The sequence below is a fragment of the Pholcus phalangioides genome, unplaced genomic scaffold (genome assembly GCF_987345545.1).
Source record: "Pholcus phalangioides strain wild (caught in Gottingen) unplaced genomic scaffold, Ppha-v1.0 ptg000013l_1, whole genome shotgun sequence".
Classification (NCBI taxonomy): Eukaryota; Metazoa; Arthropoda; class Arachnida; order Araneae; family Pholcidae; genus Pholcus; species Pholcus phalangioides.
This window is the reverse complement of record NW_028301606.1, coordinates 24,934,356-25,063,678: the sequence shown is the minus strand read 5'-3', so window position 1 is coordinate 25,063,678 and position 129,323 is coordinate 24,934,356. Positions and strand designations below refer to the sequence as shown.

General features: G+C 35.5%; 2 protein-coding genes across 2 annotated transcripts; both read right to left on the bottom strand.

Moving 5' to 3' along the window:
• Positions 1–24,545: 24,545 nt before the first annotated feature.
• Arp8 (Actin-related protein 8) lies at positions 24,546–46,213 on the bottom strand. Its single transcript, XM_089241002.1, has 13 exons — positions 46,125–46,213; positions 42,765–42,935; positions 40,373–40,483; positions 38,511–38,615; positions 37,273–37,446; positions 36,950–37,060; positions 34,426–34,541; positions 31,705–31,855; positions 29,953–30,027; positions 27,670–27,816; positions 26,131–26,338; positions 25,529–25,686; positions 24,546–24,835 (listed from the first exon to the last, which is right to left on the bottom strand). Exons 1-13 carry the CDS (start codon positions 46,176–46,178, stop codon positions 24,692–24,694), a joined length of 1,725 nt encoding a protein of 574 aa, XP_089097128.1. The 5' UTR covers positions 46,179–46,213; the 3' UTR covers positions 24,546–24,691.
• A 4,314-nt stretch (positions 46,214–50,527) lies between these two features.
• Positions 50,528–124,777, bottom strand: LOC149078846 (aquaporin-9-like). Its single transcript, XM_089241001.1, has 7 exons — positions 124,400–124,777; positions 69,580–69,706; positions 65,903–66,040; positions 63,184–63,305; positions 61,655–61,872; positions 58,187–58,383; positions 50,528–52,433 (listed from the first exon to the last, which is right to left on the bottom strand). The coding sequence occupies exons 1-7, from the start codon at positions 124,523–124,525 to the stop codon at positions 52,396–52,398; spliced, it is 966 nt and encodes a 321-aa protein (XP_089097127.1). The 5' UTR covers positions 124,526–124,777; the 3' UTR covers positions 50,528–52,395.
• Positions 124,778–129,323: the final 4,546 nt, after the last annotated feature.

Sequence of the window (129,323 nt, the reverse complement as noted above, 5' to 3'; positions counted from 1 at the left end):
ATTTTTTTTTATATTACGCTCTCCGAAAAGAAAAAAAAATTCTTTAATGTATTTTTAAACTCATATATTTTTGCTCTTTTGAGGGTGTCTAATATCTGCATTTGGCATTAACCTGATCACCGAAAGTATAGATGAAGTTAGTGGTATCGCTACTTTTCGGAAGGATATGTATATAAACATACATAGGCGTACGAGAATTTTCTCAGGGGGGGGGTTTCAATTTTTTCCTTCTTCTCAAGGGAGGGGGTTTAAGTTTTTTCCTGCAAAATAACCCTATAATCTCGTCTTGAGGGGGGGGGGGTTTAGAACAACAACCCCCCCCCCCCCTTTGCGTACGCCAATGGATACATCTAAATGTGTTGTGATGAACCCCTCCTTACAGGGCAAATATCTAACATAATTTTGCTTATCAACCAGTCAAATAGTTTTTTTTTGCGGTGAATAAAGATTCAAAAGCACCAGAGGCGGATTTAACGATTGGCGGACCCGGGGTTCCAGCTTCTGAAGGGCCTCGAAAAAACCCCAACTTTACCGTTTTTTCTAATTTGAAGGGACTCCAATACTTTCTTTTGCGTCCACGGCCATAATCAACCTTAATCTGCCTCAGGAAAGTGCATTTTCTGATGGCACTAACAACACCGATTTAGCAACGATGCCAACAGCAGTATAAATTTAGTGGCACTTGATGATAATGTTGCTTCTCAATATATTTTACGATATTTACGATAATCCTTCTACAACGGTATTTTTTCTTGGTCCGCAAAATATCTTTATATCTATAGATCACTGTATTTCTGAAAGTACGCGTTGGCCTAAAATCTATATTTTAGCCAATTTCTTCCTCTAATTAGAACTACTTTATCTGCCATTTTATTACAATTGTGATACCTCTTTAGTTAAGGTAGGAATTAAGAGGATTACACTTACACCCACCCCACGTTTTCACTGTGCTGAGGCAAATGGAACTCAATGCATTTGCACTAACCTATACCCCCGTATATTTTTTCGCAAATTTCGCTTTTCCCTTTTCATTTGCCTCATATAATGTCGGATAATATTTACAGGGGAAAGGGATATTTTTACATTGTGCGTTTTCTACATTCCGAAGTTATTAATTAACATTGTGAGTTTTCCACATACTAAAGTTGTAAATTGGCTTTTTGTACCAAAATAATGAAATTTTGGGCTTTGGTTCAAAAGAGTGTGTAAAGTGGCCGCAAATATGTGAACGTCCCTACGGGCTGCAAAAAAATGTTTTTTGCGATTTCCTAACAGTTCCCGTTTTGGAATTTACAGCGTTTACTACATTTACCTTTCAATTCATCTCCTAACATGTCCTCGATTGTACCTGATTTTCAAATCCCCAGAATTAAATATCTCATGGCTTCCAGGGTTAAGAACAACTCCATTTGGTTCAATATCTTTAACGTCAATTTCTTCGACGTTCGTAAGATTTTAGAACGAGTCACATAAATCTCCATCCTAGAGTTTATGCAAATAACGCCAAGCCCTGAGCAGGGAGGTGTCAAAAGTGTTTCAGATCTGTGTGCGTCGTCTTCAGCTTTATATAGGAAATTTATATTTCTGAATTCATTCTGGGGGGGGTGCTCGAGCCCATGCCCCTGATGAAGAAGACTGACGGTAAATGTTTAAGAGGTCATGAGTATGTCTGAGTCTTCTCACGTTTTTTATTTTCTCGAAAAAACGCTGTTGGGAAGAGAACTCGTGATCCGAAGCTATAATCACCTAAACTTGAACTTCAAAAACCAACTCGGGTGGCTCTCAAAGTGAATTATTAAACTACTTACATAATCATTTCGCAAGCGATTGAATTTGACCGCAATCAATATGCAGTTGGATATTCTGCATTCTATAACATATTCTGGAATAAACAATAACAATACTTGGAACAACACCTCATACCCATTTTTGCGTTTCCTTAATTTTATGGCATTACTGTGGGGCGAACTTTTGGCCTGAAACTGGTAGCAATGACGTTGAAGGAAAACAAAACAAAAAAAAAAAGTATTGTAAGCGTATGCGATAAAAGTCGAGTACTATTATGTAATGATTCGTGAAGTTTTCGCAAGAATCAGAAAAAGGAAAAACAAAATGGAGAGAAAAAGATGCCGAACGTTTTTGAATCACGCTTTGTGACACGTGACCGGTAACAGACCCGACAGACAATAATAATAAATCTTCCTTTAAAGTAAATTGGTGACGGTAGTGCATCAACATAGAAAAAAGCGATTGTAATTGTGCTAAATGTCCGGAAAAACTTAGCGAGACTGCCAATGATATCATTTTGCCCCATTTTCAAACTGCGCACACGTTTACTTGTGCGCGCATTGCATTCATCGCACAAGATTTTCGATTATTTATTCACACCCTATATACAGTGTATATAGGGTGTGAATAAATAATATATATATAACCCATATATAAGCGTTTTTTTCAGGAACCCCCCATAAGTGCAGAATTTCTAATTTCGAGATAATCAAGAAAAACCTTTTAACTTGACTAAAAGCCGATATTTTTCTACGAAAAAATTCCTGAAGGTGAAGGACGGTTTTATATATAAAATGGAAAAGTAATATATTCATTAAGGTTCAGGGGAGAGGCATAAAAAAAATCCAGCTTCTGCTGTTATGGGGTTTCTGCAATATTTACAACATTGTTTTACCATTTTTATGATATTAATAAGTTCAATTAGGGGTAAAAATCAACAAAGCTGACTTTTTAATAGTATTGGATTTTATTTTGGTGAGGTCAGATATTTTATAGAAATACAATATTGTGTACAAAATAAATATTTTGTAGAAATAAAATTTGATATTTCTAATATCATTCACTATTCTTGCATAGCCGGAATCTTCTCTTATTTTAAACTTTATTTGTCGGCCAACTCAAAATCATATTGTAGAATTCGGCACAGTCTGTGGAATATTCAGGAAGCTTTTGCAGGTTATCAATTTTTTCCTTGTTTTGACTGGGATTTTTTCAGCAGGGTAAGGCTTTCGTAGTTGATGGTTCAAGAGGGCGGTCAAGTGGTCTTCCTTGAAGTAAATATTGACGTGCTCAAGCTATTAATGAACGTCTTGGCTTTCACTTTTCCAGGTAAACCATGGCTGAAGACAACGTGTTCATAAGTGGATATTTAAAATATGATTATTTTCTTCTTTCGAATGCTACTTCCTTACGTTCCGACATAGTTGACGGTTTTCTTGTATGAGCATGGCCACTACTTTTTGAAGATACTTATCTTGTATGTTTTTGCTTTCCAAACATTGAGCTGAAATTCAAATTTCACTCAGAATTTCTTTGGCGGCAAGCTTCAAACATTTGAAATTGATTTTCGGAAAAGTTTTCTAAGTCTTACTTTTGTAGATAGATAGATAGATAGAATCGCTCACAACCCCGGATTGGATGGCTCCTCTTCGGCGGGGAGTCAAACCCCGGTCTCCGATTCTTACTTATGTAAGTGGTAAATGGCATATTCTTTGCCCTAAACTCGTGATTTGTATATTATATTACGTTTGTGAGTTCTCGGATTAACGACACCTTTTCTCTTTTTCTACAGGGTTTCCAAGTCTGATTGCGATTCTTCACCAGACACTTTTTCGAACTCCAAAAACACGGAACATGAAATAATCATTAGTACCCTCAAAACAAACTTTCAAAGCACAGAATAATTATAAATGACCTGTTTAACTCCCTTTCCCTTTTAGGTCTCATAGAACCCGCCAATGACGCTAGTGCTGCTAACTGTTACATGTTTTTAGCGCAGAAATCCCCAAGTGATGTCACTTTGGGTTTCTGCACTAAACGAATATATGTATTTCAGGGATGCAAAATGGGGGTTTACGATTTTTTTTTCAATGGATTTCTGCACCAAACGAAGCATCCATCAAGAAACTACAAGAAACCAGTATTAACCAATTTCAATTTTTTTTTTGTTGGTTATGGGGTTTCTAAAATAGGCGCTTCAATTCGTTCCAGAATCACGTTCGTTAGCCGAAGTCTTTGTTAGCGGAAACGAGATTTCCCATAGGCTTCTCTATGGTAAACCCTTTAATTCGTTTTAGGTACTGTCTAGATTTTAAAAATAAGTTTTTCAAAACACCAGGGAGCGCTATAAAAAGACAAAAAACTGACCGAAGATTAAAATCAGCAACTTCAAAATTGGGTAAATCAGAATTTACAGGGAGAGATGAGATACCGAGATCTTTTTATTTTACACTAATGTGTGCAACCAACACCAGCCTTGGTCTACTAAACCTGGTTTAATATAACCCAGTCGTGCTCGTAGGTGTCGCAATCCATCTGTGGTTTAGTCAGCTCATTTGTGTGCCTGACATATGGTAAAGATAAGCTCCTGGAATGTTCAGACTGTTCAGTTTGATGCAAAGATTTCACTGAAAGAACAAGCGCTCTAAAACCATAGAAATGCATTAAAAATAAAAATAAAAGATACCATTATCTGAACCTATCATTTTACATGAAATGGTTCAAAGAATTTCAGAAAAGAGAAGTATTGGCACATATGGAGAAAAAAAAAAAAAAAAAAGATTCTGAGGTAAACCACGAGTCAATTCGGACTCGTGTGACAGTAATTCTGATGGTGCCAGAGTGGCATGGTGGTAAGATGCTCGCCTACCATCGTGAAGGTTGTTGTCAGGGTCCCGGGTTCGAACCCAAGGGAAGATATCGGTAAGATAATTTTCCCTAACGAACTCGAGGTGACCACCGATAGACAGCGCCTTCGCTTCCAGCCCATCTCACTAATGGCAGTAAATTGCAATATAGCGATATGGCCAGAGTTGGTGTTTGGTGAAGTAGTAATTCTGATTATGAGTAAAAAATCAGCCTATGACGAAGCTGTTTTATTGCACATCCATCCATTATTGACGAAAATATTCGTTAGCCAAATCCCTATTTGTTAGCCGAGGCAGAAAAATGACGAAAAAATCTTCGTTAGCTGAAATATTTGTAACCCGAGGTATCACTGTGCATTGAAATCCAGAGAAGGCAAATGTGACTCTTCATCGATTTTCGTTGTAACAAAAAAAAAACCGTCGGATTGTTTCGGATAGTTTACTGGTCCTTAGGCTTAGAAAGATTGAGAAACGCTGATGTAAAATTGTAATATAAAGTGGACTCAACGGATTGGCCAACACGTGGCAGGGAACCCCCAAATAATTATTGAAGAAGTTCATTCATTCTGAAATTTTTAAAATTATTTTTGTTAGCTATTTCTTCAATTAATTCTGAAATTACTTTAAATGTTTCTGAGGTATTATTGCTTTTAAAAACTCTGAAATTATTTCTTTCAATTGTTTTAAAATCTATTTTATAAATTCTAATTTTTTAGATTAGCTCATTAGCTCTGAAATTATTTTTTCAGCAGTTCTTAAATTAATTTTTTCATTTGTTCTGAAACTATTTCTTTCATTGAAATCAGTCATTAATTCTCAAATTATTTCTTTTATTAATTCTCAAATTATTTCTTTTATTGATTCTCAAATTATTTCTTTTATTAATTCTCAAATTATTTCCTTTATTAATTCTCAAATTATTTCCTTTATTAATTCTCAAATTATTTCTTTTATTAATTCTCAAATTATTTCTTTTATTAATTCTCAAATTATTTCTTTTATTAATTCTCAAATTATTTCTTTTATTAATTCTCAAATTATTTCTTTTATTAATTCTCAAATTATTTCTTTTATTAATTCTCAAATTATTTCTTTTATTAATTCTCAAATTATTTCTTTCTCTCATTAATTCTTAAATAATTTTTTTATCAATTACGAATTTTAATCAATCATGAAGTTATTTCATTCTTTAAATTGGAAATCATTTCAGTCACCAAGTATGAAATTATTACATAGGCCTACTTCATCTGAAATTATATACTCCTTATATCTACTGAGATTTTTAAAACGTCCAGTCATATGCCTCACATTATAATCTCCCATATTTAGGAACAATAGAGAGAATAAGCTTTCACAGTAGCTACTGTAGTTTTGAGATTTTAATATAGTCCATCTAAACCACAAATATCTCACCAAAAACGTTATGGACTCAAGACTTCTATTATGCAACGATTTTGCATCGCGAATACAGTGTGGCGATGGCTCACGCCAAAAGCTAGATAGTTTGGGGAAAATAAGTCTGTCCCGTAAAATACAGGATGACCTTACGAGCCTACACTGCCTCTCCTAACACATCGATCTTGATCCTCTTCAGTCTTACTGTTTGTTCATGGCATCACGGCACTGAAATTCTCTGAATATCCCATTTGTAATGAATGCGGAACCGATATAATTCAGTTCAACCAAAGCCAGTTTATTTGGATCAAATTTCAGCACTATTTATGTTTGTCATTAGCGTGAATCAAAATACTTCAGTTTGTGGGAAATTCGGATTACAATTGTGGAACTGACATTTATCACTGAATGAGGACATTTTAAGTGAAGCGACAGTCCTCAAACTAGAGGGTTGAAAATGTCGGGCGAGAATAAGGAGCGCTTCAGAAATTGCACATCACTTTCGTAACGTGAAGACGTTTCTAAGTGAACGAATTGGACGGCGTGATCGTGAAACATTATGTGTTAAATGCACCGAACTGGAAAACATCGAATTAATAAATTGCTTCAGCAGCGAAGTTCCAAACTGTGAAATAGTCAGACCACGCTCAATCGGATAAAATCCTCAGACACCGAAATTTTTCTCATAGAGAGAATCTTAAAGCTTTTTGCTGGATATGGTCATTTCAATGATGTTTTTTTTTCGCTTAATCAAATATTAAACTTCACACTGTTAATATACATTCTTATACACATAAAACATTTGTATTAATGAGCAATATGTTACTAGGATAGGAAAAATACATTTGGAGTAGGTACTGGCCTCTAAGCATTCAAGCTGTTTTCAATATGTACTTATATATTTAATTATTTTATTTTTATTCTATGTCGAACCAACATAGTAAGGGCGTAGTGAGGGGAGGGGGGACTTGGGGGTCTGGTCCCCCCCCCCCCGAAATGAAAGTGGTCCCCCCAGAACGAAATTTCTGGCTACGCCCCAGCAACAGAGAGCGCTAACTTTCCTAATGAAAAGTAAAAATCTTAGGTATTATGATCATTGTAATAAAATATAATTTTTACTTCACTTTGATGTCTGATTTATTCGAGAAGCTAAGCTTCATTAATATTGATTCTTTCATCGGTTTTCAATGTACAAACTATACTAACGTTGCAAAATGCCAATTTAATTGCTCCCCGCATAGTCGAATACTCCACTATTGCATCGGACATTATATACTGGAATCGTTGACATCCGATTAAACGGGACCGACTGAAATTTACGCTCTTTCAGACCATAGAGGAGACAATCTTCACGAAGTTAAGATATCTAGCGACGGGAATATCATGGCCAAAATCTCTCTCATCCAGCTGCCCTAATACCGAGAAATTGAGTTTGATCTATCTCAGCCCTGGGCGTAAAGAATCCGTTGTTGCAAAGTATGGACTAGCAAGACTGTGTCGAGCTGCCGAACATGGCTAAAGAAATTTTTAAATGCTAAAATAAATGTCTCGAAAGAGAAAACGGACGTAGTAAGAGAAGAAAAAAGCAAGAATTTGAACTACGATAAACGAAGAAGGCTGCGGCTAATAACAGATTTGTCGATGGATTATTTGTAGATTTGTTAAAGGAAAATAAATATAAACATTTGTCACAAGAGTAAACACGCGATAAAGAAGAATAATACACTTTTTTTCACGTTAGGGTCAGAATTTTGAATAAAAATAGGTATGCATTATTAAGTAGATGATTTTTTTTGGTATTTGGTATTTGATTTCTTATTGGTATTTCTTGTCAGAGCCGTACGCGGTGCCCCCTCAAGCCAACCGAAAATTGAGAAAATAATTATAATGTTTCGGCAAAAAAATTGAAATATTGAAAGAAAATATCCTTTATATTATGCCATATTAACCAATTTAGATTAATTTAAATGATTTTTGAAGGGTGGTAACTCAAAATTTCTCAAAGTCTCAAAGAAGAACATTTTTGTGCCCCATCCCCCAAGCCTTTCGTGCTCCTTCCAAAAGTCGATCATTCGTACGCTCCTTCTTCTTGTTAAGAAACTTGGTTCGTGGATACTGAGAAGGATTCAGAATTAAATACTCAATTATCTACTGTATCTCCAATTGGAAAAAAAAGTCTTCTCGCAGAAAGCAGGCACAACTTCAACGTGACTCTTACATAACAAGAAAGGTCAAGCATCTGCTATTTTCATTTCAAAATATGGAAGGCAGATGGCAGTAGCACTGGATCACAAAATACACATTACTCTGCCAACAGACATACGCCAGGATCCCGCATTCATTCAGAACACACAGTAATTCTCCAGAGAAACGTTAACGTGTTGCATGACTGGTTAAATCAATGGTTCTCAAACTTTTGTCACCGGCGGCTTCTTTGTCCCATTCATAATTCATTCGCGGCCTACCAGAATAGTCAATAGGATATTTCACTTTTAAAAGAACCACTTCAAAGCACACCCATAAAAATAGCCAGATAAATCAATATCTTCAGTTCGCCGTGACTCCCCTGACAATGTTTGGCGATGCCCCTGGAAAGTTTGACGCACGCTTTGAGGAAACACTGGGTTAAGTAGTGATAGTAGTATCTCTATACTGATATTTTTAATACGTCTCATGAAATCATACCCATAGGCGTATTTGAGAACGTTAGACGGAACTAGCTGTAATTATGGTCTGTCATTATGTTAAATTCCAATATAGTCCATCAAGACACAAATATCTCACCGAAAATGTTATGGGCATGACTTCCATTATGTAACGAACCAACACCTCCAATTTTCCTATCTCTAGGAGGTGCTGAACGAACGGCGTCTTCTCGTCAGTTCATGACGTCACAGCACAATTCTCTGAATATGCCATTTGTGATGGATGCCGAACCGATATAACTCAGTCCGTCCAAAATTATTTCACTTAGATCGAATTTCGACACTACTTGTGTGTGTGTGTAGTTAGCATTAATCAAAATGCTGCAGTTTGTGGACAATTCGGGTTACTATTGGAAGACGCTGGTATCACTGAGAGAGGACATCTCAAGTGAAGCGACGGTCCTCAAACTAGAAGGTGCAAAATTTCGGGGGAAAATAAGGAGCGCTTCTGAAGTCGTACACCGCTTTCGCAACCTGAAGACGTTCGCAAGTAAACGAATTCGTGTAACCGATCACGCCGTCGAAACATTGTGCGCTCAATGTACCCAACTGGAAAACATCGAATTGATAAATTGCTATAGCGGTGAAGTACCGAATACCGCCCTGGATTGCGAAATAATTTACACACTTCTGGATCGTAGAGGAAATAATCTTTCCGTCGTTAAGTTATCTGGTCTATTCAGCGACGGCAATATCATGGCCAAAATATCATCCAGCTGCCCTATGATAGAAGAATTGAGTCTGATTTATCTCAGCGCAGTGCGTAAAGAACCCGGTATTGGAAAGTATTGTCTGGCACGTCTGAGTAGGGGCTGTCCGAATATAATAAGTCTGGAAATCGAAGGTGGTCGTCTCGTAGTGGAACAAGGAAATTGCCATTTTACCGATATTCAATGCTTCAAGGCTAAGAATGTCAGTTTCATGAAATTGGATCTGGGAGAAATGTTTGAACAGTCACCTATGCTGGAGAACTTGGAGATAGTGGATTGCGCCGACGCGTATTTCCATAAGCTGTATCGCATTCCCTGTCATCTGAAACGCCTGAAGATGAAGAAAAATCGGAAGTTCTCGAAGATATGCAATTTTGCACAATCTGTTTCCAAATGGCGGGATACATTGGAAATTATTTCATTGGAAGGATATCTGGTCAACGTGAAACCATTCGTCAATAGCCTGGTTCGCGACGTTTCTGGGAACTCTGTTATACATACGTTGATCATGAAAAATAACATTTTCGGTAAGGCTTCACTGAAAATTCTGTTTAATTATTGTGTAAATCTCTCTGTTGTGTCGCTTCGATTATTTCACACTGGACGAAAACCTAAAAATTGCGAGACTCGTCAAGAGTTCTCCAATTTAATCCGGTCTGTAATGTAAAAAAAGAAAGAAAAATGCAGATTTTTTTTTGTGTTCTTATGTAATTTTGTAGCACTTACCCATTTCAGACCCTGAGCATTTTTCCTTTTCTGCAATTTTCAAGATGCTTTTGCATTTTTGATGTTCAAAAAATGCATTGAAAACATAAATGCCACTAAATCTTTATTTTTTTTCAAATTTTCAATTTTTCTTCTTTTTAAATTTTTCTTAATCGGTTGTTTTTTTGTATATTTAGAGGGTTTTTTCAATAACACTAAAGTCACTGATGTATTTTAAATAAAATTTACAGATGTCAATACATTTTTTAAAATATCAATTATTGCCTCTTTCAAACCCCAGCATTCATTTTTTGGAATTTTCAAGATTTTTTTTTTGCATTTTCTTGATACGCAAAAAATACATTAAAATCATAAATTTCCTCAAATGTAAACATTTTAAATTTCTTTTTGTGAAGAAAAAAAAATAATATATATATATATATATATAATTTACTTTTTCTTATTTCATTTATCACTCATTTCATTTATTTTTTTTCAGCCAAGATGATGCAGAATATATTCATCTTAACATAAAATTTTTTTACAGAATTTTACTGCTGAATTGTATGTAAATAAATCACTACTTTTCCTGGAGGCACTTTGTCCTGTGAAATCCATCTTAAAAAAATTACTCTGAAAGTTCAAGTGCTGCCCTCTGATGCAAGCTTCGAAAGTTTGATATTCACCATATTCTAACTCAAAACGTACACAATCCTTTAAGTCAGGGCTTAACTTCCTGAGGTTAAAAAAAAAAAAAGCAAATTCTGCAGCGAGAAAAAGCATTTGATCATTTTCGTCAGGACGGTCATTTTCTGCACACGAGACCGGGATCTAAAATTCATTGCCAATTCCGAACGGCAGCCTTTCTTATACTCGCCGAGAGGTTTGTGAGCTAACACCTCGGTGTGGGACTACCTGCGCGGTGTAGCAATCTTTCTGTGGCCAGGTCACCGTTTGTGTTGTACTCCTATGCAGGGCCGTAACAAGAGTGGGGGGGAGGAAGAGGGGGCAACAACTGCCTCGGGCGGCAGTTTTAGATGGGAACAAGGAACACCATTACAAAATTATCCAATTTTAAAACTCTGACGGCTACAAAATAATGTTTGCCCCGGGCGTCAAAAATCCTAGTTACGGCCCTGCCTCTGCGTCTGGGAAGTTTCTGACAAGGACGAATCTGGTATCGAGCTCACGATACTTGTGTAAATATCCTTTGGTACAGGCGAGAATCTTATCGACCTGGGCTACCGCGCCCCTCAGACAAAACAACCACCACATTTGGTGAGCAAGAAGGCATGCAGAGTCTGAAAGGGTTGAGAGGTGTCATGATCTCTGAGACAATCTCAAAATGACTTTAAAAAAATATTTCATTGAATTGCAAATCAAATGCAAAATATTTCGTGCCAGTCGGTTGAGGTTCTCAACCTAAATGGGTCGTGACTGAAATTTGAGCTTCGAGATGGATCTCTCAAATCCAATTAAAAGCCACGGACTCTTGAGCTATGGTAACGACCAAAACCACGACCACCTAGATAACCTGTGTAATTTAGGTGGTCGTGCCAAAACTCGATTCGCAGGTGTTTCCGGAATGGGTCATTGAAGTCCAGTAGGAGCAAAGGGTTTTTTAGCTATGGGTCACGACCCAAACTTGATTCGCACAATCTGCTTATATGAGTCGTACACAAATCCCCTTATAAGTCCTGTTGGTTTTACTAACTTCGAGAAACAAACAGTCCAATACATGCCCCCTCCCCCACATTCTGAAGCAGGTGCTGGTATCTTTAGCGGGGGATGGAGGCCTAAGCAGGACTTTTCACGGGTCTTGCTATAGTGAATTTATTTTCATGAAAAAAATCCCCCCCAAAAAAATGATGGTAGTTGTCCCGGGCTGACAGGGCTTGGGCCAACAGGACTGAAGTCCTGTCAGCCCCACCCTTGTGGCTTCCATGGCCTCATGGGTCGCAAAGCTGATCTTGCTGTTGATTTTGGGTAACGGTTGAAAAAGGTTAAGAACCCATGTTGGTTCTTTCAAAAGAAGTCATAGTGATGACTGAGTGTAAAAGTGAACAAGAAACGAACTTTTTAACGAGTTTTTTTTTTTTTTCAGATTGAATTTCTGAAGTTTTTGCAGCCCATCTGCAAGATTTGAGAGAAATAATGTACCAAAAATTCTAAAATTTTGTAGGAATGTTTCTTCGACATGCGTTAGTAAAATTAACTTCCGGTTTGTCGATTGTCCAATTGTGGGAAGTATTTTTTAAAAATGTTGAATTCACAGATATTTTTTATTTCAAAAAATTCACATATTTAATTTTAAAATTCACAATTTTTTAACTTTGAAATTCACAAACTTTTGATTTTAAAATTCACAAATTTTGATTTTAAAATTCACAAACTTTTGATTTTAAAATTCACAAATTTTGATTTTAAAATTCACAAATTTTGATTTTAAAATTCACAAACTTTTGATTTTAAAATTCACAAATTTTGATATTAAAATTCACAAACTTTTGATTTTAAAATTCACAAACTTTTGATTTTAAAATTCAGAAATTTTTAACATTTAAAAAATCGTTGAATCCACAGATTTTTAACGTTTAAGAAATCGTTGAATCCACAGATTTTTAACGTTTAAAAAATCGTTGAATCCACAGATTTTTAACGTTTAAAAAAATGTTTAATTCACGGGAATTGGTTGATTCACAAGTTTTAAAATTCATAAAATTATAACGAATGGTCAGAAATTCATGTTCGACATTAATTTCACTAATACATGTCATAAATATTAATACGAAATTTCAGAAATATATATTGGTGAACTTTTATTTTTTAAATTTTATCGACAAGCTGAAAAATTTGTCTTAGATAATCGCGTTTTAAGTGTTTTTTTTTTCTCTTATACAATTTACATTATAATTATTTTATTTGTGATTTCAGAAGAAAAAAATCGGCGAAATTTATACGAAATTTTTTCATTTAGTTTGCAAAAAAAAAATCAAACGATGAGTTACACACACATTTTTACCCATTCCGAATTTCAGTAGCCCCCCTCTATTTCCCGCCATTGGTGGTTTTTCAGTAATTTTAGCGGTAAATGGGAACTTTACTTGCCTTTAATAATTCTTTTCCGCTGCAATTGTCAACATTACTTGCCTGTAAGGCAACTGACTACGTTCAAATGACGAAAAAATTGTCGAAAATGGTATTATTAATTCATTTGGAAGAATGTTTCGCACAGAATCCAAAACTATTTTATTCTTGTACATGCAATAAGTCACAACAAAGTTATGGATGAAATGGTTTCGAAGGCAGCAAACAATTTTCAAAAGCGTTTTTTGAAGTTCCATTTTTTCGTTACTTTATTTTCTCTGACACCACAAATTTCTCAAAAACTATGCAAGATATTCTCATGAAATTATTCAACGGCGTTTCAGATAACATTACCTGTGCTATAAACTATGATCTTGGCCATATGTTCAGAATTTAATATTTTACAGCTGTTTGAATGAAAATCTTAGAATTTTTTGTGAAAATGTTCACGTATTGTTTCATAAAAACTGTCATATCTCAGAGAATATTTTATGCATCTTAAAACTTTTAGTTCATTGAACATACAAATAGTCATACAAACATTACAGGATCAAAACTATTTAAATAAATTGCGTGGTTTTGGTGTACTGGCGTAAGTACTGAAAGTGAGACAATTTTGAGGACATAATATAGAATATCTCAAAAAGTTTTGGAGATATTTCAGAAATTTCACTGGATTTCCTTATTTCATACAGTATTTTGATTCAAACTCCACTTGTTTTGTGAAAATCTGTTTTTTTTTTCAAAAAAAGTGCCTCGCACGTAGTCAGTTGCATCAGTAATTCTTTTTGCTGTAATTGGCAACATTACTTGCCTATGGCACTATTTTTGGCTGTAATTGATAACTTTATTTTCTTTGACAATTTTTTTTGCTGTAACTGAAAACGTTATTTGCTTTTGACAATTTCTTTGGCTGTAGCTCAATTGACATACTTGGCTTTGACAACTTTTTTTGGCTGTAATTCTTTTTAGAGACTTTATTCTGCAAAACTTAGATATGTTTAGCATTGAGAGTTTCAAAAAAAAAAATCATGATTGTCTTCAACTCTTGATACAAATTAAGTGGTTTGAATTTTCGTGTTTCCACTGACAGGTAGATTGCCCTCAGTCTGATTTTCGTCATTGTAGGGCAGCGGTTCTCAACCGGTGCTCTACGGAGTCCTCGGGGCTCCGCGGCCACTCGAGGATAATAAAATAAATCAGTAAATTTGATAAACAAACAAAAAAAGAGGCCTAAAGGGTGTACCCCCATATAAATAATATACTAAAAAGGGCTCCTCGAGTTAAACCCGGCTCTGCCATAGAAATTATACACTGAAAAGGGCTCCGCGAGTCAGAAAAGGTTCAGAATCGCTGTTGTAGGGTATAGAGGAGGGGTGGGGGGAATCCGAAACTTCTGAAATGTTGTTTAAGTAATCAGTGTTGTTAATTAAGTAATTAAGTGTTGTTAAAAGAAATGTTGTGTAGTTTAGATTATATGCACTAAAAGAGTGGCAAAATATGCTCTGAAAATATGCAAATATGCACTTAAAAATGCACAAATATGCACTTAATAATACCAAAATGTGCACTTAATGATGCAAAAATATGCACTTAATAATGCAAAAATATGCACTTAATAATGCAAAAATATGTACTTAATAATGCAAAAATATGTACTTAATAATGCAAAAATATGCACTTAATAATGCAAAAATATGCACTTAATAATACCAAAATGTGCACTTAAGCACTTAATAATACCAAAATGTGCACTTAAGCACTTAAAATGCCAAAATCTGCATTAAACACCCCAGAATATGCACTAAAAATCTTGGAAAGTCAAAAATTCCGAAATATATGCAAAAAATGAAAATATGGATAAAAAAATTATCATGCAAAAAAAAAAAAGATGTGTTTTTAAAATGCATCTTTTTTCTATTTCTTCGTGCATATGTATCATTTACAAAAAAAAAAAAAAAAAAAAAAAAAAAAAATATTCCCTCTCATATATATGTATATATACGGCATATGCAAATAACCTATACATATTTTTTCAGGCATTTTTTAATTTTCAGTTTGTTGTAGTTGCTTAGTAACGAAAATACCAGTAACAAAAGAATTTCGGCACTATTTTCTAAAAATAATTTAACACTTTGATTATATCTCTAGAAATAGCCTTACAATAAAAAGGTTAATATTCGCAAAATACTTTATATAAATATGTATTAATTCACTAAATTTTCACCTGCGGGGGAAAAAAACCGATGTTATGAAAATATTACGAACAATATTTATTTGAAAAATTATAAAAAAAATTAGTGGAGCTTAAATAAACCTTCAAAAACATGCACTTATACTGAAAATTCTTTGATTTTATGCATTCATATGCATTAATGTCAAATAAGGCCAAAATATGCAAATGCATATGCACGTATGGATTTGCATATAATCCGTGCTCTAGTAATCAGTAATCATGGGTTAAGAAATCGGAAGAGCGATCTCAAAAGAATGTGTTAATGAGCGTGTGCCAGAGAAGAAACGTTTTTACTAACGTCCTCTGCTGTTGATGTGAAACATTAATCTCTGAATTGATTCATATTATAGGAATATTTTTATCTATTTTTTAGACTCGCATGGCTTTTTTAGAAAAAAATTATGTTGCAAGTTATTATTTAAATAAAATTTATTACGTTGAACTAAATTATAGAAAAATTTAATGCAGTCAAATATCGGTTGATTTATTTTTACATTATTTTGTTATGAAAATGCTAATACTAAATAAAATTTGAGATTTAAATTTAATGTTAAACTTTAAATAAAGATGCCCGTGACAAGTATGGGTGTCATGTATGTGAAAATCTTCCTGTAAGACTAACGGGGCTGTGGTTATTTCTGCCGAAAAATAGCAGCTAGCATTCGTGATCTATGAAATGATATAGAAACGTCCTCTCCACTTGTCAATACAAGATTCATCGAAAGACTGGTCCCCGTGGCCCCGTGGGGGCAGTGATGAATTTTCTTCCTTGTAATCTTCATCTCCACAAATAACCAGTCTTTCGATGAATCTTGTATTGACAAGTGGAGAGGACGTTTCTATACGCATATGGCCATCTGGTTGGCCTTTGTCATTCCCGAGCTATTAGTTGATTGTTGACGCCGTCCATGAACGGTGCCTTTCAACATATATATATACGCTCCAAGGTTGAAGTATTCTATCTGCTTCCATAGCTTAGATGGTAGAGCACTCGTCCAGCAAGCAAGCAAGAGACCGGGGTTCGTGTCCCCGTGGGGGGGGCAGTGATGAATTTTCTTCCTTGTAATCTCCGCAAATAACCAGTCTTTCGATGAATCTTGTATAAAATGATAATTCGTTTCGTTGATTAAGACCGATAATCATACAACTGATTATATTGGACCAGCGGTTCTCAACCGGTGATCCGCGGAGCTCTTGGGGCTCGAGGAAAATTAGAAAAAACAGTAAAAATTTAAAAAAAATAATTATAAATATTTTTAAATAGTAAAAATAAAGCAGTACATTTTCGATGAATAATTAAAAAAATTGGCCTACGGAGCTCCGCCATAGAACTTTTTTTACTTAAAAGGGCTCCGCGAGTCAAAAAAAGGTTGAGAACTGCTTTATTAGACTATGCGTTAGATTGATACTGTAATAATATAACAATTGATTAATGACTAGGCTGCAACTAGAGGGGGGAATCAGGCGGATCTAGGCGCGAATAAGAAATTTAAACTATCCTTCTATATTACAAAGGGGTGCAAAAATGTTTGCTTGTCCCGGCTGACCAAGCGTCTAGTTGCGGCCCTGTTAATCGATCTACAGCGCTATTTTGGCATCCTAAAATGTAGGGGTTCTGTGCTGAGACAGAACGCGACAGGAAACGACTTGTCGAGAAAATCTGATATGAACCAAGAGAAGGTGTACCAGCGCAACTCCCCAATAGTTCTTTATTCCCATCCACGATCAACTAGACCATACATGCTCAGCCCATGACATGCGGGTGAAATGTGGCCCTCGGAATCATCTGATGGGCCTGCAATCTCAAACCTAATTTTGTAAGAATGAACCAAAGCGGCACATACTCAGTTCACATCGGTGGGCCGCAGCACATTAACAGATGAATTAAGTGGCCCGAGACGCTGTTCCACATCACAACTAACCCGTGGCACATTTACAGATCACTTAAGTGACCCGCAGCACAACTATAGAAATAGCACAACTTTGCCGCTGTGGTGGTCGAGTGGTCATAGTGACGGACTCGCATCGCGAGGATCCGGGTTTGAATCCCACAGTCACCGCAGTGATGGTCAGCTGAAGTTTGTTTCCTGTGGTTCTCAAATTCGAGGCGCAAACGCGAGCCGATCTACCCATTGAAAAGTCTCGCTACAGAGAGCAACAGGCCTACACAATGATATAATTAATCAATCATTACAATTCACTCATAGTTAGAAAAACTGCTGGCAGCTCTACACATAACAATCATTACACAGAAACAAACTTCACGTCAGGTTTCACTACACGAACACTCCAACATGTACCAATTCGTTGTAGGTTCCACAGAGGAATATGGAACGAGGTACATGTATGGTTTAGTAGTAGCAGCACCACTATAGATCTCTTAAGGGGTCCCCTTTCCATTGCCTTCAATGTACCCATCTCTCATTCTTACCCAGGAAAGGAAAGCATACATAATTCTTCCCCCGCCCCCTAGTCCATGGAGTTTTCGGGAAAAAAACTCCCTTGCAAATCAGCTTGAAAATTATTTTTCCTCATAGCAATATGCGAATCTTTTTCTGACTCCATGTCCAAAGTGGCTGTTGTTCGGAGGTTACCTGTAATGTTAAGTCTATAGGACGAGTTCAGTTCCAACGAAATGTGGCCGTTATTCGGAGATTACCGTTGTTCGGAGAGGAACTGTATTTCTAAAATACAGCAACCCAAGTAATAATTGCAATTATTAAAACTATATATACACATGATGAAATATAATACAATGCATATGAAAAAAATTATGTTGGTTGTCTTAATCGAAGTATGGATAGCTCCTCGATTTATACCACTATGTCTATCGTACTTCTTTTTAAACGTGTCAGTTGTGTTAGAATTTACTACATCCGGGGCTGAGCCAAGCTATTCCATTTGTTCACAACCCTATTAGAGGAAAGATTCTTTGCGACACCACAACCTGGAATTGTCCCTTATCAATCGATACTGGTGTTTCCTGGTCGAAGTAGTTGATTAACGGTGTATTAATACCTCATGGTCCATCCCATCCACCCCGTCGAAAATTTTTAACACTTTGATCATGTTCTCTCGACACCTGCGTTCTTCCAATGTAAACATATTTAAAAAAAAAAAAAATGAAGTTTCGCTTCATAACTCAAGCCCCGGGAACTCCGCCCGTGCTCTTGAGCGGCCGGCAGGGGTTTGCGAGGGCTTTGGGGGTGTGAATGTCGCGAGTCAGAGGCGATGGAGTGTTGGGTCCAGGGATGCCTGCCGGTCCCGGACATCAAGATATTTTTCCAGCACAGCCCAGCCGCAAGGTAATCTGCTTCAGAGCGGAGGCCATGTTTGGTGTTAGTGTTTGTGATCCTTTGCGTGAGTCGGCGGTCCGGTGGCGCAATGCCGGCAGGTGTTCGGCCCGTGGTCTTGGTGGTCCCGGGCAGTAGTCCGCCCGTGCTCCTTGGCGACCGGCGGGAGTTTCTGGGGGCTTTGAGGGGTGTGATCGTCGCGTGTCGGAGGCGATGGGAGTCCCGGCGGGGTTGGGTCCTTTGGCTTACGGGCCGCTGATGCCTGATACTAATACAAATACAACGCCACAACAGGCAAAATGCCCAACGAGGTGGCTGAGAAAAAGATGCCCATAAAAATATGGATGTCATATGTTCCTAAAATATAGCAACCCAATTAAAAATGAAATTAACAAAAATAGTAAACAATATATGCACATGATAAAATATTATACAATGCCCATAAAGAATACTTATGGCTGTCTTATTCTAAGTATGGATAGCTTCTCGATTTACCCCAACATGTTTATCGTATTTCTTTTTAAACGTGTCAATTGTGTTACAATTTACTACCTCCGGGGGTAAGCTATTCCATTTATTGACAACCCTATTAGAGAAAAATTCCCTGCGACACCATAGCCTTACATTGTCCCTCACAAGTCTATACTGGTGTCCCCTTGTAAAAGCAGTCGATTGGCGGTATACTCTACATCAGTGGTTCTCAACCTTTCGGAGCTCGCGGCCCGGTTAATTTCCTTCATGTGAGTGGAACGCCCGGTCATATACACGACTAATGTGAAATAAATGGGTAAAAATGAAACGGTGAACCTTCCACTGCCCGGCTTGACTGATGTCAAGGCCCGGCGGTTGAGAATCACTACTATAGGGCAGTGGTTCTCAACCTTTGGAAGCCCGCGGCCCAGTAAATATCTTTTTGCGTAAGTGAAAGGCCAGGTCATACACACAACTAACGGGGAATTAATGGGAAAAATGAAACTGCGAATTACTCACGGCTCGGTGTGACTAGTGTTAGGGCCCGGTACTGGGTCGCGGCCCGGCGGTTTAGAAACACTGCTCTACATTGTCCTTCAAGAAAGGATTCGTGATTCGCGAAATCCATGAGAATTAACTTTATTTTTCCCCGAGCATCTCTTAGAATTCAAAGAATTTCCCGAATGTTTGTTCCCAGGGAAATCTTGATAACATCACGGACATTCTGGACAAAGTATTGCACCGAGGGACTCTCGCCAACATGCCATAACTGACACTAATCATACAAGATTATCATGTTGGGTGTGGGGTGGGGGGATACTTTTTTCTCACAAGCAACTGACCGTCTTAACGCAGCCATGCATTGAAGACAACACGGTTTGTTCCAAATAATATTTCGGTAAAAAAAAAGATGTGGATGACTTTTCCAGAAGTTGTTCTAGAATTTTCTTTTATATTATTGCATAATATTTTCAACAATAGTTCCCTACTTCCCCTTTAGATTCTCTGTTTCTCAAATTCGTGTCACATAGTGGCTCTGCCGTTGGAATTCTAAAGAAAAAAGATTATCGACACTATACTAGCGAGCAGGAAAAGATAAACTAAGTACCCTTGAAGTAACCTTTTGCATGTACATCATCTATGGTGTAACCCTGACTCAGTCAAGAACGTCGAAGAGACATTTATTCCCATTGCTAACGCATGAATGGAGCCAATAAAAATCACTAAAGGAAAAAGACCTCTAAGAATATATGAACTAAAAGAGAGCTCCTGTCGCGCTTATTCTCGCTAAAACTCACGTGTCTAAGATACCGTGAAGACCCAGGGCTAAAATTCTTCCATAAAAACGTGATTCATAAGAACAATAAGAGAGAACAACAGGTTTATTTATTTTTTCTTATCCCTTTCTTTTAAGTGAAAGTGTTTTTATCTCGTGATTCCTTGTTTTCCAAGCTATCTATACAGTCAACCCTCGGTTTACGAACTTAATTCGTTCTTGAAGTCCGCTCGTAAATCGAATTGTTCGTGAACCGAAACAATTTCTCCCACGGGAATCAATGTAAAAATGAATTGATCCGTTCCTGAAACCCGAAAATTTCTAGTGTGTATTTTTGGAACAGCTCCCGTGCACAACGTTGAAACCAATGGAAATTATTAAACCAACGCTGAAGAAATAACCATAGCTGTGAAATAGATGAAATGAAAATTATGCTCAGTGTCGAAATCTCTGCCTAGCCAAATTCATGGTTCTGTAAAGCACTTGCTGCTAAGTTTTGTCGATAAAAACTTTGCAATGTATTCGTATTAAAGTTCTCAGAATTCCTCAGTGTTAGTTGATTCAAACCTCCATATATTTATTGTAAAATACTTTTGAAAAAATTCTTTGATTTGGAGCTTCTTAAAATTTAAAAGGACCTGTTGGGATGGAGAACACAGGAGTGATATTTGGGGGATGGAGCCTTTACCCTAATGAAATTTAATACTTCAATCGAAACTTATCTTCTGTAAAATAAAAAAAAAAATCGACATGTATCCACAGACATCTAAAACAGGGTTTTTTCCGAGATTTAGTCCTTTTTTGCATGTTTGTAAGTCTTGCTTTCCATATATATTTGTATATTCGTAAACCAAGACTAGTGTTCATGAACCGAAGTATTTAGTACTGTTCGTAAACCAAATCATTCGCAAACCGAGCCGTTCGTGAACCGAGGGTTGACTGTATCTGTTTCAATATCACAAGAAAAAGGGTTTATTTTATTTTTTTTTCCTCGGAGTAGTTCGATCATGCGTCCAAACAAAAAAAGCTGAGGTTCCTGCCTTTTTTTGTTCTTGTTACGCTCTGCGATACATCAATTGATAGACATTATTGATATAATATATATGTGTGTAATATAGATCAGTTTCGCTTGGGAGTTCGGTAATTAACTTTGTGTGTGTGTGTTTTGGGCCCTATATTATATTCCGTCAGGGTTGTTTCACGTGGCCTGGTTTCTTCTTGGTGTTCTGCACTGATGCTCCCGAAAACGTAACATCTTTGTTTTTTTGGAAACGAACCGTCTTTATCCGGTACGAGATGCGTTTCTTTCCCCCCCTTGCCTAGGAATTATTATCTCTTATGGCTTCAGGGCAACTAAATACACTTTCACCGATCGGTTTGACATTGGATTCGCTTCAAGGCTTTTGCCCTGATTTTTTCGTCTTCTTTTTCTTCTCGAGGAAGATTCCCGCATTCTTCTTTTTTTTCCTTTACTTTTTTGGAAACCCGATATAGGATGCTGTGCTGGGCTTTGCGGCCCGATGTGGAAAATATAAAAAAAATGTGGCTCTGTAAAATATCTATGTACGGATAAAAATATGTATAAAGGCCCTTCCCCTCCAATTGGCATGCCCAGAGGAGAAAAATGTTGAAGGGTTGGTTATATATATTAAGCAAATGAGGGGTACCCTGAATGCTACTATATTACATCACGAGAAAAAAGTCAATATTTAAAAAAATATATATGGGATGCTGCACTTCGCAGGGAACACACTGTATTTATATAATTTACATAGATTTGAATAGTATAAAAATGTCATTTATTGTTTGCCTACTTACTTTTCTATCATTGCTGAAGAATGCGTAGCAATATGTCTTTTCTACACATGGTATTTCCCTCCAAAATTCGAGTTATAAAACCGTTCTTCCTTGGCTTGTGAAGAACTAGGAGACACCTTTCGAGCCATTCTGCTGGTAATTATAGAAAATTCATGAACAACTCACAAGTAAAAATCGAATGTTTAGGAGTTGCTTAGAACAGTGTTTCTCAACCCCCGGGCCCTGACATAATTCATAGCGGGCAGCGAATGAGATTGGTCGTTTCCTTTCTCCTCTTTCATTTTCCGTTATTATCTGTTAGTCGTGTCTGACCGGGCCTTCTACTAACAAAAATACATGAAATCGGGCTGCGGGCAATCAAAGGTTGATAACCACTCACTTAGCCGAAATCAATGCCGAAACGAGATCAAAATGTAATATGCCTTTATTTGAAAAAAATATAAGAAATTTAAGTTGCTTCATGGTCGAAGGGGTTAATGTAGACACCGATATAAGGCTCTAGTAGCGCTTCTTTTTTTCCCCCAGTGGGGATTCCTTTGACTTTCTAAATTTCGGTGTTTCTTCTACATAAACATCTGTCCACGAGTAAACAGACCTCACATTGAAATTGCACGCGTTAAGATCATTCATTGCCAATTTCACCTGAGGAAGACAAGATGACAGCAGCTACATATAAATGTGCGGTTAGGTTCCACAATGATTAATTATGACACAGCCGTCTCTTTGGAGGGAAAACAGTAGTAAATTTCCTCTGTACTGATAGACCAGGGTTGTGTTTGGTTGGTAAATTTAAAATCCTCCTTTTAACTATATTTTCGTCTTATAGTACCGTTTTAAAAGCAGGGTCTCCACATCCAAGAGTACGAGCCTTTATACTAATTACATTGATATGAATAAATTTAGTGTCTGAACGTTTTACACTTACAAGTCGGGCTTTTTCTTTTGGCGGTTCTGTTGTTAGTTCATTTCAAAAATAGCCAAAGGTTTTCCTCTCAAATTTTCACTAATTTGTTATATTTCTTCATTTCTATGACTTTATTTGCACCTCTCTGTTGCTAGAGTAACCTCTTTTGACGTGGCTTCCATTTTTATTTGATTTTCCTCAGTGATCGCTCTAAAATATCCCACACGCCATGTTAAGAACCACCTCTCTAGTACAGAGGCCCAGCAATAAAATATTTCTTTCCTCACATTTACTTAGAAGGGCCACTAAGAAGTCTTGGTCAGGAGTGTGTTTTGTAAAAATGTGTTGTAAGACAGGGCTAGCAATGGCGACTAAAAAAAATTGGTATTAATACCTAAAATTTTCTTTGCGTGGTTGCTAAATTGCAGGCTGAGAGCTGCACAAATGTTTGGAATTTACAGCAGCATATCTGCCAACATGAAAGAGGGTGACTGTCGTGAAAAAGTAAAAAAAGGCATTTTAGACCTTTCTTTGGGTAAAAAAATTTTTTGGTGCCTAAATATTTTTTTTGTGTGATTTTCCAGCCCTGCTGTAAGGCACAAGACCATTGGCTGAACCATAAACATTTCATTTCTTTTAGTCTTTAGATGAGCCCTCTCCTCTCATATGCACCTGAACTTACAGGTGAGTCTACGTGTTAAGATCAGTTTAGTAGTAATGGGAGAAAGACTGGAATTAGTAAAGATAACTATTGCAGTGAAATGTCAAGACTGAAACAATTGTATAATGCACTGCAAACTAGTGCATTATGCAATTCAGATTTACACATTTTCTGAAAGTGCTCTGAAAAAATATGCCTATGTCTATAATCAGGGGTCTGACTAGCAGAAATTTGGGTCAGTTTTCTGAACCCTTCACAAAATTCTGGATCTGAAAAATGAACCCTTCACAAAATTCTGGATCTGAAAAATGAACCCTTCACAAAATACAAATTAATGAAATCATAAATTTGGCATTTCATTTCTTTTGTGATTAATTAACTATATTATTTTACTTTCCACAAAGTTACTTATTTTTCACAAAATTACCTTTTTACGAAAATAGGACCCTACAAAAAAGTCTGGACAGACCCCTGGCAATTGTACTCCAACAACATCAAGATATTCAAAAATATAAGACATTTTCCTAACACGATTACAGCAAAGTTTCGTCCCCAAATTTCCATAAATGAACTACTAGGTACATATTTTCATTGAAATATTCAGAATACAGAATGAAATACAAAATACACACGTGAATAAAATTTCAAATTTAATGAGAGAATCAAGAATATGGATATCATCATACGCATATACAGAAATAATATGATACAAAATATTGTTCTGCATGGCACATCTGCTAATGGAAATGATATGAAGTTCAGTGATTGAATGTTTTCACCAAGTGAAAGGAGCTCTTTCCCGGAGAATCTTGACGCTGTACCTTTGCCATTCTTTTGGATATATCCACAATTCCTGTGCTGTATCCAAGCAGCACATGACAGATGCACCTTTCCAAATCGTTATGCGAGGGTCCATATCCTAGAAGAGAAAAATGCTTTTATATTAATGTTGTAATTTAAAAAAAAATTGACTTCACTCTCTAATCCATCAAAAAATGCTAAAGCTTCGGATTCTCTCGAAATTATGGCAGTAATGCATATTTTTAGATCAGATTTTTGAAGTAGAAAGTTGTTATATTATTAAATCATGAGCGCTTCAATGCAATTTTTTGTTTCATTACGCCCCCCTCCCCCACCTCTATTTAACAATATTTTTAAGACGATAATTTTAAGGTATTATGCTAAATAAGATGTTGTAGCAAGTTCACAAGAGCAGTACAATTATAACTTTATGTAGATCAAGAGGTATAAAACCTCATGCCTGCACAAGGGTGGGGGGGGGGGGAGTTTTATCTGAACAGGAAAGAGTGTTCTTAAAAACTTTGTGACCAATAACTGGAAGCCATCTTACATATATATCTGGCGTACAGTCAGAAAAGCTATGCATCCCCCAGATGTGAATGAAATAATCAAAGAAAAAAAAAAAAAATCTGTAGAATTTAATGCATTCCTTCTGAAATTACACCTGTTTATCTGGGTGAGCATTAGGATTGTGGACAATGCTAGTAACAAATACAAAAATAAAAAGATAGTTGGATTTGAATACATATAGAAATTGTCATTTAATACACAGCAATTTTTTTTTTAAATCTAAAAAATATTTTTGTCATACCTTTGGCCTTGTGATAATATCAATGGGTTCTCCACGGTACATAACAGGAATTTGCACAGACAACCTGTTCTGAAGCCATGTATATATCCCAGAGAATAGCATTCCACCCCCAATAACCAAGATACAAGAATACATTTTTCTTTTTAACTCATCACAATCTGGAAAATACAAAACAAAAGGTTTTTGACAATTTTTTTCTAATATATATGTAATATCTAACAAAAACTGCAAAAATTATCAAAAATTTTTAAAATCTTGGCATTCAACAGCCTCAAATGTGAGGAAAAACATTTTTCCTTCCTGAATAATTTTCCATTACCTGTGTGTCATTTAAGGGAAGAAAGAGGTTGTGGGTTTTGTTTTTGTACAAAACAATACTGATTCTTCTGTTCTCATCCACACATTGTCTGTCATCTTTAGAAAAATTTTATTTTTGTGAATTTATAAAATATTTATTTTCATTCCAACTGCCCAGGAAAAAAAAATTCACAGATAATACTTACAACTAACACTACAAAATTCAGATATTATAACTTAAAATCTGTGGATTTATATAATCAGGAAATTATCATATTTGCATAACAGAAAAGTGAAAATATTACCACAGCGCTCTATGCTCTGGAGAATAGCATGATCTACTCCCAGCAACTGGTCGCACAGCACATCTTGTTCAGTTTCTTTGATGCTGATGTTTTGTGGAGGATCTGCAGAGTCCATCTCATCCTCTAGCATACTTGTATTCAAGGGATTATCTTCTCCAACTGCTTGACCCTCAGCTGGTCCTTCAGATATGTCTTTCACACCTCGTTTCTGTAATCAAAACAACAAATCAAGAGAAAAACTGGATTTAGACTTAAAAATTATTAAAATAAATTCAAATTTATTTAATTTTATTTTCCCTTCTGATCCTTTAGAGCAGATGTGGCCCACCCACAGCATGACATCGTATCAGGAGTGGCAAGTAAATGGTTTTTAAAAATTAAAGAAATTCTATTCCATTTTTCAATCAAAGAAATTCTCTCAAACTTTTAGCCAATCCTTCTTAGGTCGGGATTACACTACAAAAGTTTGATGAAAGATCTTTTGAAAAACAACCAATAAGCCTACTGGCTACATTGGCTCGAATGTAAATGATATGCTTATTGGTTGTATTTTTCAAGTTTTACAAAAGGATTTTATCCAGCTTTTATAGTGTAATCCCAGCATTATGAATGAAGATCTTGTAGGCTGCAAAACCTATATTTAGTATGGTAGGAATTCTTAAAACAATAATTACGTGATGGCTTTGTATTCAATGTGTTTTTTATGTTTGGTTTTTCACCTTTGGGATTCTTGTGTACGTGATTCAGGCTCGTCCGCATGGGGAACATGATTGTCCCCCCATACAATACAATTACATTATAGATTGAATGCTTGAAAAGGGGGAAATGGGGTACTAAGTCATCTTAAAATGTTTGTTGGTGGGGGACGGGGGGTAAAAACACCAAGTCTCCAGGTTGTTGTATCTATGCCCAACATGGTGTAGGTAAGACAAATTGACAAATTTCTACTGACATACAGTACATACTAACACAATATTGAATTGAGATAATCAAATTCATAACTCAAAAATAAAAACAATTTAGAGCTAAAAAAAAAAGTAACAAACTGAACATTTTTATGAAAATAAGAGGACACAGCCGAACAATATTTTCCTGGAATGGAGAGAATGGTTGTGTCCCATAAAATTTGTGTCTTGGGACGTATGGTCTGCATGTTAAAATCTGTAAAATGGCATGCACATTGAAAATATTCTCGATTGTGGTATGACTGGGGAGAAGATTGGCCACCCCCGCTTTAGAGTGGGGATTCCAAAAGTTCAACTCAATGAATTGGGGGTGGGAGGTCACACGAGATTCTCAAAAATGCAAACATCCAAATAAAACCAATGTTCCCAATTTGGAAAATTGTCTATTATAAAGTTAAAATGAACATATTAAATACAAGTAAGATATAAATTCACAGATTTTGTGCACTTATCACAGCATTGTTTTTCCATTAAATACTGGGTATCAGTCAACTCATTACTAAATTAAAACTGGTATTAAAGAAAAAACTGCAAATTACTTGGATAAACATAAAATTGGCAAAAAACAAATTACTTGAGTCTGTATCAAATACATCTCATCATGCGGATCTTCAGCGTCACCATTAGATCGATGCAACGTTCTAACTCTTTTTGCTCCTGTCATTCCAAAGAGTTCAGGATGAAACAACGCAAGTGGAGCCACAAGACATTCATCACCAACCTTGAGGGTAAATAAAAACTTCTTTCAAAAACTTGATATGAAGTTTTTCTTTGAATGATTGTAAAACAATGAATGAATGTAAAAATGAATGATTGCAAAACAATCATTCAACTCGATATAGATCATAATTGATCATAGATAATTTTGTCGCACCATGGTCATTTTCTGCACATGAGGGCTAATTAGACCGGGACCGACAATTTATTGCTGATTCCGAATGGCAGGCTTGTTTTTTATACTCATCGAGGGGTTGGGCTCCCTGTGGTAGAAATTTTTTGCTGTGGTCAAGTCTCAGTTTTTGTTGTACCCCCGTGTCAGGAAAGTTTTCTGACAAGGACGAACTGGGTATCAAACTTGCGACACCTCTAAACATCCTTTGGTACTTTAGGAGAGTATTTTATCGACCTGGGCTACCGCGCCCTAGATCATAATTGAAATTACACATTATGTGTTGAGGGTAACACATGAAAATCGTCTAAAATGAAATGTTTGAATCACAAAATAAATAAATACAACAGAGCCCATGGAATAGAAACATTTGTCTGCTAATGTGAGAAGTGTCAATTAATAAATACACACTGAAGCTCTTTATACAGGATTAAAAAGGAGTGTCTGTTATGGAAGGTTCCATTGTATTACTGAGGTAAGAAAATGTAAAAATAACAAAGCACTACAATGAGCATGCTTGAAAACTATTCACATAGCTGCCAACTTTGGAGAATGAGAATTCGGGAGATTTTCGCGATCATCCAAATTTCACACGAAAGTAAATATGAGATTTTCAAAAATAAAATAAAATAAATAAAAATACAGGGATTTTTCATTGATAAAAGGAAAATTGTAGGGATTTTTTCCCATTGTAGAAACATGACCATGCAAACCATTGCCGCGCCGTCATCAATCGTGGTCAACCAAAGTAGGTTAAATAATTACCTGTCATTATTACAACTCTCAAATCCAATCTTGTGAACAGAAGGGGAAAAAAACATGACATCCAGCCCGGAACAGGACGTATACAGACTCAATGGGTAATATAGTCAAAGCAGATACAATTCACCTCGCTAATTTTGGAAGTGAAAAGTCTGCATTAACGCTAGCGGGTCAAATTTTGTCAATCCCCTCCCCCAAAAATGAAATATTTTTGATTTGACGGAATTACGACAATTTACATTACGCTTGTGATATAATTTGAGGCATAAAAAAATCAACTTCAGAGTAAATTCCTTACGGCTGTATTAACTAATACAGTTTAAACTACAATCATAGGTGAAAGAATTGAAGATCGAAACAAATTGGTTAAATTGAGGATTTTAACCAATCTGTGTCAATCACTAATCCTTTAACCTGTGATTGTAGTTTAAACTCCATCTGTGAATATGTTCATTAGGAATATTCCCTCCCCCCCCCCCCTCAGAAGTAGGGACTTTTACAATCACGGTTGAAATTTGAGGTATAAGAATTTTTCGGGAGTCTGAGAGACTGAATAGAAATTCGGGAGCCTCCTGGAAAATCAAGACGACTTGGCAGCTATGTATTCAACAAAAAACTAAATTGAATATACAACTAGCGTTTATCTATCTTAAATTAATAATGACATGAATGTCGCTCTCCACTTGTTAATACAAGATATACAGAAAACTGGATGTTGTGAAGATATTATAATAAATATCTTCACAACATCCAGTTTTCTGTATATCTTGTAGTAAATTAATAAATCATGTTTTCAACTTAACACAGATGAACTTAGAACTTAAAGATTTTACAACTGGAAAATCATAATTTTGAATCAAATTACAAATTTTAAAAAACAAATCTCTCGCATTAGGAAAAGATGTTTCTGAATTAACAAATAAGAATATAATTTTAGATTAATACCATAAGAATAACCACAGATCAAATTACTTAAACATATTAAAATTCAATAATATTATTCAATGCAAATCATTTAGAAGATTTCATTGAATTAATTTTCCTATCTTAATAAGTTACATTTTAATTGATAGGATTTGTTGCCATAATCATAATGATTGATCAGAAATTAAATATAAGAGTATAAAAAATGTTAATAATTCGCAGCAGTAAAAGAATACAATCTGTACATGGGCAAATTAATCGATGCAAAAAGATTTGTCTCACCTTGATATTGTACTGGAAAACTGGAACACCAGGTTTTTTAACAGTGAAACTCCGCTCTTGGGCACCACAAACATCCTAAAGAGAGGAGATATCACAAATATAAAGTACTGAAAATGGTTGATTTAATATTTCAAATATTGTACTGCACACTAGTGCTGGGCAATGCATCAATTTATAATAAATAACCGATGCAAGGCCCCTTATCGATATCCTGTTTTTGAACATGCAATGTATTGTTAATTTGGATGTTGAATATTGTGACGTCAATTTAACGAGTGCGCCCACGTGATATGCAATATCAGTGGAATTCGATGTAACAACATCAGAGCACATGACATAGCAGGTGTGCTTGAATGATATTTAATGTCGGTGGAATCCATACAAACACACCTACCATGTCAATTTCGAGAGAATTTACAATTTTTTTATGTTACATAGACTATTCACAAAGTGAATTTTCTCAAGTGGGTGCCACAAATATTTCTTGTTTACAAGGCATATTTTTCTAATACAAAAAAAAAAAAAAAAATATTTGATTTTTGAAATTTTTTTTTTTTCCTCAACTAATATTATATGACAATGTTACATCAATGGAAAGAGATACCTCAGGGCTGGAACTACAGGGTGGGGGGGGGGGCAGAAAGGGGCAATTGCCCCAGGCAAAAAAATTTAGGTGGAAACAAAAAATCCATAGTAAAATTATAGAAATTTAAATTGGTGGGGGGGGGGGGGAATTGTCCCAGGCACCAAAAATCATAAAATGTCTTAATTGGCTGTGCATTGAAATAGAGGAAAAGAGTTGACTTTGGAAGACTCTCGAAAAAAAGAATGATATATTGTGGGGGGAGAGAGAGAAATATCTGTGGTTGCTAGTGCATTGTTTTAACCCAAAATAATTTTTGTAACCAAGTCATTTCCATCATTTTGCTTTGGCTCGAGTCAATCTTATAGGATACTGAAATAGTACTACGAGAAAAAAATTCAATTTAGAAATGAAAATAATTTTTTGTCTCCCCCATAAGGCTATGATTATGTTGTCTTCGGGGGGATACCCCCATTCTATTTTTTCCAAGTTTTTGAGTACATGTCGATATATCATATTGTGATGTACGGTTAACAATGTAAAATTTTCAATATTATCCAGTCTTACTGCACACATAATTTATGCATACCACTTCAAATAAAGGACATTAAAACAAAGTCAATCCTTATTTTAGAATCAAAATAATTAACTTCAGAAAGTGGAAAATTAACTTGATTAGCATATTCCCTACTGGTGGTCATGATATTCATATTTGCATCTGAGCATTATATCACAAAACAAATATGTGACATGATTTTTTAAGTATACAATAACTGTCTGCACTAAACTGGTAAAAAGACATGTCACATTTGAAAAATACATCCGGACTGTGGTTGTCGGCTTTCCTACAAGACTGATAGCAAACACACACACATTACAGGTTATTTAATTATTAATTGTAGGAACAATAAGATTTCTATGATATGGACGTCCACCAATCCAGCAGGCTTCTTTCAAGTGTAGAATGGGGAAACATGTCACTGCATGTCTGTGTGCAAAAGGTCATGCCATTGTCAGGCTTTTTTCAATCACCTTCCAGTAATCACAGATTTAGGTAATCCGGTGAAGTTTATACACCAGCACTATTCATACTGAAGTGATTTCACTCTCTTCATGAAACTATGGTATAAATGTGTTTGATATTGTATTCTGTTCTTTATAATACTCACAAGATTAACATGGCAAAGTGTTTCTTTCAACTCATGCAGCATCAAAGCATCAAGAGCAGAATTTTCCGGAAAATGATAAGGGAAATGGCATTTGAGCTGGAGCCAGTAAAACAGCTGACTTATATCGCTTCCTCCATATTCCATACATAACCTGGGAAAACAAATACATGAACATTAGCATCAAACAACAGATCACACAACACAAATAATTTGAGATGACATGTTTATACATTTGAACTGTACCAAGGCATAAGCAAACTAGGCTTATAAAAAACCTTCTGTTATAAAGAACAAAATTTTTGGTCAGATCCCATAGGATGTTCTCGCATTACATCAGATATGGGGAATCAAATTACAGGAGATAAAATTCTAGGTCTCTTGACGTTCCTTACAAAGGGTGTCAACTTTATATAGACTACATAATATGCAACATAATTGTGTATTGAACCTATATATAGATTTTACAGAGGCTACTTGACTGCAGAGAAGTATAGGAACAAGATCTTGCAGCCCCATGATCACTTTCCTAGGGGGTTGTTTCCACTTGGCCCTTGGTTCATTTTTATGGATGTCAATGCTCATCTACATAGAATTCACACAGTTGACAATTATCTTTAAAGCAACCATATAAACATTGAAATTATTCGTAGTTCGACCCTGAACAGATCATATTACACCTCTTGGGTCTAATATGGATATATACATATGGATATATGCATCCCCCTCCCATTGTGTTTTTCTCTTATTCATGTTTTATCTCCCCCTCCCCATTTTGTATGTTTTATGTCAATAAATTCTAATTCCTGGATAGACTGGCTAGCCAGACCTCAAAACCTAAATCCAATTGAGCATGTCTGGGAAGCTATTGAGCGGTCAATTCCAGCTCCAAGAACCATGCAGGCACTGAAAAGAGGGTTGCTGCAGGATTGAGAATGACCACCACAAATATTTATCAATTGCCTCATTTCCAGTGTGCTTATTTATAAGAGAGGACCATACCCAATACTGGAATTTATGGTTGATTTTGCAACATGGATTTTGACATACCTATGTCGATGTGGGTCTTGCTCATAATAAATTGCAAGAATGTATTTTTCAATAGTACAATTTTCTTCTCATATATAAATGTGATCCATATCAGATTTCACTGAAATGTATCCATTAGTTTTTCAGAAATTTGATAAAATATGAAAATTTTTTAAAATTTTGAATACCATTGGCAAATGAAAAATAATGAAAATACAGAAGAGTCTAGCTAATAAAAGGTGAACAGGGCCGAAGCTACTTCTGAAAAACTGAAAAATCAAACAATATTAAAAAAAAACCAATCAAAATTGACTTTCAAGAGGAGGGGAGGGGGGTTATACCTATGTATTAGTCTTTGCTTCTTACATATCATGTTCTTAATCCAACGACATAGTTCTTTATAATTAGGGATGCCAAGACCAATGGCCCTTCATAAGGGAGGATCTCATATTTCTGGTACCCGATATGAATATTATTTTTTATACTATAAATTTAATGTAGAAAAGCTTGTGAAAAATTCTGGTATGGGGGTTCAGCAAACATCACCCTCCTAGGGATCAAAGGCTCCTTAAAACTGAAATTACTCACATTCATTGGAAAAATCAAACAAAATAAAATGAAGCAGTCTTGATGAAAAATGGAAACTAAGTAGTTTGAGAAAGACAAATTGTTAAAAATTCCAGCACCTCGGATTATCTGGAACCTAACTCTCAAGATTCATATTATTGAGACTATACTTTAAATCCAAATGTAGGATTGAACTGGTAAAAGGTCAATTCTATAGGAAGCAACAATATTTTTCTATTATTTTGAGACTTTGCAGGTTTAAATAATTGTTTTACGAGACCAGTCACTTAGACAACACTCCGCTGTACAGAATAATTATAACTGAGTACTATTATAATGTATTACCATAAGTTCTTACATATAAATCTGTAGATATTATACATTGAAAAAAAAAAAAAATTCTGCATTTCTTGATGCATATAATCAGTAGTTTTTTTTTTTTTTAATGAAAAGATGACAAATGAAATTCATATTCTTAAAATGTTATAAAAATATACATTTAAAAAAAAAAAAGTGCAGATGGCATATAGTCCATTACATTCATAGTTAGAAAAATTTATGGCGGCACTACACAGAAACTTCACGTTAGATTCATAACTTATATGCACATTCCAACATGTACCAATACAGCATACAGGGGTGCACAGAAGAATCACCATTTTTTTCACAAAAAGGTGAGAAAAGCCCTTTTTATATATGGTGAATAAAATTTACATATGAAAATTATGGGATGCCATTTTCTTCCACATACCAAGTAGTGAAATATTCATGTGCTTATTTTATGCAGAAAATTACAGTATAATATATTGCACAACTCTTTCAAGAACAAAAGGAATGGAGGTATGGAATAGACCAGGATTGTGCTTGGTTTAGAACATAGTTTCCCAAATTTTTTGTTGCACTGCCCCCCTTCTTTAGAGAAATTTTTTCTCACATTGCCTCCCCCACCCCAACTGAAGCGACCCCCATAGGCTCTTATGTTATACCCGAAGCTCGCCAACCCCCCCCCCCCCCCGGACCTTTCCATTGCCCAACGGGGGCGATATTGACAACTTTGGGAAACACTGGTTTAGAAGAACACGTTGACTCGAACAAAAATATTTAGTCATGCATTTAAACACCTCTCACCTAGTGTTTCTATGTGATATGCCATCCTCTACACAAGAAACTGAAGTTTTTTGATCACCAACATCAACCACACAAGCATAGCTGAGCCCAGCTCCAAATGTTGCACACACTGACTCCTATATGAAAAAAAAAAAAATCTTTGGTCATACATAAAAAAACGAATGTGATAAAACTATTCCTTAAGAACATTTTACATGGCATAGCTCAACTGCACTATATCAAACATTCATAATCAACAATTTAAGGGCTTATATAGCAAGAAGGGTTAGTTCCATTTTTCTTCCATTGACCAAGGAGGAGTCAGCCCTCTTTTTTATGTCCCTTTCTTGATACGATGCTAGCTATGATGGTTAGCTCTATCTACCGAGAAACAGAGGAACTAATCACTGGAGTTACCTTCATCTAGAAACCATAAAAGAAGGAAATATATACCATATTCCCCAGCATGCCGGGAAACAGAGAGAGACCAGCGGAGAAATTTGAATCACAAATCCCAGGAAATTCTTAAATATCTGGACTTCAATAAATGAACCGAATTGGTTGATTTGAATAGTCTTTTCTCTGCATTTCATACCCTTTCTGTTTCACGGATTGCTTTTAGGTAGTTTTAGCTTTATTTTTGATTTTGCTACCGGAAATCTTAATTTGTTAAAAATATTGGATACTGAGGATGCTCTTCGTGTCAATTACAGTGAAATCTCAAAAATCTTGATATAACGATACCCCATGGATCAAGAAAAAACATCATTGTCGGGATTATCATTATATTAATAGGAGGTAGTTTGATATTGGACCATTGGAATTTCCAAACAAGAATCGAAAAAATATTATTGCAGAGAGGGATTTATTATTACTATATTAAGTATCATTGTAGTGAGGTTTCATCGTACACAAATTAAATAGAAATATGAGTAAACTGCGGAGTATTTTTGTAATTTGATCACGTGTGGAGTGGAATGAGCAAAGCAAAAAAATTAAAGAATCGCATTGCAAAGTATAATTTAATTCGAAATCAACATCATGTTTTTTCAATCTTTGAACATGCCGAAAAATGTGCAGAATATTTGTATTTCCTATTAGGTTGACATTAATTAAATTAGAGCAATGAATAAATGTTCAATTTTTATTATCATTATCAAATTCCTGTATAAAACATATTTACTTCAATGAAAAACTTTTCTTTCATTCTTATTCACTTATCTACTCAGTTCTTAATATGAATTGTTATCAATCTTTTGAATGTATTCACTGATTCTCATTCAACCTCATTTTTCCCTGCAGGCTGAGAATTGACAAGACACAAGCGCTCAGAAAGCTGGTGCTCTCTGATCTCCAGGTCATGCCTGCTAATGCAGGAGAAAACAGTATTTTTTAAACAAGAAAATGGACTCAAAAGTGCCAAAAATGGAGCCAACCCCTTTTCTTACTGTGAGCAAGTCAATTGAAATTGTGCTCTGCAGCAGCCAGGGTCATACACAAGAACAGATCAGTGAAATGGTTTAATTTTTCAATTGAGAATAAATAAACAAAATCAAACATGAAATGCATATTCACAATTATTATGGTATGGGCCAAATATAAACTCCTTGAAAGATTTCTTTTTTGTTTAAAACTCATTCAAAACATTTTAAGGAAAGAATGGAGTGTTGAGGTCTAGAAATAGCCAAAAATTTAGACAAGGTACAGACAAAAGCTCAGCCAAAGAAAAGAAAAAACTACCTATTTATATTCTAGGCAAAAGTGTTTATAATTAAATTTTTGTTTTCAATTTCTGAAAAAAATATACAAAAAAAAAAAACAGTCTACCCCACTTAATTGGATAATAAGGATAATTAAGGACCCAGTTAAATGGTAAATGGATAAAAATCCTCCGGCACCAAAATTTCTTCCATTGAGACAATGGTAAAGTTCCCCGCTTGATATGATAATTTAACACTATTTTTCCCTACTTAATTGAATATTACATTTCACATGTCAACAGTTAATACACATCAACCACTATACACATAATATTTTTATTGAATGAGACATTTAGAATTAATTGGAAAATATATTACTAGGTTAAGATAAATACATTTAAGAGTAGGTACTGCCTCCAAGCACTCAAATTTTCTTTAATATGTACATTTAATTATTTTATTTTTGTTCTCTGTTGAGCCAGTAGAGGGAGCTAACTTTAACAATGGAAAGCAAAAATCTTAGAAATTGTGACCATTGTAATTAAATAAAAATTTTCATTTCATTTTTTAATTTTTGATGTCTGACATTTAAGAAGCTTTATCACATTGATCCTTCATCAGTTTTCAATATACAAACTATACTAACGTGGTAAAACGGCAATTGAATTGTTCCTCGCATAACTGGATATTGTGCGCTGGAATTTTTGATATTGTATTAAGTGGGGGCCAACTATATATATAAATTGCGGAATACATAATATTAGTCAAAATATAAGGTAGTTTTATTGCACATGATATTTTATAAGATCAAATCAATAAATACAAAATGAAGACATGAAACCTACTAAATGGACGAAGCAACATGAAAAACCTAATCTTTTCAATAACAGGTTGACCAACTCCTTGACATGCTGACGATTGTAGACATCGGGTATGACTAGCACAGCTCTATAAAACTGAAAATAAATTCATACTTATGCTTAAATTATACTACACTAATTATAAGACAACTCATTTCTATTGATTGTAATCAAAATCCAACTAAATACATTCTGAATGTTTAGTTTAGTTTATAAATTTAAAAGTACAGTTATGATAAATGAGTGGTTACTGTATAACAAAATTTGAAAACTAAATTATTTGGACAAGTTAATTATCAGTGTCATACCTGTAATTCCTTTAGTGGTATGTCAAGATATTGCTGTATAGCACAACCCCAAATGGTCTCTAAATCATTCAATACTGATGTTAAAGATCCACCAATTCCAGGATGCAAATTAAACTGTCCCCGCCTTATAGGCCAATGTATGTTGAAGTTTTTGTTTGGATTCATGTACAGAACCTGTAAAGTGATACATGGATGAGAGTAAACATGAACTTGTATTAAATAGATCAATGAAATGAGACTGGTTACAGTTAATTCCATTTCAAATGATTTGAGAGGTATATGTGAAAAAGCAGTCAGGTATATGAAATATATTATGCTCCTGAAACAGAATGTTCCGCAACAAGCTCTCAGTTGGCCGGGTGAAAATTCCCATTACAGTGTTTTTTACACAGAAGATTTCTTTCCTTAAAATTTCTAGAGACTGTCTGGCGACATACGTCACAGTTTCAGCATATTCTACTTTGGAAAATTATGCCAATAACTGAAGATGAACCTCTATTCAAGTGCTCTACACTGACTTCTGAAAGGACACAAACTCTTCCTGGGAAGAAAAACCCTTTTTTAACAAATGCTCAGATAGCTATTATCAAATGATTCATTTTTTCACTGTCACTGCCACTACTTTGGAAAAAAAAAGTTGTATAAGTCGTCCAGTACACTTCAATACTGTGACAGAAACTACACACAAAGACAAGAAAAAGAAATGCAAAAACGTTTGGTTAACATCAGAAAAACAGATTTAGACTGGCCAGTGAATGAATCTGAGATTTAGGAGGTTCATTTGCTATCATTAAAATTGCTGAACAATTGGAAGCTGAGACTCGTGTGATAACCGAGGATCGGTTGAGTTTTTCAAAACAAGAGTAATACAAATGCAAGGCCACAACAGGCAAAATGCTCAATGAGGTGGCTGAGAAAAAGATGCAGATAACAAATATGGATGCCATATGTTTCTAAAAAATACAGCAATTAAATTAAAAATGAAACCACACAAACATATTCATAAGTATACATATTCATTTTTGAAGACAGATAGCCACTATATCAGGGCAAGAACAGCCAAAGCCAGACACTGGGAAGTATATGGGGCACAGTTTTTTTTTTTTTTTTCTCCCAGGTATAACAAACAATTCAAAGAAATATCAATTGACCATCTTATAGAAAGCTTTGCTGTACTTCACAATAATATTATTGGAAATATACTACACGATATTGAAAAAAAATTAATATCTACAAACCTCTTCACCAATTATCACATTCTGTGCATCTGCTAATCTCGACCAGCTCATATCACTCACTGGTTTCAAAATTTTAGGTTTAACAGTCATGTTGTGTTCTCTGACCTGAAGGTAAATGTAATTACATATTAAATCTCAATGAAAATTAAAATAATGAGAGGTTTGAGCATTGATTCTCGCTCGAGTATAAAAATAAAAACACACAGTAAATCAAATCTCAGTCCATCATCCAAATATAAAAAACGGTAACTAGCAAAAATCCATTCCCCTCCACTGTCACACCAATTTTAGATAAAATCCACAATTTCAAAAGTGTACTACAGTTGGACTTCTGTGAGTGGATAATAGAATAAACCTGTGATGCGGATAACATTTTTCATTCTTCTTTTTTCTGAACATGTGGGAAGAAAATTGGAAACAGGAGTGCATTGGCATGTTGCGATACGTGGAAAACATTTTTGAAGAGACTTTAAGTACAGTGGAGATTTGGGTTATCAAGCATAATTCGTTCAGTGAACATGCTTGTTATCAGAATCAGACCTCCCCATAGGGAACAATGGATACTCCGATGAGATTCATTACAAAATTATTCATACACATAAAAAAACAGTGACGAAAATGTCATCCAATCAATAATTACTTGCTGTTATCTGCTGGCTCACTGCAATCACAATCTTCTTCTTTTCATTTGACTTTATATAGAACAATGACACTTTTGTTTTCGAATTTTTTTTAAAGAATTTTGCGGAAATGGAGAATTTTGTATTGTCCTTGGACAGATTCATTGCTAGCACACTGCCACAGCTTTATTTGGGTGATTCTTTTCTACAAAACTTGTAACAGCTTCCCAAATTCAACACATCTCTCTTAATCTCATTTGAAATAAAGAATATTATTCTTTCTCTGGTGAGATCCCATTCACCAGCTGTTGCTGTGGAGATCCACCAGTTCATGTGTGGTCAACTCTTATGTTTTTCCACTAGTTCTTGAATGTTGTTCCCACATTCGCCTCCAGTCCATGGTCTTTCTTAAGTACACACAATCTCTCTAACAACTGGTGGCTATTGTTCATGAGCATAACCCTAAAAATCCTGTTCCATAATGCAATCAGCCCAGATTTTCTAAATCAGGATTGATAGTTGATCTCTTGGTGATATCCAGTCCAGGCTTTATTGATGATCTTGAGGCAGTAAACAATGTGGAAAACGGTTTTCCAAAACTCTAGGAGGGTTCTTTTCATTAGGCAAGCTGACTGCACACTGCATGGGAGAAGATTATCTACAGTACGTGTTGGCAAAACCGAAGAGCCATCGGTTCAGTTGTGATCAAGTGTAATTGAGTAAGCATACTGCAAATCATCGCTCATTAATCAAGTCAAAATTTGTTCAAAGTTTCTGCTCGTTATGTGAATAGCTCATTAACACAAGTTCCCTTGTATATTAGTTCATATCTGAAAAGTTTCAAAATGGAGTGCGTAGAAAACATGCTTAAATTAAGCAACTGTACTGTATTTTGACTGGCCAAATCGATAAACGCATCTACGTAACCCACCAAGGGATGATATGCTTCTGGTCACAAAGCCTTATCTTTTTCTTTAGACAATTATCTACTTGACTTGAATTTTTTGGTATTGCACATGAATAAAATTGCTGGATAAGCATATGGTTTTAGAATTCAAAATTAATTAGTGTTCATTTGCAAACCTCCGCTGTATACAGTAAATGTTAAAATTGCTCAAATCAAAATTTCATAAATAGAATATCAAACAGAATCATTAAGTTTTCTTCTCTCAGTTTAAATCAAAAACATTATTTAAAGGGGGAAAGAAAGAAGTAATGTGGCATTTATAGATTGTAACTTACGCCATGCACTGGTACAGAATAGCGTAGCTTTCCAGTACTAGTAAGACAAGAAGCGAGAACTGTACTTATAGCGTTTTGAATTTCATCCATGGAGTTGATAACTTCTTGAGTCTGCAGAACAAGAGAAAATGAGCTGAAATATCATTCAAAAACAGAAAAAGTACACAGAAAATCACAAAGTCTTTAGAAACGGAAATAAGTACCTCTGTCTACACTGCGAGAGCTATACTTTGATTCCAGTTGAAAAAATAAAACTTTATTTTTATGAGTACTTATTTATAGCTAAGTTACTGTGTCTATAGACCAGCGTTTCTCTACCTTTCTGAACCCAAGGACCAGCAGATAATGTTCGAACAATCCTATTTTACAGCACGAGTAGAGTGACATCATGTTCTGTAAAAACCGGGCATATTGGTACAAGTACATTACATAACTTAAGTAACATTCCTGCATTTTTTGCCATGCTAACTTTTTGTCAGGGTCGTCTTAAGGGCATCGTGGGTCTCCGGGGCCAAGTGATTTTTCTGAGGCCCTACCTGGAAAATTCTCAAAAAATTCAACTACTTCTCATTTTTCTGAGGTCCCTCCTCTTGAGGCCCACGTGTTAAGACGACACTGACAATTGTGTATCATTTTTTTTAACATAGCATATAATCATAAAAAAATATTCTTCTCGCATACTCCTAATAATGTTTTATTCCATGCGTTACATTTTTTATTCTCTGAGATTTCCATTAGAAATTCCCCAGCAACATTTTTGGTGACAATTGGCAATGTCCCGCATCTTGTCATATTTAAGATCCTAATTTCCCGTATTTTTCCTGTCCCCATGAATATGGCCAACTAGTCATGATGAATTTTTCTTTCGTGAAATATGTTTTTGTTCACTGCAGCAGCCATTTATTTCCCACACCCTTTAAAAAGTGAATTTGGAAATTTGTTATAAATTTATTTTTTTTACTACAATTAGCAATATCCTTAGGATAACGATATTCATGATAGCAATTTCCTGTATATTTCTCGATTACCTTATATATATTATGGTGTAATTTTTATTTGAATCCATAAGGCAGAGTGTGGTTCTGGGGGCACTGCAAAGAGTTGGTGTATTTGTGCCCATTTCAGTTCTTTTTAACGACTCTTGTCTAGACTGATCTGGGGAGCTGCAGATAAATAAGACCAATGGCATTGTGAGTGGAAAAAGTTTGAGAACCATTGCCATAAGGATATTACTAATGTCAATAACAACAATTGGATAATTTTTCATTTTTAGAATTAAATTATCAAGTCTGCCTGTGGAACACCTCTGCTATTGTTGCAGACCATAAGTTCGAAACACTGCTATAGATGAAACATGGATATCATTTTTTGGATATCATGTTAAAGGTCTGCCTAGTCTTAGCAGACAGACTTTTTCAAATGGGATACAGCTCGCATTCATATCTCGAAATTGGAACACAGCAAAAAACCTACTTCAGCCAACTGCCAATGGGGTTTCCAGAGCTGCAACTAAGACGAGTAGCAGGATCTAGTGTCCAGTAGGGGGGATAGTGATAGGATGATGATAGGAACCGAGAGACACCCAGGCTCTGTCACACTCAGTGATATAAGCACATTGTCCCTGGGGACTCGGGTGCCTCCGGGGAAACCTAACCATTTAATAGGGTGGGAGAGGGAGGATGCAAATTTCACCTATCAATCTCTTTTTCAACATTAAGGGGGGGGGGAGGCTCCAAAATGTGTGCTTGCCCTGGCTGACCATGCATCTAGTTACAGTCCTGGGGGGTTCAAAACCTGGATCCTCAGGATGAGAGCCCAGCACGGAAATCATGAAAACACAAGAAATGCACACAGAGTACCTTTTCTTTTACTTAACCTGAGAGGATGCAAGATGCGCATCCTTTCGTGTTAGCTATCTGGGAAGTAACATGAAGATATACAATTTTATACATGGTGCATGACGTTCACATCAACAGAATTAAAGGTCCAGTTACGAAAGGGCGTGAATGCCACATCGTACGAGTTGATTGGGTAAAAATCTAAGCACAGTGTTTACACATAGAGTATTTAAATCAGTTGATTGGGCTAATAGGCCACAGAATTATTTTTACTTATAAGTGGTTCAATGTCATTTACATACAAGCTTAAGATAGCTACAAGACCAAACAGTGCTACAACGTGCCATGTAAACCACATCAAGGTAAATAAAGTAATTACTTTATATAGGCCTAAAGAAAAGATGAATAAAGGCCTAGAAAATAGTTTGTCACTGGTAACAAAAAAAAAAAAAAAAAAATTACATTCCTCAAAAAAATAAACAATTTCCAAAATAATTTTCATACAAGATTTGAATACAATCGCCGATGTGTAACAATAATGGAAAGCAACATACCATGCCTACAAAAGGTATCAGCAGATTGTCCTGATGAGCTGGAGAAGTGCCACTCAAGTTACGCCTAGCGATGGCATGGGGAACAACATGCGGAAATGCATCTGAAGCTCTACCAATGCGTAAAAACATTGATCCAGGATGAATGACAATAACGGTCGACGCTTGTATGGGCTGAAAGGATTAAAAAAAAAATCCAATATGTTCAAGAAAACACAGCCATCATTGGTACCAGAATATGGGATGCTTGAGCACCTAGAGCACAGGCATATGTATAATTTTCTCAAAGGGGGGGGGGGGAGTTAAATTTTTTCCTGCAAAATAACACTATCTCAGCTTGGGGGATGGGGGCTTTGCGTACGCCAATGACCTAGAGTGCTCAGCCATCCACACATAATTCATGGATAATCAATACACTGATTGTTATAAATTTTGGCAAAATCAATAACAGACATTCAGTGCAGTAACCAGGGCAGGAACCAGGGGGGGGGAAGGGGCGGCAGTTTTAGGTAGTTAAACACGGGTCGAAAATTATAGAATTTTACAGTTGTGGGGGGTGATTGAATCATGTTTGCCCCGGGCAGCAAAAATGCTAGTTACGGCCCTGGCTGTAGCTCAAAATTTATTTCTCTTGCTATGGCTTTTCAGACATTTCATCCACTTTTGACCGGCAAAGTGGGAACAACTACTGCCCCCTTTTTTTGGCTGTTTCCTTCCTGGTCTGTTGGCGATTTTCTTCCTGGCCAGCAATGGCTGCCATTTTTTTTCCCCCCGTCAGCTATTATTCTTCCTTCGGCCTCTGAGTTGCCATTTCCTCTTTTGCTACTGGTTATTGTCAGAAGGTGACATTACCTTTAGAGTTTGCTAGCTAATTGTAATATGCTTTAGCATAGCATTTGAATTAATCAAGTCTGTTAGCACAAGCATTTGAAGTTTTTTTTGTTCATTATACGCTGTATCACATATACCGTTTTCAGAGTGTTACATTCAGTATCTCTTTGTTGGAATATTTTATTTGGAATTTGTTCTCAAGATTACATATGGATTCTCTCAGGTTGTACACATTTGAATGATTTGGACAAAAATGGTATATGTTACAATTTGCGAAATCGGTTTTTTGACTGAATATTTCATATTTGTTCCTATGCCATTTAAAACCGTTGCAATCATGAAATATATAATTGGAACAATAGTCTATGTTGCCATCACATCTCAGTTACCTCCCCAGATGGAAAAACAGTCTATGTTACTCTCAGGTGGGAAAAAAATTTGTTTTTCAGCAATAATTTTTTAATCGTGTCTCCTGTAAAGTTTGAAAACACAATAAAAAGACATATTTGTGTCCGAACCCTCCATCTTATATATATATATATATATATGTGTGTGTGTGTGTTTCTAGTTTAATTTTTCACATACTGGACGTTATAATTTTAATCCTGCAATCATATTTGTACTGAACCCAGGGAGCTTTGTTGCCCTGACCACTATTATTTAAAAGAGAGTCTGGAGGTTTATTATTTTCAATTCCGTATCTGGTCTAGAATCTGAGGTATTGACATGAAGAATATGTTGGAGGGGGACCTTGAAAGTTACTGGTAATACTGTACGAGACTGAAACGTGTATGTGGGAAAGAGAAGGTGCATTGCATTTTTTTCAAAAATTATTGGGGGTAGGGGTTCAGCGGCACCTATGTCTAGAATGTTTTATTTTTAATCTCAATCCCTCATTTAGTCTAAAAATGTTGCTTTGTTATTGTTTACGTTTTTCATTATCAGAATTTTTTTCCCCATTTTTAACAACCATAGTGTTATAATGTTTTGGCAATGTGTTGGCGAATTTTTTTTTTTGGCAAGAAAGGAATTCATCCAACAGAATGACTCAGTTTCATTCTTGGTCACTTCTTGTCATGCTTTCAAAGTTTCTCTCATTGAAGGTAAAAAATTGACAACACATTGCTATAGGGAAGTGCGGAGCTATAGCTGTGTTCCGTGGAGCATATACCACATCATGTTGCAAAAGTTCCAAGTGCTGAGGGGGGGGGGGGGAGAAGGGGGAAACCAAAATATTAGGTGGGTGTACCAGTTTTTTTGGCATTAGCTTGAATGGTGTGGTGGTAAGATGTTGGTCCACCACCTTGAAAGTTACCGTCAGGTCCTATGTTCGATCTGGGGGGAAGAATGTAGATAAGATATTTTCTCTTGAGGCATTTACTGAGAAATGAACCAAAGAGCAACTTACAGACACAGGCGTAATTGCAGAAGCGGGAGGCCAAGCCGGGTATTGCTCGGGGGGAGGAGGTAAATTCAAGAAATACGTGGTCAAGAACATTAGAATAGAATATGAGAAAGGTGGCAAACGGTAAATAAGCATTTTGGTGTGGCTGGAGTTGGTGTGTAGTTTTTCGAGCCCTTCAGCATGTTTTTACCCTTGCCGTGTCTCTCATAAACTCTTCTGATATACAAAAGTTTTTAATAGCTGGCTGATGCAAAGATATATATATAAGAAAACAGAGAAAATTAAACTGGCTCTATGCAGGGAATCGAACGCCGTTCTCTCACTTACCAGGTGAGAGCACTAGACTACACAGGCAACGAATATCTCAATCTTTCCTTGGAGCTTGTGTGCACTGAATGGAACTGTATGTGGATGGTCAGACTTAATTCAGACCAAAACTCACAATTGCTGACACTGCTACCAGATGGCTACTGATGTCACTCTCTGCTATCCAAAGGTTTTTAACAGCTGGGCTGATGCGAAGATATAGTTATTTAGGAAAGAAGAAATTCAACTGCCTATGTCCGAGAACCCAGCACTAGGATGCTCAGCCGGATAGTGATAGGTTCAATTCCCTGCATAGGCAGTTGAATTTTCTCTTCCATAAAAATATGTTCGGATCAGCTATGTGTTAAAAACCTTCATATGTATAACGGAGTGACATCTCATATACTTCACGTTAATAATCTTTTGAATGAATGGGATGAAAGTAATGTCAATGAACGACAGTACTACATTTATTTGAATGCTTTCAATGCATTCAAAGGAAACAAAACTGCAAAAGTATTCAAATGTAGCCCAAGGCAGTATTTAAAAAGGTAATAAATTATTTTACTGTATTGATGTGGACTTGAAGTTTTAAATGGTTATACATGATTGAAATAGCACTTAGTTTTTATGAGAAAAGCGTCATGTCACCAGATAATTAATACGTTTAATGGCAGTGGTTAACGGAGGCCGGTTTTTAGTGGTTAATTAAATTTATCGCATCATGTCCAATAAGCTATATCGCATGAAAAAGTAGGTAGATAATTTTTACAGGTGTCTATCATGATGTCAAAAATTTAGACAACAAATAAATGTCTCACTTCCACGTGAACATCAGGGACGCCCGTGGCATGGAAAGCTGGTTTTTTCGCCATGTTGATAGAGTCGACGCCATTTTGAATTGCTGTTTTGATGCCAGATTCGTTTGAGATCTGTTTTTGCATTTTGCTCTTCACATCTACCGAGTTCGCCACGTGGTATATCTTCACTGTCGCTTTTTCTTCTTTCCACAATGTCTTGTGTCAAAGTCGATGTGAATGTTAAAGCCGTCCTGGGTATTTGAAAATTTTTGCGGGAGAACTCGTTTTTATTCCTCTCAGCGGCATTTCATATATACATATATACATTCATTGGCGTACGCAAGGGGGGAGGGGTGGTTCGGGGTTCTAACCTCCCCCTCAAGAATAGATTATAGTGTTATTTTGCAGGAAAAAACATAAACCCCCTCCTTGAGAAGAAAAAAAAATTAACCCCCCCCCCCTGAAAAAATTATACGTACGCCTATGTACACATTAGATCAGTCGACTCCACCTTTGACGCCGGGAGACACCGTATCTCCGTCCATAGGAGAAGGGCCGAATTTAAAAAATACACAAGAAATGGTATATATATATATATATATATATATGTACATTGACTATATATGTGCTTTGCCCTCCCCCCTCCCATAGGCGGAGCTAGACTTGGAAGTCTGGGGGGGGGTACGATGATGATGATGTCAATTCATATATACATATATACATTAGATTAGTCGACTCCACCTTTGACGCCGGGAGGGGGCAATGCCCCCCCCACCCCGGTAAAAGTAGGAATGACGGGCCTGCCAGAGCCTGTCCCCTCAGAAGGTTCGGGCCTTGAGCAAATGCAAACTTTTGCCCCCCCCCTACACATAGTCTTCTTGGAGGAAGAGGGTGTGGGGAGGGGGCGGACGTGTGAATAGGGAATCAATGAAGGCTTCAAGAATATGATTGGTCAGCAGGGGCAAGCATGCATTTTGGCATCCCCCTTCATGGGTGGACAAACGGGGGATCACGGGGTTCCCTTGTAAATGTCGGAGCCGGCTGATGTAATGAAAATGCAGATACAGGTTAATAATAATAATAAAAACAATATACACAGGAAGCAAGCTAACAGTTGGCACCACAATTTACCGTTGATCCTAGAGATAGGGACTGTCTCTAAGAGACATATTTCCAATTAGGAAAAAGTATTCAAATAATGTGTAGAAGTCAGATACGTCTTTGACATTGCATGGGGGTGTATGTATAGTTATTAAAAAAATAATAATGACAACTTATATATGTTGTGATCAAAAATCCAATTATAAAGTTGTTGCCCTATCTCTCCTGAGACCAACAAAAGAATGCAGCACATTTCCAAATGCAATATTCACTGAGATATTTCAATTAAAAAAATGGATAAAAATTGGGGACGAACAGCATAAATGAGAGGGGGGGGGGTGAAGGCATCTACTGTTAGTTTAAATTATTTTTTTCCCAACTTTTCTTTGTTTCTTTAATTTAAAATATTTTAGCGAATATTGCACTTGGAAACGTGGAATTTCTTTTGTTGGTCTCAGGCGAGACAGGACAATAACTTTCTAATTGGGTTTTTGAAGGCAGGATGTCTGTATAAAAAGTTAATTTTTTTTTGTTTTGTTTTAATTTAACCATACAACTCCTTGCAACATGAATGACGAAATTGGGTTAGTTGGGTAATTTTTCTAATTGGAAGTATGCCTCTCTATGATCAACGGTTCGCCAGTAAAGAAACAATTAAGTCAGCAAGAGGAAATATGTAACCACCCTGCATATAAGCATTATTATTATTATTATTAATTATTAATTTATTAATTTTATGGAACACGTCGGCAGTATCATTTAGACCAACCTTTGAAAACTCGGGGATCGGTGATAGGCGAAGATAGACTGGGAAGTCTGGGGGGGGGGGGAAAGTCATTATTACTGGAGGGGTACGATCATGATGATGATTCATACGATGATGATGAGTCAATTCATATAAACGCATATAGCTGGGAGGGGGGAGGGGGCAATGCCACCCATGAGTCTGGTAAATTTAATTTTCCAAGTGGAAGGCAGTGCCGTCTTAACGCATGAGTTATGCCTCAAGAGAAGAGGGGCCTCAGAAAAACGAGAAGTAGTTGAATTTTTCGAGAATTTTCCAGGTAGAGCCTCAGAAAAATCATTTGGCCGGGAGGCCCATGACGCTTATTAAGGCGACCCTGTCGGAAGGCAGGGCCATACACACGACTAATGAGGAGTAAATGGGAAAAACTTGACCGGCGAAATCACTAGCGGTCAGGTATGAATGGTGTCGGTGCCCGGTACTGTCGCGTCCCGGCGGTTGAGAAACACTGATTTAGACAATTTATAACGAACACACTTAGGTGTAGATAATTAATGACATTAATTTATTATAAACATTCAGTAATAAATAAGTGAAGATTAATTATTAACCGATTCATGAAAACGCGTGGTGGTATACCAAAATGTTCTTTCACCGATTGGTTGCGGTAAAGCCCCCAAATAAAACGACGTTCATAAGCATTTTTCCGTACTTCTCCCAGTCCGCTTCAGTAAATTCTAATTTTACCGCTCTTTGGGCATTTACCATAACGCATACATATTATTATCTGAAGATATGAAGGATAAAGTATAGTGGCCCACTCTTGAAAAGTTTGGAAACCTCTGGTCTAGACAAGCTATTGTAATTCATTGAGGCATACTCGGTTTTTAAAGACACCAACATCAGTGATGCAGATATGTTGACACGAAGAATTCTAGAGCAAATATCGATCGTACGTTTTAAACTGATAAAATAGAAAAGTCAGCCTATTCCAAAGAACGCTTGTGATCTTTGCCTAATCCTTTTTGATTTACAGTCGGATTTCTGTCGGTGATAGCGATTGGCGTGATGTAACGTTGTTCCGCATTTTGCGTAATGAGGATACGTGTCTCGGTCATCCAAATTTAATCCAGGTGCAAAGATCGTTACGTAGAGTATGTTAGAAAATCGGATTGTGTGTTAACACATGGCAACATTCGGATGAATCCTAAGTAAAGAGTGTGATTACATATTCTCATAAGCCTTCAACCATATCTCTCTGCTTAAGAGTAAGAGTCGTGAAGGTTTACTTTTTCCTGATATTACACATTTTTTCGTATCTACTTGTGTATATACGAAAGTGTTAGCTCATCAAAACCAATTTAGCAGAGAAACACTGGAATCAGAGAAATAAATACACTTAGTGGCCACTTTATTATGACCATCTGACAGTTTTAAGTAAACGAGCTGTGGCGTCATACTGCGCTGTATTTGCGGGCATGTAAACATCGTACTAGAACTCACACTTTCTAGTTCAGATTCCGTCATGAATGTTTTTAAAGAATCAACAATAAAGAAATCAAGAAAAAAAATTGATCAACCCTTGTATCACACATACACACACACATAAAAAGCTGTATGCTTTCTATAATATTTGTGTGCATTTTCGTGAAAATAGCACAAATATTCACGAAGATATAAATGTGTTTTTTTTTGTTTCATAAATGTTTGCGAATAACACACGTGTTTGATGTCAAAATGAACAAACTGAAAAAGTTATAATCAATTGATAGGAAATAATCGATATATCAATTTTTGGAAAATTACTTATCATTCAGCTACTTTCAACGAGTAACTGAAAATTACTGTTCACTGTGTCGCCGATATCTTTCTGAATTTTAGCAACAACCAACTCGAATTTTTATGTAAGTTGCACTACATACCCGGCAACGAAATTATGAAAAAATAGAAACGATATTCTATGCGTACGCGTAATTAAAAATCATTTACTTAAAATGTTCGTATTTCATCGAATATTTAATTATTTCATTTTAAATTTCTTTTTTTAAAGTATGTCTCATGTATGGTATCAAAATTTTTTTAATTTTCGTAAAAATTTGGTGAAATCTCCGGATGTTATATACAAAAGAAAACAAAAAACAAGTAATAAAAAATTGGAATTTTTATGAGAAACATTAATATCTTCGAGAATATACGTGCTATTCTTACGAAAATGCATACATGTATTGCACCAAGCAACCTAAATATTCGGTGAAAGTAACAAATCATTTGTACTTTTCTACGAAGCAGGGTAGATCAAAAACTTTTTTTTATTTTTTATTTTTTATCGGTGTCCTAAAACATTCGAAATAGAATCTGCACGCGAAGCTGTGAGTCAAATATGATGAAATGAACATTCTACATAGAATTTATTATACAACGAACATATACGAATATTTTACATATACTTACATTATACTTACATACCCGAAATTACAGACCAGTGAGACTAGCTCATTCGCTTAAAAACTATCAGACGGTCATAATAAAGTGGCCACTCAGTGTATGAATCAAAAATTAACGAAATCTGACAAGCATATTGTTTCAAAATATATTTATTCGTTTTTGATTGAGGAAAAAAGAGGGAAAAATAGTATACATACATGAAACAACGCACGATGTGTATACAGAAAATACATATAATCTTATATTCTAATGCAGTGGTTTCTCGAAGTGGAGCTCACGTACTCAACGGAAGAGTACGTGCGAACTAATATCGGGGACAAGTAGCCTTAATATATAGTAACATAGTGTATTTACTCTATTTTTTCTAATTAATATGTCTCACTACTGTAATGCCTACGCATATCGTACCTCACACATGCATGTATGTTTTATGTACTTGGTATATATGTATTTATATACTTTTACCTTACATAAAAAAACTTTAATGAACGGCACCAAAGTTCGTATTAAAAAGTATAATGTATCTTCAAGTACTTGATACGAAAGGAGTACTAAAAAATGTTTGTTTGAGATCTTTTCTAGTTACGTTATAGAATACTTACACTATATGCAATCTATACGTATTGCATTGATGGAACTTGACCAACTCCATATCATACAAGTTTTTATACAACATATGTTTTTCTTCACTAATATTTAGTTCAAATTTCGCATATAAAGTAAGTGTAAAAGTTTTTTTTCCAATAATAATGTGCTTCAATATAAAATTTCATTCCATATTATGTACTTGGTACACACCGGCTTAATTAAGATAAAGACGTGATTTAAGCACATCACTTTGCATATCGAAAAATACATACGAATGTCTTTTCCTACCTAGATATTTGAAACATTTTTCATGAATCTATAATTTGTGAGATACAAAGTGTTTTAATGGACTTCACAGAAATCATGGGAAAAAAATCCCCATCATTATAGTTTTTTTTCATAGTCACAAACTGAATAAAACTTTGAATCCATAAAAATAATGAGTCATCAAATAGTAAGTAGATATCTTGAATACTGTTTTTCTGCACTCCATAGTTAATCCATTATTTACCATTGTCCCTTTTTTGGGACGCTTGTTTTCATTTCTAATTAAGCCGTGGAATTTTTGGTTTTGATTGTTGTACCTGAATTTCAAACTGACTGTTATACCTGTTAACAACTCAATAAAAAAAATATTCCAAAAGTTTTAATAAATAATGATTAACTCATTAATAATTAATTTCGTGAAACTTTTTTTTTTCCAAATAGTTTTCTTCTTAGATTTCATTCATGTCATCATTTTTATGTGATTTTTTTAACGTTAGTAATAATATATTTGGCTAAAAGATTAAAAAAAGAGTTTTGGCATATAATGGACCAAAGTATAGATGAATTTTTTTTAATTAATTGAAAAATCTCTAAATTTGGAAAAATTTTATTGAATTTTTTTAAGGTTTAAACTGACATTTTAGTCCTTGAAATAAATGTTATGGTTAGTTTTTGAAATTATTTTGGATGTCTTGAAAATATTATTTTGATAGTTTTTAAATTAAAATCCCTATACGCTGACATGATTTTTATATTACGCATTTCTTTATTGTATGGGAGGAAAATCTTTGAAGATTCAAATTTCTTCTAAGTAATGTTTTTTTTTTTTTTTGGATTTGATGACAATCACAAATATTACAGAATTGTATCCATAACTTTTCATAATCAATGGATTACCACACATATAACTTCTCGGCTGGTTTCAAACACATGTGAAACACATACATACACGCAAACATTCACATAAATAATAATAAAAAAAAAGTACTATCACTCTGAAAAAATAAAAGTCTAAGTATTTACAAAATTTTTCGCATATTCAGGAATATGATAGTGCGCCTTTATTTGATCAGAACTCTTGAATTTCTGACTTTGTGTTTCGTTTATTATGCTTCGATTCAGTTGTGGTAACTATTTTCGCGCACTTTATTCGTCGACTTTTCGTATTTCAAGAGTTGTTGATCCTGGAAATAATGCAAAACAAAAAAAAGTTATGTAAGCAACTCAAAGATAAATTTCACGCATATTGAAACAACGCATTTGAACCAAAACCAAACCATAATTTCTACGAACGAATAACCATGTTTCTCGTAATATTAACATATCAGTTTACATCAGGGAATCTGCAACCTTTCGCGGACGCGCGAGCAAAATTGCAACTTTTCGCGAAGCCCGCGGGCCACCAACTCATGTGATTTAGTGGCGTCTCAATAGCAGGGGCCCCGAGTTAAACAGAGACAAAAATAATTTGAGATTTTTATTTTTTAAAAGTTATTTCTTTCATTAATTAATTGTCAATTTCAATTAATTCTTAAATAATTTTTTCAATAATTTAGAAAAAGTTTTTGATTAGTTACTGATTAAATTAATTAATTATGAAATTAATTTTAATCTCTGAAATCACTTTAAAGGATCATACAAATACAAATACAATTAAACAATGAGACACGTTCATTTTAATTACATATTTATTTCCGAAATTATTTTCCTTCTCGGTAAAATTTAAAATCATTTCTTTCAATAATTATGCAATTATTATTTTATTGATTGTGAAATAATTTCTATCAGAAATAACGAAATTACCTGGGTCTGATTTGTAAGTTATTTTTTTACTAATTCTGAAATTATTTTTTTAAGAAATTCAAAAATTATTTCTGTCAGCAATTCTGAATTTTCATTAATTCGGGAATTATTTCTTTCATTTATTTTAGAATAATTTCTTTCATTTATTTTAGAATAATTTCTTTCATTTATTTTAGAATAATTTCTTTCATTTATTTTAGAATAATTTCTTTCATTTATTTTAGAATAATTTCTTTCATTTATTTTAGAATAATTTCTTTCATTTATTTTAGAATAATTTCTTTCATTTATTTTAGAATTATTTCTTTTATAATATTTAGAATTTACAGTTTTTCAATGTTTTGAACCATTTTCTGAAAAGGATCGGCAGACCACGACAAAAAGTGAGGGCCAAATGTGGCCAGCGAGCCATGCGTTGAAGACCCCTTGTTTACATGATCGATGCGAGTGTTTCACTGCAATACACGACGTAAAATACTTTCATATATTGTATCGTACAACTATTTGGCACTTTTCATTGAAAGGTAAATGACCAGGCGAACGATATTGTGAGTGGTGTAACTTTTTTGATGGTTAGGCTAGAATAACTACGCACTACAGTATGAACACGAAAGCAAAGCAAACTATCGTAAATATTGATACATTACTTTGGAACCTCAACAATGGATATTTCCGCAATAAGAGAAGAAAAGGAGCAATAAAAATTCTCAAAAAAGTGATAAAAGGATTTTTTTTTGGTTTATTTTTAGAAGAAAAATTCGCAATAAAATCAAGAATAGGCGGTTGTGTGAACGTATACATCTATTTTCCTCTTCTATTGTTATCTTTAATATAGTTAAAGCTTCCTTCTTATGTTGACGTTAATGTGAATGGAAGACACAGAATGCTACCATTAAAAAGAATGGATAAGAAATCGATATATTTGGAAGGTTTATGACAAAAGAACGCTTCTATGGCGTGTGATATACAAGCACATCCACCACGCGACCAGTGATGTCTTGGTATCGTACCGCATTCGAGATTGGTTGTTTGTCATCAAATATAACCTGTATTCTACGTACTTTTATTCGTTCCCTAATATAATTCGTTCTACTATGTGGAATTACTTTTGTGTTGTAGTGATATAATTCATTCACACGTCGACTGTTTTCTAATAAAACCCGTTGTGTGAATGGATCTCATATAATGTTTGCGAGTAGAATCGTTACGACGCTACTCTATTCTGTAACGGTTAGAACGAGATAGAGATTTATGTTGACGTTATTGGGAATAGAAGACCCAGAATGTGCTGTCGCTGAAAAGAATGGGAAAAGAAATCGCTATATTTGGTAGGTTTATGACAAGAGAGCGCTTCTGCGGTGATGAAATAATAATATTCACGCGACTAGTGGTGTCTTGGATGGTGTCCTACCGCATTCGAGATTGGTTATTTGCCATCGAATATAGTCTGTATTGCAGTGGTTCTCTAACTTTTGTCACCCGAGGCTCTCTTGTCCAATTCATGATTCATCTGTGGCTCCTCAGAAAAGTTTATAGTAGATATTTTCAAATATAAAAGAACCACAGATACAGAAAACTGGCTAAGTGAGGAGATATAGATGTTTCAGGAAAGGAAAATTGTCCCCGTGAGGGCAGAGATGAATTTTCCTTTTCTGAAACATCGGTAATCTCACTTAGCCAGTTTCCTGTATCTGTCGTATTAACAAGGGAGAGTGGTCTTTCATCATAAAAGAACCACTCCAAAGCATGAATAGGCACATAAATTAATATCTCTAGCTGGCCACGACCCACACTTTGAGAAAAACTGTTGTATTGTATGTGCTTGTATTCGTTCACTAACATAATTCATTTTACAAGAATTATATTAGTGAAGTTATATATACAGTAAAAATTGGTTAATTCGTACTGGGCTAATTCTAATTTTGGATAATTCGAACTTATACAAATTTCCCTTGATTTTCTAATTTAACGTTAACATTTCTTGTTTAATTTGAACATTTGCCGAATTGTTTTGGGTAATTCGAAGTTATAGAAAAAAAAATCATGGTTTTTGTAATTTTGTTTGGAAAAATTCTAAAGAAGCCAGACTTTACTTTTCTCGATCAAGTTGTTAAATGACAAATTCTTAAATAAAGATTAATATAGTTTACAAATTCTATTTTACTTTACTAATTCTTTCCGATAATTTAATGCTCATTTTAACATTGTTCAGCTGGAGTGTGCATTGAAACTGAACCACTTAATACCGATTATGCTTTTCAACCTATACATCAATGTATAATATTTTAAAATATGAAACATTCTGATTTTTCCCTTCAGAATATTTTGAATGCAGAATGGAAACGAAATTTTCGCATGAACCCTTAAAGGAGATCTTGACCTATAAGGCGCGAGTCAATCTTGGATACCAAGGACTTCCGAGACGTACTTGTATATACAGTGGAACTTGAATAATTCCAACTTAGTTGATTCGAATTTTGGATAATTTGAACTTTTTTTAGGAACACCTCTTGAGTTTTCTTTCTGATTTGGTGTTAAAATAATTTGAAGTTTGAGGAAAACAATCATGACATTTTTGTATGAACAAATTTAGTGTGGGAAAATTCTATAAGCCAGACTTTGCTTTTTTCGATCAAGTTGTTAAACAACAAATTTTTGCGAATGAAAATTAAAAAATTCTGTTGACCATCTACTCTTTTTTTTTCTTTTTTGATAATTTAATGCCCATTGTTCAGCTGGAGTGCATCGAGACTGTGTACCCCTTAATACCGATTATGATTTTCAACCTATAGATCAAGGTGTAACATTTAAAATCTGAATGTTTTTTGTCGTCATTAAGTGTACGAAAGTATCGGAAAGTTCAGATTGTAATACGTTGGCGAAAATATATTTACTTGCTAGAGCATAAGAATGATAAGCAAAATTTGGGGAACACTTGATCACGAACGGTTTCCATAAACTAGAGTTTGAGCATGGTCAAGAAATTCTGCAGTGATTCTGATTCCAGAACAGTGTAATAATAACAGTTTCGTACTGATGGTAAAAAATTAATAATCGATAATTCTTATCCTATTCGAATGTTGATGATTTTCAATTTGTAGTCATTTTACAAATTCAGGATAGATTAGTTGGATAATATTCGAATTTTTTTTTTTTCCATTGATTTTAGACTTCGAATTAACCAAGTTCAATTGTATATACAGTCGATCCCGTTTATAACGTTTCCGCTTAGTACGACTTACTTTCGTGGTGTCTCAACTAAAATTCTTATTAAGATTTCCCGTTTAAAGCGTTTTCCCGCTTTCAACGTTTTTTCATGATAGTTTTTTGAAAAATGTTATAAGCCGGATCCATTGTAGTTCTTGCTTCCTAATAAAACTCGGTGAGTTAATGGATCTTATAAAACATTTACGAGTAGATTTTCTCAACGCTACTCGATGCTGTAACGTCTCGAAAAAGGTAGAGATTTATGAACATTATATTACTTGTTTTCCATTCAATTGCTTTGAAAAAATCATTTACGAGCTCATGCGAGAGAATTATTCTCCACGTGTGAAAGGCATTTATCTAACCGAGAATGCATTCCTATCAGACATTGCGACGGTTCTGAAGACTCATAATGTGAATCCATTCATACAAACAAAAGATAGATTTTATACAAAAAGTGTTTTATCGCAGTCACCTTTCGTTGCCAGGCTCATTTTATACCAGAGTGATTCACAGTTTGGAGAGGATTAATACGGCTCTAGGAAGTACTGGCCCTCAACTGCGACTCTAATTTAGACTATCTCTACTTCAGACACATATAATTTGAAGGCTGATCTCTCAACCACGCATTTGCTGGCTTCAACTTCCTGGAGATAGAAGTTTGAAGAGGCAACGGCATATTTACAGGAAGGCTAAGAAAGCTATAGTCATGAGTGGCAAGTTCGGATAGGTGGCAAACATGGGAAATGGGTCTTCACGAAAATTAGACTTTAACGGGAGGAGGCTGAAAATATTGATACAGTTAACAGGCAGGGAAAACCAATGAATCTACATCCGTCTGATAACCCAACCGCAGTAAAGGCTACTTGTACTGCCACTACTACTTAACCGTACATGCACCTCTTACATATTTCTCTGCGGAATTTCTAATGAATCGGTGCATGCTAGAATACGTGTTCTGAGTGTACGTGTGGGTCTTAACTTATTATGTTGGCAGAGTTTTTCGTGAGTGTTTCGTGTTCTTTCTGTCTACCACCTGTCTTTTAAATTTTGAGCTAAACATGGTAAATGCTTGAATCTTTCATTTTATGCAAATATCGTGTTTAAGGTCTGCTTGCTCTCCTGGGGGCCTACAAGGAAGACGGAGAAGAGGACCAAGAAGAGCGGCGGGGGAGGTGAGGCAGCAGAGATCAAAGACCGGTTGGCTGACATAACAGTTTGCTGCCAAGCCTGAAACGAAACTGAAAGCATGGACGACTAATTTTGCGAAAGCAGGACTCGTAAGGGAGGTCCTCAAAGGAAATGGAGAAGTGACCATGAAGGAGAGCCATGGTGGCACACAGAGACCAAAGACCCGACTGCTGGCGCAAAAATCGGACGGCAAGCATGAAACTCAGCTATCAGACAAGATGACTGGCTCTGCGAGTGCAGGGTCCGACTAGGGGTCCTAGGCGGAGAAGACAATGAAGAACTATGTGTTTATTTGTGTATTTAGTATATAATCATTTTCGCGACTATGGAAAGGGGTTTCTTATTCCAGGTGATCCGGAGGATCCAAAGGATTCGGGAGGGAGAGGGGTGGAGACACACTCACAGTACCGGCACAACTCAATCGGTAATAAATTTCCTATGGCGGTAGACCTAAGTTGTGCTCGGTTTGAATAAATGAATGAATGCTGTCTGCAAAGCGACTTTTGAAATAAGAGACCAGCTTGCATTCGCGCTTCAAAATTGGAAACCGCAGAAAATCAACTTCAATCTACCATCGAATGGGAGGTTGGAAAGCAATAATTGAGGAAAAATTCGTATTTCTCCTCTTGTGATGATATTTGCGTCGGCACTGCCACATTGATTCACTGATTACGTCTATATGAGTACCAGAATATGAAAAAAGAAATGAAGATAATTAATGAAGATAAATAGTTACTTTTCTTCTCGGCTACGAATGGCAGGTCCTCCTTCTTCTTGAATTCACCATTTGTTTTGATTTCCGACGGGCAACCGAAATCGTAGCTGTCGACTGGCCAATGTTGCTCGACAAGTATCCTATAGATCCAGGCTCCGAGTATTGCACCTATGTGAGGTCCCACGACTGGTACCCAAAAGTAACTGTAGTTCCAGAAGCTTCGGGTGATACAGAAAAAGAAAGAAGAGAATATCAACCTTTTAATATAGGTATTTATGTGGTATATATTATTCAAAAGTATAGTTATAGGCGTAAGAAGTATAACTGTTTGAATCATAACCGAAAAAAATCAAGAAAACTATTTTTAAATGAAATGTGTTTTAACAGTTACAAGCGGCAATTCCGAGATATCTCGTCTAAATTGATCCGCTTTATTTTAGAAAGCCCGAAATATCTCGGGCTCTTAAAATTCTCTTACGTCGCCAACCCCGAGCCCAGGCACCATTGTAAGTTTTCTTCTCCTGATAAAACACGATTTCCTTCCCTCTCCCGTTCTGTCAATGTCTTGTCCGCCAGTGGTTCAGTGATTTCTACTATGGCAGTTATAATGCGGATCAGGTAAATTGAAAAAACCGCTTAAAGTGTTAAGATAAAGTCGACGCCGCTTATTAAAATCACAAATAATGTTACCATTCGGGTGTTGTTGTCGACCTTTTAAAGAACGGAATGTGGGAAAAATTTCGTATAAAGGTATCGGGACTTCGGATAATGTTATCACAATTTTTTCTCCGCGGATTTTTTTTTTTTTTTTTTGTGTATTCTGAAGCTAAGGTTCAACCAAACTTACTTTTTCCCCTGCAAGTTATCGTTATCAGCTGGAAGACTATGTAGGAGGATAGAAGGTGTTCTCTCCCCTTCCCCTTGTGGGCAAACATTTCCGTACCTAATGTCGTAATCAGTCCGTAGTATTTGCTGTAATCCATGTACGTGCAGAGCTGCTTTTGCAACGGTCTTCCGATAGTGAATGCAAATGCATGACGAAAAAAGCCCGTTCCTTCATTTCTTGGTCAGTTTCTGTCAGTTGACCAGATAAAAATTTCTTTTTTTGAATCGGGGAGAAAACAAGACTTTCGCAAAAGATCTATGAAACGTATTGTATATTGATGAAAATATCGTAATATCCGTGATAATCCATTCTAACGCTTCACAATGAATGAATGACAAAAATGTAGGATTTTAGCTCAATATAAAAAAAAAAGTCCCGCTTTAGAATAGAATACAAAAAATGAAAAAATTGAACATTTTTCAACCAATTATGTGGGAAAGATAAAGAGACTTCTCCCGTTTTACCAATACCCGTTCACCATACGTCCTGTTCGGCCAAACGGACTGAATGGTCACCGCACTAGCAAACGGGACTTTTTTTGCATATAACATATCATTTGGTTATCGTTATCAGAAACCGCTTCTGATGTCATGATATTAAACGGCGTGGACTGTATAATGAATAATAAAACTATTCATCAAGCGCTGGTTGATAGTTCGATTTATTATATTGTGTAACATTTATTTCATCACCTTCACTACTTACCCTCCGGTAAATACTTTATGATCTGATATGCCATTTATGATCGGTTATGTTATGTTTGTTTTTTATGGCAGGATCAAGATAGCGTAGTAATATACAAATACGAGGGTTATAAACTAAGTAGCGGCAACATAGGTAGTACAGAGGGGTTTTATATTGAGCCTAAAAATAAAATTTCATTATATTCCTTCACCAGCTGTTTTGTACCTTTGTACTTGTGTCCCTCCAAATGTGTGGAAGCTGTTTGAGATGCCATCAGCGATTGATTTCTGTTGGATAACAGCAATGGAGTGCATATAGAAATGTCCTCTCCACTTGTTAATACAAGCTCCGTTGATTGTATTACAAGATTCCCTGTAATCTTCATCTCCACAAATGACCAGTCTTTCAATGAATTTTGTATTAACAAAGTGGAGAGGACATTTCTATATGCATGTGGCCATCCGGTGGCCTGTCATTCACGAGCTATTAGTTGATTACTGCCGCCGTCCATGTACGGAGCCTTTCAACATATATATACGCTTCACATAATCCTTGATAACATTCTCGTACCTTTTTTTTTCCTTTTTCAATTGATTTTAATCCACGATTGTAGTTCACAACTTTTGTTACCTTGCATCAGAACTATTAGGACGACATTATCTATATCAGTGTTTTCCCAAACTTTCCTGATGTTGCGGAACCCCCGATAGTGAAAGTCAATGCGCCTTGGACCCCTGAAGCTCCAGACGGTCAATTTCAACCCCCCCCCTCCCCACCACCATATCCAAAATGTATTGTTTTTTAATTGCATATCATGTAAAAAATTGAATCAATTATAATTTCACAGCATAAAATGTGTCATTCATGTAATGGTAGTAAATTTAAATGAACCCATGGGTCCCTTACGAAATAATCACTGGGTCTGCGGACTACAGGTTGGAAAACACTGCTCTACATCATCGTGCACAAAAACAAAATTTATCACTGTACCGACTACTTTATGCATTCTAAACATCGAAACTGGCTTCATCTAAAAAAATAGCCCCACTTCACACCTGCGCTATATTTTGAGGTGGTCTTGATTATACAGCGTGATTATAAGTAAAGTTTCCGTACTCTGAATAGTTTTTCTCAAAAACTGCTTATCCAAACACAGTCAAATTTTCAGTATACCTTAACAAAACCATGGGTGAGAGTTCTATGAAATAAAAAAAAATTAAATGTTTGACCACGAGGTAAGTTGCTCTTTTTTATTGAATTTTCCTTCTTTTTATGGTCCATATAAAGTATATACCAAGTTTCGATGGAATATCTCAATCAGAACGGGCACTTCATAGGTCTGAAGAGTGTCAGCATATTGAAGGGCGCTGCATAGATCTCAGCAGTGTCAGCATACTGAAGGGCGCTGCATGGATCTCACAGTTTCAGTATACTGACCCTACTCAGACCTATGTAGCACCCGTTCCGGTAGACGTGTTCCATTGAAACTTGGTATATACTTTTTATAGACCATGGGGAAAAAAGGGAAAATTCAATGAAAAAGCTCCACTTTTTCACCTGGTAGTCAAAAAGTGAACTGTTTTTTTATTGCACAAATCTCTCTCATGGTCTCATCTCATTAACCCATTAAAGGTGACTTTGATTCTTAGAAGGAAAACAAAACACCGTGGAACCACTCCCACCATTTATTGGCAAAAGAAAAAAATCAAAATTTCGAATGCCAAATTTTCTTACCAACCGGCGTCAATGGGTTATGATATCCTGAAAATTTGGCTGTGTTTGGATGAATAGTTTTTGAGGAAAAACTATCCAGAGTACGGGAACTTTACTTATAACCGCCCTGTATGTGTTGCCACTAGTTTATCTAAAAGTGAACTACATTCGTAAAAGTCTTGAGATACATTTTGATTTGGACCTACCTGAAGACCTGCTTACCCCAGCCGGAGATAGCAGTAAATGCCCTTGGACCGAGATCTCTGGCTGGATTCATGGGACACCCGCAGTTAAACGGAAATGCGAATATTATTGCCGAGAGAGCAAGGCCGATCGTCAACGGATATAAACCCTTGGCGGTAGACATGTTGTTTGGATCAGTAATAGAAACGACTGCAAACATGAGAATCATCGTTGATACAACCTTAGAAGGAACACACAAAAAAAGTGGCATATATAATATTTATTTATAAATAACGTCACACTTTAAATCTTTGTTACAGTGAAACCTGTCTATGTTGGACACCCGCAGTTCCATTCACACAGGAGTTCTTGACCTTTCTCAGCCGCTACCCAAAATCAACAAGATCAGCATCGCGATCCATGCCATGGGACTGTTTGTTTTTCGAAATGAGGGAAACCAGTAACGCAATAAGTACATTTATAAACAGGCTGTAAGCGGATTCGAATGACTAATCTAGTAAGCCCCTGCGAATTAAGTTTGCTACCATTGAATGGTCCATTGTGGTCAGTGGCGTATCTGAGGTCTGACATGGGATCGGAAAGCAAGAAGCGCGAGAGGGCACCTGAGTGGTGGATCACTTGCATGTAATTGTTTCTACACAGTGTCCTCCCCTAACTTGCTCGAATAGGACTCACGCTCGGGCTTTCTGGTGCCGAATTCATGTTTTTTCCCACATGTTTACATTGGAAGAACGTGGGTGTCTGGGGGGGATATGATCCCCGAGTGTTTAAAATTTTCAACAGGATGGATAGGATGGGTCATGAATTATTAAAATACGTCGCCAATTGACTGCTTTGACGAGAGGACACCCAAGACCACTCTCTCCCTCTTGTGGGTGGGACTCGACCCTGCGCAAAGATGACACGCATCCTTGCGCTTAGCATTTAGCAATATAATTTAGCATTTAGTAACATAATTCAGCAGATACATTCGTCTGCTTGCAAAAAGAAAAATGACTTTGTGGCGGCATCCACTACTAACAAAACGATGTGGTTATCAAACGGACCTGCATGGGCAAGTGGTCATAGTGACGGACTCTCATCGCGAGGGCTCGGGCTCAATTGCTCCATATGATCCGCCATTGGTGCCGGGATCGGGTCTCGGGGGTTTGAGTGGGGGCGTCCCGGGCTGTCGCTCGGGTCTGTGGGCTCCTCCTGGGGGCGGGACGGCTGCCTGGGTGGGGGAGATGCTGCCGCAGATCGCAGAAAACCCTAAAGACCAGGCCTTGCGCTTGCAGCAAGGGTCTTAGACAGAGGGTTGGGGGTGCCGGGAAGGGGCGCCTTTCGGACAACCTCCAGACAACCTCCATCATCATAGTGCCCCCCCCCCACACTTCCAAGTCTATCTCCGCCTATGGGTACAACGTTATGGACATTCTGTGTTATAGAATTATGATTAGTTTCATTCAAAACCGTTTCCAGGTGTCCAGGATACCAAGGTGTCCGAACTGACAGGCTTAACTGTATTAAATTTCTATCGTGGAACTCTTACTTGATCTCCAAGTGCTGTGTAAACGCTTATGTCAGCGTTAGGGTACGTGGCGAAAATTTGTGCGGTCGCCAGCTCATGAGGCGGTAATTGCCTAACGCCTTGATCGAATTTATGTATAGCCTCTGAATGAAAACAATAGAAAAAATTCACATACAATTAATACATAAAAGCTATGAGTAATGACTTCCTTCAATGATTAATAGATTTCTAAATGTACCTTAGTTGAAAACCGATATATATAGATTTGAAGGCACACCAGGGCTGGAATATTGCCCGACATGCCCGGGCATGTAAAAACTTCGACCTGGCATGTATTTTTTTTTTCATTTTCATTTATTTTCACAGTCAATGCTTTTCTATTCATTATTACGGTCAATGTATTTTGATCTATTTTTACGGGCCAATGTATTTTGATTTATTTCTAGCAAATATTGGGCTGGGGGAGGGGGTACGCTTTTCCGTACCTATGTTTTTTGTACAAAAGACAAATAAAATGCTGAAAGGTATTTCTTGAACGTTGGGGCCTCCATCGCTACCTCGTGCATAAAAAGAAAGTTACCAGCTATAATTCTTAAATGAAGTGATTGTTGGTTTTAAACCGATGGTGCAGCATGGAAATACACTCCATGTGGTGTGAAACTGCATTTTTTTTTAAATTTCTATGCTGCATACCGGTATAAGTTTTATATGCACACCGTAATATCGGTTAATATATTTTAGAATTTACGGTCAAAGTGATTCAGGCCGAAAACATAAGTACTGTTATGAAAATTATGTAAATAGTCCTTATATATAATTTATTACGTCATTTTTCGCCTCTGTATGTATTAAAAATACCTACGAAAAAAAAAGCAGATATGTTTTTAAAATGCATATTTTCTATTTGTTAGTTCATATTCATTCATAATTCTATTATTCTATTGTTATTTATTTTTTATTTTTATTATTTATTTTTATTATTTATTTTTATTATTTATTTTTATTATTTATTTTTATTATTTATTGTTTTTATTATTTATTGTTTTTATTATTTATTGTTTTTATTATTTATTATTTTTATTTATTTATTTATTTTTCTATTCTAAATTCTATTTTTTCATTTCATAATTCTATTTGCTAATAATCGTTTACAAAAAAATCCCTACATATGCACAAATAACTTCTAAATATTTTTTATTTAAGCATTTTTAATTTCTAATTAGTCGTGGCTGTGTGTGTTCATTAACGAAATACCAGTAAAAAAAAAGAATTTAGAGGCTATTTCTAATAGAATTAAAAATCTTTGACGCTATCTACAGATATAGCATAGGGTTAGAATGAAACAGTTGATATTTGGAGAAAAAAAAAACAATCCTACCTGCGAGAAAGAAAAATCCGATGTTATGAAAATATTACGAGCAATATTTATTTGAAAAACTGAAAAAAAAAAAAACGATCGGGGTTCAATCTGGGTTCGATCTTCACAAATATGCACTTATTCTGAAAATTCGTTGATTTTATGCATTTGCATGCATTAATGCTGGAAAAGGCCAAACTATGCAAATGCATATGTGCATATGCATTTGCATATAATCCGGGTTCTAGTTATAATCCTTGATTTCAGTAAATAATTAAAATTTACGTTGGACTTGTTCGCCAACGTAACATTGTTTGCCACGGGAAATACGGGTCACTATATCACTACGCATGTATGCGGTGTTTTAAAAAATACCTGGATATCTCTTTTTTTATAAAAAAAAATACGGTATATACGGTCAGACAGAAACTTTCAAAATACGAAGGGCTGGTAACCTTATACACCATCATCATCATCACTGATCTAATTTACGCGTTTAGAACTTTTTCTGAATATATAAATTGGATATTTCTTTCTGACCTCTACTGTAAAAGGGGGAGGGGGAGACAAAATTAATAAGTTATTTTTATGCGAAAAGGAATTTCCCCTAGTGGGAATAATGAGAAACAAATAATAATGATAGCGATCAGAATGATTATGCGTGAGAGAAGAAATTACCGAGACCTTCCGTGAGCATAAATAAATAAATATATATATTTTATTAATACTCAAGGAACTCTACGAGAAAGAAACGAAAAGCCACAAAATGTCTTTGACCGCCGTCCGTTAAAGAAGTGAAATGAGATCACGGGGTCATGAAGTCATGGTCGACAAAACACACAAAAATAGTATTGAATCCTTCTCTAATAATTACGCCGCAATTATTATAATTATAATGTAAGCACCTTTCCGCACTTGATGTTATTATTATCACTACTATTATTACTAATATTACCAGTAGAAGAATGGCTATAAAGCGGGTAACGCCTCAATCTTCTTACATGTTTGTATTCTTATTTTTGTTTTAATTCCAAGATCGTTTCTTATTCTACTTACTCCCTGCTTTCGATTTCATGCGTAACTCGTGCCTGTGTTTTACGTCAGGCAATCGTCCTTGATAATTATTGTTGTCGTTATTAAATCCCGTTGAAACGTATCATTTTCATAGATATTTCATACCATGAATATGAAACATGAAATCTCATTCACGGATCATTGGATGATTCAGTTTTCAAATACTGTGTTATAAATAAGAACGATTACTAGTTAAATTTTTTTTTATGCAAGTTGGAAGTATCTTATGGTGTATAAGTCATCATAATCTAAATGTTTATGTCAATTCATGGAAATGATCATAATTTACAACATGTAAGTACTTCTTACCGTAATACACTGCATACAAGATGAGGGATGACATGAATGCTCCAACGTACTGAGCGATTACGAAAGGTAAAACTTTCTTCCACGGGAATTTCCCAACGGAGGCAAGTCCTACCGTTACCGCGGGGTTTGCGTGGCATCCTGAAATTTGATGAATGAATTCATTCTTTATTTTCAGTACATCATCATTATTACTCTCTTATGAATAAAAACCAAATTTTCCCCAAAATAAGCATTTACAGTGGAACTTCGGTAAACGAGCTTTATCCGTTCCGCCAATGTGCTCGTTATCCGAATCGCTCGTATAAGAGAATCAAACTTCCCCATAGGAAATGATGGAAACTCGGAAAATTCGTTCCACAATTAATTCACATAAAAATGACTAATAAAAAACGGCATTCAATCAATAATACAACACAATAATAATATAAGGAGTAATACAATGAAATATAACAGTATAGTGACGCCATAAATAAGCATACAATATACGATAATGTCTACACAAATTAACTTCTTTACTCTGATAGACGAGTGAGAAGAGGGCTATTGTTTAGGACGATTTACAGACTCTGTTGTTTGCAAACTTATTCTTTATGTGTGACTTTGAAAAAGAATCTATCTAATGGCATTTGCTTTTGCCTCCGTTTTTAGGATTTCTCGGGAAGGGGAAATTGCATTCTCGTTGGACAGATGCATTGCTTATACATTGTTATAGTTTTGCACGCTACTACAAAATTTTGCACGACTTTCCACATTCTAAACATCTCTCTAATCTCATTTTGAAAGTGAAGGACCTCTCCTTACTTCTCTCTTCCTCAGAAGAGGTACCGTCCATAAACTATTGCTGTTGCGTGCAAATGAGATCCATCATACTCATGAGAAATACAACTTAAATAAGCCAAAAGTATGAAGAGAAAAACAATTAGATGCGTTTCGGAACTATATCAAGTTCTCTTCATATTTTGGATTTATTTATGTTGTTTTTCTCTCATGTGTATTACCTCATCCAAAAGGTATTTATTTCTATTTTTAAAGATCCATCAGAGTTCATCTACTGTCAAATCCTGGTTATGTTCTACCACTAGTTTTTGAATGCTATCCTCACGTACCTCTAGTCCCATAGTCTTCCGCAAGTACACAATTTCTTCGACAAATGTTGGCTCACATTCATGAGCTAGCCCCTCAATGTCATGTTCAATAATGCAATCAGCTCACAGTTTTCTCCAAGCAAAAAAAAAAAAAAAAAAAAAAACTTCAAGCGCACATACACGTGGTTACAATGCCACATCTAGTTTTGTATCGTAAACAGTCAAGCTTGCACGTGTTCATTTTCGAGTGAGGCACGCTTACCGGAGACTGTAAGGGAGAATATTACCCCCAATTCCACAGCACATGTGTAGACGAAAGTGAAAAACCATCAGCTCAGTTGTGATAACGTGAAAATAACCAGAGTTAAATTTTTGCTCGTAATGTGAATCGCTCGTTAACCGAAGTTACACTTATTATCACTTTTATAGAGAGGAAATCATGATGTTAGGAAACTCACATAGAGTTAGCTTACGCGGGGCAATTTTTGTGAACATGCAAATACGCAGAGCAACGTTAGTAGAAAGTAATACCATCGGTGGTCATTGACTGAAATTGTGTATAACCAAGATTTGCTTTCTGTGCGAACTTTTTTAAATTATTTGTTTTTACAAAATCCGAACGACTGGATACGAAGCCGAGATTAAGATGATAGCATCTCTTTATTTGTTTTCATTTATATGAAAATTAATTTTCTGGACTTGTTTGAATTGAACCTACTTGGCCTAAATTAATTCTCAGCGATTATTGTTTTATGATTTAATAATTAATTAAATGCTAGAAAATTGTATGGTTTTTGTTTCTTTACAAATTTTCAGTATTACCACGCTAGATCAGTTTAATCGAAAAGACAGACACCACTATTGTAGACCTTCCGCTAAAGTGGGGGGGGGGGAGCAAGTTGATATCGATGGAGCAATCTGATACTGCCTGGAACTATGTATGAGCTGGCAGTAACCAATGCTATAATTCTTGATCATAATTTTTGATCGGAAGCGTAAAAGACGGATGATGTCGAATTCATCGTGATCAATAAAGATTTTCTTGTATTCCCTGCAGGTTGAGAGTTGAGAACCTCTCCGCGCAGAGCAGGAACACCTTCAATACCATATTTGAATAATAGTAAAAATTCAGGCATTGAACATTTCCCTTCAAAATATGGAACACAGATGCAGTACTTGTATAACACGAAACAAGAACATAACTGACAAGATAAATGCATTAGATCCATGCATACACTCAGAACTGCGGCAGATACAAAATTAATTAGAAATTACTCAGAGGAGAATGTTTACGAGGTGCATGTACGGTTAAGTGGAAGTTGTATAGTATCCTATTCTTTTGTTGATTAACGCCTAATAGCGTAACCTAACGGTAAGTTGGTTAATGCGGTTTGATTAACGCATCCAAATAATTTCTCGAGGATGCATAAATTTCATTTGTGAAAATATCATGCAATTTTTTTAGGAAATTTTTAGACTTCAAAGACGCAGAGTTAATCAAAACGAATTGACGTAATTCTAATTGATTTCTGATAAAATTCTGAAATAAAATACGTAGTTCTGAATTATTCCGAATTGCCGATTATGCATAATGTCCGGTAAATCTGATGCATTCGATCACGACATCAAATTTACTAAGGACTACGAACAGGCAACTATGCATAAACAACGGAAAATATGATAAATTCATATTGGAATCATCATATATAGCCTATATACTGTATATAAGAAATAGGTTTAAATGATAAATTTTTTTTGAAACAAAATTTAACTTTGAATCGAAGAATAAAATTTTTTTTAATAAAGGTTTTATTCTTATAGTGGCGTTGGTATTTTTTCCCCATTAAGATAGAAGTTCGATTAGAAATAAACGATGGGAAAAAATCGAGACCGTCTCACTAAATACTTCAATGATTAGAGTACCTAGAATGTATTTCTAGGCGTTATATCACTGGTGAAGTTCTTGTTGAGTCAGTTACTCGTATTTCTTTCAGTGTTCAACCACGGGGGTGTTTTATCTTGATCGACAGAGTTATATTCTGTCGACGTAGGGCAAGAAGAGATCGGATGAAACGGGACTATTTTGACTTCAGGATGAACCGGGAAAGGACGAAAAGGTATCTAGCCCTACTAATATCCTCTTTCGTAATCTACATTATCATGTTTAACACTATAGAACTTATAATTCTTTATTACAACTTAACTCACCGAAATTTCCAATATCCAGTGTGTAGATATATTCCCTCATTCATTTTACTTTCATGCACCTTCGGCTCTCTACTTCGTTTGTCTCATTACTGAATTATCTTTTTTAATTACACCACCACCACTATTTGTCAAATTTTTTTGAAATAATTTATTAATAATTTTTTTTCATACATTTGTTCATTCTAATATTAAATATTCAATTGTTACTTTTTATTAACATCCAATAAGATTCATCGTTTTTGGTTCCTTGGATATGTATTATCTGTGGTTTTTTTTTATGATAAATGAATAAATGAATAAAAATTCATCCATTAATAAAAAATTTTTCGATAGATTAAAATGTATTTTAATCCAATTAAAAATCGTGAAATCATCAGCTCTCACCTGAAACTCCACCGGTCACAGATATTGCTATGAGGAGGGCTAATCCCCACCCAAGAGGTCCAGCTACTGTGCCTACAGCCTCTGCTTTGGTCAACGTTATCACAGCTACGACTGAGTTACCAAGCAGCTGCAAAGAAAAAAAAAAGCAGATATATACTTCAATCTCACCACAGGAAATATTCGAAGTATACAGCTTATTAAATAATCATTTCAATCAAAAGATAGGATGAAAGGAAATTTATAATTTTCCAGGTTATCTCTGAAACGATAATTTTTTTTTATAAATGATGGTTTATCGTGATCTTTTATAATCTGTACTAAGTATGTCATTCGTGCGAGGGATATAGCCATTTATCATCGTTATTGACTCATCATATAAGGCAGATGCGAACCCATATAGTAGATGATGGTTATTACGCTTTCTCAATAGCACGGCAGTGAAAATAATAATATATGTTATATTTTCCTCCCAAAGTAGGAATTTCATCGAAAACTCACGAAATTTTTAAGTTGCGGAAACAACGATTTCGAAACGTACAAACATGAAATCGACTCAAAATAATGTTTAAAAAAAGACAATAATGATCGAATTCGTATGAAAATGTTTTGACATCACCGACCACAACGCTTACAACATTGTGCTCGAGAGACTGAATTACTTTCTTCATCGTAATGACGAAATTCGCAAATCTTGATGATTTGAAAAATAAATATTTTACAAACATTACGGATTTAAATTTATTTGGCATAATTATTTTCCTTATTTGTCTAATTAGAATAAATAAAATTAAAAATACGCACAATATCTGACAAAAATTGCTTTTTCTTTTTACAAAAAGTTATTTTACGTATTTAAAAGTATATACGTATATATTCGGACTTCTTCCCTTAAAACCCATTTTTGGTCACTCTCGTGACCGATTCGTGACCAAATTGCACAATTTACATGTATGATAACTGGTTAGTTAAATAATATATCTGAGAAGTTTTAAAAAAAATTGACATTAATTTAGCATGTTTTTCATTGTAAATAACGTAAATTTTCAATCAATTAACTTTTTAAATAATGTAAATTAATTAATTTAATTTCAATAAAATAATTAATAATTATAATTTTGGAGAACCTCATGAATCACGTGACGAAAAAAAAAATTAAAAGCTACTATTTTTCTATCTAAAAAAATATTTCTGTTCATAGTCATGGGAAAAAAATTCCACATCGAAAATCCGAATAAAATTTCATTTTTGAAAAGTTATAAAAAATAAAATTTCATTTTTGAAAAGTTATAAAAAATAAAATTTCATTTTTGAAAAGTTATAAAAAATAAAATTTCATTTTTGAAAAGTTATAAAAAATAAAATTTCTTTGGAAACAAATTAAAACTAAAATATTATGGCACTCATTGGACCTTTTTAATTTCCAAAAATGTTCATTTTATAGAAAAAATTTAACGAAAATTAATTGATAATTTTTTTCTTTTTAAACAAAGCTTTGCGCAAATACAACGTCAGTCGGTTTTCTTTGTCTCCACAAATGTTGGCTTTCTGTATTGACTCATCTTAAGCGATTATCATTTTGCGATTCAGTCGCCACTTATACTGACATAATAATGACTATACCACAAAAAAATGCGGCAATTCTTACGATTTTGTCCCTAATAATCAAAGTTATGGCGTGCTATTATTCAGAGAGCGAGAGAAAGGAGACGAAACAACAATAGAATTCATTCTAATCCACTCTATATTTGTATACGTATATCTATTACTTCAGTTTTGTAGCGTAGCCGTCAAAATTTGTTTATGTATTATAGATAAATTGAAGAATGGGACAGAACGGTCCGTAATCATACAGGGGGAAAAAAAATTATTCGGGGAAAACGTTACACTCAAATTTGTGTTTCGTCCTAGAATCGGATTTGCAACCGGGATCATTTGTGGATTCCGAGTAAAATATGATCAAGTCCGCATTCGTGGATCCTACGATATAAATCTCATTGTATCTCGTGACGTTTTATGTCACGAATATTTATTGATTGAATTATGGTCACTTTTCAGATGGAATCAGTGTCACAACTAAACATCGTAGCCACAAAATTCAGGGGAAAAAAAAATTACAAAAAATATATTTTTGGTTATTACGTGCATACGAATTTGATCATCAAGGTATGATTTATTACAGTAAAATCTCGACTACCCGGATCGCGACTATACGGCCTCCGTGATATCTGGCCTAAGGTGTCTTGATATGGACAAGGCATTTTCGGAGTTATTTCGAAAAAAAATGCAAAATGCAAAAAAACAAAAAAAAACGCTCTAATAATAAAAAAGGAAGAATTTGTAGAGAGCCTACGGTAGAATAACATTGAGTATCGGTACAGAAAGGTACAAAATGGCGGATGCGTCGTCCTACCTTATACTAGTGGCTATAATCTGGCTTATAATAAGAGGTTATACAACAGTAGAACTATATGTGATTTTTTTCAAATTCATCAATAACCCGGTGTGGACCTTAGGCCCAGTAGTTATTTTTATAAGTGACTATATTAAATTTTTTTAAATAACTCGGGAATTTATTTTTAAAAGTAATTACGGCATTATTATTTTAATTAATTATTTTTTTCAATAATATTGAAATTATTTCTCTCGCAATTCTGAAAAAAAAATTCTTTCATTAATTTTTCAAATTATCCTGAAAAATATGAAATCAGGGGCCCTTGACCATATATTTCATAATTATTATAACAAATAATTCCGGAATTAGAATCAATGAAAGTATTTAATAATTTGTTTAATGAAAGAGCAACTCCCGGGACCCGTTAGCCCCCTCCCCACTCACCACTGTACTTTAAGTCCTTAAAATTCTAAATAAAGTTACGTGAATTAGTGACCCGTGGGTTTCACGGACGCATTAATATGTCCCGCAACTTCAGGAAAATAGAAGAACCCTGTACTAATCAAACCGATGATGAAATAAGAAATGCTGGAAAATGATTTCACTGAATATGCAAAATACACTTCAATCTGCAATTTAATGTAGAAAAGAATCGTAAGCCCACGCCATGCACTGAAGGCAATTATAGATAACATGCTAGAGACAACTCGATTCACACTAATGTTAGAATTAATTTTATTTATCGGTGATGAAATTGATTTGGGGAGTGATTTCAAAATATTTGGTTCCCAAATCGGCTCACTTGTCAATGAATTACAGACCATACTCTCGCATGCAGTCGTTAAGAGTTAATTTCCGATTTCGGATTTCATGTAGCAACACTATCATCGAACACATACATAATTACGAAGGCAAAATGAGAATGCGGCCACTCCCTAAAGATTAGAGCAATCGGCTAGAGGGGCAAGATGGGATTTCGTAACATCTGTCATTATCAATGATATCGGAAGGCCTCCGGTATCGGATTAAATCCTTGCCTTAGCTTGTCACAGCACGCAGAAACCCAAATTTAGTGCGGGCCATTAATCTTTTTCCAATGTCAACGCGTTTCATAAGATATCAATAACAACTTGTTTGTTTAGCATTTCCTTGATTCGTCATTCTCACTCGTATTACACTTGCAAAACATACACTGCCAGGCAAAAAAGAGTAAAAGAAAAATTTCTGTATGTTGCACTGTACTTCTGCCAAAACCTCAGGTAGGAGTGTTATGATTTAGCATTGTTGCTGTTTGACTGGATTAGGGTCAGCAGTGTTCGCCAATAGGCCGCTGTGTGGTAGTGTGGGCATCGTGCTGGACTCTTATCGCGAGAATCCGGGTATGAACCCAGTGATGGCACAGTGGTGGTCGGCTATTGTTGGGGTTTCTGCGGTTTTCTAACTTCGATAACATTTGAAAAAGTCTCTCCACATAGAGCAAGCAGACCTTCAACATGATGCGTGCATAACATGAAAATTCAAGCATTTGTCATCTTCACTTCCAAATATGGGACACAGATGGCAGCATCAGCAAGAGTATGAACAAGTACGATTCTAATAACATGAATACGTTAGAGCCACGCATATGCATACACTAATACAATACGTTTCGACATGTACCGTTTCGTTAGAAATTCCAGAGGGGAATGTGCACGAGGTACGTGTACAGTTAAGAAGTGTTCACCGATAACGCATCTGCATGCGTGTGTAATTCACGCATCGAAATTCAATTTTACTTCAAATTTCCTTGATGAGTGAAAACGAATCTTCAAATTTTAGGTTAATTGTTTTATTAGAGTTATATTTCTCACTGATAAAAAAATACCCCTTAAAATTTTGTACAGTATTGAAATTATTATTCACAATTATATTGTTGGATAACACTGACGGTCAGCAATACTATGCAGAAACAAAATGAAGTGGATCCACATTTTAACATGCGCAATGACCATCTTTATCTCCTTTAGAAGGCACAAAAGCGCACATCTCCCTAAAAAATTTGGTCATGAATTCAATTATTCAAACGGATTTGATGCCAACTTAATACCATTGAATTACTTTTAATCAAATGAATTTGATAAGAAATATTTTTGGAAGCATTGACTGAAGAAAAAAATTGTCCCGAAAAATACGGCTGATATGGTCACCACATATGTTTCTAACTACCAAGGTACCGCGCGTTCATCATGTGCCAGCAAGATAGAGCCTGCCTTGGTAGTTAGGAACATGGGGAAGGGACAAAGGGGATGGTTGTTGCACAGGTTATTATGATATTAAATACAGGTTATATTAATTTTTTTTCTTTTTAAAGGGCATTTTGACGTATAATAAACACAAGTAATTAAAAAAAAACCCCTGTTTTTAACAGTCAGTTTTGCTCAGGTTTGAAGAAGATATAAAGCACCCTTTATGTGGTTTCCGGGAGTGACGGTATACAGAGGTCTTATTACTAGATATCACTTTATAAATCGACACAAAAAATCACAATCTTCTTCACAATTTTCATGTTAAAATACCTCTAAAATCTCGGGAAAATGTTGAGTTTTGAGAATTGCGCATTGCTCTCTCCCCTCCTAAAAATTCAAAGAAGCATAATCATCAATATTTGTGGTTTTTCCACAAAAAAGAATCAATTGAGGTCATAAGATAGAAAGGAACTCTCTTCACCACAAACCTTTATTTATTATCATTTTTTTTAATAATGAAAAATCCATTAAGACTATCAGGTCTCATACGTTAAGCAATTTGGGTAACCGAGGTGAGATAAATGAAAACTGATACAGGACACCCGCATACGACACAAATGGTTAATCGTAGGTCAATCAGATGGATAAAAGAAACATTAGTGCCTCCTCATTAAAGCAATCGTATGAAATAAGCGTTTCTTCTTGTACCTTTTTCTTCTTCATTTTTATTAATGTAAAGTAATCTATAATGCAAGTTATATCAAGAAGTTATATAAGAGAACGTACCGCGCATTATATGGTTACAGTATTTCCTTGGTCGACAAACCTGGTTTATCATTTTATTAAATTTATTTATAACATATAACCTTCAAAAAGGTAATTTTCGCCAGAATATATTTTTGGTATGACTCAATAGTGTACAATGACCGGTAATGTGCGTATTTTGAACTTTCAATACGTGCTGTTTTTTTTTATTCGGAAAAATTGATAAGTGAATTTTTAATAAATGAATTTGTTAGGTTGTGGGTCTTGTACTCGCTATGACTAATTATGAGTCTGAAGAGCAAGCAGAAATCGTTCACAGAAGTGGAATATGAAGTGTATATATTAGGCCCTTGGGGCCCTAATAGGAGATCGACACGAATTGGTTAAAATCCTGAATTTAACCAATCCGTGTCAATCTCCAATCCTCTCACCTGCGATTGTAGTTTAAACTCTGTCGGTGAATACCGCCGTAATCCTTTTAATTTCCAAAAAATGTTAATTTCATAAAAAAATTTTATGGAAAAATTAATTGAAGAAAAAAAAAATTCACAAAGCGTGCGTAAACGCAATGTCAGTCAAAGGATCAAGCAGCATCCAATTCACTGCGGTAATTAGATGCATCGATATTTGAACTCAATATCGAGATTGGAATCAAATAATTTTTCGGTTTACCAAATCACGCGAACCAACGAGTTTTCGTATAATTCATATATGCTAATTCAATATCTTCCAGATCTAGCATACTATTTCAGTTCCTACACGAACCGAAATGAAATAAATCACTTATTTTTCCAATGGGATTCCGAAATAACTTCTATAGTTGTTGAAATGTTAAGGGGAATTACTTCTTTTTTTTTCCATATGCCACCATTAAGGAAAAGTGATGGGCCATCTGAGAATATCATGTATATTTGAGCTCACGAGATTGATCAACTGATGGCGGAAAAACATGTTGGGAACAGAAAGAAAATTAGATTTCTCTCATTTATACAAAGCGCCTTGGGCTTCAAGCCATTAAAAGTTTAAAGGTTAGGCCATTAAAAAAAGAAAACCTTCCAGATTTCAGTAGGGCGTGGCCGAGCAACTAACGCACGATCGATAGCTTGGAAATGAAAATGAATGAAACCGCATAGACGTGTTTCTCGTGTGAACTTTATATCTGGATATGAAGGGTACCCGAAATGTAAAAAAAAAAAGCCGTTAGTAATTGACATTAACTATAGAAACACGCGATTCGAGCCACTCATATATTCAAGTATAAACTCAGCCATTAGGTCTATCATTTTCGCTAGGGAAGAACCATTTCCTATTATTCTTACAGTACGAGTCATTTCATACGTCAAAATGCTATTTTCGTACATGATTTAAGTCATAAAGCGAAGGGATTTTGATCAGACAAGGCACGAACACGCTCGAGGGATGTCATCGGATGCCAAACCGTGACTATTATTAAAATGACGCCCGATATTTCTTGACGTGTATCTGCTAAAATTATTCCTACATAACTCACAGAATATTTAATCCGAAGCCGAAAGACACGAATCAGAACTCACGCGAGATTAAGTCGATCAGTTTCAGATGTTATCACTCGAAATACTTGCTAACTAGTGGAAATTTGATTGATTTGAATAATTAATTATTTTTCTGCTTGTCATATTCAAATTCGTTTTTAGTTAATCACTGACATTCGTCCAAATTCTTTGAAATTTATAAAATAATGAATTCAATGAGATCAATTATCTCTCTCATCATATAGATTAATATTACTGCTCAACCTAACAAGCATCTCGTAAAAATTTCTCAAGGGAATTTCTTACGAATTGGTGCATGCAGGAACGTGAATGTGTATGTGTTTCCCTAACGTATTTATGTTGCTAAACCTATGCTTATATATCGTGCTGAGTTATAGGTGCTGAAACCTAGTGGCTGAGGCCCTTTGAACAACCCCCCCCCCACCAATCAATTTCCCAAGCACGACTAACAATTTCTGAAAAAAACAATGCAATGCACCTTCTCTCTCCTGCATATGCGTTTGAGTCCCGTATATACGGGACGACCAGCAACTTTCAGCCACCATCCTCGCTCAATATTTCCTTCGTGTCGGCGCCTCTGGTTGTAGTCGTTGTACAAGGTGCCCTGTAATAAGTCCTAATAAGTCCCGGGCTTTATCCTATCAACCGTTCGTTTTAATGGTTTTGATTTAAAAAATACTCAAAATGTGTTTAAGAACCGCTGTGTACAAGTTTCGGGAACGGTCCGCAATTGGTATAGTGGTTAGACCATGGGGCACACATAAAGAAGGTTGTGGGGGGGGGGGCCGAAATTTTTTTTTCTTGGCTCCACCCCCACGGGGTAAAGTGCTTATATCTCCCATGGGACAGAGCCTGGACCATGTTTGGCTGGCTCTACAGGAGAGTGAAAATTCAGGGTGTCATAAAATAAAAAAAAATCTGAATTTTAATACGGTCTCCCCTGTTCTCTTTAACTTCCAATTAGAAAGTTGTTGCCTTGTCTCTCATCAGGCCAACCAAAAGAAATTCCATGTTTCTAAGTGCAATATTCAATGATATGCTTGGATTCAAATATCGGAGATAAGTTGGGAAAAAAGAACGTAAAAAGTAACAGACAACGCTTCCTTCATTAATTTATGCTGTTCTTTCCCAACTTTTCTCAGAGAGAAAGAGAGAGAGAGATCTCTTTTAGAGACAGAAGTCGGTCATCGCTATTTCAGCTTGAAAAAGTTTTTTAGTTTGAAACTACTGGACCGACAGCTCCTAAAAATTTAGAACAGAGGTCACGGAATTTAATATTTAAAAAAAGTTTGGAATGCTACCACTAGAGGGAAAACGGAGCTGTATTGACATCACAAATGTTACAAATTTCGGTATTGCTGTATATCATTTTCTGAAGTAAGGTGAAAGTGCAGTAGTGCGTTCGCCCATTATATCTCGAAAAGTGTATAAGCCTAAATTTTAGAGTTGGCAAATCACATCTGTGGACTAGAGTTGGAGGAAAATTTGTGATGCTATCATGATGAATGAGTCTTTTGGGATGTTGTTCTCAAAGTAAAATTCACATGAATTTCGGCAATTTCATCTGGAACATTGTTGAGCCGTGTCCTTAAAATGTAAAAACAGTAAAAGTTCAAATTTTGTGTTTCATATGAAGTTTTACGCAAAAGTGTGTTCCGCTGTTGAATACTAGGTCCATAGACATAAGATTATGTATATTATATCTATGGTCAAGTCCCACAAAATCTCGTGACATCTGATTTGATTCCCAGCTAGCGGCAGTTACGGTATCATGTGATGGGATCGGTCAGTTCAGGGGTACCCAATAAGAAGATATCGGTCTCTTATTGGGACATATTGGATGTCTCAAGAGAGACATTTTATAATCTATAACGCACCGGTATTGAAAAAAAAAAGTTTTAGGAATCACTCTAGAAACCAATTTGAATTTGGAATTCAACAGAAAGTGTCGTTCCTACTCTCTCGAGGTAACATTCTAGAACAATTTATTTTCCACGACCTCCTTCAACTGCACTTCTTAAAATAAAAATAAAAATCGTGTTTTCTCAAAGGAAATTTCAACTGGTTTAAGGTATTTTTGTGCTGCTGATTTCACAAAACTGGTGTCACTTTTGCTGGATTGGCTCTAGTTTTTGAATAATGCATATTCTTTCTTCACTTCTTTCAATACGTGGTCTTATATTACTATGGAAATTTAATTTTCACTTGATCTCAAAAACTAAGCCTTAAAATCACTAAAATATCTTTGAGGAAAAAATTAGTGTTGAGCAATGTTATCATTCCAAATTTGGAATTTTGTTTCCTATAATTTCGTATAAACTATTACATTTGCAGGTCCAATGGTTTTCATTTTATACAGGCTTGAAAATGAAACTTTAATTATAAATCCTCCTTTATATAGAACTGAGATTCTGATATGGATAAAAAATAGCCATGGCTTTATGAACGCACGCTTTTCTTTGCTAACGTTTCTATCCATGTAGACAGGACTCGAAGAAATTTACGATGTTACCAATGACCCCATAAATAAAGATGACTTCCCTGTATGCAGATTTTTTGTTCATTCTTCTTTTATTCGCGTGTATTAAAGGAGACATTTCAGAATAGTTGGCGTCATTTCTTTATAGGAATACGGACAACGTGAGTCATTTACGCGAGTCTAGTCCTTGGAAAGATATTCCCACGGAATTAACGTCTGGAGGTGAGACGTCCGGTGAGGTCCAATGTCTTTTGTAAGAAGAAGAAAATGCATTTATGGACTGCGATTTTTGTAAGAATAGCAATATAAAAAAAATCTTGCACCCATAACCATTGTTAGTATTTCAATAAAAAAATAAATGAAATAAAAATCACTGTAGGAAGTCAAGGGGGACTTTTCAAAAGTGCTTTCAACGTGCGCACTCTGTTTGAGTCGTATGTAAGAGATGCTAATTTCTGGATTAATTCTGTGGTTCTGTGGTTATTTGAGCAACCGCAAATCCCCCCCCCACTCCGACTACGATGCCACTAAAACACTAAGACCATTGCAAACACCATTACTAAATCGTATCGAAATTTCCTGCTTATAGTCCGCAAATTTCTAGTAGTCATCAGACCATTACCCTTTATCGCATTATTCCTTAATATTATCATTAATGAAATTTTGACCCTTTATTTGGCAGTGTGTTGCTCTCAATGACGACAGGGTTTTCTTTATATTTTTGAAATATAAGAATTGTATATTTTGAGCTCGTTTCGGCATTGATACTTCCAAGCAACTCCTAAACATTCGATTTTTACTCATGCGTTGTTTATGAATTTTCTCTAATAATATATGCAGAATGGCTCAAAGGCACACATCTCTCGTATTTCTTGGCAAGCCAAGAAAGAACGATTTTTAGCCTTTTCATTATGGAGGACTCATATTGCTGTGCATTTTTGAACGATTATAGAAAGTGAGGTGCAAACAATATAAATGACATTTTTTATAGTATTCAAATCTACGTAAATCATACAAATACAGTGTTTTCCCTGAAAGTACAACATGCCATATTTTTTTAAATATTGACAATAATTTTTTTTGCCATTTAATAGCATTCAGGGTAGGGTATCTCCATTTACTTAATGTAACCCTTCAAAATTTTTCTCTTTGGATATTTCAATGCTTGGCAATTGCAGGGTTAAGGGGTGAAAGTGTTATTAGTCACGTTTTATTAGAAAAATCTGTTGTTCCTGTTAACAAACGAAGACCCTATAGATAGCAGTACTGTAATTTAATGAGAAAAATCCACAGATGCACATTCTGATAAAAATATCATAATGTACATATGAAATGTATCGTATCTCACATGTGAAAATTTCATTCGCCAATAATGAAACGTTTAGGAACTGAAGAGATTCTTGGCCGTCTTTTGCAGGAAACAAATGCCAATTTTTCTGCTCTTACTTATAGGCCTATACGCCATCTATAAATTCGTAAAAAATTATTTTTCTACAAATTTTTATTTTTTATATATTCATTTCTATTACGAAATCTCAGAAAAGAAGCTGCAGGTAAGTCGCAGGGGCATATAATCTGCAATAGGAGATTTTCTGTCTTTTTCTTTACATATAAAAAAAATCCGTGGATATAACAGAGGGAAATAGGTCGTTAAATATAGCGTTTCGAACCGCCTCTTCGCCGGCAGTAGCTTCGAATATCATTCATACCGGGCCCGTTTCATTTTTCCTCATTCATTATTAGCCGTGTGTTTGACTGAGCCTTCAACTCACAAAAATGAATTAAACCGGGCCTTGAAAAGGTTGAGAACCACTGGTCTAGGAGGCTTTGCTGTTACTCGAATTACATGAATTTATACAGGGGAAACGTGCCTAATATATCACACCCATTCTGAATTATCGTTTTTAAGTTGCTGAATTGTACAAAAAAAGAGGAGAAAATATTTGATGGAATATGTTCTAGACAAATGCAGTAATGTATTTTTCGCCGATAATGATATTGAATTATAGAAACATCGATTTTTGGGTAAAAATAGCCCAACCTCGAAATAGTCATCTTTCTAACAGTGTTTCAACTATCGCGCACACTGAGACTACAAACATTTTGTCTCAGATATGGAGTTTGTAGGGAGAAATAGCTGCATGTGGAAAATGTTGCTTATTAGCTGATGAAACACTTTTCATAACTTGCCAGAATTTCTATAGTTACAAAAACGTTTAAGGATCGCGTTTTAGAGCGAGGCTCGAATTCACACAAACTGAACCAATTGCTAACATGAACCGAATCACATTAATACCAGCTTGATTACAGAGAAGAAGAAAAAATAAACAACCGTGAAATAATAAGAAAGTAATCCAAATATCGAATGTGATGCGGTGTTAGGATTACTTACTGGTGCGATATTAGGAACATCTCCATGAAAAGAAGGGACCGCTTCGAAGGGTTTTATTGGACAGAAAATGTTTATCGAACGCGTTGCTGGCCAGTTAAGCTACATGTTAATGTGCCGCGGGCTGCTTAAGTGATCTGGAACTGTCCGTGGGTCATTTAAGTGATTTGTAAATATGCCGCGGGTCACTGAAGTGATCTGTAAATGTGTCACGGGCTGCTTCAGCGATCAGGAAATGTGCCGCGGATTACTTAATTGACGCGAGAATGAAGTGACCTGTAACACCTCCCCAGGCCACCTGAGTAATCTATAAATGTGACGGGTAACTGTCTGCGAGTAACGGAAGTGATCTGGTAATGTGCCGCACTCTACTTGAGTTATGTGAGACTCCATGGCGGGCTTATTAAGTGATCTCGTGATGTGCCCCTTAATTCCTTTTTTACAAAATTAGATCCCAGGGTGCGGTCTAGATCAGATCACTCTGAGGGATCGCTAATCACATCATTAATTTGGCCCGCTGGCCACATGGGTTGAGAACATATAATCTAATACCTTTCCCCCTACCCATCTAATACCCCTAAAAATTATTTTTTGTAGAGTATTTTTTGAAATATATTTTGAAACTCCCTCTCACGAATGAAAAAAAATGGTACAGATAAAACACTGTGATCTATAAACCGCATTGAGAAATTATTTTTCAACTCTTAAGTACACAGCTTTGCATAGTGTTTAAAGGGTACTTTAAACGTTCATTACTCCAGCTCATTAGCGTACGCAAGGGGGGGGGGGTTGGGGTTCTAACCTCCTTGAGCCAAGATTATAGTGTTATTTTATAGGAAAAAACGTGACCTCCCCTCAGAAGGAAAAAAAATCTGAACCTTCCCAGAGGAAAATGCTTCAGATAATTTGAAGATAAAAATTCAGAATCGCTTTCGCACATAATCACCTTTTTGAGGTCATATTGTTTTCCCATTTTATATTTTGAATTTGCTTTTAGATGTCCCAATTGACGACAACAACGCTTTGTTTGTTGCAGAGCATGAGTGGCTGTGATTTCGCTAATTTGTTAAATGTTTTGTTTGCATTTATTATTATTATTATTTACTTTGTAGTTTGCAATCCAAATTTTTTTTCTTACTCTAGTTTGAATCACAAACAGAAGATACTTATGTATTTGGGAAGTAATATTACTTCAATACATTTATTTCATGCGCGATTTTTGAGGCTTTGCACGCCTCAATGAGGCCATGTACAAGCAGTACAATTCGATATAGGTTTTTTAAATGCTTCTTCCGGCTTTCGATATGTGCAATCAACTATGAAAAAAATTATCAGCTCGAAATTTTTTTTAACTTTTAGGGGGTTAAAATATTCATTTCTATCCTACCCTCTCAGAGAAAAAAGCTATAGATGATACGCAGCCGTTATAATCTGTATCGAGAAATTCAGATGTTCTTTAACAGATAAAAAATATAAAATAAGAAGACACAAAAAACACGCAAATTGCTCAACTTGGTGGCTACTTCGCCAAACATCAACTCTGGCCATATCGTTATATTGCAATTTACTGCCATTAATGAGATGAGTTTGAAATGAAGGGCGCTGTCTATTGGTGTGACAGCAACCTTCACGGTGGTAGACGAGCATCTTACCATATATATACCAATATATATATATATATATATAGGCATATAGGCTATATATATATATACACACACACACATATATATAAAAGAAATAATTTTTGGTAATAATTATTTGGTAAGAAATAATTTTCAACTCAAGAGAATAACATTACATACAACACACGCAGAATAGCTTTCTCACGTCAGAGTGGTCGAAAAAATTTCTAACTGCGGTCTATTTTTTTCTTTTCAATATTTATCAATCAATAATATTATTATCATAATTATTATGAAATTATATCAATATATTTCCCTGTTCTCGATTTCACGAATAACGTAACGTGTTGTAGCGGTTGATGTTTTAATTTTATTCCCATTTTTTTTCCCACATCACATCGAATGAACTCTGTCAAGGACTTGACACTTTTATAATCTTGACTCATGACCCATGACGTATATTCACAGAATAGTAGCCAACTTATAACCAAGAAGGGTAATGCGCTCCAGTTTTCTCAAACCAATTTTACTCACTCTCTTCTCTCTTATCATGACTCCACCCGTCATTTTTTTTATTTCTTTTCTTAATATATATATGAATAACCCTTTCTTATAAGAAAAGAAGAAAACTGATTGCAAATGCAAAATCACGGTTTTGGAACTTATGAGAAAGACCCGTTCTCGACCTCATGAACTAAATCGATTATATGTATATATATATATATATATATATACAGTGGAACCTCGTTTATACGACGTTCAATAGGCCGAGTCAAAACGTCGTACAAATGTGTGAGTCGAATAACTGAAGCTTTAAAAAAGCAATTACTTCTCCCTCCCTCCCCCGACAGACATACAAAATATTATAAAATTCAATGTGTTTAATTGCATCTCCCAATTCTGCTATAAAAATGTAATTTCAATTATACTTGTGTGAAGGAAAAATAATTAAATCGCATTTCAAGTCATTTAAAGAAATAAAATTTAACGGAAAATTACCTTTTCGGGACACGGTATTGGGTAAAAAATTGCAACAAAATCTTCTCGACTTGGGAAAATTTCCCATCTTGAACTCTGAATTTTTTGGCAATAAAATGATTTGCGACCAGCAGCAGTTTGGTCTTTGATTTTGTTCCACTGCGTTATAATCGTTTTCAAAGTTGACACAGGAGTATTCAACTTTTTTGCAAGATAAGTTTCGTCATTAATTTGAAATTCTTGTAGAATTCTTCCCGAATTTCGTTTCCTTTGTAGAGAATGTGTTTTTCGTTCTCTCGACATTACGAACGGCAGATCAGCCAGAAAGCAAAGCACCATAACGAAAGAAAATTCTACAGAAAATTATCGGAAGAACTTACTGTATATGTATACCGTATATGTCTGTTATCGGAAGACTTGTATCCTCCAAATACTTAGAATGTGGCCTTCCTTACCCTCTGGGATTTACGCTGAAAACATTTGGAGAAAAAAGTTCTAAAAGGACATATGGCCATCAAAACAATTGAAACACGTTTCTTTGGGACTCGTCACGTCTGTGAATTATCAGAAACAAGCAATAAACAAATCACTTGAGTGTGTCCACTTTAAATAGACATCAGTCATCTCACTGGCTACTTTCGTATACGTCAGCAATCACTCTAAAATTTATGGCTTTTGCGGTGACAATATGCAAGAAGAACTGTTGCAGCAACGCGTTTTCACTGCATACAAATATTGTGAGCATTTGATCGATATAAATGACGTTTTTCCAAAACATTCTGAGTTCGAGTCGAAGTGAAAACGTCGAATAATGGAGGTTTTGTATTGAATAAATTAATTATTTTAACATTAATTTAAGCCAAACGTCGTGTGTGTGTTAAGCCAATGTGAGTCGTATAACTGAGTGACGTGTAAACGAGATTCTACAGTATATGCTTCTTTTTTTTCCTCCGCCTTATTGGATCTTTTGTGGCACAAGCTACGGCAAAAGCTCAAAAATTAAAACTATTTCGGACAGTTCGCAGACAGCAATAGCAGCTGTTGAGTAAACCACAAGAAGCTATTACCTCTTACACTTATTGTATGTAGATCCATAATACACACACACACGCAATACGCAATTCCCCCTCTGGCTAATGGGAAGAGCATATTGTAATGAAGTAGAATTTGAATTGTCAATGAAGAGAATTGTGTTAGTTCTCTCATTTTCTTTTATCCACCCGGTTATAGAGTCGGCGCAGACAGGAGTCTGTCGTAAGCTTAAATTATGGTTTTTGCTGCAAGAACTGGCAGCAAAATTACGAGCTGAATTGCTACACACACAGAGAAGTCTGAATACAAAGTAAACCCACGTTCACTGACTGGTCTGTAATGATATTGAAATCGTGTGATAAATGCTTTTTAGCTTCGTGCATTTTTCATTCGGTAATGCGTGGATGAAGTGAGCCCAATTTCACTTAATGCCGCTTTTGTCCTTTTCGTTTCTTATTGCATTATACTTGAATAACATATGGTTAAATGATGTTTAAATGTTTCGCACTTGAGTTCATGGGAAATGAAAGATGGCAGTTTTATATAGAGGTTATATGAGCTTGATATTTTAATTTCAAACCGTGAAATATTATGGTGGATATGTCAAAATTTTATGATCTACGGAAAACTAGATCATTTCTGGAAAAAGCTAGGAATTAAAAATAGGGTAAATAAAATGCTAATAAAATATGCGAAATGTAAATAAAATATGAAAATTCTATTTTTTCTTTCATGTATATGGCCATTTATGATGGAGAAGCTGCAATCTAATAGGTTTGTCAATGTTGGATAAAACACAATGCGTGGGTAACCAAAATATAACCAAATAACCAAAAGGCTTAAGTAAGAGGAGGTATTAGAGAGCGCTTATACTTTCAAAAAAAAAATAGATAATATTTTTCAGTATTTTTATTTAAAAAAACAAAAACTATATAAAATGTAAAGAAAATACATTTATGCTACCTTAATCGATTTCTGTTATTTAATTTTAAAATGTTTTCGATGGTAAGTAAATAAAAATTTCTCTTGAAAGATATCCCATGCCCTTCCCAACCCGAAACCAGATATATACCCTCCAAAGGTTGAACCTGCGTACGCCCCTGAAATAACAAAGTACTATAAAGTGCGTTAATCTACGGCACGTGCTACTCAACAGCGAGTACCTCACGGAACTTAAGAGTGATCCGCGAAGGTTTACCACAAATGTTTTGAAACTGCTGAAAAATATTTGAGATTATACAGAAATTCGCATGCACAGTTGTATTACTCTGTGAGAAATGTTTCGGTTATGAATGATGGTTCATCCTGGCGGCCAGGGTACCAGACCCCCTCTCCTCTTTCCCACCCTAGTAGTTGGGGTCCCCCTACTCTATTTCTGATGTCGATTCGGTGCATATTGACGTACACCATATCGAAAGGATTCAAGCACATGTGACGATGTTCAAAGTCTCGAAAAAATGCGAATTGGTGAGATAATATTTAAAGGAAAAAATTTCAAATTTAGAAAAATTTAGAAAACTTTTTTCAATAAATTGAAAGAGTTCTTCAAAATGAAGGTAGGTGCCGTATATACGAGACTCTAGCAACTATAAATGAGTGCGATGATAAAAAAAATGAGTGGCACATGCAATTTTTAATTGGGTTGCTGTATTTTTCAAATATATGATATCCATATTTTTATGGGCATCTTTTTCTCAGCCACATCGTTGGCATTTTGAATGTTGTGGCGTTGTATTTGTATACAGCATTTCCCTGTGGCTATAATTCACGATGTAGCTCTTTTCTGTGTGAGAAATGTTTCAACAAAAATAATCACTCAAATAATTTTTTTGTAAAGAATTACAGATGGCGTATACGTATGTAGATGAAAGTAGAAAGAGATGGATTTTTTTTAATGCAAAAACGTACAAACAACACCTTCTACTCTTTAAAATTTCATTACTGATGTAAAATTTTCACATGCGGAGTATACAGTGTGATATTCTTTTCTCAAATTTTTTCTGAAAAAGTGGAATTGGTATCTGCGGATTCCCGGCCTCGGCCGGACAAACGCTGTAAATTACGGTGTTTACATATATGTTCGAAGTAGAGACCATACCTTCAGAGGGACATAGACTTGGTTGAAGAGAAGAGTTAGTTACGCGTGCTCTTGTTGGCACACCAAGCTTGAACTATGAAAAAGACTCGATTCTTTGAATATTTTTACATTGGAAGAACGCAGGTGTCGGGACAAACAAATGAGCAACAAATGAAATAGCTTACTGGCGGGGTCAGGAATTCTAACACAACTGACACGTTTGAAAATAATTACGATAAACATAGTGGGATAAATGGAGAAGATCTATCCATACTTATACATGAGACAACCATGATCTTTTTTTTTGTAGGCAGTGTAATATATACTCAAAAAATCGTCAACGAATAAGGCAAATACCAGGAAAAATACTAAAAATATATAGTATTAATTATTAGTTTATTATTATTTTTTGGTGATAAATGCTTTTATATTTAGTTGCTGTGTTTTGGCTATATTTGGAATTTTTTTTTATGGGCATCGTTTTTTCAGCCACCTAGTAGGGTAATTTGCCTGTTGTGGTCTTTTGTATAAGTATTTGTATTTTCTAATACAGGCGGAATCCAGAACAATTCCTTGAACCTTATTCAATAAATTATCAAGTATATTAAATAGAGCCTTTGAAACATCATGCTGATATCTCTCTGTTCCCCCCTCACATGTGCACTTTCAGAACAATCTAATAAGAATTTTTTTTGCCTCCCCGTCACGTCCAATCACAGGTGATTAATATTATGCAGTGCACAAGTATTGTATTAAATGCTTGTCTCACTATTATCCAGAGGGGAAAAAAAAACCCGAAGTGTGTACCCAGCTACTCAAAAAAGAAAAAGAAAATCAAAAATTTCAGGGAAGACCAAAGAGTGACCTCGATCAAGGGAGGTCAGAGCCGAAGTAATTTAAGCCGTTTCTATATCGGTCACGGCATTGACAGTGACACCATTACGGGCGAAAGTAGAATATAAAAATCCAGTGTTGTTGGGAATGACTGACCGGTACAGGAGTTTTCTTTGATAAAAGTAAGGGAAAAAAGAATAGATGGGAAAAAAGTCGCTCTCCTCATTCTTTTATACAGAAAAACGTGACTGGAACTTCCTTAATTCCGCGGTGATGACATGTACTTGATGCCATAAAAACAATTATTTTCCATGAAATTTTCAGTATTGGCGTTAGTATTTATTTATTTATTATTTATTCTTTACCGAGAATAATAGTCATTATAATGCAATTCTTCTCGTTTCTAAAATGTTTGAATGAGAGTTATTTTGAGGAAAACCGACACATTACTGTATTTTTATGGTATTGTGATATGTTTGTATACACGCATCATTCATAAGACATGATTATAAATATTTATACGGTCGAGGTTTGTTATAAGATCCCCGACGTTCCACAGAAAACTGACGTTATATTGGCAGGTCGTTATATCGAACTTTTAAAAAATATTAGTTTCATAAGTTCATACTTGGACGGGGTAAAAAATTACATTACTCAGTTTTTTTCAATGTAAGCAGTTGCAATGACAATGCATCAGGTTGGAAAAGTGTTATGAAAAAATTGTGGTAATTAATTTACATTCATGCACTAATTCCATGTCAAACACAATTTTGGCAAACGAATAACATGGACTTTGTACATTTCTTGGGGAAAAAAGGTGGAGCAGAACAGAGTTCGGACGTTGTATTAGATTGAATGGTCTTTGTAAGTCGTTATATTGGATTAAAAATAACATGGGATGAATAAAAAGATTTTTTTTCTCAATAATGGGACGATCGCAATAACGCACGATCGTTATAAGGAGCATCGACTTCATACGGGATTTCACCCGTTAATATAGGAATGTGGGCTGCCGTAATAATAAACCTACGGCTATATAGATATAGGTTACTGTCAAAGCCCGAAATTAGCCAATTCTTGACGGGGCCGACCATTCGTGAATTGGCCAATTTCGTTAAATATTGACCTGGCCGATGTCCGAAATTCACCCGTTAGTGAAGTGGCCGGTACTCCCTGGCCAAAGTCGATAAAAAAATGAACATGATTCATTGTCTTCGTCAAGTTGGCGTATTTTTTCGCGATAATTATGCCCACGTAAGTTAGGGCCACCCATAAAACCGCAGTCACGATGCGGTAATCGTTTTTTCGCCAAAATTTGGCAAGGAAACTATATATTTTTATATAATTATTTTTACGGTTTTTTTCTCTCTCAAATTTCACGTTTTTCCCTCTCGTAACATGGAACTAATCCTATACAGCTGCTATATAGACATGTAGACATGCATGACGCGTTGGCGATTAAAAAAAATGTATTTGGCTCCTACTGGGCCGTCTTACATCAGCAGATCGAGCTTTGGCCAGGGATCTTCGGCCCTTTCGTCACCGGGGGGGGGGGGCAAAGTCCGAATCATTTCTGCAATTCAGACTTTTGCCAAAACTCTTGGCCAAGTCACGAATTGGCTACACGTCTAGCTTTGGCAGTAACATATATAAATACAAATTTATAGGAAAAAGGACTTGGTGTATCTTGGGGCCACATAGTGTGTGTATCAGGTGTATGCTTGTGTCTTATTTCTTTTGCATTCTTTTTGAATTTTTTTATAGTTTTCCAGTATTTGTGTACTTTATATTCATCATGGGATAGAGCCTGGGCCATGAGTCTGGTCTTAAGTAATTGTAGTGTGTGTGTGTGTTGTGTGTGTGTTGTGTGTGTGTGTGTGTGTGTGTGTGTTTGGAGAAAAAACTCGACAAAATATACTTTGTGGGCTGAAGTGGATTTTAGTCGGTTGAGGTCCCGGGAGCAAGAGAAACATTGGCCCCTTAAATTACAAAAAACTGTGAAGTTTGGGTTTTTCGGGCCCTTCAGACATCGTGGCCCCGGGAGCGTGCCGTTAAATCCACCTGTTTACAGGTGGTTAAAAAAAAAGATTAATTTTTATATTTTCGAAATCATCAAATATATGCTTTTCTGATTACAAAAACTATTTCCCGAAAAAATCTTTCTCTCGGCAGAGAACCTAATATATCATCAAGAAATATTATGCATGAAATTGGCCTAGATATTATCCTTGGCGTGCGTGCGTGCTACTATTAAAATAATTTTCTCTGACTTGTATGGCTACCCAAAAAATTGACCTGCTTTCCATAAAAAAAGAAAGAAAATAGAATAAAGAGTAAATGTTCTAGAGAGCAATCGGAACTCGAAACGGGAGAACCTAATCAATGTGCTGTGTAGATGATTCCCATCAGGATGGGCCAAAAAACATATTGCTACGGCAAACTTTTCGAAAATGAATCAGTTGCCGCTGTAGCTGCGGCTCTTACGTGGAGAAAATTACCGACGTCATCTAAGGTCATCTGGGCAGCAGTTATAAAACGTTCGAAGGTCGACCGAACAAGTCCCGCGGGACTCATTACTGTCCCCTAAAATGGCAGGGTTTTCGATTTCCAGAGAAAAAATTGCTTTTCCTTTTTGCGCTTTTGATGGTCACTCATTCACATACGTTGAGGGGGAGTTTAAGTCTAATACTGGCAGCGTTCTAGAGCTTTCCATCAATTGCATTGTGTTCACTTGTAGGGTAGAAGAATTCTTTTTTTTCATTGCATAACTGTTAAAAATTAAAGCAATTTTAATAATAAAATTTTTTCAGGTTAAAATTTAAAATTTGATAAATTGTGCATGAATTTCGAAATTTTTTTAAGTAAAATAATTTAATAAATTCATAGTCATAAAAAAAGATTAATATCGAAATTTTAAGGTAGGCGTACGATCTTGGTTTCTCATGGGAAAAATTACCTGCCTTTAAGGAATATTTAGTCCTGTATGGTTGTGTGTATGTATGAATATATATATATATATATATATATATATACATGGCAAATACATTGTCAAAAAAATCCAATAAACAAATTTCTTTTCAAATCTCATAAACTCTCTATTCACGTTGGGCATAAATTTTATTTTCGTAAATTTTGTGAATATTTTTATACAATTTAACGAGTTTGTGTCGTTTTGGATTAAAAAAAAAAGACAAAATATACTTTACTGGTAATTAAAAAAATTGATTCCTTTTTATATTTTCGAAATAAGATTAATAATATTAACATTTATTAAATATTATATTAATAAATCACTTTAAGATTCTAATTGCTATTTTTTTACATTTTCAATTTCAAAATATGCAGCTTTTTCAAATATCACTAAAATTTACCGACATTTTGGACCGTAAAATTTTCCTAAATAATTTTAATAAAAAATCGCTCTCGTTGAAATACGCAAAACCTCAGTGCCAAGAGACACATGAAGTTCAGAGACATTGGAACTAGCAGTGTTTCAAACAATTTTCCTTATCTGACAATAAAATGTTTGAAAAAACGTTTGCGGGCAGTTTATATTTGAAAAAAAATTCTGGTGAAGGGGATAGAGAGAACAAAAATTCAAACGCAGACGCAAAAACAAAAAAAAAAGCCAACTGAATTAGAGACAAAATATTTGGATTCGATATCAATCAAGATTAGCGATAAAATAATTTGTGCATTACAATTTAAAGAAACACAAGAGACGAAATGTCAACGAAGCTGTTAGAAAAATGCTCATAAAAAGTATGAATATCGCATAATTAATCAATTATCATATATAACTTTTTCAAAATGTAATTTTCTCTTATAAATTTCAAATATCGAGACAAATTAACTAAACATGAAACTTCAATAATGCAATTATTTTAGTGACAATAAATATTCTTTTTTCCCAATAGTTATGAAGGAATGACATTTTGTTTATTTATTGAAATTGAAATCTAATAAAATTACATTATCATGTTCTGAGTGTGACGCTTAAAAAATACGGATATGTGGGTCATAAGAAAAGAGCAAAATTGTCTCGTGTAACAGGAAACACATTTGTAACTCAAAAACAAAAAAAGAGGGAATTTGCTTTTTCCACCAAGTCATTTACCTCGTGTTCTTAATTCTCGACCGCAAACATTCTCTAGTTTATCAGAAGCGAGTTTTACAAGATATTTGATGTTTTGAGGACGAACCAAGTCGTTTTGTTTTCGAAAAAAGGTTCTAAAATCAGAATCGGAGGCCTTCCTTGAAGATTACTTTCTTGTAAAATCCTTGAAATAATTTAAAAAGTTCAATATGCTATATCATACGTTATTTATCAAACATTCAAAATTTCATAGTTGTGAACTTTACAATACATATACAGGCTGTCCTATAAGTCCTAATTCGGGATTTATCACCGCAACCGTTAGTCGTAAAGGCACGGTTCTACTTTAAAAAAATGCTCATAATGTTTCAGAAATAATTTTTGAGAGTAAAAACACAGTGTGACGAAATAAAAAAAACCCCTACATTTTTAACGGTCACTCCTTTCTTCTAACTTTCAATTAAAACGTTTATACCCTGTCTTTCCTGAGGCCAAAAAAAAAGTGTTTGTAAGTGCAGTGTTTGCAGAAATACACTGAAGAGCCAAAAAAACTGGTCCACCTGCCTAATATCGTGTAGGGCCCCCGCGAGCCCGCAGAAGTGCCGCAACACGACGTGGCATGGACTCGACTAATGTCTGAAGTAGTGCTGGAGGTAATTGACACCATGAATCCTTCAGGGCTGTCCATAAATCCGTAGGAGTAAGAGGGGGGGGGGTGGAGATCTCTTCTGAACAGCACGTTACAAGGCATCCCAGATATGTTCAATAATGTTCATGTCTGGGGATTTAGGTGGCCAGCGGAAGTGTCTAAAGTCAGAAGAGTGTTCCTGAAGCCACTTTGTAGCAATTCTGGACATGTGGGGGTGTCGCATTGTCCTGCTGAAATTGTCCAAGTCCGTCGGAATGCACAATGGACATGAATGGGTGCAGGTGATCAGACAGGATGCTTACGTATCTGTCACCTGTCAGAGTCGTATCTAGACGTATCAGGGGTCCCATATCACGCCAACTGCACACGCCCCATACCATCACAGAGCCTCCACCAGCTTGAACAGTCCCCTGTTGACATGCAGGGTCCATGGATTCATGAGGTTGTCTCCATACCCGTCCATCAGCTCGAAGCAATTGGAACCGAGACTCGTCAGACCAGGCAACGTGTTTCCAGTCCTCAACAGTCCATTGTCGGTGTTGTCGGGCCCAGGCGAGGCGTAAAGCTTTGTGTCGTGCAGTCATCAGGGGTACACGAGTTCGGTTCCGAAAGCCCATATCGATGATGTTTCGTTGAATGGTTCGCACGCTGACACTTGTTGATGGCCCAGCATTGAAATCTGCAGCAATTTGCGGAAGGGTTGCACGTCTGTCACGTTTAATGATTCTCGTCAGTCGTCCCGTTCTTGCATGATCTTTTTCCGGCCGCTGCGATGTCGTAGATTTAATTTTTTACCGGATTCCCGATATTCACGGTACACTCGTGAAATGGTCGTACGTGAAAATCCAAATTTCATCGCTACCTCGGAGATGCTATGTCCCATCTCTCGTGCACCGACTATAACACCACGTTCAAACTCACTTAAATCTCGATAACCTGCCATTGTAGCAGCAGTAACCGATCTAACAACTACGCCAGACACTTGTTGTGTTATATAGGCGTTGCCGACAGCAGCGCCGTACTCTGATTGGTTCCATATCTCTTTATTTGCATACGCATGCCTGCACCAGTTTTTTTTTGGCTCTTCAGTTTATTTGAACTCAAAAATCGGAGAAAAGATGGGAAAGAACAGCATAAACTAACGGCCAATACTTTTTCCTCTCATTTATGCTGTTCTTTCCCAACTTTTCTCCAATTCTTAAATAAAAAATCTAATTCAGCACAATTACTTACTCGCGGGTGTATAATAATTAGTTTGTGCTAATACTACTTAGACCTATGTAGCACCCGTTCTGGCTCACGTATTCCATTGATACTTGGAATATACACTATATTGAGAATTAATGGGGAAAAAAATATGTGATAAAAAGTGCCTTTTTTTTCACCTTGCTTACTTACTTACCGAACACAGCTAGGCTCTGTCACTTGAGCAATTTAAGCACATTGCCAATGGGGGCGTGGCCATTTTGGAAAACTTTTATTCATTCTCTCAATTTACAAATAGCGTAAATATACACAGACAAGGTACATAAAATCAAGAACATTTGCAAAATCATATGAATCATCGTTACATGTTCAGACGAGTCGACTAATAAAAAAAATTAAGATAGCGTACAAAATAATTTTTGGGGGCGGGGGATTTGGAAGGGGTACCGTTGAGAAACACTTTGGCAGTTATCAATGCTGAATTCCTCAGAACTTGTGCTAGTCAGAATCGGAGTCTTGAGCTATAGAAGGAGATGCCTTTTTTCCCCAGTCTGGTCGATCATCTAGGCCAGCGGTTCTTAACCTTTTTTGACTCGCGGAGCCCTTACAAGTAAAAAATTCTATGGCGGATCCCCGTAGGCCATTTCTTAATTATTCATCAAAGTTAGTTATTTATTTTTACTATTTAAAAATATTTATAATTGTTTTCTTTAAATTTTACTGTTTTTTTATTTTCCTCGAGCTTCCACGGAGCCGCTGGAGAGCGCACAAGGAGCCCCAAGGGCTTCGTGGAGCACCGGTTGAGAACCACTGATCTAGGCCATAGTTTCTTAAACTGTTTGCAGAAATTTTTCCCTCTCATCGTCTCCCAACTCAAGCGAACACCATGAGATCCTATGTTATACCCGTAGCTTCTATCGCCTCCCTGGACCATTCTATCGCCCACTAGAGAGCGATATTGCCCACTTTGGGAAACACTGGTGTAAGCTCTGCTGGAATGGTGCTGTGCTACTCTCCTCGTATAGATCCGATCATTTTTGTTTTCTCCGGGTTATTTTCATTTTTTCACCTGGTCGGGTAGGCAATTTAACCATTCTTTTATTGCATAAATCTCATTATATATCTCTCCCATATTTTCGTTAAGATGCCCTGAAAATTTGGATGTATTCGGATAAGTAGCTTTGGATGAAACTGCTCACACACAAAAAGTACGGGGATTTAATTATAAACATCCTATATCAGGAGATTACCAAACTTTTTCAAGCAAGCGCGACCCCCTTTGGACAATAATTTTTATTGGTGACCCGCCACATTGAATGACCATATGTCCCATATTTTCTGGACATACAACATATGAATATCATATTCCCTAAAATATGATATATGAAATCAAACTTTCTTTGCAGTTAATCACTTAATGCCGCTAATCAAACTATTTGATTGTGGAATTTCAAACTACCCACATGGTTCTAGTGATTGGAGATTATATTGAATATTCATAACAATTATAATAATACTCCATAACTTGGTGAGCACTTGGTGTATTCGTTTCTGTCGACGGTTCTTCTCAAATTTGAATGCATATTCACAATATGGGTGTCGTTGGATTTGTCTTAACAATACATAGTCCCCTACCCCCAATATTTTTGCGCGTCCATAGTTCATAATCTAAAAACATAGACATTTCCTCTTTATATGAATTTCGATTTTGCTCGCGGTGTCTAAAAAGTTGAAGACCCCTTCCCTAGAGGGTCGTGATCCACAGTTTGGGAACCATTACAGTATATCATATCTCAATGAATGAAAAACGAAAACGGAAGTTTCTTTTAGAAAGGCTCTCAAATGTTTAAGCATAGAATACATTGCACTTTTTTGTTCAAAAAAGGAAATTAAGAGACATAAATATGAAAGAAACGACACAGCATTACTTTCACACTAAATTAATAACATTTATAAGCCGAATACGGATTCGAATAAGATATATACAGTGCGTAATTTCTTTTCCCCGATGATATACTATTTGACAGATTGGCCACCGCCTGGTTAACTATTAGATAAGCAACCGATTGGTAAGAAAGAATTACCAGTTTCACGAAGAAAGTTAAGCAATCAAATCAAATTTAACTTGAACCAGGGCAAGTAGTTTACTGGTTTGAATAATAAAAGGAAAAGAGAAAAAAAAAAGATCGACCAAGTCGTGGCTTCACCAATAGAAAAAAAAAGGTTCAGGTTCAACACTGCACTGACTGATATATTCTCCTTGACAAGTATACAAGTGTTTACGCAATCCGATGGATGATTGACATTACGTTAAGGAATGAAGAATATTGAATTCAAAAAAAAAAAAAAAAAAACGAATACCCCGCCAAGTTATTTACTATTTTTTTCTTTTTTGTGTACATACATATCGGAGTCAGAGCTATTTTCGCAATTGGAAACTGACCCTGACGAAGGTAAAACCAGCAATTAGCCTCGGGAATCGAATTGACCTACCGGTGGCTCTGACCCATAGATATTCAGCTTTTCTTTACAAACTTGCCATTCTTCTTTTCTATTTTATTTTTTCATTATAAGAAAGTTATGTGTCTTGTATGTGTGTGTGTGTGATGGAGGCTACTCCCTTCTTCTTCTTTTGGGCTACTTCTATAACGGGAATTCGAATTTCCCACGCTTGTTCGATATAATTAATCAGCAAACAGATTAGGAAAGCTATTGAGAAGTATTAATTTTAACATTCGACTATTGTGAGTTGGTTTTTTTTCCCCCTTTTTCATAAAGAGCTATTGATGTCCGTGCAGTGATAATTATCGTTATTACTATTATTTTTTTAAAAACATATCGCTCCGCTGCTGGCAAATTATCACATTTTTCACTAGATTTTGGAAGATGAATTTGTTGCATGGCTCACAACTGTTAAAAAAGATGTAATTTCAATAAAAATGATAATAATAAACAATTTTGACATGATTTTATATTTAATTTTGTTTTCTATTTAACGGTTTGATTTCAATTAATTTTTTCCAATCATAAAATTATCGGGGGGGGGGAGGAGATATTTAGTTTACCTACTTAAGACTATAGAAACCTAAATATAATAGTTGCTCACAGTCACAGTCATGACCTTAATATCACCGTCTAAAAAATGGAAAGAAAGGATTGCTTCATGAGAAAAGAAGACATTTTACAAGGGGTTTAGTAATTTCTATTATGTGGTTGAATGATTAATAATGAGTTGAATAAAATTAAATAACAAAAAATTAACACAGATGTATTTGAAAAGATATTTTTTATAAGATAGTTCTTGAAGTAACCACAGCATTAAAAACAAAACATAGCAAAAACCTTGAAATATAATTTTGCAAAGTAAGTGACAATGTTCCCAAGATGAAATTAAAATTTCATATAATTACTGTTTTTTATTCCACAAACAAATATTTGTTAAAAAAATGCAAGCTAAATGAATTATTTCCGAAAAGTGGACTGAAATGCAATTAATTGATACTTGTACTTTACGTGATAATGCTCATAATAAATCTCTAGTATATAGATTGTGTTTTTTGAACGAAAAAAGAGTAATACATGCACACCGTAAGCCTCAAAAATCACGTTTTTAAAAATGTATGTGAAACAAAATACGCTTATAGATTGGATATTCATTGGACAATAAAGTATATCTGACAAGCACATCTTTATAAATTGAATTCTCATTTGATTTTTACCTAAATTACAATAAATGCGTGAATCTCACTTTGTCTAAATTCCACAGGTAACTTTTCTTCGATATAAAATATGCTGAAATTGAATTGAAGACTATCAACGCGTGATAAAACAACACTTTCTTTCCGCCCGGGAATGAAAAATATCGTTTCAATTGTTATCTTGATACGCATTTAAAACACTTATATGGTACGCTATATAACTCCTATATAACTCAAGTATGTATTTCACAATGATGAGGGAGTGAAATATAGGAGAAAAAAAAAAACCAGTCGATGATTACATCTTAACGATTACCGATATTGCTTCGGCATCAGGTCACGGTAATTTGATTAGCAAATGAGAGAGAACGTGATCGCCGTCGTAAATCACGTTTAATAACTAGTCATCTTACGGACGTCACGTGTAAAACAAGACAAGAGTTACCAGAAAATTATGCAGAATAGAAAGCGTGATCCGCGTAAGAAAGATCCGTATCTATCGCTCGTCTTGTACACCTCGTATATTAGGCAGATTTGAATGTCTCTTGGAATCGATACAGAGTGAAAGTTCGGGTCATTCGAAGATGGTGAACTCGTTAGGTTCAAGGATCGGACAAAGCAGCAACAGCTGCTGCTGCTGATGATGATATGGTCAGTTTATCCGCGTTCTTATTATTCTCCTTCGAATATTACATCATGCAAATATGTATCTTTTTCCTTCATTTCAACTCTGATTCATATTCATAAAAAGCAGTAATGCTTATATTGCACAATAGGACAAACCACTGCTGGGATATTTACCTAGTGCTGTAATTTCTAGTAAATACGCCGTTGGGGTGTACAGATTGCATCCAGAAATAATGTCTGGAAGAAAAAAAAAATTTTCTTAGAAACCCCACGGATTCTTCAAACATAGTGTATTTTCCTGTGTATAATCCGCAGATTATTAGTCAGTGCTAACGTGTCCTTTATCCCACCAACCGTCCGGCGTAAAGGTATGATTTTAATTTGAAAAATGCTCAAAAGGCGCTCTAAAATTACCCTGTACCAGTTTTGAGAGTGAAAATACACCATGTCATAAAATTAAAAAAAATCTAAATTTTTGTACGGTCCCCTTATCCTCTAACTTCGAATTTGAGAAAGCTGTTCCCCTGCATCTCCGGAGTCCAACAAAAGAAATTCTATGTTTCTAAGTGCAATATTCGTTAAGATATTTGAATTCAAAAATCGGAGAAAAGTTATGAAAGAACAGCAAAAACTGACGCTCCTTTTTCTCATTTATGCTGTCCTTTCCGAACTTTACTCCGATTTTGAATTCGAATAACTCAGCGAATATTGCACTTAGAAACTTGGAATTACTTTTGCTGGACTCAGGAAATACAGTGCAATAGCTTTCTAATTCATAGTTAAAGATTAAAGGACAAGGGGGACCGTGTGAAAATTTAGGTTTTTTTATTTTGTTACACACTATATTTTCACTCTCAAAACTGGCACAGGGTACTTTTTGAATACATTTCGAGCATTTTTTAAAGCAGAATCATACCTCTACGACGGACGGCCGATGAAATAAAGGCCGCATTAACACCTACAGGACACCCGCGTATGCCACTGCGTCTTATATCCGACATTCGCCGAGACGTTGGAATAGAGATTAATGTTTTAAAAATTAATTTGTAAAAATTAGATGATGGTGCATAGGTCTCAGTAGAAAAAAAAAAACATTTTTTTTATGTTTGAAACGTGAAAAACTACCTCCGCCCCTTTAAGATTTCATCATTCATGAATGACGCGGATTATAAGCCATCGCGGACTATACAATAGTATATTTTTACTTGATGTAGGAGAATACCATCTGCTGATTACACGAAAGGAGTTACGGTAACTTTAATTAATATCAAAGAATAAAAAAGCAGTGCAATTTAAATAAACTGCAGTCGAACTTGGTTAATTCGAAGTCAAAAAGTCATTGGAAAAAAGTTCGAATTATCCAGTCAATCTATCCTTGATCCGTAAAATCACTATAAATTGCAAATTAATCATCAACATCCATATAGAGTAATAATTATCAATTATTAAAATTTTGACCGTCAGTTACGAAACTGATTCCCAAATATTTTAATTATTTATAATTATAATTTGTCTCAACTGCTACATTATGAATGGTATCAAAAGTGGTATACAAGATGAAACGGTAAAACACACGCGCGCACGCACGCACGCACGCGCACACACACACATGTGGACACCATATGTAGTTGCCGGAGGTGATAATGTCATTTAAATTGAAGTAGCTATTTATCCATAGTTAAATTTTATTTGACTCCACTAAGACTGTTCAATTCTAGATACGGTTAAATATACGGTTTATTAATTAGAAGAAACACACGGCACGTTAACACATATATACGAAATAATAATACACGGACACACAGTCAAAAGACATCTCTACTCTGCAAGAAACCAAAGCCTTCTCTCCCAAACAGCGGAAGAGAGGCCAAGAAAAGGCGCGCACACATAACGAGGTGTTGGCAGATTTATGCTATTCGAAACCAACACCTACACACTCTTGCCGACAGCATCGCCACAGTACTCCCCCACGAGTCCGAAGGACGTTAAGCTTGATAAGGTGTTACAAAACGGACTTTCCGTCCGGACCTCGTGACGAAGCCCTGTGGCGAGGCTGGGGCATTACATATAGATGATTTGCGAACATTAGATTCTTTGCATTCGAGAGAATTAAACAAAAATGCAGGTTTTAAACGATCAATAGAAATACACTTAGATTCATTATTGATACGCAAAGTAAAAAATTTATCAGTCCTATTCAAAACTTCATAAGGTCCTTGGTAAGGCTGCTGTAGCGAACGCCTTACAGTGTCAACCCTCACAAAAACGTGTGTGGATCTGGCCAAGTCCTTGTGCACAAAAATGTTTTTTGAGGAATGATTGGACAAAGGCGAAGGACGAAGCTTTGACATAGTCATACGCAAGTTCGTGACGTAATCAGATTTTGAGGTGTGCTTACCGGAATCTTTGAAGAAGTCTCCTGGTAACCTCAGAGATGTTCCGTAGACCATGTCCGCCGGCGTAGCACCAAAATCAGGTTTGAAACTTGAGCGTATCCCGAGTAGAATGGTAGGAAGAACGTCAACCCATCTTTCAGTGGCGTGACACATGATGGCAGCTTTCAAGTCCCTGTGGAATCTCTCGATGGCTCCATTGCTTTGTGGGTGGTAAGCGGTAGTACGCACCCTGTCCACACCCAGCAACTTCGCAAGAGATCGGAAGAGTTCAGATTCAAACTGAGAACCCCTGTCCGTAGTAATGCGTTCTGGAACGCCAAAACGGGAGATCCAATTCGACAGGAAAGCGAATGCCACAGTTTCAGCAGTCTGATCGGGTACAGGAATAGCTTCCGGCCATCTGGTGAATCGGTCACTGCAAGTCACAACGTAGCGATTTCCTTTACTTGGTGGAAGTGGACCCACGATGTCAATATGGACATGCGAGAACCTTGCGGAAGGTAATCCGAATGCACCAATAGGAGAATGTGTGTGACGACCAACTTTGGATCGCTGGCAATGGATGCAAGTTTTGCACCACTCTTTGCAGTCCCTTTCTAAAAATTTCCAGATGAATCGTCTGCGAACCATTTCAGTAGTAGCTTTGGCACCAGGGTGGGAGAGGTTGTGCACTGCATCAAAAATAGCGCGGCGAAACGTTGACGGTACGTAAGGTCCAATTGAACCAGTGGAAACATCACACTGTAGAGTGACTTCAGGAGAACCGAAAGTCATTGGTTTTAACTCGAGACCTGAGTCCATTTCACGAAGTAATCGCAATTCTTCCTCATCCTGAGCGCGAGCCATCTCGGCGAAATCGATACTAGGAGGTATTTCAATTTCCGATATTCTTGAAAATGCATCGGCTACTGCATTTCGATCGCCTGAAATGTGCTTGATACGGGTTGAAAATTGACTAATGAATTCTAGATGACGAATCTGCCTAGGTGAACATTTTTCACTTTTTTGGGAAAATGCATAGACCAATGGTTTGTGGTCTGTGAGAATTTCGAAGTCAGATCCCTCCAGCATATGTCGAAAATATTTAATTGCTGAATATATCGCTAGCAATTCTCGATCGTACGCACTGTATCTGCGTTCAGCTGAAGTTAGCTTACGCGAGAAGAATCCTAATGGCTGAGTTTGATCATTAACTGCTTGATTCAAAACTCCGCCAATCGCGAAATCAGACGCGTCGACAGCTAGAAGGAGATGCGCACTTGAAATAGGATGAGCCAATAGAGCAGCATTGGAAATCATTTCCTTGCATGACTCGAATGCAGATTTTGCTTCCTCAGACCAGACGATTTTTGTTTTATCCCGTTTTTGTTTGCCTTTAACTAGATCATGTAAACATGCTTGCGTAGAGGCAGCGTTTTTCATGAAACGATGATAAAAATTTATTAGTGCCAGAAAACGTCGCAGCTCATCGATTGTGTTGGGCAATGGATAGTCCAAAAGTGCGGTAACACGATCCGGCAACGGGGAAATGCCCTTTTCTGACACAAGATGACCTAAAAACTGAATTTCTTTGAGTCCAAATTGGCATTTGTCAGGATTGAGAACTAAACCGTATTCGCTTAGTCTCTTGAACAACACATCGAGATCTTGTTCATGCGACTTCTCATCAGCTGACGCAACAAGAATGTCGTCTAAGTAAACATAGCAGAAGTCGAGATCCGAGAGGATGCTGTCAACGAATCGTTGAAATGTTTGTGCGGCGTTCCTGAGCCCAAAGGTCATGAAAACATACTCAAAGAGACCGTGCGGTGTAATCACAGCCGTCTTGGGAATATCACTTTCTTTCACAGGAATCTGGTGGTATGCCTTTACAAGATCGAGTTTAGAAAATATTCTTTTTCCAGCCAGACCGAAAGAAAAGTCTTGAATATTGGGAATAGGATAACGATCAGGAGTAGTTACGGCATTCAACCGACGAAAATCACCACATATGCGCCAACCACCTGTCTTTTTTGGGACTAGGTGGATAGGACTAGCCCAAGGGCTTTTGCTAGGACGAATGATGCCTTGCTTCAAAAGCAAGTTAAATTCTTTCTTGACGGCAAAAAGTTTTTCAGGAGAAAGACGTCTAGCCTTTGCGAAGACGGGAGGCCCTGATGTTTCGATGAAGTGGATAATGGCATGTGGTTTGGGTTGAGAATTTAAGACCGAACCAGTGAGATTTGGGAACTTGGTCAAAATTTTATGGTATGTAGTGGCACCAGAAACTGTAGTTAGACCGAGAGAAGGACCAGTGGTAACGACACCAAGAGAGTATAGAGTTGTCAAATTATCAACCAACCGGCGATTCTTGACATCAACAAGTAAACCGAATCTCTCCAAGAAATCGGCACCCAAAATAGGACTTGTGACGTCGGCCACTAAGAAATTGAATGAGAATATTCTCCTCAGTCCGAGATCAAGTTCAAAATGCTTAGTTCCATATGTGTGAATTTTAGTGCCATTAGCCGCATATAACGAAAGGTCGTCAGGCTTGGAAACTTTGGCAAGTGATTTAGGAAAACAGCTCACAGCTGCACCACTGTCAACAAGAAAACGAATTTTCGATTTTCTATCACAAATGAATAAGCGACTTTGAAAGTGGCAATCTCCGGCCGCCGCTGTAACAGGATTGCCCACTAGTTTTCCGAGTGTTGGCAAGGTGAAATGCAACGATGTGCTTTTTCACCATATCGAGCATGATACCAGCACAATTTGCGTCGATCGGAGCGATCTGAAGATTTTTTCCGCTCACGAGTTTTCGAATTGTTTCGCGACCGACCTCTGTATTGGTTTCGAGAACGAGAGAGCTCTTCGACTCGTGTAGCGAGCGATGCAATTTCTTTTTTAAGCTCATGCAACTCTGAAGAAGGCAGAGGAGGTTGAGACACCTGAGAAACGACAGCGTTGAAACTCGAAGCTTCTAATATGCGATCAGCTATCCGAGCTAAAGAGTCAAGAGGATCCCGACAAATCGACAAAATTTGTTGAACACTGACGGGTAATCTTTGCTGCCATAATGTGCTCAAAACATCATCACTGATTGTGTTATTCGACAAGTTTCGCATCTCACAAAGTAGCTGGGACGGTTTTTTGTCGCCTAGCTCGCACTCATGAAAAAGAGATTTCAAGCGAGCAGTTTCAGATTGAGCAAATCGGGAAAGAATACGTTTCTTTAGAGTCTCATATAAATCGTGTGAGGGAGGATTACGTACTAAATCACTCACGTAAGACAAGATTTTTGTGTCGAGAACGGAAATCACCGAATGAAACTTCGTCTTATCCGCGGTAATGCCTGCCGTGATAAACTGGGATTCCACTTGAAGGAACCATAAATCAACGTCGGCTTCCCAAAATGGAGGCGCACGGAATGAAACACGTGAGACTTCGGTTCCCGAAAGGGAAAGTTCAGTCTGACTAGCAGTTGCTTGCGGATTTGCCATAGCGAAAGAATGAAGACGGCAATAGTCCTACGAAAGAGAGAAATATTCACTCACCACGAAACTGAAATTAAAATCCACATTGCAGAGAGGTATTCATGATTCGTTGTAACGAATCCGATAGTCCTGAGTCACCAGTTTGTGGACACCATATGTAGTTGCCGGAGGTGATAATGTCATTTAAATTGAAGTAGCTATTTATCCATAGTTAAATTTTATTTGACTCCACTAAGACTGTTCAATTCTAGATACGGTTAAATATACGGTTTATTAATTAGAAGAAACACACGGCACGTTAACACATATATACGAAATAATAATACACGGACACACAGTCAAAAGACATCTCTACTCTGCAAGAAACCAAAGCCTTCTCTCCCAAACAGCGGAAGAGAGGCCAAGAAAAGGCGCGCACACATAACGAGGTGTTGGCAGATTTATGCTATTCGAAACCAACACCTACACACTCTTGCCGACAGCATCGCCACACACACACACCTCGATACACTCCAACACTCCAGCTGAACAATGTTTAAATGAGCATTAAATTATCAGAGGAAGAGTAGAGGGGGAAAACAAAAATTTCACACTTTTATTTGCCTTTAAATATTTGATATTTAACAACTTGGTCGAGAAAAGCAAAGTCTGGCTTCTTGTAGAATTTTTCAATTCTAAATATTTTCCTCTTTCAAAAACCCTGATTTTTTTCCTCAAACTTCGAATTATTAAAAAATTCGTATATTACATCGTACGTTTCACTTACCTGAGCAGATTCAATCATTTCATAACATTACTGATTAAATATTAGACATTATAAAATATTAAAAATTATATATACAGGGTGCGTAGGTAACAGGGCACACGGCACTTTACTGGGGAACCGTCGATCCTAGAGGAATACTTCCAATTAGAAAAAGTTCCAAATAACGTGTACAACTCAGATACGTCATTCATGTTGCAAGGGTTGTACAGTTATGAAAATATAAAATTAACTTTTTACACAGACGCCCTGAGCTCAAAAACCTTATTAGAAAGTTGTTGCCTCGTCTCTACTTATGACAAAAAAAAAAAAAAAAAAAACATTTCTAAGTATATAAATGCAGGTAAAACAATTTACCCGTATTCAATGCTGTTTTTCCCGAGACTTTTCTCCTTTTTTCTAATTCAAATATCTCAGTGAACTTTCACTAAGAAATGCAGAATTTTTTTTGTTGTTGTCATCAGCAGCGACGGGGCAACAACTTTTTAATTAGATTTTTGAGCACAGGGCGTCTGTGTAAAATGTTAATTTTCTTTTATTTTAATAACTATTGCAACATGAATGGCGTGTATGAGTTCTAAACGTTATTTGGATACTTTTTCTAAGTGGAAGTATTCCTCTAGGATCAACGGTTCGCCAGTAAAGTGCCGTGTCTTAGGTAACCTATTACCTATGCACCTTGTATTATCTATATTAAAAACAAAAACAAAAAATTTTTTTATTAGAATACCCCGAAGTCAGGACATTTGAAAAAAACAACAACAACTACTGAATAGGCCGTGCCTTTGAATAGGCCAGTAGAAGCTGCATGAGCTGTGGCTTTAATTACAAGAAAATGTGTAATTAATTATGTTAATAATGCGCACAGTATTATTAACATTAAAAAAAAAAATCCAGGTATTCTTGACAAGTGCGACTAATATCTAGATTATAATCGAAATTTTACTTATCTTCGCTCTTTATAGCCATTTTGTATTTATAGATGGGAATAGAAAAGATATAATATCTTGCAAGTCAATCCCATCAATTCAAAAGGACAATCGATGCCTTGATCACACGCACGAGCTAAATAATTAATGAAAATAAGAATATTTAAAAGAGCAATTTCCCACGTGTTTCAGTAACTTCCCTTCCAGTTAACTCTTCCATTTTTCACTCTCACCTACCATAAAGGCTTTCACGCTCATATCAATGTCTTCATGACCCATATCTCTAAGAAAAGATGAACACAAGCCCCCTTAAGGGCAGAGACCAAAATACTTCCAGCCAAGTCACTGACAGATGGAACTGTCCTTATAACACCGGCATATAACCGTATTACAATAACAAGGAAGTGATGTTACAAAAAATAAATACATATTAACATTTCTTTATTATGAGAGAAGTGATCGAAATTTCAATCGTCTTTTTTCTTAGAGCTCACGTCACTTTCAATGTCATTGAACTGTTTTATTTTGTTACTGAACTTGCCCTTGGGGGGTATGCAACCCTAAGAGACCATAAATGGTTTTTTTTAGCTTGATTATCGCACATTTTACGACGGGAAACCGCTCATTTTATTTCCAGTCGTAAATATTTGTTGTTTTCTAATAAGTCAGTGGGTGACTGTGCCACGTAGAGAATGATAATAACAATAATAAAACTGTTGATGTCGGTTTCCTGGAATATTTTGCTTGTTTCGTTTCTCTTTAGTCCAGAACAGACCTAAATTTGGATGCTACCAATATCATTACAAAGAAACCCAAATGCAGTCGTAATTTGCGTGCGATGTTATGAGATTTACGGCTTAAGATTATGTAAAAAAATCTGAAGCGTCTTCAAAACAGAGCTTTTCGTCAATTATTTCCTTGTATTTTGCAATGAAGAAACGTTTTGTTTCTTGGATATGCTTCGATGATGTTGTGGTCCAAGTGACTGAGTCCGTCTTTATTAAGAGTTTTTTTTCCTCATCACGCCATATAGCATGGAGAAAGTTGAACGAACTCTTTTCTATTTCTCTTCTCTTTCTTTTTTTACATATTACTACCACGAATAAATGGACAGATCAACATAATAAACACACGTGATGAGTTTCCGAGTATGCAGTTTGATCGAGAAATGGCTAATTTCAATTTTGTTTTTCTTCTGTTCGGTCTTAAGGAAGTTAATTTACACCACTAGATAGATCAGTTATACATCATTTGACATCGTGTGTGTGTGGCCGATGCCATCATCAGATTCATGAATGGTTTTCTTCGCAAATGATTCTTGAACATTGCGGAAAAATTGAAAATGAAAAATACTTGTATTAATGGTTTTATGAATAGCTATAGAATATACAAATTTTCAATAAAAATGCACTCAACAATGGACTTCGATATTCTTAACCCTTAAATGCTCAATTTTTTTTCAAACTGATAATTGTTTTTTATAGTTAATGAAGTTTTTAATCCTTATTGAAAGCCGGGAAAGTAATTTAAAATATCTATTTTGAATTGTACTGCTTATACAGGTTCTAAACGAGGACGTACAGAGCCTCAAAAATCGTATGTAAAATGCGTGTATTGAACTACACTGCTCAAAACAATTAGGGAGCACATGGTTTTAACAACATTACGCAAAGATGTATACCGATAAGTAACTTAAAATGAATCATCCATAATTTAAAGCCTAGCAGGAAACGGAAGAAGAAAACTTCATATGCAAATCAAAGTCCATGACGTCAAAAACCAGAAAAAGGAGATAAGGGCAGAAATCGGGATGTTGCAGAAACGTCTGTTTTACTGACGTAACTGTGAAATTCGATTGCGCAGTATTGTTTTTTGAGACAAGGTGACTTGAGGATGTCTCAACAACATGATTTACCGGAATCTATGGCATGGCGTGTTATAGGCAGACTGGAATCCGGGCAAACACAACGTAGTGTCGCGGACGCTGTTGAAGTCACCAGAAGTGTTGTTGCAAGGCTGTGGAATCGATTCCAAGAAACAGGAAATGTTAGACGTCGACCAGGGCAAGGTCGGCCACGCGCCACTACAGCAACTGATGACCGGTATATACGGTTAACAGCCCGTCGAAACAGAACAAAGAATGCTACGCAGCTGCAAAGACGGTTGCTCTTGGCAACAGGACGAAGGGTGTCCAGCCAAACAGTACGTAATCGGCTTCATGAGGGAGGGCTCTATGCGCGTAGGCCAATGATCTGCATTCCGTTGACTCTACGCCACCGCGCGGCCCGAAGAAGATGGGCTGCTGAACATCGAGATTGGGAGCAACATGATTGGAGCCAAGTGCTGTTTACAGACGAGTCTCGATTCAGTCCGGAGTGTGACACCCGACGTGTTCTGGTATGGAGGGACAGGGGCACTCGAAATAACCCCGCATTCGTTCGTGAAAGGTCACAATACAGACGAGCTGGTTGGATGGTATAGGGTGGAATCAGCATAGGCGGACGTACGGACCTGCATATCATTCGGAATGGCACTTTGACGGCCCGAAGGTATGCAGACGAGATACTGCGACCTCATGTCATCCCTTACGCTGGAGATTCCTTTGTTTTCCAGGATGATAATGCCCGACCGCATAGAGCTCGTCTGGTGGAGAACATGCTTGAAGCTGAAACAATATAGCGTATGGAATGGCCAGCGTGCTCTCCTGACCTGAATCCAATCGAGCATGTTTGGGACATCCTCGGAACGCATTGCTGCGCGACCAAGGCCGCCTGTTGCTGTCCGAGACTTGCAGATTGTACTTCTTGAGGAGTGGAACAGTATTCCCCAAAGTCTGATCGATAACCTCATCGCATCCATGGCAAACAGGTGTGCAGCAGTCTTAGCTGTTCGAGGAGACCACACGCCCTATTAAAACTCATGCATCATGTCTAAACAGTACTTTTTTTTATCGTTTACATGTAACCAAATTGTTGCCCTAAATCATCTTTTCATGTTTTTTCCATATTTTCAAAGAATTAAAGCTTAATTCCAAATTTTTTTACGTCTTCTTTCTGTATTGCGCATTGATACGCGTGTACTATCCATTGTATGCCAATACATGGCTGTCTCGCACGGTTTTCTTCACTTTTTTGCTTGCTCCCCTAATTGTTTTGAGCAGTGTAATATTAGTTTCCAAGTATATAAAGTGATTCAAACTATAGTAAAAAAATCGGATTGCAGACTTCAAGGTGAAAAAAAAGCAAAAACGAAACGTTTTAAAATTACCAAAATGACAGCCACACACGCTCTGCAACAAACAGAGTTGTTGTGGTTAATCGGGACATCTACCAGCCAGTACAAATTATAAAATATAAAGAATATGATATCACATTGTGTGCAAAGTCAATTCTGAATTGTTATCTTCAAGCTGGCTGCAGTGATGAACGTTTGAAGAATCCTTTGCTCATACGTAAAGCTACGCATTTAAGGGCTGAAACCTGTAGATAGCTATAAGAATGACGAACACTGGACAGAAGAAAAGGATGAAACTAACGCGTTTTGCATTTGATTGAAATTAACTGCTCACTGCTCAAGAAGAAGTGTTGTGATCTGTTGTTCTGGACTAGGGCCAGCAACAAAATGAAGTCTGCTGCGTATTTCGGCGTACTTAATGACCATATTTACACATTAATTAATATTTTGTTCGCTAAAGACGATAACATGTTATCGTCCAGAATGAAGATACCAAAATATGTTTGTTCTAAACTGCGAAATATAGGTTGAAAGAGTGCGAGTAATTTTTTTGTTTTGAAAATTGAATTGATCAAAACGAATTCCTCGTAAATCCAATCAAGAACCTATGGATATTTTGAGAGGAGACAATCGTTCCTGGATCCACCAAGGAGCTCGGTGAAAATTTGAGGTAAATGTGGATAGAAATAAATGTCGGGATATTGCACAATCTCGACATCCATTCTTACACTAATTTTTTTTTATTTACATTTCTGACGCTTTCAAAATTAATGCAGCGACGAATTTTTATTTTTGTTAAAAAGGATCAAAGCACAACAGACTCTTGATAATTCGGCCAGTCCAGAAACCCGGTGTTTTAGGCCAATTATTCATTATGATAACAATAATTGCCTTAAGATATTGCCTTATATATAACAATAATTGCCTTAAGATATTGCCTTATATATAACAATAATTGCCTTAAAGATAACAATATATAATTCACTCACCTCAATAAAACTAGGACCACAACGAACACTCAAATTTGTGGATGAAAGAAAAAATTCTTAATATATAGCTCTAAATATATAGTAAAGAGACATAAAAATATAAAATAACAATTGATGTGAAGTTTTTAGTAGCTTCAAACGAGTCCATATACACGCTTTGTAACTCGAAGACTCGAAAGGACTGCCACTGTCACTCCAATGAACGATGATACTTAAAAGTATCCCGAGTCAACACGCATATAAACTTTGGGTCACGTAATCGCGTGTCACGGGCATAAAACCAAATGGGACCCACCTTACGGTTTTGTTCCTTCAAGTCTGTCAGTCTGTCACAAAAAATTCAGTCATAAAAACTCTGCCACACTCGGATCTTTTGTGTCTCTAGAAAATGCACCACGAACTTAGCTCTTTAAAAATTTTATGAACACAGTGTTAGCGACTACATGTTCGTTCACTGTAACACTATACGTTGGATATTTTGGCCTACATAGATAGGCGACAACATAATACGTGTCAGTTCGAGTTTCAGGAAGTTCCTAGAATATTTTAAGGGTCTTGTGAAGCGACAGAATATTCAGACGGTTTCCAACAAGCTTTCTAAAAACGATTTCTAGCCAATCAATCACAAGAGATTCGGGCTTTTTTTATAGATCAGTGATGGGCAAACTTTTAAAAAAAGTTTAGTGGGCCAATATAATTTGTTAAAAACAATAACGAAGAAAATAAAATTCTATACTAATATTGTAAAATCTCGTCGGGCCGGATGAAACCTCTGAGTGGGCTGCATCTGTCCCGGGGGGGCAGAAGTTTGCGATCACAGTTATGTGAATGGATGCGCAAAAGTGTCTACAAGGCTATATATCAGCTACCAAAGTTTGTTCCCCATATTTCTAACTCAAAACTTGCACAGGCTTAAAGGACTGAGGTCAAAACAAAATATTCTACAGTGAGGAAAAAGCACCGTGGTTCCCAACTTCGAGGCGAAAATGCGAGCTGATCTCCCCATTAAAAAGCCACAGAGAATAACAAGCATACAAGGGACAATTATTCAATCATTACACTTCACTCATAGTCAGAAACTTTGAGGACAGATAGCAGCATTACACATTACAAGCATTACACAGATACAAACTTCACGTTAGGTTCACAACACGTACATTCCGGCATGTAGTAATTCGTTAGAAATTCCGTAAAAAAATGTGATCGTGAAGAAAGATACTAGGTAAAGAAGTGTGAAAGATACTAGGTACATATGCAGTTAGCAGTAGCGACAAAAAGCGACCCACACATTTGTAGTACCGAGGTCTGAAAGTAGGTAGGTAATTATATGCGTTATCGTTTTTTTAATGAGTTATTGAATAACAACAAAAATTCAAATGTGGAAAATTCAAGAATGGTGTGGAATAAATCAATCGAAGAATCAACATAATCTTGTGACACAGAAAGTGTGTCTCATCTTTCAAGAATTTGATCTAAACGTTAGTTGTGTCTTCAATAGCCAGAGACGTTGAGATTTATATGTTTTCCCATGAAAAAGTAAACGATGTTCTCAAACATGGCACCCTAAATAGTCTCTCTTATGTAACTTTTCTTCTTCTCGGAAAATGTCATAATTTTCCACGCGACTGCTCGGTTTGTTGTCCTAAAACGAAAAGTGATTCACACGGATATTTCTCATGTTAATACAAAATCGTATTAGGTATTCATTATTGTTTTCTACGCGACAAATATTTTAGGCACGTTGTGATTTCTTCTATTCATGGAACAGGGTTCATTGTTTCTCGAGAAACGCCAGACGCGCTATTCAGAACTTTGTCATGCATTTATGGGGGGGGGGGGGAAAGACTTAGCGGACTATATATAGCCCTGGGAGGCAAATTTGAGGAATGATTGGTCAAGAAAATTAAACTAAAATGGACGGGGGAAGGGCGACAAAAATTAGTATAACCCACAGGCGGTAAAACCATAAATCCGCATCTGCCAAGAGTGACCGAGAGAGCAAGTGACCAGGTCAGTGAGAGACCTAGAGACGATGGATCAAGTTGGTGAGTGAACTATACAGCTTTTTTTCAAGCACGTGAGTGACCGTGTTAAGCACGAGGTTAACTAAAATAGTGACCTAGAGAGAGAAAAGGATCAGGTCAGTGAGTGACCAAAACAGGGACCTAAAGCGTGTAAACCATGTGAGTAACAAAAACCCAGTGTACAATCAAGTGAGTGAACTAGAGACGAGGGACCAAGTCGATGTTGCAAGCATTACAGTGAACAAAACAGCGTGTCAGCACGTGAGTGACCTAGAGTGCAAAAGATCAGGTCAGTTCAGTGAGGAACCAGAAGAGTGACCCAGAGATTGAGCAAATACATGTGAGGGGCGGAGTGTAATCACATGAATGGCTGAAAGATTGACCAAGAATGTGAGGGACTTAGTCAAAAAGTGAGCAAAAGAGTGACCTTGGGAGTGTATTATTATGGTATTGTGTAGTGACCAAGATTGACCTAAATCGCATGTAAGCAGAGCATGGAAAGAACAGAATCAAGTCAGTGAGCGACAAAAAGAGTGATCTAGAGCGTATGCAATCGTAACAAAAACAGTGAATGACAGAAATAATGACCCAAAGAGAGACTGACCAGGTCAGTGACCGACCAAAAGAGTGGGTCCAGAACGTGCTTGAGCACGGGGAGGGAGTGACCAAAAGATTGACTTAGTGTGTGAGCATGGAGATACCTAGAGAGCAAGGAAGTGTGCATATGAGTGATCAAAAGAGAGACAGGGCGGTATTCACAGACATGGTTTAAACCAGATTCCCAACGTGGGCGTTAACACCCCCTGGGGGGGGGGCGGTAAAAGCTGCGGGTATAACATATAATTCCATGGGTTAGATTGCATTGGGGGGCGATGGGTGAAAAAAATTTCTGAAGAAGGGGGCGATGTGGGACAAAAAAAGGTTGGGAAACTATGGTTTAAACTATAGTCACAATTTTTTCATGAGAGATCGACACGGATTGGTTAAATTCAGGTTTTTAACCAATCTATGTTGATCTCTTATCCAAAAATTGTGACTCCAGTTTAAGCAATGTCAGTGAATACGGCCCTTAAAGACAGGGAAGGAGGTAACACGGGTTGCAGCCCGGGGGGGGGGGGGAGCAATTTGAGGAAAGAAACGCAAAATCTGTGTAATCCTCAAGTGGCAAAACCATAAATCCTCCTCTATGGTCAGTTTCATTCATTTATATTTTCCATGATTGCATTTTATTAAATTTATTTATTATTTAAAAGAGAAAAATCTGAAAATTTACGACTAAGCGTTATCATTTCGTGAATATCATAAGCTGAAAAACCCGCATTATGATCATAATAATTCTCCTGCGATCCCAAACTAATCCTCATCTGAAACAAGGGCATTCGGCAGGTTAATCACCTCTCATAAGGGAGAAAATAAACAAAAAATGGACACAAATGTTGGTCACTGTGGTTATTGAACAACAGGATGGAACTTCACACGCTAATAGCTAGTTTGTTAACCAGAAAAAAAAAGAAAAAAAGACTAGCACATATCAATTTGACTATTTTACGGTTCAAAGACTTCTTTCTCTTCATTCACTGGTCATAATTTTTTTTTTTTTTTTTACCTGTTTATCCGAAATATGTAGTCCTTTCACTATTTCCTTTTTTTACATATACTGTGTATATATTTTTCCAATTTCTTCCTTCTTCCTAGTTTAAAATTTTCTTCCAGATCATTAATTTTTGGGTTTCCTTCTTGCTGTTGTAATTCTACTTTTTATTTATTACATTACCACGATTTAGGTTATTGTGGTTATATAGTGTTATTTCGAAAATGTAGTCCAACCAACCGGTGATAGGAATGTTTCAGTTCATTTTCCTGGCTTTTCATCAGTTTTATCATGCTTTTTTTGTTCGTGCCATGTTAATGATGGAGAACTAATTAGACCGAGATTTAAAAAACTTGAAGTGCGTACTTCTAGTTTTCAACATTCAAAGCAAACATATACTTAATTGAAAATGATTTTTCTAGTAATTCGCTGGTTACGAGTTTATAATTCGTTGCTTTTTCTTTCAAACGGAGGAGCACGATTCCGGTCTATCAACATGGGCAATTTACTACCGAGTAGTCTATGCCGGAAGTGCGGGTGTGTGTGTATCTAATAGTCTAAGTGCGTATCTAGTGTTGCGTCTGATTTCTCAGTGTCGCCATCTATATCTTTAATTTTCAGTGAAGTGTTTTATCTCTCCGAGATGTGAAGTGGGGTGTATCCGATCGTGCAAAGTTCAATGTGAGCGAAACGTAATGATTGAATATATGTATCGTTGTAGATCTGTTGCTCTCTCTGTGACAAGACTTTTTAACGGAGAGATTGGCTCGTATTTGCACCTCGAAGTTGGGAACCACAGAAAACCTACTTCAGCCGCCAACTACTAGCGTCGTTGGGGCCAATTCGTTGCTGAAAGTTAACCACGCAATAAAAAAAAACACTAGTATCTCGAAGCAAATATTCGCTTTTAAATTAATGGAATTTTGATTTTTTTAAATTCACATAGCTCCCAATTTTAGTACTTGTATAAAAATCAATTATCAATTAGTTTTGTCAAAAAATAAACTACAGTGTATTCTATGCAGAATAAACATAGTTTCGTCCACATAAACCAATACTGTACACAAAGCAGTCTGAAAATCAATGTCGACTTCCAATTTTTCACACATCCGTTTAAAATAAACTACTTCACGTAAGTTAAATATTTGATCGCATGTTGAAGTAATTTTAGTATTGTAACGAATCTGTTTTCCCAGTATGGATATTTTTACTAACTCTCTGTGGCCTTACAGCACCTAATGCGTTTTGTTTGTTAATACGTTGTTAAAAGAAGTTGAGAAGAGAAAAATCTATCTTCGAAGAGAAGAGAACGTGAGTTGGAATGTGGCTTCCGTTCTGTACGGTTGTCTGTTTTGAGTGTGCTTGGAAATGAAGGCTTCTTCTTTAAGTTCCGCAGTTTCGTGCCTTAATTGGACACCCCTCCAATATCAAGGGTTTAGAAATATTCCGCTATCTCCCGGAAAAGAGACGCACCTCCGACGCGACGTCCCCTTATAGTATCTTATTTCATAACTTAGATCATCTCGTAACTCAAGGTACAACAGTATAACTATTACTTACGGTAAATATTTTGAAATATAGTTGAAAATTCAATCATGAATGATAATGACTAGAGCCCGGATTATATGCAAATGCATATGAGCATATGCAATTGCATATTTTAGCATTTTTTGTGGTTAAAGCATAAAACTGATATATACATGCATAAAACTGAATCATTTTCAAAATAAGTGAGTATTTTCATATACTTATTCAATTTCAGCCATTTTCTTCGAATTTCTCTAAGTTTGTCGTTTTTTCCCCTAATTTTTATTTTTTTTTCGGACATGCAAAGAACACTGATCAATAGAGAAGGGTATATGTCGTACCGCAACAGAGAAGATAAAAGAAGCGGAAAAGAAAAGATTAAAATTTTAACTATTTAAATTTTTTATATTTTGGGGTGTCGGTCGCTCCTGTTCTGCAAAGAGCAATCCATCACTTGTCAAAGGTTCAAAGTGAACGGTGACCATAAGTTCCAAAAACGGTCGTTTTGATTTCAGGGGGCGATTTATGTAAATTCCATAGATGAATAAATGAATTCGTTTCTTTTTAATTTTTTTTTTCACTCTACAAGGAAACGCCGACTGGACCAATGGAGATACATAACTATAGGAGGTATTGATTAGACCCGAGAAACAGATGTCTAGGCTCTGTACCTGAAAGCACTTTACTCCCCCCCCCCCTCACCTCAGGGAACTTGGGCATCCCTAGCGAACCCGGAAAAAATGTCAACAATTAGCAAATGCACGTTAGGCGGCAGAGGACAGCAGATGAAGAATAATTGTTCAAACTTTCATGAAGAGACTTATTTTAGCCCACCAGAAAAAAACGGGTTTCTTTCTTATTTTCGTATCTTTTGATGTTTCTCGGAAAAGAGCATTTGTGATTCTAAAAATATTTTTAACAGTACAAATGAAAAAAAATCTGGCGCATTTTTCTGGTGGCAGACCATATCACCCCTACCTCCATTTCTTCACTAAGCCCTAGGTTCTTCATTCACTTATTTTTAGCAGGATTTTAAAAAATGCGAGGTAAACATAGTCGCCCACTTTTGTTTTTCTTTAGTCTATTGGCGTGAGCAAGTCGTGCTTTCCTCTTCTTCAGAAATTTTCTCCGATTTTTTTTCTTCTCATTATTGACCTCAATTGGAAATGCCTAAAACGAAAGGATACAGAGGCGATTTGTTAAGAAAATGTGTTTCCGAAAACCCCAAAGATTTGACGACAGACGGGCAAATAATATGTTGCAGGCTATGTGAAAAAAATATTGCTTGCGAAAAGAAATCCCAAGTTGACCAGCACGTGAAAACCAGTGGACATACCGCTAGGAAAGGAAAGAGCGAACAACATTCTATGCAGACAATGTTGACCACCGTTTCAACTCCACAGTGTGAAAGGAAAAGCGAATTTTCAATGGATTTATGCAATGCTCTGGTAGGAAGCAACATTCTTTTCTACAAACTAAACAATATAAATTTTAGAAATTTTCTAAAACATTACTGTAACAATCGGAATGTCTCGGACGAATCAATCGTTCTGAAAAATTATTTTGAGACTATAATATGATCAAATGGTCCAAGAAATTCACAGTGATTTGGAAAACAACCATATTTGGATAATGGTTGCAACCACTGATGCTTGTGGTCACTATGTGGCTCATTTGATATGTGGAAAAATTAATTTTAAAGGGCCATCTCGGCCACTTTTGCTCACATGCAAGGCTCTTGAAAAAAGTGGATCATTCTGGAATAGCTAGATTCATAAATGATTCTTTGCCCATTTTATGGCCGGCAAGCGATTACTCCTGTGAAAATGTCCTTTTATCAGCGATGCTGCCCCGTACATGGCGAAAGATGGAAAAAGAACTCAAAGTGTTTTACCCTAGCCTTGTATATGTGACTTGCTTAGCTCATGGGTTGCACCGCATTGCAGAAAATGTAAGAGAGCTAAATGTGTCCGAGAACAGTCATTTGATCCGTGAAAAAGACATTTGTGAAAGCCCCATTGCGATCAAAAGTGTGCAAAGAAACATGTCCAAACATCTCCTGCCACCTGAGTCTGTTTGGACTAGATGGGAACGTGGGTGGAAGCAACATTATTTTATTCTGAAAATTTTGATAACGTGAAAGTGGGGTTCACTCTTTCGATAATGATTCGTCTGCCATAATTGCCGCGAAAGCGGTTTTTTCCAGCGAAAAGCTAAGAAGAGATTTGTGTCTCATTGAAATATATTTGTTTTGGTAGCCGAGCAGCATAGCCAAATAAGAAACCCGGGGTCTTTCAGTAAACGAAGCCACACAAGGGAAGCTCAAAATCACGTTTTAGATATTCCGGATTCTATGCGAAAGACCTTAATAAAAGAATGATTGGAGATGGTGTTGGAGAACAATTGGGGTTTTCGGACATTAAAAACAATTAACAGTTATTTGAATGGCAAAGATGCCCAATTACCATCTGAAATGCAAGAATCGAAAGCCAAATTTTATAAATATTTCCCTGTAAGCTCTGTGGACGTAGAAAGGACATTTTCTGCGTATAAGATTGCATGATAAGAGACGGAGCATGAATATGCAAAACATTGAAAAGTATATCGGTATATATATTGCAACAGGAATTATGCTTCTTGACGAAGTAAGTTAATATTTTTGTGAAAGAATATTTTTAATTATTTCTTAATGACATGTGCAATGCATTCATTATGCGGCGGGTTTTCCGAAAACTTTTTTTGCGGAATTAGCATAATTTTACTGTTTTTTTTTTTTAATATGTGTTTTTTGGATTTTTTATTGCATGATCATTCTTTTAAATTGTATGTACAATCAAGCAGCCAATTTTATGCTTATTTTTCTATTTTCAATATCATATTCCGGGGTTTTTTAGTGCAGATTTTCGCTATTTTTAATGCATCTTTCAACGTTTTTTAAGGCATATTTGCATAACTTTTGTGCTTATTTTGCCCTTTTGTTTAGTGCATATAATTTCGTCATTACTAATGACTCATTTTATTTCAAATTGAGCTTTACGAACTGTCGTGAATTTTTCAAAGATAAAGCAAACCATGATTTAGAATCAATCAATCATCTACCATATTATGAAAATTAGAATAAGAATAAAACGATAATAAATGATAATCATGAATAACTATTATGCAAATTATTTGGCAGATCACTTTAGTTCCAATTAGTCTAAAAAAATTAAAAAGCTACTCTTTCGTACGTAACAAATTATCTAACCTGGTACCGTCGGTAGATAAAGAGTTAAACCTAGTGGCTGATTTTTTTTGAGCTGATAATTTTTTTCAACAGTTAATGAAGCGTATAGGAAGCCGGGAAAAATATTTAAGAAAATGCATTTCAAATTGTACTGCTTATACAGGGCGCACAGAGTATGAAAAATATTACACATGAAATAAATCTATTGAACTATTATTACTTTCCAAGTATATGACTACTTTCTTTTTGATTCAAACTATAGAAAGAAGAAATAATTCGGGATGTAACTTCAACAAGAAAAAAAGAAATGCAAACAAAAGATTTCAACCCTACAGTGCATGATTTTCTATTTTTTGAGAGGTTACAGATGTGTACATTGCTTTTTTTTTTTTTAGATTTAGAAGTTTTACTGCATCTATGAATGGCTTTTGAACGAAAATGAAAAAATGGGAATAATGAATGTCTCAAACATGAAGTTGCCAATTGGCAACGGAAAAGAAACATATTAAAACCAGAGGTTACAAACTGGCAACAGTATGCCCTGTAGAGTTGACCACTATTTTTTGGACTGTGTCCAAAAAGATTATCCGTCGTACTTATGGTCTCATGAATATTTGAAATATATAGATTAATGAGGTCCATTGACAATTGCGTTTTTATTACAAACTTCCACACAGTGTAATCAGATCACAACCATTATGGTATGTTCAGTAAAATAATGTGGTTACCTTTTTTTTGTGGCCAGTGCCTGTCATACTTACAGCTTCGTGGTAATTTGCAATTTGTGCGTTTCCATTGTGAATTTATATAGAATCTAAAGGCATTTACAAAATCATCAATACAGTAATATCTTGGAGTTACGCGGTAGGTCGGACAGACGCTAAGCGCGTAAGTCGAACTCGCGTCAGTCGGGATGCAGTTTCACATGCAAATATATCAAATAAAAATTAATTGGAACCAGAATTTCTGAAATATACCAGTCTTCTAGAAAAAAAAAATTGCATTCATCACGCAGGTTTTCTTACATTCAAGTAAATTCTCAGTAATATTTTTAAATTACTCCAAAATATGTACAAAATCAGATGTATTAAAATATTTGGTAACTCTTTGGTCCATCCAAAGAAATGAGCTTCTTGTGTTAATGCAGGGTAATTTTACTATTAGTTTTTGTTTCTTTGTATAATGTCAAGTAAAGCAAAGCGACGAAATTAGTTTAAGTGACAGTTGAGTGAGTGGGTACATGCATTGTCAGTAAAGTTTAAATACCATAATTTTCAAGTCAGTAGCCAAGCTGGCTTGATTTTTAAGGTGCTAAAAGTAGAAACTGTTTAATACGGTACCAAATAATGTTTCCAAATGGTTCCTCAGGTTAGTATTGATTTTCAAAATCTGTGGTAAAATTTATATCTTCAGCTGCTTCACTAGTTTCTACTTTTAGAACCTTAGAAATCAAGCAGCTTGGCTACATATGTTTTTCTGATTGAATGGAGAATATATTTTTACTTGATCATAGCAACATAAAGAAATATTGTTTCTATCTCAGCTATAATCCCATAACGCTTACGAAATGTTCTGAATTCAAAAACCAGACATTTTTCACAGAAATTGGGTAACTTCGAAATCGCGTAAATCTGGGAACACTTTTTTTTTCCCATTTTCAAATTTTCGCAATATTTACGAATCATTTACGAAGAAAACAAGTCATAAATCTGACGATGTCATCGACAACACACACACACACTGTAAATTTATGCAAACTAATCTATGAATCAAACCATTAATTTATTATTAAATTGTATTGTGCCTGTGTGTCAATTAATAAATTTCAATTTTAATTATTTTACTCATGAAATATTTAAAACATGTACGAAATCGAATGAGTATTAGAACTTGTGTAAATATTTTGTCTCAAATAACGCACCAGGAATGTTAAAATTCCACGTGAAGCGTAAAGTACTTGGTGACAGCATTACAATTGCTGAAACTGAATGGCGGTAAGTTTTACGCAATAACAAAAAGAGGAATGAGTAAAATATAGAAAAAAAATAATGAAAAAGGTTCAGCATTTACTCAGCTTTTTTACGTCACACTTCCCCACTGGTTGATATAGTTGTTCATTATCATTCCAATAATTAACTGGAATTTTGATGTGTGACTGACACAAAGGTGTATAATTATTTTTTACATAAAAAAAAGAAGAGAAGCTGAGACGTAGAAAGAAGAATCATAAAACGAACTCATATAAATGCGAATGATGTGCCAAAGCCATGAACGACGTTCTATTGTTACTTAGGAAATCTCTTATTTCAGTGGGCGGTCATCAATTTCCATCATTATATCTACTATTATGGGTTTTCACCACCATCACAACAGCAACATTAAGAGACTTTGGTTTTTATGTATTTTAACACTGAATGGAAGATGTTGAATCGTGATTTATTGTCTCATTATTGTATATATTAAATAACCGAAAAACACACAGGAAGAAACACTATGACATGGTAATAAAAACAGAAGAGGAAGATCCATACAATACCTAAGTTACGTTGCGAAACGCGTGTCTTTTATTTATTTATTTATTCTAAATAACCTTGACTCGTAAATGTTTTTTTCTTTCTGGGGGGCGGGGGGGTCTATGATTTTTTTTGTTTTTGTAACACAGAAAATGAATTTATTTTAGGAAAGCACCATAAAATTCACTTTTGAAGACATTTTCAACAGAAAAAAAATTCAATGAAAAAAAGAAAGGAGTTTTGAAATACATTTCGTATAGAAATTCTAGTTTCCATTTTTTTAACCATGAAATCATATTTCGCAAAAATTCAAATTTTGGATGCATCTTTTATCATCTATCGTCATCTCTCTCCCGAATTTGCCTATTTTTCTAGAGAAATATTTGTTCCAAAAAAAGAAAGAGGTCACTGAATATTTATGTGTAATAACCCTTACTGTACTTACAAAATCGAATACAAAACATTCGATGTATGTATGAATGCAAATTCCGTATTCGAGGGATTTCAATACTCGAATTTGAATATGTTTCGATAAAAAAAATAAAAAAAATTGCACGAAGAAATTTCCCCGAATCGGTATGAATTCATATCTTATTGCATAAAGAATAATGATGAAATGTATTGTATGGATATAAGATTCAACATAAACGAGAATTTTCATATATTATGGTAATAAAAAGTGGTTTTGGTGAAATTCTCTTCAAAATGATGATTTTAGTGCTTTTTATCAAATTAATATCGATTCAATCATAAATATAAATTTTTTGGAATTTCTTTCAACATTAATTCAATGAAAGCTATCTAGAAATATCAAAAATTTGGTTTTTGTTGCAAATGATTATAAGAACTGATGGATATTAAAGTAATTTTCCGTAATAATATACAGCGTGAAAATTATTATTTTCTGATTTTTAAGCTGTTGTTGACAAATTCATTAACATTTTTTATGACGTCAAAGGATTCCAATGCATTTTTGTCAACACATTTTTATAGAACTTTTCTAGAACTAATTAAAGAAATAATTTTGAAATTACTGAAAGAAATAATTTCGGAATTACTAAAAAAAATAATTCTGGAATAAATGAAAGAAATAATTTTTTAGAATAAATGAAAAAAATAATTTCGGAACAAATTGATGAAAACTCAAAACTAACGAAGAAATATTGATGATTACAGCAAGAAATAATTTCAGAACTATTTAAACAAATAATTTCAGAACTACTGCAAAAAAAAACTTTCAAATAAATGAGATTAATAATTTCGTAATTTCTGAGAAAAATTATTTCACAATCAACAAAAGAATAATGGTATGGTTATTGAAAGAAATAATTTCAAGATGTATTGAGAAGAAAAAAAATTCAGAATTGCCGGAGTGAATAATTACATAATCATTTAAAATTATTTTATGATTGAAATTAATCTCAATTAATTAATTTAATCGGTAATTATTCAAAAACTATTCAGAATTAGGGAAAAAGTTATTTCAGAGCTAAAAAAAATTGATAATTAATAAAGAAATAAATTCAGAATAAATTAGTCTTCAATTATTTTTGTCTCTGTTAAATTCCTGGCCCCATTAAGATAGTACTGAATTACATGGGTATGTGGTGGCCCAGCTTCAATTTGGTCTGCCGAGTCTGAAAGGTTGAATACTCTTGATGTAGAGTATACTTTTTAGTAAAATAACTAGATCCTATAAAATAATAATTTCGAGGATAACTTTAATCAATAATAATTGTTTACTGTTTAACCAGAAATACTATAAAATTCTCAAAAGACTTGAATATGCAAACTTTAGTTTTAAAATTTCTATGTTTCTAGCTCTGGAATAGAAATTGCGTGTAATGTATAAATTGTCATCGCATGTTTCTAAAATTTTGTTTTCCTTCCGGTTATTTTTCTGGGTTTTATCAGAACTTATGACAGTCAACATATATTTAATTAACCAATATTATTAATTGATTTCATTAACTAATCAGTTTTTTCTTAATATAATAATTATAAGTTCAAAGTTGCCTTATAATTAATGTAACGTTGAGTAACAGGAACTAACAATCTTAAAATTTAAGAATTCCTAGAATCGAAAAAAAAAACTTCATAAGCTTCGAAATTCCCGTTTCATTCAATTTACAGCTTTTATTTTGTTAAATGTTTCATGAAATTTTTTCAATATTTGAAGTAAATTCATCGAAAATTCAGATTTTTAGTTTCAATTATTATGAAAATGAAAATCTATAGATTTTTTAGTACTTATGGCAGACATAACAGAATTAAATTACCACAACCACTTTTGCTTTAAATATCAGTGAATATTCATATACAATGAGTAATTATTCTTCGTCTGGGGTGAATAGTATATTCTAATGACGGAAAGATATCTAAATTTTCAACGTGATACAGATGGGGAAAAATAAGAAATCGGAAAGTATTTGTTGAGATTTTCAAAGATATTGAAAGTGACGATAACGATAATAAATTTTTCATAATCAACTCATGATTCAATGAAAAATGTTTTCCAGGAAAAAAAAGAGGGCAAATTCTATACTATCTATAAATTCAAGTAGTTCAGAGTTTTTAAAATTTGTCTTCCATTAATTTCACATAACAAATTTCATAATAATTTTCATAAATATCGAAAGATTCTAATTTCTTCTAATTAAATTAGCTATAACTGAAACGATTATTCTTTTTTTAAAACTTTGTAAATACATATTTGTATTAGAAGCATTTATTTCAATTATATGTTTTACCTTAATTTTCCTTCAATATTTCCCATCTGAAATTTTATTTCTTAAATGAAAAGAATCATTCTCAATATTACAGCACATCGTGAAGAAATATACTTAGCCCAGAAAAAAAAATCTATCAAATTGATTGTACATAATCATCTACAATGGGAGAGCATATTTTCAATTCTATTAAACCATTTGAGCGATTTTCTTGTTAATGAAAAATTTTACAACCTTTTATTTCTTTCGATTTCATTAAAAATTTTATATTCTATCATCAAACAGTATGAGAAACAATTTTCCATATAAATCAAAATTTGGATGATTTTTTTTGCAATGGTATCTTATATAAACAATCAAAAACTTTAAACTCGAATATTTGAAGAGGAAAAAAATTAATGTCTGTTCTAAAATGGCTTATTTCTAATAATATATTTTTTCCGTAATTTCCTTCAATATTTCCCATTTTAAATTTGATCTTTTTAAAGAAAAATAAGCATTCTCAGTACTACAGTACATCGGGGAAAAATGTACTTAGCCCGCGAAAAAATCTATCAAATAAATTGTACCTAATCATCTTAAATGAAAGAGTATTTCTAATTCTATCAAACAATTTGAGCGATTTTCTACTTAATGAAAATTTTCACAGCCTTTTATTTTATTTTTTTCGATTTTATTAAAAATTTTATATTCTATCACCAAACAATACGGAAAATTATTTTACACATAAATCATACTTTAAATGATACTTCTCACAGTTTATATAAACTTACTTGAATATTTGAAGAGAAAAAAGTGAATGTCTGCACTAAAATGACTTACCACGAGTATAAAAGTTCCTAGGAATTCAGCAATAGCTTCACGAAGCATGTCGTTCCTGCATTTCATCTTCAGGGTATCGCCAAGTTTTCTTATCCTGGATTCTATCGCTAGAACGAGAAGAGGCATCTTTTAAGAAGCGGGGAAGAGAGATTCAACCCAATGATGATGATGATGGTAGCGGTGATGATGACGACGACGATGAGTAGTTTTATTACTGTTATAATACGATAAGCTTGATAAGAACAACACGGAGCTGCCGTAACACGCGTATGATCTGAATCATCCGAGCTACTGCTTCAGAATGAACGTCTCGCTTTTCTTTTCTACCTTGCTGATGCCTGTAACAGCACTTTTCCCCCTGCACACGCACATTCAATACACGAGAAAGAGAAGAGCGAGAATCAGTTCACGGCCCTTGCGCATAGCGGGAGAAAAATAAAACGAGATGTCTGACGGACATATCTTCTGAATCACCGGTAGTAATAGTTCTAAGTAGTAAAGCCGAAAAAAAAGAAATTGATGTTACGGCCTCGATAGCGCCATCTATGCTTCAACACTTGTCAAAAAGCTATCCTTTTTCCCGAAAAAAATTGAATGCAACGAACTTTACGAAGGATACGTTTCCTTTAATAATCAAGGGTATATATATATATATATTTGAACATAACCCTCTGACTCATCGTAAACGTTCTCTGACAACTATTAATTACAACTGATGTACAATATACAGGGTCATCGTTACGAAATGGTTCAATGCTATTATGTTGATGACAAAAAAATTATACAGTATTTTGTGGCGATCATTCTCATCTAAACAATAATCTTTCATTTTCATTTTTTCATCTATAAATTCTAAAAATTTATGTTTTTTTTATAAGGTGATGTATCTTATAGTGGATTGGTTCCTTTACGCTTCGTAATTTTAAATTGAAATTTATTTAACACAAACGCATCACACAGTTAACATAGATACAAAACACATTACATTCTAAATATGTTATACTCATAAGTTATACTCATGAAATATAATGATCACACACAAAATATACACACTGACGCAGCTTGACTTAGATGATCCTTGCGTCAAAAAAATCCAAATATATATACACATTGGTTTCTGTTTTTTTTACTCAACAAGATTTGGTTGATGTAAATAATTAAGAACCATTTAAACCATTTTACGTTATAAGACAACCATAAATACATTTTATGGGCGTTGTATAATATTTTATCATGTATTATATATATATATAATACATGATATATATATATATATATATATATATATATTGTATAAAGTTTTAACTACATTTTTCTTATTTTATTTCATGATTTAAATTTTTTTATTATTTGGGTGCAATGTATAAAAATTGTTTTTGCATAACGGTTTTATTTCGGTTTTCTAACTTCATATTGGATTCCAGTTTGTCGCACTGTTTGTTTTAAATCAGTTTATTTTAATCAATATAATTTTTATGAAACTTTTCTATGCAGTACTTATTTGCGTTAGTATTCGTATTTGTATACGTTGAGAGAAAATTGAATTTTTACGATAAAATACGAGAAAAATCTTTTTTTTTTTCTTAATTTTTTTTTTTAGTTTTTAAAGAAATTACTGTAAATAACACACGCATAATACGGATACATGTAGTTTTTGGTGTCTATTGGTATAGCGAGAGAAATATTTTTTTTCGAAAAAGAAGTTACTTATTATTTGAGTCAGTTTTCTCTATTTTCTGGAAAAATAGCTGAAATAAAAAACGGTTTGCAGGGTTACCATCGCTAGGGCACGGGTATTTTTTTAAGACAGGAGAAAATAACTGAAAAAACAGCCGATAGGTGGCGGAATGTGGAAATATGTAAATGAGACGGTCGTAAGAACTTGCGCTCCTTAAGACAAGCAGTTCACCGTTGTAAACCATGTATGTAGACCTGCTGCACTCTGCCGTTGCTGGATTTGTGACTCGCCTTCAATATAATATCCCCTGTGGTGGTGGTGGTCTTGTGGATCACACTGCTGTAATAAACAATTTGGAGGCATTCTGTTCGTTGTTTGCATATTTTTTCTCCGACTTGTGTATGTCAGCGCCACCTATCGGTTGTTTTTTAGTTATTTTTTCCCCTGTCAAAAAAAATCCCCGTGACCTAGCGATACTAACCCTGCAAACCATTATTATTTCGGTTATTTTTCCGGGTTTTTTTGAATTTTTAAAATTCTTTTACGGACTTTTTGCCCACCCTGTATATATAGATCAAGTACAATTTTTTTTTGAAGTTTCAGTTCCAATAACTTTTACAAAATACATGAATTTTTAATTTTCTTCTAAAAAAGCTATGCTTCCTTAAAATAATGAAAATAATGATTTTAAAACATCGTAACTTTTAACGTAGTATGAAAAGCCTATCGAAGTGTAACATTCACATTAACTCGTGAAACGAACTCCACCTTTATACGCGAGTGTTAATGCAGCACACACACACGTATTTTTCGAAAACACGGAATACAACTGAAAATAATTTATTCATTGCGATACATAAGACAAAGTTCCGTTTATACATAACACGTGTTTCATGCATGAATTTATGCCCAAGAGCGCATTGAATCCCGGCAGGATGTAGTTATTTGTAACCATCTCAATCCGACCGAAGAAAACATTAGAAAATCATGTTTCTTCTGTATACGTATACATCATTTATACTTGCATAATAATCGTACGCTCAAATTATCATAGTCAAACGAAGACCAAGGACGACATCCATGCATCAGTACACATAAGGAACGGACATGAATGCGGCAGATTTTTTTTTTGAGCGAAAAGTAATCACACACTATCTATACGTGATAGAAATTAGTTCCTGTTATGCAAAGAGGGGGGAAGAAAATAGAGTAGAATAATTTCCTCGAGGAAATTATTTATTATATTATTATTTTTTTTTCGAAATTTAATAACACCTATTTATTGACACTTACAGGGAATCCTACCAATTTTATTCATTTGGCCTATTTATATTTTATTACACTTCTGATTACGATGTGCCTAATCAGGTTATAGAGGTCATGAACCAAGTTGGGTTATTATTATTATTATTATTGTTATTATTCAATTCTGTGAATATATATATGTGTGAGAGAAGAGAAAAGTTAGAAGTAAATACCCCAAAAAAAAACTATAAGGAAAAGAGAATTAGGATGGCCATTGCCATTTGATACTCATTTTATAACATGGTCAAAAAGCCCTAAAACTATGTCCAAGTAGAAATAGCATTAAAAATATTATTGAATCACTCATTTATTTCAACTGTTGAAAAAAAAATAGTTTTGATTATTCAAGCTACGCTGTACTACCAAAATTGTTTACATACATTTATGATTATGATTGTTACTTTGGAAATTTTCAAACATTAAGAAAATGAATTTTTCAATGTTAACTTATCACCTTGCACGAATGATGAAACAACTACTACTCAACCGGACATGCACCTCGTGCACATTCCTCTATAGAGAACTCCTAATAAATTGGTACATGCCGGAATGTGCGCGAACGTGTCGGGAACCTAACGTGAAGTTTGTATCTGTGTAATGCTTGTAATGTGTAGTGCCGCCATCTGCTCTCAAATTTCCCAACTATGAGTGAAGTGTAATGATTGAATAATTGCTCGCGGTAGGCCTGTTGCTCTCTGTGGCGAGACTTTTTAACGGGGAGATCGACTCACATTTGCGCCTCAAAAGTTTTATCGAATGATAAAACCGCATGACATTATTGTAATTGTACAAAAATTGTGATTCGAAATAAAGGAAACTCTGCAGAGAATGTGTGTGTGTGCATCAAAATAAGAGCAAATGATTTCAGATACATTCATAATTTTTTTTTTAATTTTTATTTTATTTAAAAACGTTAAAATTTGAATTTTAAATTCTAATAAACGAATAGAGTCAACGAAGTTTCGATCTTTCACTCTATTTGGTGAACGGCATGGTTTTAAATTATGATGAGTTTTGAACAAGCATAGTGTTATCAACATTTGTAACGAGTCGATGATCTATATGCAAATAATTTACTCTATTATTAATATAATAATTTTCTTCATTTTGAATCAATTTTAATTCAATTACAGCAATGTCTCGCTGTTTTACCATGCGCAAGGTAGTAATGTTGAAAAATAATATTGAAAAACACATTTTTTTTGTAATGTTTAAAAATTTGCAGAAAATTAATATAAAGATATGTAAATAATTTTTCAGTAGTACAGCATAGAGTTAATAATTGAAAAGGACAGTATCAAATTTGAAAATAAAAATCAGTTGTTAAATGATATTTTATTTTTGATTATTTGATTTTGATTAAATGATATTTTTTATATTATACATGAATTTCTATTAGAACATAATTTCACCGTGTTTGAAGGTATGAGATTCTAACGTTAGTACCTGCCAGAGAACCAAATAATGCGAGTGCAATGATAATATTCCCGAGTTCTGAAAAATAGTAATAAAGAAATATTCTCATATTGGGGCTATCTCCGAGGGAAATAATAATGTATAATAATAACGTGATTCTCACGTATTCCCAAGGGATCAGCATGATTCGTGCTGGGAATTTGTTGGTTTTAGTAGGCATCCGAGCCCGAACCGGGATTCGAACCCAGACCTGCCAACATCATCTATATTGTATGCCCATATTGAATTGGACTCTGACCTTGACGCGCAAAGGGAGGGTTCATTTTCCAAGAAGGGGAAACCGGGGAGAAAAACTCACTAAAATAGCGCAAAAGACGCTAACGGAAAATGCCAACCTGCTCGTTTTCCCTGCGACCTTTTTATCGAAAGAAGATAAATATAATCACCCATCGAGACTTTTCATGACGTAGCCAGAGGACAACTCAGCGTGGGTGTACAATAGCAGAAGACCTCCGCGCGAAGCTC

Coding starts and splice junctions, on each gene's coding strand:
- Arp8 (XM_089241002.1), bottom strand. CDS start 46,178: ATGGCGAAAAAACCAGCTTTCCATGCCACGGGCGTCCCTGATGTTCAC. Junction 34,542..36,949: donor CATGTTGCTTCGTCCATTTA/GTAGGTTTCATG, acceptor TTTTTCATATAG/GAGTCAGTGTGTGCAACATT. Junction 27,817..29,952: donor TTTTCCAGTACAATATCAAG/GTGAGACAAATC, acceptor TTTACCCTCAAG/GTTGGTGATGAATGTCTTGT.
- LOC149078846 (XM_089241001.1), bottom strand. CDS start 124,525: ATGCCTCTTCTCGTTCTAGCGATAGAATCCAGGATAAGAAAACTTGGC. Junction 61,873..63,183: donor ACACAGCACTTGGAGATCAA/GTAAGAGTTCCA, acceptor GTTCCTTCTAAG/GTTGTATCAACGATGATTCT. Junction 52,434..58,186: donor ATTCGTAGCCGAGAAGAAAA/GTAACTATTTAT, acceptor CATTATTTCCAG/GATCAACAACTCTTGAAATA.